The following is a 139,423-nucleotide window of genomic DNA, read 5'->3' on the forward strand; positions in this document are numbered from 1 at the left end:
GCTCCTGTCAGATATATATTACTGTAGGTATAGACTGTACAGGCTCCTGTCAGGTATATATTATTGTAGATACAGACTGTACGGGCTCCTGTCAGATATATATTATTGTAGGTATAGACTGTACAGGCTCCTGTCAGGTATATATTATTGTAGATACAGACTGTACAGGCTCCTGTCAGGTATATATTATTGTAGATATAGACTGTACAGGCTCCTGTCAGGTATATATTATTGTAGATACAGACTGTACGGGCTCCTGTCAGGTATATATTATTGTAGATATAGACTGTACGGGCTCCTGTCAGGTATATATTATTGTAGATATAGACTGTACAGGGCTCCTGTCAGGTATATATTATTGTAGATACAGACTGTACAGGGCTCCTGTCAGGTATATATTATTGTAGATATAGACTGTACAGGGCCCCTGTCAGGTATATATTATTGTAGATATAGACTGTACGGGCTCCTGTCAGGTATATATTATTGTAGATACAGACTGTACAGGGCTCCTGTCAGGTATATATTATTGTAGATATAGACTGTACGGGCTCCTGTCAGGTATATATTATTGTAGATACAGACTGTACAGGGCTCCTGTAAGGTATATATTAATGTAGATATAGACTGTACGAACTCCTGTCAGGTACATATTATTGTAGATACAGACTGTACAGGGCTCTTGTCAGGTATATATTATTGTAGATATAGACTGTATGGGCTCCTGTCAGGTGTATATTAGTGATGATATCAGAATGTATGGGCTCCTATCAGGTGTATATTAGTGATGATATCAGAATGTATGGGCCTCTGTGAGGTATATATTACAGTAATGATATCAGACTGTACGGGCTCCTGTCAGGTATATATTAGTGATGGTATCAGAATGTACGGGCTCCTGTCAGGTATATATTAGTGATGGTATCCGAATGTATGGGCCCCTGTCAGGTATATATTATTGATGATATCAGAATGTATGGGCCCCTGTCAGGTATATATATTACTAGCTGAAGAGCCCGGCGTTGCCTGGGCATAGTAAATATCTGTGGTTAGTTATAGCACCTCACTTCTCTTATTTTCCCATCACGCCTCTCATTTTCCCTCTCACATCTTTCATTTTCCCCTCACATGTCATTTTCTCCCTCACTCCTCTCATTTTCCCCTCACTCCTCTCATTCCCCACTAACACTTGTCATTTCGACCTCACATCTGTCATTTTCTGATCACTCCACTATTTTCCCTCACTCCTCTCATTTTGCACTCACACCTTTTCACCTCACACCTCATTTTCCTCAGTATATACAGGTTTGTCATCTCCCTTATATATAGTATACACCTGTATGTTATCTCCTGTATATAGTATATACCTGTATGTCATCTCCCCTGTATATAGTATATACCTGCATGTCATCTCCCCTGTAAATAGTATATACCTGCTGTATGTCATCTCCTCCTGTATATTGTATATACCTGTCATCTCCTGCTGTATATAGTATATACTTGTATGTCATCTCTTCTGTATATAGTATGTACCCATGTCATCTCCTCCTATATATAATATATACCTGTATGTCATCTCCTGTATATAGTATATACCTGTATGTCATCTCCCCTGTATATAGTATGTCATCTCTCCTGTATATAGTATACACTCACCGGCCACTTTATTAGGTACACCATGCTAGTAACGGGTTGGACCCCTTTTGCCTTCAGAACTGCCTCAATTCTTCAAGGCATAGATTCAACAAGGTGCTGGAAGCATTCCTCAGAGATTTTGGTCCATATTGACATGATGGCATCACACAGTTGCCGCAGATTTGTCGGCTGCACATCCCAAAGATGCTCCATACAAGGCAGGATGGATCCATGCTTTCATGTTGTTTACGCCAAATTCTGACCCTACCATCCGAATGTCGCAGCAGAAATCGAGACTCATCAGACCAAGCAACGTTTTTCCAATCTTCTACTGTCCAATTTCGATGAGCTTGTACAAATTGTAGCCTCAGTTTCCTGTTCTTAGCTGAAAGGAGTGGTACCCGGTGTGGTCTTCTGCTGCTGTAGCCTATCTGCCTCAAAGTTCGACGCACTGTGCGTTCAGAGATGCTCTTAGGCCTACCTTGGTTGTAACGGGTGGCGATTTGAGTCACTGTTGCCTTTCTATCAGCTCGAACCAGTCTGCCCATTCTCCTCTGACCTCTGGCATCAACAAGGCATTTCCGCCCACAGAACTGCCGCTCACTGGATTTTTTTTCTTTTTTGGACCATTCTCTGTAAACCCTAGAGATGGTTGTGCATGAAAATCCCAGTAGATCAGCAGTTTCTGAAATACTCAGACCAGCCCTTCTGGCACCAACAACCATACCACGTTCAAAGGCACTCAAATCACCTTTCCTCCCCATACTGATGCTCGGTTTGAACTGCAGGAGATTGTCTTGACCATGTCTACATGCCTAAATGCACTGAGTTGCCGCCATGTGATTGGCTGATTAGAAATTAAGTGTTAACAAGAAGTTGGACAGGTGTACCTAATAAAGTGGCCAGTGAGTGTATATCTGTGTGTCATATAGTCATCTCCTCCTCTATATACCCGAGTCATCTTTTATTTTTATATAGTATATACCTGCTGTATGTCATCTCCTCCTGTATATAGTATAATACGTGTGTCATCTTCTCCTGTATATAGTATATACCTGTATGTCATCTCCTCCTGTATATAGTATCTACCTGTGTCATCATATACACATACACACACTCACACACAGTACAGACCAAATGTTTGGACACACCTCATTTAAAGATTTTTCTGTACATTCACACTGAAGGCATCAAAACTATGTGGAATTATATACTTAACAAAAAAAAGTGTAAGAAAACTGAAAATATGTCTTATATTCTAGGTTTTTCAAAGTAGCCACCTTTTGCTTTGATGACTGCTTTGCACACTCTTGGCATTCTCTTAATGAGCTTCAAGAGGTAGTCACCGGGAGTGGTCTTCCAACAATCTTGAAGGAGTTCCCAGAGATGCTTAGCACTAATTGGCCCTTTTTGCCTTCACTCTGCGGTCCAGCTCACCCCAAACCATCTCGATTGGGTTCAGGTCTGGTGACTGTGGAGGCCAGGACATCTGGCGTAGCACCCCATCACTCTCCTTCTTGGTCAAATAGCCCTTACACAGCCTGGAGGTGTGTTTGGGGTCATTGTCCTATTGAAAAATAAATGATGGTCCAACTAAACGCAAACCGGATGGAATAGCATGCCGCTGCAAGATGCTGTGGTAGCCATGCTGGTTCAGTATATCTTCAATTTTTAATAAATCACCAACAGTGTCACCAGCAAAGCACCCCCACACCATCACACCTCCTCCTCCATGCTTCACGGTGGGAACCAGGCATGTAGAGTCCATCCGTTCACCTTTTCTGCGTCGCACAAAGACACGGTGGTTGGAACCAAAGATCTCAAATTTGGACTCATCTGACCAAAGCACAGAACTTTTGGTCTGTAGTGCATCTCTTTAGATGTTATATACACCTATACTGTGTATATATCTATTCTATTGTAATCCGTGTGATTTTACTGTACACTGCACCTGAATTGCCAGCCTTTCAAAGGACACCGTTGTGTATTTCTCACAAGTCACACTGATGGCCCGTGTGGTGCGAGTTTTTCTTGCACAAATAGACTTTCATTGGCGAGTCTCGGCTGATATACGGTGCAAATCGCAGCATACAGCAATTTCACTCGCACATATAATATGGCCGTGAAAAAAAAAAGTGATGGGAGATTAACATTGGTCCAAGTGCTATGCGATTTTTTTTCTCGCATAGCACTCGTCCGTATTCCTCTCTAGTGTGACTACGGCCTTAAAGGGAAAATCATTCAAAATTTCTATTTTTTCAATTTGTAAAATTTCTGATTTTTTACAAAATAAAGCAAAACATATCAACCCAGGTTTACCATTATCATAAAGTCTAATATGTCACGAAAAAAAAAATTAATCTCAAAGTCAATGGGATGTTGAAGCATTCCAGAGTTATTACTATATAAAGTGACACTGGTCAGATTTTAAAAAATTGGCCCCGCCAACTAAGGGGCTAAGAGCTTGTACAAGTGAACATTGTTTCAAAAGTGGTTTACCTGTCTAAGGGTATGTGTCCACGATCAGGATGGCCGGCGGTAGCACTGGAGCGGCAAACCCGCTCGGCGCTAAGCCCCGCCCCCTTCTGGGACGCGACGATGCCGGATGTGTTCATTGTACACATCCGGGATCATCGCACCCCTCGCATAGGGCCCTGTGTTATTCCTTGTGGCGGCGCAGCGTCGCCACAAGGAACACGGACATGCTGCGATCTTAAAAGCATATCCAGAGTCGCAGGGCTGACGGATGCGTGTTTCCACGCATAGTGGACACGGGATTTCAAAAAATCCCCTCCACTATGCTGGAACATCTGGACGCTGCGTGTTTGACGCTGCGGCCCCACGCAGCGTCAAACACGCAGCGTTTCCTGAACGTGGACACGTACCCTAAGGCTTGTTTCACACCAGCGTTCGGCAGCCTTCTTCCTCCGTTAAGCCCTGCCCACTGCTGCACCTCTTCCTTCAGCTCCGCCTAAGTCTGCATGCGTCCCCTATAGGACGTTCATTTTCGCCAACTTTTGGCAAAGTCGGGTTTCGTGAAACCCGACCCGACTCCAGCGTGGGATCGGCCACGTGGTCGGCGATCTTGGCGCCAAAGTCGTGTTTTGTATGACGCCTTCCCCGCCATTTTTTCAGCCAATTAAGGAGTGTGGGCAGCGTGATGACATAGGTTCCGGCCTGGTTTCTGCGGCGTCATAGAGCCATATTACCGTTTGGGCTGCAGTGATTTCCGCAGTCAAACACAACATATGCTTTGCACAGAGAGGGAGAGAGGGAGATTAAGTAAATGTAAAAAATAATCCACACTGACTTGCATTGGGTTTCGTGTTCCGGTCCGGAACCCGACTTTACAGTAGAATCGGCCGATTTCACGTGATCCGACTTTCGAGAAGGTCGGGTTTCACAAAACCCAACTCGATCCTAAAAAAGCAAAAGTCGCTCAACCCTAGTCCCCTATCTTTAACATTGGGTACGCAGGCATGCCTCATTTTGACGATGCGCTGAACTGCGTCAAATGCAATATGTTGCATTTTATTGCGGTCGGCACAGCGTTAAAACGCATGCGGAGGCATCCGCTTGGCCTGCGTACCCAATATTAAAGATAGGGTATGAAGGACGCATGCAGAACTGAAGGAAGAGGTGTGGCAGTGAGAGGGGCTTAGGCTACTTTCACACTAGTTCATCGGTACGGGCCGTCGCAAACCGTCGGCTCGACGGACAGTGTGTTTTATGTAGCACAACGTGGGCAGCGGATGCAGTTTTACAACGCATCTGTGGCCCATTGTGAGTTACGGGGAGGAGGGGGCGGAGTTTCGGTCGCGCATGAGCTGTTGAAAATGGCGGACTCGATGCACAAAAAAGTTACATGGAACATTTTTTTGGGCCGACGGTCGGCCAAAACGCGACGGGTCCAACGTGTGGCAATCCGTCCCAATGCATCGCTAATGAAAGTCTATGGAGAAAAAAACGCATCCTGCGGGCAACTTTGCAGGATGCGCTTTTTCTCCAAAACGACGCATTGAGACGTGCGTCACACGACGCTAATGTGAAAGTAGCCTTAACGAAGGAAGAAGGCTGCAGTCGGCAGCCCTGCCGAACGCTGGTGTGAAACCAGCCTAAGGCTGTTATTATAGCACCTTCCATGTCTTACACAGATACATCATGGGCTTGTCCTGCCCTACGCATGAAATGAAAGGCTAAAATACAATGTGGAGACTTAATCAGAGCAATGTTTTATTTACATTCAGAACTGGTTTAAGAGGAACAAATTACCATTTCCCACAGACATCTCAGACTTTTACTTATAGAAATACTGGATAAATATCATTTTAACATTAGATATGGAAACATTTCTAATTTTATAAAACTACATTTTTTTGCATTGAATAACTTTATGCCTTTGCTTGTTTCATTTTATGCATTTCTAAAGTATTGTAAAACTGTAATATACTGTTGGTGCATGCGGGCCGGACTGTCGGTTTGGTATGTGGCTCTGCCCCCCCCCCCCCCCCCTGCCTCCGGTGTCTGAGGTTTCGGTGTCCCGGACCAGAGATCATAATACTGGCCTTGAATAGTGAAGGACACGGCAGCCAACCCTGAGAAACATCCAAGGTGGGAACGCCCCATCATGTCGAAGAGAGTCTGCTAGATCCAGGCCTAGCAGACCAGTGCTGGTGGGTTCATGGATGCCAGGAGAGGGCTGGCCTAAAGGAAGGTCTCGTCTTTTCCTGGCGGGTCGGAGAGTTCCAAAACAACCAAAATTCAACAGCAGATCTCTTGGGAGGCAGACTTTAGTCCTCTGTTGCAGAAGCGAAGTACTCTTAGGCCGGCGTCACACTCAGCGTAAGGCAATACGGTCCGTTTTTTACGGCCGTAATACTGCCGTAATACGGAGAAATGTTCCCAAAATAGTGATCCGTATGTCATCCGTAGGCAGGGTGTGTCAGCGTATTTTGCGCATGGCATCCACCGTATGTAATCCGTATGGCATCCGTACTGCGATATTTTCTCGCAGGCTTGCAAAACCGACATCTAATGGATTTATGTGCTCAAATGTTCGGGAAAACATATATGTCATTGAGACACATATATATATTCTGTATTTATATTTAATTCAGCACGATATATGTTAAAAGCCGGTAATTCAATTGCCGGCTTCTCATTTCTCCTTCCCCAACCCGACAGGATATGAGACATGGTTTACATACAGTAAACCATCTCATATCCCCCTTTTTTTTGCATATTCCACACTACTAATGTTAGTAGTGTGTATGTGCAAAATTTGTGCGCTGTAGCTGCTAAAATAAAGGGTTAAATCGCGGAAAAAATTGGCGTGGGCTCCCGCGCAATTTTCTCCGCCAGAGTGGTAAAGCCAGTGACTGAGGGCAGATATTAATAGCCAGGAGAGGGTCCATGGTTATTGCCCCCCCCCCCCCCCCCGTGGCTAAAAACATCTGCCCCCAGCCACCCCAGAAAAGGCACATCTGGAAGATGCACCTATTCTGGCACTTGGCCACTCTCTTCCCACTCCCGTGTAGCGGTGGGATATATGGGGTAATGAAGGGTTAATGCCACCTTGCTATTGTAAGGTGACATTAAGCCAGATTAATAATGGAGAGGCGTCAATTATGACACCTATCCATTATTAATCCAATTGTCTGAAAGGGTTAAAAAACACACACACACACGTTATTAAAAAGTATTTTAATGAAATAAACAAACAGGTTGTTTTAGCATTTTATTGCTCTCTCAATCCATCCGGAACACCCTCGCTTGGCAAAATAATAAACACACAATATACATACCATCCGAGGATCTGTCAGGTCCCACGAGGTAATCCATCTGAAGGGGTTAATTATTTTACAGGAGGAGCTGCGCTAAAGCACTCGCTTGTGTCTGTAATCCCCGGGTGATGAAATGAAAGCTGGGTGATCTGTACTTACATTGAGTTGCGGTGAGGCGCCCTCTGGTGGATGAACTCATATGAACTGGAGCGTGGGAACTTTTCCAAGGCTCCAGTTCATGAGTTCATCCACCAGAGGGCGCCTCACCGCAACTCAATGTAAGTACAGATCACCCAGCTTTCATTTCATCACCCGGGGATTACAGACACGAGCGAGTGCTTTAGCGCAGCTCCTGCCTGTAAAATAATTAACCCCTTCAGATGGATTACCTCGTGGGACCTGACAGATCCTCGGATAGTATGTATATTGTGTGTTTATTATTTTGCCAAGCGAGGGTGTTCCGGATGGATTGAGAGAGCAATAAAATACTAAAACAACCTGTTTGTTTATTTCATTAAAATACTTTTTAATAACGTGTGTTTTTTAACCCTTTCAGACAATTGGATTAATAATGGATAGGTGTCATAATTGACGCCTCTCCATTATTAATCTGGCTTAATGTCACCTTACAATAGCAAGGTGGCATTAACCCTTCATTACCCCATATCCCACCGCTACACGGGAGTGGGAAGAGAGTGGCCAAGTGCCAGAATAGGCGCATCTTCCAGATGTGTCTTTTCTGGGGTGGCTGGGGGCAGATGTTTTTAGCCACGGGGGGGCCAATAACCATGGACCCTCTCCTGGCTATTAATATCTGCCCTCAGTCACTGGCTTTACCACTCTGGCGGAGAAAATTGCGCGGGAGCCCACACCAATTTTTTCCGCGATTTAACCCTTTATTTTAGCAGCTACAGCAACCAAACTTTGCACATACACAATACTAACATTAGTAGTGTGGAATATGCAAAAAAAATGGGGATATGAGATGGTTTACTGTATGTAAACCATGTCTCATATCATGTCGGGTTTAGGCAGGAGAAATGAAAAGCCGGCAATTGAATTACTGGCTTTTCAATAACACCGCTGCGTATTTCTCGCAAGTCACATTGCTGGTCCGTGTGGAATCCGTACTTTTCTCGCCCCCATAGACTTTCATTGGCGATTTATTTGCGCAATACGCTGACAAACGCAGCATGCTGCGATTTTGTATGGCCGTAGAGGACCGTATAATACGGATCAGTAAAATACGGCTGATAGGAGCTGGGACATAGGGAATCATTGGGCCGTGTGTTATGCGTATTTTACGGATGTATTTTCTGCGCTCATACGTCCGTAAAACTCGCCAGTGTGACGCCGGCCTTAAACTGATAGGCGCAGAGTAGGAAGCACTAGAAAGTTGGCGTGCATGATTGTTCAGGGCACTGGCGGTGTGGACCGGCCACCAGAGAAGGCCTAGACCGAAGCCTGGATATTTTAAGAGCAGGGTCACAGGAGCCTCTGGAAAACATGGAGGCTGCATGAATAGGAAGGCTTCACCAGGAGACGTCCATATTGCTCAGGGGAAAACTAGGACATATTTGTCCTGTCCTTTCCATATATTTTTTTTTTTTTTAAAGTAGCCCCCTCACTGCCTGGTAGGATATACCTGTCCTGAAGATCACAAATCATTCTTCGCAGACCGATGATGAAGATGGGCATGGAATAACCTGGACGCAGACCTTTCGGCGGCTGGCACATAACGGATTCGTCTTCCCTCCCTACTCTATCTGGCTCTGGGGGGGCTAGAGGGTAGGGGGATTCGTGGCATGGACTGTCCTCTGGGGAACCACAAACACTCTTGATGTGTTAGGGCACCGTCTCACAGTGGCACTTTTGTCGCTACGACGGTACGATCCGTGATGTTCCAGCGATATCCATACGATATCGCTGTGTCTGAAACGCAGCAGCGATCAGGGACCCTGCTGAGAATCGTACGTCGTAGCAGATCGTTTGGAACTTTCTTTCGTCGCTGGATCTCCCGCTGTCATCGTTGGATCGGTGTGTGTGACACCGATCCAACGATGCGTTCGCTTGTAACCAGGGTAAACATCGGGTTACTAAGCGCAGGGCCGCGCTTAGTAACCCGATGTTTACCCTGGTTATCGTCGTAAATGTAAAAAAAAACCAAACAGTACATACTCACATTACGGTGTCCGTCAGGTCCCTTGCCGTCTGCTTCCCGCACTGACTGACTCCCGGCCGTAAAGTGAAAGCAGAGCACAGCGGTGACGTCACCGCTGTGATCTTTCACTTTACGGCCGGGAGTCAGTCAGTGCGGGAAGCAGACGGCAAGGGACCTGACGGACACCGGAATGTGAGTATGTACTGTTTGTTTTTTTTTACATTTACGACGGTAACCAGGGTAAACATCGGGTTACTAAGCGCGGCCCTGCGCTTAGTAACCCGATGTTTACCCTGGTTACCCGGAGACCTCGGCATCGTTGGTCGCTGGAGAGCTGTCTGTGTGACCGCTCCCCAGCGACCACACAACGACTTACCAACGATCACTGCCAGGTCGTATCGCTGGTCGTGATCGTTGGTAAATCGTTTTGTGAGACGGTACCCTTAGGGCCTTGCCTCGTAGACCACAGATGATATGGTAGTGACAATTCTAGGTGGGAGATTAGAGTGACAATTCCACTGTCGCCCTCAAAAGCCGTATCTGAAAAAAAAAATTAAAGAGAAAAAGGAAAATCGTTAATAAAAAAAACCCCAAAACCTAAGTCAGAAACTGGGCTGGGCGGTCCAGACCCATGTCTGCCTCCTACTGACATTAAGCTAAAACGGATTAGCTTCGTGCCAGTTGGTGGTGTAGCCTACTCTACAGGGAAACATCTAAATTGTTTTTTTGCATAGCATAAGCAGCATACACCCATATTTGTTTTGTGTACCCCAATCAAGCATTAGCCCCCCCACATCAACCAGAGGGCCACATAGCATAACCTCGTTCCCCCAGTCAGAAACCTCCATCTCACATTAACCAGCGGACCCCACAGGATAAATCCTAAGCCCACCAGCATTCCCTCCCCTCAAGCGTAAATCCAAATATGACGCCCCCTGCCCCAACCATAAATCCTATCAGACACCCCCCCCCAATCAAATGCCACCCCAGCTTAAACCCCCATCGGACGTCCAACCCCCACAAACCCCCATCGGACGTCCAACCCCCACAAACCCCCATCGGACGTCCAACCCCCACAAACCCCCATCGGACGTCCAACCCCCACAAACCCCCATCGGACGTCCAACCCCCACAAACCCCCATCGGACGTCCAACCCCCACAAACCCCCATCGGACGTCCAACCCCCACAAACCCCCATCGGACGTCCAACCCCCACAAACCCCCATCGGACGTCCAACCCCCACAAACCCCCATCGGACGTCCAACCCCCACAAACCCCCATCGGACGTCCAACCCCCACAAACCCCCATCGGACGTCCAACCCCCACAAACCCCCATCGGACGTCCAACCCCCACAAACCCCCATCGGACGTCCAACCCCCACAAACCCCCATCGGACGCGGACCCCCCCACCCAGCACAAACCCCCAGATGCAGACCCCCCACCCAGCACAAACCCCCAGATGCAGACCCCCCACCCAGCACAAACCCCCAGATGCAGACCCCCCACCCAGCACAAACCCCCAGATGCAGACCCCCCACCCAGCACAAACCCCCAGATGCAGACCCCCCACCCAGCACAAACCCCCATCGGACGAGGACCCCCCCCACCCAGCACACACCCCCATCGGACGTCCAACCCCCATCGGACGTCCAACCCCCATCGGACGTCCAACCCCCATCGGACGTCCAACCCCCATCGGACGTCCAACCCCCATCGGACGTCCAACCCCCATCGGACGTCCAACCCCCATCGGACGTCCAACCCCCATCGGACGTCCAACCCCCATCGGACGTCCAACCCCCCCACCCAGCACACACCTCCTTCGGATGTCCACCCCTCACCCAGCTTAAACCCTTTTCAGCCCCCCCCAAACCCAACCTATAAGCAGGTCGCCCCCCAATAAAAGGGATCCCCCAGTAAGTAACAGGTCACCCCCCAATAAAAAGGTTCCATCTGTAAGCAGCAGGTCGTCCCCAAATCCCACCACGGGATCCCCCCCAATAGCCAGCAGCAGGTCGCCTCCCCACATTCCACGACAAGCAGGTCGCCCTCAAATCTCACCACAGGGGTCCCCCAATAGCTTGCAGCAGGTCTCCCCCCTCCCAAAACCCAACCACAAGCATGTGGCCCTCAAACCCCACCACAGGGGTCCCCCCAATAGCCAGCAGCAGGTCGCCTCCACTAAAAGGGGTCCACCCTGTAAGCAGCATGTCACCCCCAAACCCCACCACAGGGGCCCATCAATGGCCATCAGCAGGTCACCCCTCCACAAGCAGGTCGCCCCCACTAAAAGGGGTCCCCCGCAAGCAGGTCGCCCCCAAATCCCACCACAGGGGTCCCCCACAATAGCCAGCAGCAGCGGAGCCCCCCAAAATCCCACCACAGGGGTCCCCCACACAGACAAGCAGGTCGACCACCACAGGGCCTCCCCCCAATAGCGATCAGCAAGTAGCATTTTTCACCCTGAAACCACTGACCTCCATGGCGTCCACAAGCTGTCATGCTGCTTTCCTTTGCCGCCTTGGAACTTGAAGTGACTCAGAACACGCCCCCTCCCGATAGGACACGCCCCCGGAAATGACGTCACACCTGGAAGGAGCAGCCCATACAGTTAGTTACAGTCTAGCATTTACCGTGCAGTTACAGCACTGCTGAGGAAGCTGCCTTCTACCCCACACACCATGTGTAAAAACCTTCGTGCAGAAGTGTGAGTAGCTGCAGGCAATCAAGGAGGCTTCTGGTAAGGTGTCTCTTTGCTTCTTAGTTGTTTGGGGGATGCATGGTTGAAACTCAGCTCGAGGGGAGCTATTGGGGTACATATCTGTGGGGCAGGTAGAAATAGGAGTGGAATTTTCTATGTGTCTCATTCTGTGTGATTAAATGCAGTCTCAAGTCCACAATTCAGTGTATTTCTGTGTATGTTTGTGTGCGTGGTGACGTGTGTGTGCGAACTGTGTATATGCTCAACTGTGTACGAGGTGATATGTGTAGGGGGTGACCTGTGTGTACATAGTGACATGAGTGTGTATGTGGTGATGTGGGTGTAAATGTGTACGTGGTGACCTGAGTGTGTATGAGTGTGTATGTGGTGAACTTTGTGTGTATGAGTGTGTATGTTGTGACCTGTGTGTGTGTGTATGTTGAGACATGAGTGTGTACGTTGTGACCTGTGTGTGTATGAGTGGTTACGTGGTGACCTGTGTGTGTATGAGTGTGTACGTTGTGACCTGTGTGTGTATGAGTGGTTACGTGGTGACCTGTGTGTGTATGAGTGTGTACGTGGTGACCTGTGTGTGTATGAGTGTGTACGTGGTGACCTGTGTGTGTATGAGTGTGTACAGGGTGACCTGTGTGTGTATGAATGTGTACGCGGTGACTTGTGTGTGTGTGTGTGTGTGTGTATGAGTGTGTACATGGTGACGTGTGTATGTGGTTATGTGGGTGTGTGTACGTGACCTGTGTGTTTTATGTTTTGACGTGTGTATATGTGGTGACATGAGTGTGTACGTGGTGACCTGTGTGTGTATGAGTGTGTACGTGGTGACCTGTGTGTGTATGAGTGTGTACAGGGTGACCTGTGTGTATTAGTGTGTACATAGTGACCTGTGTGTGTATGTGGTGACGTGTGTATCAGTATGTATATGTGGTGACATGAGTGGGTACATGGTGACCTGTGTATGTATGAGTGTGTACATGGTGACCAGTGTGTGTATGAGTGTGTACGTGGTGACTTGTGTGTGCATGAGTGTATACGTGGTGACATGAGTGTGTATGTGGTGAACTTTGTGTGTATGAATGTGTACATGGTGACCTGTGTGTGAGTGGTGAAATGTGTGTATGAGTGTGTACGTGGAGACCTGTGTGTGTATGAGTGTACGCGGTGACTTGTGTGTGTGTGTGTGTGTGTGTGTGTGTGTGTGTGTGTGTGTGTGTGTGTGTGTACGTGGTGACCTGTGTGTATGAGTGTGTGTATGAGTGTCTACGCGGTGACCTGTGTGTGTATGAATGTGTACGCGGTGACGTGTGTGTGTGTATTAGTGTGTACGCGGTGACCTGTGTGTGTATGAGTGTGTACGTGGTGACGTGTGTGTATGAGTGTGTACGTGGTGACCTAATATGCAAATTGCCTCTTCTGAGAAAAAGAGGACTTAACTCTATAGCGCCACCTGTTGGAAGTAGCGATCCTACAAGTCACAATCAACCCTTTAACGAGTCGTGCAATATGACTTAGGATAAAAGCCAAATCAGTATCTCAATTCGCAGACACGGTGTTTCGGGCTGTTGGCCCTCGTCAGTGCGAAGCATGAGAACTGATTTGGCTAGGTGACCTGTGTGTATGAGTGTGTACATGGTGACCTGTGTGTGTATGAGTGTGTACGCGGTGACCTGTGTGTGTATGAATGTGTACGCGGTGACTTGTGTGTGTGTGTGTGTGTGTGTGTGTGTATGAGTGTGTACATGGTGACGTGTGTATGTGGTTATGTGGGTGTGTGTACGTGACCTGTGTGTTTTATGTTTTGACGTGTGTATATGTGGTGACATGAGTGTGTACGTGGTGACCTGTGTGTGTGTATGAGTGTGTACGTGGTGACCTGTGTGTGTGTATGAGTGTGTACGTGGTGACCTGTGTGTGTGTATGAGTGTGTACGTGGTGACCTGTGTGTGTGTATGAGTGTGTACGTGGTGACCTGTGTGTGTGTATGAGTGTGTACGTGGTGACCTGTGTGTGTGTGTGTATGAGTGTGTACGTGGTGACCTGTGTGTGTGTATGTGGTGACCTGTGTGTGTATGAGTGTACACGTGGTGACCTGTGTGTGTATAAGTGTACGCGGTGACCTGTGTGTGTATGAGTGTGTATTTGGTGACCTGTGTGTATGAGTGTGTACATGGTGACCTGTGTGTGTGTGTACGTGGTGACCTGTGTGTGTGTGTACGTGGTGACCTGTGTGTGTATGTTGTGACGTGAGTGTGTACGTGGTGACCTGTGTGTGTGTATGTTGTGACATGAGTGTGCACGTGGAGACCTGTGTGTATGAGTGTGTATGTTGTGACATGAGTGTGTACGTGGTGACCTGTGTATGAGTGTGTACGTGGTGACGTGTACGTGGTGACCTGTGTGTATGAGTGTGTACGTGGTGACCTGTGTGTGTATGAGTGTGTACGTGGTGACCTGTGTGTGTGTGTGTATGTTGTGACATGAGTGTGTACGCGGTGACCTGTGTGTGTATGAGTGTGTACGTGGTGACCTGTGTGTGTATGAGTGTGTACGTGGTGACCTGTGTGTGTGTGTGTATGTTGTGACATGAGTGTGTATGTGGTGACCTGTGTGTGTATGAGTGTACGCGGTGACTTGTGTGTGTGTGTACGTGGTGACCTGTGTGTATGAGTGTGTACATGGTGACCTGTGTGTGTATGAGTGTACGCGGTGACCTGTGTGTGTATGAATGTGTACGCGGTGACTTGTGTGTGTGTGTATTAGTGTGTACGCGGTGACCTGTGTGTGTATGAGTGTGTACGTGGTGACCTGTGTGTATGAGTGTGTACATGGTGACCTGTGTGTGTATGAGTGTGTACGCGGTGACCTGTGTGTGTATGAATGTGTACGCGGTGACTTGTGTGTGTGTGTGTGTATGAGTGTGTACATGGTGACGTGTGTATGTGGTTATGTGGGTGTGTGTACGTGGTGACCTGTGTGTTTTATGTTTTGACGTGTGTGTATATGTGGTGACATGAGTGTGTACGTGGTGACCTGTGTGTGTACGTGGTGACCTGTGTGTGTGTGTGTATGAGTGTGTACGTTGTGACCTGTGTGTGTGTATGAGTGTGTACGTGGTGACCTGTGTGTGTATGAGTGTACACGTGGTGACCTGTGTGTGTATAAGTGTGTACGCGGTGACCTGTGTGTGTATGAGTGTGTATTTGGTGACCTGTGTGTGCGCGGTGACCTGTGTGTATGAGTGTGTACATGGTGACCTGTGTGTGTGTGTACGTGGTGACCTGTGTGTGTATGTTGTGACGTGAGTGTGTACGTGGTGACCTGTGTGTGTGTATGTTGTGACATGAGTGTGCACGTGGAGACCTGTGTGTATGAGTGTGTATGTTGTGACATGAGTGTGTACGTGGTGACCTGTGTATGAGTGTGTACGTGGTGACGTGTACGTGGTGACCTGTGTGTATGAGTGTGTACGTGGTGACCTGTGTGTGTATGAGTGTGTATGTTGTGACATGAGTGTGTACGCGGTGACCTGTGTGTGTATGAGTGTGTACGCGGTGACCTGTGTGTGTATGAGTGTGTACGTGGTGACCTGTGTGTGTATGAGTGTGTACGTGGTGACCTGTGTGTGTGTGTGTGTGTATGTTGTGACATGAGTGTGTATGTGGTGACCTGTGTGTGTATGAGTGTGTATGTTGTGACATGAGTGTGTACGCGGTGACCTGTGTGTGTATGAGTGTGTACGCGGTGACCTGTGTGTGTATGAGTGTGTACGCGGTGACCTGTGTGTGTATGAGTGTGTACGTGGTGACCTGTGTGTGTATGAGTGTGTACGTGGTGACCTGTGTGTGTATGAGTGTGTACGTGGTGACCTGTGTGTACGTGGTGACCTGTGTGTGTATGAGTGTGTACGTGGTGACCTGTGTGTGCATGAGTGTTGCACATCTCTGTTAATGCGCAGTAAGCTGGGTGTATGCACACCAGATTTATCAACGCACTTTGTGTTCACAGTGAAGCAGCGGTGACACAGGACTCTGTCAGCCATTAGCGCCAACTTTGAAAATCTGGCGTTTGGCTGTGTCCTACATCACTGCTGCCTCCCTGGGCATGTGCAGGGTGACAATGAAGCTGCGGTGCATGCATACAGCTTCACTGCGTATGTGGAGGGTGGTGATAGAAGCTGTGGTGTGTCACTGGTGTCACTCACTGCTACTATCTCCACCCCCTTACGACCTCGTTTCACAGTTAGAAGGTGTGATGGCATAGAAGAACATCTCCCACAGACTCTGTCACCATGGTTACAAGACATCTTCAGAGGCTCCTCTTAAAGGAACCTGTCAACAGAAAAAATACTATCAACCTGCAGATATGGGGTTAATCTTCAGGTTAAGGGTATGTGTCCACGGTCAGGATTTTATGCAGGTAAAATCCTGACCAAAACTGCACCTGAGGTCACTGGCAGGTCACCTGCGGTGTGCCTGCGTGTTTTGCTCATTGTAGCAACATGCTGCGTTTTGAAAAAACGCACCGCATGTGCGTTTTCGTGGCAAAAACGCATGTGTTTTTTAACGCATAGTGGAGTCGGGATTTCATGAAATCCCCTCCACTATGCTGTAACATCTGGACGCTGCGTTTTTGACGCTGCGGAAAAACGAAGCATCAAAAACGCAGCGTTTCCTGAACGTGGAAACATACCCTAATACTATTCCTAACCTGCCTGGCGCCTGCACTTAGCCAAATGCTTCAGGGAGAAAATTAATTTTATTCTCCATGTAGCGTTTGTGTTTTAGTCACAGAGACGGCGCGGACACAGGTTCAGTCACCGCTCTGAGTCTACAGAGTGGCGGCTGTTTTCGCACCCTGGCATTGACTGATGCTCTGCATTGGGGAGGGCTGTCAGTCAGGGCCGGGTGCGCAGTTACAGCCATCACTCTGTATACTCAGAGTGGTGACTGAACCTGCGCCGGCACTTCTCCCACCCCGTGACTGAAACCCGAACGCTGGAGGGGAAAAAAAAAAATTTCTCCCACACAGCGTTCGGCTAAGGCTACTTTCACACATCAGGTTTTTGCTTTCAGGCACAATCCGTCAACTGTTGAAAAAAACGGATCCGTCACAAATTGGATCTGTTGCAAATTGTGAAAAACTGATGCAACAGATCTGCTTTTTTTCTCTGGATCCTACTAGGTGATCCGGGATCCCAAGCCATCCGTCGCAATCCATCGCTAATACAAGTCTATGAGAAAAAAAACGGATCTGGTGGCAATTTTTGCCGGATCCGTTTTTTTCAAGATTTGCCGGATTGTACCTGACGGCAAAAAAACTTATGTGTGAAAGTAGCCTAAGTGCGGGCACTGGGCAGGTTAGTCACACTAACGCCGTTAGGGCGTTAGGACCCACTACGAGGTTTGCCGTGAAGTGGCAGTGGGCTTCATACAGTCTGATCAGAATGTTAAACTGAAAACCTCATGTTCAGTATATAATTTTTTGCCTAGCGGCTTTAGATCAACGTATGATTTTGGGATGTGCGGTTCATGCTCTTTTTTTTCTTTTTGCACAAAGCATGTTCTTGTCTCTTTCTTGGACCAGCACTCCTCCCATTTGGCAGAGGTGATTTTAATTAGCAGGAGACTGCAAAGTAAGGGGTCTAGCCCATCTTGGCTCTCACTGAAGAGCTGGAGGAAGGTGAGTTTAAATGCTCCTTTCATTTTGGTGCTGGTGCTGTGTGGCGGCCATTGTTGCTGTGGCTTTGTGCTGGTGGGGCGGCGTGGTCTGGAGTCATGGGGGCTCAGTCTCGCAGCATGGGTGCTGTGGGGCAACAGGCCGTCCGCTCTGCTGGTGCATGGCCGCTGCGGCGGTGGTCGCCGCACGGCTCCGCTCCGTTAGGGCGTTAGGACCCACTACGAGGTTTGCCGTGAAGTGGCAGTGGGCTTCATACAGTCTGATCAGAATGTTAAACTGAAAACCTCATGTTCGGTATATAAATTTTTGCCTAGCGGCTTTAGATCAACGTATGATTTTGGGATGTGCGGTTCATGCTCTTTTTTTTTTTTTTTTTTTTTGCACACTATTAATATGCAGATAATTCCCATAGCTGTAGGTTAAGAGTGTTTTTCTGCAGTCAGGCTATTTTTGCACAGTCAGTAATTCCTGCCCTTTGGACGCAGCGGGGACCCCACTCCACCCAAAGCGCCGCCCCCTGTTATATGCACGCTGATTCCGGATATGTTCATTGAAGACATGCGGAATCACCTCATCGTATTCATAGACTGTGTTATCTTGCGGAGACTGAGCGTCTATAAAGATGCGCCGCATGTCAGGTTATTCAGGGCCGCCGGATGCAGCCCTGCACGCATAGTGGAGATGGGATTTCAGAAAATCCCCTCCACTATGTTGTAACATCTGGACACTGCGGATTGGACGCTGCTGCTGTACGCAGCGTCCAATCCGCAGCGAAAACTGAAGAAATCCGGACAGTGGAAACATACCCTTAGAGATTAGATAGGTAGAGAGTAGTGATGAGCGAGCATGCTCGGGTGGCCTCGGAGTATCTTGGGCGTGCTTGTAGATTATGTTTGTGTCCACGTAGTGCATTTTTTGCGGCTGCTAGACAGCCTGAATACATGTGGGGATTCCCTAACAAACAGGCAACCCCTGCATGTGTTCAGGTTGTCTAACGGCCGCAAATCATGCAGCTACGGGGACACAAACATAATCAAAGGGCACGCCCAAGATACTCAGAGACCACCCGAGCATGCTCGCTCATCACAAGTGGGGAGAAGTGTAGGGTGTTGTGTAATAAAGCTCATTACAAAGCAGTTAGGGTGTAAGGATAGAAATTTACAAAGGACATTATAGGTACCGGACCATCCCTCTAATGTTGGCAGTGCAGCTGTAAGATTCATTAAGAGGCGCACTTAATGAATTAGGCACATCTTATCACTGGTGTGTGCCTTGCCAAAAGTGTACATTTCTGGCTTAAGTTAGGCCACTAAAGTGTTGTAACTTTTGCAGAATTTGGCTGACGGGCTTTGGCATACGACTTGCCTCCCATGTTCTTCCTACTTTGGTGTATCTGGCTAAGGGCTCATACTCACCTGCGAGAAACTCGGATAAGTCTCGCATGTTAATACCCGGCGCTGCTGCCGGCACTCAGGAGCGGAGCATACGGCTGCATGTATTCCTATGCGGCCGCACGCTCCGATCTGAGTGCTGGCAGCAGTGCCGGGTATTAACATGAAAGACTCATCCGAGTTTCTCGCAGGTGAGTATGAGCCCTAACACTGGTTGAAAATGGCAAAAGCCACAACGTTTTTTTAATAAGTTCGAGATGTGCACACATTTTTTGATTGTATTATGCCAGAATTCTAGAAAAAATACTTTGATGAATTGTGGCCTTTGTGACTTAGCGGATTCAGTTCACAAAACTAAAGTGTCTTAGGCATTTGTCATGTCTGTATATCAATCTTACATTATGTGGCTGTGCACACTGGAGTGTTCGTGCGAGGCATGTGATTATAGACATAACAGGTTTAGGCTGGCATCTCAGGTAGCATTTGTTGTGTGGAACACTTTACTGTACGGCTGCTAAGAAGTAGAGTTGAGTGAATATGTTCGGAATCGGTCACCAAATCTGAATTTGCCATATTCGTGCCATACTGGCAGGGCCGGCTCCAGGTTTTCATGGGCCCTGGGCGAAAGAGTCCCAGTGGGCCCCTTTAACACATACCACAATTCATAATGCACCGATACGGCAGAGAAATAAAGGTATAGTACAATGCTAAAGATTTCATTTACTTCTTACATTACATGAGTGATATCTATTGTACATTCTACATTAGCTCAGAAACCGGACAGTATAGTCCTCTATACAGAATAATGAGCCCCATATATTGCCCCATACAGTAAAATGGCCCCATATAGTGCTCCATACAGTAAAATTGGCACCACATAGTCCTCTATACAGAATAATGAGCCCCATGTAATGCTCCATACAGTATAATGGGCACCACAGAGTGCTCCATACAGAATGAGCCGCATATATTGCTCCATACGGAATTGACCCCATATAATGCTCCATACAGTATAGTGAGCCACATATAATTCTCCATACAGTATAAGATGGGCCCCATCTATTGCTCCATATATAATGGGCCTCATATAATGCTCCATACAGTATATGATCGGCCCCATACAGTATACTGAGTCCCATATATTGCTCCATACAGAATGGGCCCATATAATACTCCTTACAGAATGGGTCCCATATAATGCTCCAAAAATAACACTGGGGAACAATTTGAAAAAAAATTTCTGTTGAGTTAGGTTTTTGAGCTGATTTATACTAAAATTGGCATGCTGATTCCAAAAATGTAGTCAGTTTTTTTTCTAGCACGTCAAGTTTTTCCTCCACAACTTACCTGCCAGAGAAGCACAATTGCACTGATATCTGTAATAAGACTTGTTATCTGATTACAATTTGACTCATATAGAGCTACGTGGCAACTTGTAAGAGTAGTCACTAGGGTTGAGTGACTTTTATTTTTATAGGATCGGGTCGGGTTTCACGAAACCCGACTTTCTCAAAAGTCGGGTCGAGCGAAATCGGCCGATCCTATAAAAAAGTCGGGGTCGGCCGAAACACGAAACCCAATGCAGTGCAATGGGATACTATGGTTCCCAGGGTCTGAAGGAGAGGAAACTCTCCTTCAGGCCCTGGGATCCATATTAATGTGTAAAATAAAGAATTAAAATAAAAAATATTGATATACTCACCCGTGCGGAGGCCCCTGGACATCACCGCTGGTAACCAGCAGCCTTCTTTGCTTAAAATGAGCGCGTTCAGGGCCTTCCATGACGTCACGGCTTCTGATTGGTCGTGTGCCGCTCATGTGACCGCCACGCGACCAATCACAAGCCGTGACGTAATTCTCAGGTCCTAAATTCCTAATTCTAGGAATTTAGGACCTGAGAATTACGTCACGGCTTGTGATTGGTCGCGTTGCGGTCACATGGGCGGCCGCGACCAATCACAAGCCGTGACGTCATCTAAGGCCCTGAACGCGCTCATTATTAGGAAGGAAGGCTGCCGGAAAGAAGCCGAGGGTGAGTATAATCCTATTAGGTATATAGTCACCCTCGGACGCGCCCTGCTTCTTTCCGGCAGCCTTCCTTCTTAAGAATGAGCGCGTGAAGGGCCTTAGATGACGTCACGTCTTGTGATTAGTCGCGGCCGCCCATGTGACTGCTCAGGCGACCAATCACAAGCCGTGACGTAATTCTCTGGTCCTAAATTCCTAGAATGAGGAATTTAGGACCTGAGAAATACGTCTCGGCTTGTGATTGGTCGCGTGGTGGTCACATGAGCGGCACGCGACCAATCAGAAGCCGTGACGTCATGGAAGGCCGTAAACGTGCTCATTTTAAGCAAAGAAGGCTGCCGGTTACCAGCGGCGATGTCCAGGGGCCTCCGGAGAGGTGAGTATATCAATATTTTTTATTTTAATTCTTTATTTTACACTTAAATGTGGATTCCGATACCGATTTCCGATATCGCAAACATATCGGAACTCAGTATCGGAATTCCGATACCAGATTCAGAAGAACGCCGACCTCATGGCCGACCCCACACAGGGGTCGGGTCGGGTTTCATGAAACCCGAGTTTGCCAAAAGTCGGCGACCTCTGAAAATGGCCAACCCGTTTCGCTCAACCCTAGTAGTCACAACTGAGACAGTGTGGTGAGAGGTGTGTGCAGCTCCCAATACATCATAATTATCAATATCTTTACACAAAAAATTTATCATAGTAGGAATAAATAGGATTTGTGATAGCTTTTCTCTTTACATTGGGCGCTTAGTTGTAATTTATCTTTTATGATTTTTTTCTTTGTTAGTTTTCAAAGCTTGTAACTTTCCATCTCAGTGTTTTATTTACATATGTACATATTTCCTTTGTTTCAGATCATGTCTGCTCCTTCTTCCTCTCGTCGTAAATGCCTAAACAACCCTGACTCCTTCTGCTATATTTGTGGTGTTTTCACCATTCCAGTTCAAAGGGCAAACATCAGTGCATTTGCCAAACAAGCATATTTTGCATATTTTAAAGTAAAACTCGGTGATCAAGATAAGCCATGGGCCCCTCACATAGTGTGCAAGCAGTGTGTCGAGAGTTTACGGATGTGGACCAAAGGAACACGTGAAAAGTTGGCATTTGGTATCCCCATGGTGTGGAGAGAGCAAAAAGGTCATTCCACAGACTGTTACTTCTGTTTAGTGAAAACATCAGGATTTAACAGGAAAAATAAAAGTAAAATAGAATATCCAAATCTACCGTCAGCTATCAGACCAATGCCTCATTCAGCTGAAATTCCAGTGCCAGTTTTCGAACAGCTACCATCTCTTGAAGTTCTGAGTGATGTTGACGAACACAGTGACAGCAATGATGCAGAATTTGAAATTCACAAGGATTCAGTTCGTAAGGGATTTGATCAGCACGAGTTAAATGATTTAGCACGTGAATTGGGCTTATCAAAAAAAGCTTCAGAATTACTAGCATCAAGGCTGAATGAGAAACAGTTACTTGAACAAGGAGCGAAGGTATCATACTTTCGTACTAGAGAAAGTACATTTTTGCAGTACTTTCGGTGTGACAGCGGTTTTGTGTTTTGCCATAATATTCCTGGTTTACTACAAGAATTAGGGCTTTCAATGTACAATCCAAATGAATGGCGACTGTTTATTGATAGCTCAAAGCGGAGTCTTAAGTGTGTCCTCCTACACAATGGCAATTTATTTGGTGCAGTCCCTATTGGGCATTCTGTCTCTCTTCGTGAAGAACATGGAGATGTAAAGAGAGTTATTGAGTTATTGAAGTATGACACACACAATTGGATCATCTGTGTTGACCTTAAAATGGTTTGCTTCCTTCTTGGTCAGCAACGTGGGTACACAAAGTATCCCTGCTTTCTCTGTATGTGGGATAGCAGAGCTCGAGAAAAGCATTGGGTTGAGTCGAATTGGCCTCCAAGATCTGGTCTTAAACCTGGAGATCCTAACATTCTACATCAGCCACTTGTTGACAGGAAGAATATACTATTCCCACCTCTGCACATAAAACTAGGTCTCATGAAGCAATTTGTAAAAGCATTGCCAACTGACGGCGACTGTTTTAAGTACATCATGTTGGCACTTCCTGGACTGTCCATTGAAAAAATCAAGGCTGGTGTGTTTGATGGTCCACAAATTCGACAGCTCATCAAAGATGAACATTTCACCGGGACTATGTCAGATCTTGAGAAGAATGCTTGGATATCATTCAAAGACGTCGTCAAGAACTTTCTTGTAAATACACGTGCAAGTAATTACAAAGAAATTGTTCAGAAACTATTGGAGAGCTACAAAGCGCTTGGTTGCAACATGAGTATTAAACTACATTTTCTGCATTGCCATCTTGCCAACTTTCCAGAAAATCTTGGTGCTGTTAGCGATGAGCAAGGTGAACGATTTCACCAAGATTTGAAGGTTATGGAAGACCGTTACCAGGGTAGATGGGATGTACATATGATGGCTGACTATTGCTGGAGCATCAAACGTGATTGTCCTCAAGTTAAACACTCCAGAAAAAAGCTATAAATGTACATTTTTACCTTAAATACTTGTGTATATATATACACTCACTGGCCACTTTATTAGGTACACCTGTCCAACTTCTTGTTAACACTTAATTTCTAATCAGCCAATCACATGGCGGCAACTCAGTGCATTTAGGCATGTAGACATGGTCAAGACAATCTCCTGCAGTTCAAACCGAGCATCAGTATGGGGAAGAAAGGTGATTTGAGTGCCTTTGAACGTGGCATGGTTGTTGGTGCCAGAAGGGCTGGTCTGAGTATTTCAGAAACTGCTGATCTACTGGGATTTTCGCGCACAACCATCTCTAGGGTTTACAGAGAATGGTCCGAAAAAGAAAAAAAATCCAGTGAGCGGCAGTTCTGTGGGCGGAAATGCCTTGTTGATGCCAGAGGTCAGAGGAGAATGGGCAGACTAGTTCGAGCTGATAGAAAGGCAACAGTGACTCAAATCGCCACCCGTTACAACCAAGGTAGGCCTAAGAGCATCTCTGAACGCACAGTGCGTCGAACTTTGAGGCAGATGGGCTACAGCAGCAGAAGACCACACCGGGTACCACTCCTTTCAGCTAAGAACAGGAAACTGAGGCTACAATTTGTACAAGCTCATCGAAATTGGACAGTAGAAGATTGGAAAAACGTTGCTTGGTCTGATGAGTCTCGATTTCTGCTGCGACATTCGGATGGTAGGGTCAGAATTTGGCGTAAACAACATGAAAGCATGGATCCATCCTGCCTTGTATGGAGCATCTTTGGGATGTGCAGCCGACAAATCTGCGGCAACTGTGTGATGCCATCATGTCAATATGGACCAAAATCTCTGAGGAATGCTTCCAGTACCTTGTTGAATCTATGCCACGAAGAATTGAGGCAGTTCTGAAGGCAAAAGGGGGTCCAACCCGTTACTAGCATGGTGTACTTAATAAAGTGGCCGGTGAGTGTATGTGTATGTATGTGTGTATATATATATATATATTCCTTTGTAAAAAAAACATTTGTCATGCCTATTTCTTATATATTTCATTTTTTGTTCATATTTGTACTATTTAAAAAAAAAAACTTTTTAGGTACAGTAGTTTACATATTTTTGAGAAGACAAAAATCCTATAGTTCAAAAACTTGACGTGATAGAGAAAAACAGATCATTTTTGGATTCAGCATCCAAAAATTAAGAACAGTTGTCTGACCTAACTCTTAAAAAATTGTGTTCCCCAGTGGCCCCATATAATGCTCCATATATAATTGGCCATATAAAATGCTCCATATATAATTAGTCCCATAAGATGCTTCATATATTATTGGCCCAATATACTGCTCCATATGTAATTGGCCCCATATACTGCTCCATATGTAATTGGCCCCATATACTGCTCCATATTGAATTGGCCCCATAAGATGCTCCATATTAAATTGGCCCCATATAATGCTCCCTATAGAATTGGCTTCATAAGATGCTCCCTATATTATTGACCCCATAAGATACTCCATATAGAATTAGCCCCATATAATGCTCCATATATGGGCCCCTTCTGATGGTCCCCATATATTGCTCCAAATATAAAAAAAAAACCTTGTCGCTACTCTGCTCTGGACTCCTCGGCGTCTTCCTGCTCTCTGTGCTGCGACTGCTCAGGCAGAGGGCGCGCACTGGTGACGTCATCGCGCCCTCTGAACCTGAACGTTACAGTCAGAGGATGGAAGACGCTGCAGGCTGCCTGCCTGCTCAGGGCCCCGGCACTTGCCCGGGTGCTGACGCCGGCCCTGCATACTGGTACCAACATATTCAGTTATTTCTACGCCCATTGGCTCCAATGACAGTCGGAGAATATTGCAAATACAATATTTGCCGCTGATCATAATCAGAACCGTATTTTGAAAAATTCGCTCAACTTTACTAAGAACGCCATTTAAGTTTAGTATGTATGAAATGGTTTCTTATCAGTTGCACCTCGGATGCGCACTACTCACGCTGAATGGTATGTGAGACCTTAGACTTTGTAACATAAAGATGGACCACCACTCCCGGGCCAGTGCTTTGTGTTTGCCCCCCAGGCTAAAATTTGCCTGTCAGCCCCTGGACACACTAGTATGACTCCAGCCTTAGCCTTTGTGTCCATAATGAGATTCTGGTGCTTTTTTAAGCTACATATTTTTGTTGCATCAAAAACGCAGCGTCATCAATGAGGATGGAATTTACCGTATAAAATCTGCCCACTCAGCTTTTTTATGCAGTGTAAACTGACCTGCTTGTTCGTGTTTCAACTTCGCAACATATCAATTTTTCTGGGCACATTTTTCCCATAGAAGCAAAATATAGCTAATGTGGCCACTTTGGACCAGACCGTAGCACTATGGAGAGCGCAGATTCATCTTCATTGTTTACGAGACCCCGCTCTGTGTGTAAAGCAGTAGCTTTTCTTGGTACTACAACTAAGGCTGGAATCACACTAGTGTATAACATCAGATGCGAGATGCCAATGACCCTCGGCTCCAGCTCTGCTGTGAGCGTGATCTGAGTTTTAGTGCTCTGCTCCGATCCTCTCACATGGGAGAATCAGAGCACAGCTGCGGAGGAGACGGAGAAAGTAATTTTTCCATCTCCTCCATTACCTGTCTCGGCGTCTATCGGACTGCTCTGGGATGATAGTCTGATGTTTCACATGCATCCATAGACTTGTGTGGGTGTGAGTGAGCCAAGTCTCGGTGCCAATCGCAGCATGCAGCAATTGCTCTCTCAGGCCGGCGTCACACTAGGCGTATGAAAATACGGTCTGTTTTTTTACAGCCGTAATATGCAGAAATGTTCCCAAAATAGTGATCCGTGTGTCATCCGTAGGCAGGGTGTGGCAGCGTATTTTGCGCATGTCATCCTCCGTATGTAATCTGTATGGCATGCGTACTGCGATATTTTCTCGCAGACTTGCAAAACCGACATACAATGGGTCCATGGGCTCAAATGTTCGTTAAAACATATACACAGTATATATATATATATATATATATATATATATATATATCAGTGAAACATGCACGCATGATTTTCTACGGCTGTTCAAGACCGTATAATACGGATACGTAAAATACGGCAGATAGGAGCTGGGCCATAGAGAAGTCCCAGTCCGGCCCTGTCTCCACTCGCAGAGCCGCACAGATGAGGAAAAGGCTAAATCCAAACTGGTAAAGGACTTCTGCCAAGGTCAGGCCCATGTGACCATGTGAGGAGATGATGTCACAGGAGGGGCGGAGCCTCTTCCTCCATTACAGACCTGATACCAGGAAGCCGCATTGTGCTGAGGCTGCAGAGATTACACTGAGGTGATTTGGGGGCACAGAGAAGTGGATATTCCTGCAAGGGGGGCTGCATGTTTGAGGGTCGCACAGGGAACAGGGAGACTTTTTATTTCTTGGATTGGGGTCTGCGTGGTGTAGAAAGGGTCCTGTTACTTGTGTGTGGCTGGGGGCCTGCGTGGGGAAGGTGGGGGCCTGGTATCTGTGTGTGGCTGGGGGTCTGCGTGGAGGAGGGGGCCTGTTACTTGTGTGTGGCTGGGGGTCTGCGTGGGGAAGGTGGGGGCCAGGTATCTGTGTGTGGCTGGGGGTCTGCGTGGAGGAGGGGGCCTGTTACTTGTGTGTGGGGAAGTAGGGACTGCTGTTACTTGTGTGTGGCTGAGTTCTGCATGGAGAAGGAAGGGGCCTGGTATCTGCGTGTGGCTGGGGGTCTGCGTGGGGAAGGAGAGGGTCCTGTTACTTGTGTGTGGCTGGGGGTCTGCGTGGGGAAGGTGGGGGCCTGGTATCTGCGTGTGGCTGGGGGGTTTGCGTGGAGAAGGAGGGGGCCTGTTACTTGTATGTGGCTGGGGGGTTTGCGTGGAGAAGGAGGGGGCCTGTTACTTGTGTGTGGCTGGGGGTCTGCGTGGAGAAGGAGGGGGCCTGTTACTTGTGTGTGGCTGGGGGGTCTGCGTGGAGAAGGAGGGGGCCTGTTTCTTGTATGTGGCTGGGGGGTCGGCGTGGAGAAGGAGGGGGCCTGTTACTTGTGTGTGGCTGGGGGGTCTGCGTGGAGAAGGAGGGGGCCTGTTACTTGTATGTGGCTGGGGGGTTTGCGTGGAGAAGGAGGGGGCCTGTTACTTCTGCGTGGCTGGGGGGTTTGCGTGGAGAAGGAAGGGTCCTGTTACTTGTGCGTGGCTGGGGGGTCTGCGTGGAGAAGGAGGGGGCCTGTTACTTGTGCGTGGCTGGGGGGGGTCTGCGTGGAGAAGGAGGGGGCCTGTTACTTGTGTGTGGCTGGGGGGTTTGCGTGGAGGAGGGGTCCTGTTACTTGTGTGTGGCTGGGGGGTTTGCGTGGAGAAGGAGGGGTCCTGTTACTTGTGTGTGGCTGGGGGGTCTGCGTGGAGAAGGAGGGGGCCTGTTACTTGTGCGTGGCTGGGGGGTTTGCGTGGAGAAGGAGGGGGCCTGTTACTTGCTTGGGGTGTGTGTGGAGAAGTAGGGACTGCTGTTACTTGTGTGTGGCTGAGTTCTGCATGGAGAAGGAAGGGTCCTGGTATATGCGAGTGGCTGGGGGTCTGCGTGAGGAAGGAGAGGGTCCTGTTACTTGCATGGGGCTGAAGGTCTATGTGAGGAAGGAGGGAGTCCTGTTAGATTTGCGGGACTGGGAGTCTGCATGGGGAGAAGGGAGTGTTGTAAGGCTACGTTCACATTTGCGTTGGGCGCCGCAGCGTCGGCGCCGCAGCGCACAACGCAAACAAAAACGCGGCAAAACGCACGCTAAAACGCTGCGTTTTGCGCCGCATGCGTCCTTTTTGGCCGAAAGTTGGACGCAAAAAAAATGCAACTTGATGCGTTTCTTGCGTCCAACGCTTGCGGCCATGCGGCGCAAAACGCAGCACAACGCATGTCCATGCGCCCCCATGTTAAATATAGGGGCGCATGACGCATGCGGCGCCGCTGCGGCGCTGACCGCAAATGTGAACGTAGCCTTACTTGAGTGGGGCTGCGTCCTGCAGGCCTGCATGGGGAACGATGGGTTCCTGTCACTTGCATGGGGCTGCATGCTGGGGGTCTGTGTGGGGAAGGAGGGGATCCTGTTGGCAGGGCCGTATTTGCCACTAGGGGCGGGAGGCTGCAGGGGGCGGCACCAAGACAGAGAAGAACTTTTTTTTTTTTTTTTTAACCTCCCCTTCCCTCCCTCCCTTCGTCAGACAACCCATGAAATGGGTTGCATTTTTGGTATTTCCAGGCCTCCGTACCTTGTGAGGTCACAGTGTCACACTTATTCCAGTAGCCGCCGTCCATCTTGGATTTCCCTGGTTTCCAGGGACGCTAGCAGCCAGAGCGTCCCTGGCTCTGTACAGCGGTGCTTTCACCTTCTCATCCTTCCTGGCTCCCTGCTGCTTCATCGCTCCCCCCTTCTCAGATTACAGCTAGCCACGGCATTGTGTGCACAAACTTGAAGCTTCTTAAAGGTATAGTAACCGAAGTTACTACGTTGCTTCTATTTATCTGCTGCATCACCAATGCTAAATAAGGAAGGGTCACATTACTAACACAGCCCAAAGTTGGGTCTTCAGTTCAAAAGTGCCAAACTGCATTGATAAACTTCACTGCTCATAGAGCTGAAGATGGGGGGGCTATATACTGGTGACAGGGGGGAGTCTGGAGCAGCTATATACTGGTGACAGTGGAGAGTCTGGAGCAGCTATATACTGGTGACGGGAGAGTCTGGAGCAGCTATATACTGGTGACGGGGGAGTCTGGAGCAGCTATATACTGGTGACAGGGGAGTCTGGAGCAGCTATATACTGGTGACAGGGGAGTCTGGAGCAGCTATATACTGGTGACAGGTGGGAGTCTGGAGCAGCTATATACTGGTGACAGGGGGGAGTCTGGAGCAGCTATATACTAGTGACGGGAGAGTCTGGAGCAGCTATATACTGGTGACGGGGGAGTCTGGAGCAGCTATATACTGGTGACGGAGGAGTCTGGAGCAGCTATATACTAGTGACAGGGGGGAGTCTGCAGCAGCTATATACTGGTGACAGAGGGGAGTCTGGAGGAGCTATATACTGGTGACGGGGGAGTCTGGAGCAGCTATATACTGGTGACAGGAGAGTCTGGAGCAGCTATATACTGGTGACGGGGGAGTCTGGAGGAGCTATATACTGGTGACGGGAGAGTCTGGAGGAGCTATATACTGGTGACGGGAGAGTCTGGAGGAGCTATATACTGGTGACGGGAGAGTCTGGAGGAGCTATATACTGGTGACGGGGGAGTCTGGAGGAGCTATATACTGGTGACGGGGGAGTCTGGAGCAGCTATATACTGGTGACGGGAGAGTCTGGAGCAGCTATATACTGGTGACGGGAGAGTCTGGAGCAGCTATATACTGGTGACGGGGGAGTCTGGAGCAGCTATATACTGGTGACGGGGGAGTCTGGAGCAGCTATATACTGGTGACGGGGGAGTCTGGAGGAGCTATATACTGGTGACGGGGGAGTCTGGAGGAGCTATATACTGGTGACGGGAGAGTCTGGAGGAGCTATATACTGGTGACGGGAGAGTCTGGAGGAGCTATATACTGGTGACGGGAGAGTCTGGAGCAGCTATATACTGGTGACGGGGGAGTCTGGAGGAGCTATATACTGGTGACGGGAGAGTCTGGAGGAGCTATATACTGGTGACGGGGGAGTCTGGAGGAGCTATATACTGGTGACGGGGGAGTCTGGAGCAGCTATATACTGGTGACAGGGGAGAGTCTGCAGCAGCTATATACTGGTGACGGGAGAGTCTGGAGGAGCTATATACTAGTGACAGGGGGGAGTCTGGAGCAGCTATATACTGGTGACAGAGGGGAGTCTGGAGGAGCTATATACTGGTGACGGGGGAGTCTGGAGCAGCTATATACTGGTGACGGGAGAGTCTGGAGCAGCTATATACTGGTGACAGAGGGGAGTCTGGAGCAGCTATATACTGGTGACGGGGGAGTCTGGAGCAGCTATATACTGGTGACGGGAGAGTCTGGAGCAGCTATATACTGGTGACAGGGGGGAGTCTGGAGCAGCTATATACTGGTGACGGAGGAGTCTGGAGCAGCTATATACTAGTGACAGGGGGGAGTCTGCAGCAGCTATATACTGGTGACAGAGGGGAGTCTGGAGGAGCTATATACTGGTGACGGGGGAGTCTGGAGCAGCTATATACTGGTGACGGGAGAGTGGAGCAGCTATATACTGGTGACGGGGGAGTCTGGAGGAGCTATATACTGGTGACGGGAGAGTCTGGAGGAGCTATATACTGGTGGCGGGAGAGTCTGGAGCAGCTATATACTGGTGACGGGAGAGTCTGGAGGAGCTATATACTGGTGACGGGGGAGTCTGGAGGAGCTATATACTGGTGACGGGGGAGTCTGGAGAAGCTATATACTGGTGACAGGGGAGAGTCTGCAGCAGCTATATACTGGTGACGGGAGAGTCTGGAGGAGCTATATACTAGTGACAGGGGGGAGTCTGGAGCAGCTATATACTGGTGACAGAGGGGAGTCTGGAGGAGCTATATACTGGTGACGGGGGAGTCTGGAGCAGCTATATACTGGTGACGGGAGAGTCTGGAGCAGCTATATACTGGTGACAGAGGGGAGTCTGGAGCAGCTATATACTGGTGACGGGGGAGTCTGGAGCAGCTATATACTGGTGACGGGAGAGTCTGGAGCAGCTATATACTGGTGACAGGGGGGAGTCTGGAGCAGCTATATACTGGTGACGGAGGAGTCTGGAGCAGCTATATACTAGTGACAGGGGGGAGTCTGCAGCAGCTATATACTGGTGACAGAGGGGAGTCTGGAGGAGCTATATACTGGTGACGGGGGAGTCTGGAGCAGCTATATACTGGTGACGGGAGAGTCTGGAGCAGCTATATACTGGTGACGGGGGAGTCTGGAGGAGCTATATACTGGTGACGGGAGAGTCTGGAGGAGCTATATACTGGTGGCGGGAGAGTCTGGAGGAGCTATATACTGGTGGCGGGAGAGTCTGGAGCAGCTATATACTGGTGACGGGAGAGTCTGGAGGAGCTATATACTGGTGACGGGGGAGTCTGGAGCAGCTATATACTGGTGACGGGAGAGTCTGGAGGAGCTATATACTGGTGACGGGAGAGTCTGGAGCAGCTATATACTGGTGACGGGGGAGTCTGGAGGAGCTATATACTGGTGACGGGAGAGTCTGGAGGAGCTATATACTGGTGACGGGGGAGTCTGGAGGAGCTATATACTGGTGACGGGGGAGTCTGGAGCAGCTATATACTGGTGACAGGGGAGAGTCTGCAGCAGCTATATACTGGTGACGGGAGAGTCTGGAGGAGCTATATACTAGTGACGGGGGAGTCTGGAGCAGCTATATACTGGTGACGGGGGGGGGGGGGAGTCTGCAGCAGCTATATACTGGTGACGGGGGAGTCTGGAGCAGCTATATACTGGTGACGGGAGAGTCTGGAGCAGCTATATACTGGTGACAGGGGGGAGTCTGGAGGAGCTATATACTGGTGACGGGGGAGTCTGGGGGAGCTATATACTGGTGACGGGGGAGTCTGGAGCAGCTATATACTGGTGACGGGAGAGTCTGGAGCAGCTATATACTGGTGACGGGGGAGTCTGGAGGAGCTATATACTGGTGACGGGGGAGTCTGGAGGAGCTATATACTGGTGACGGGAGAGTCTGGAGCAGCTATATACTGGTGACGGGGGAGTCTGGAGGAGCTATATACTGGTGACGGGGGAGTCTGGAGGAGCTATATACTGGTGACGAGAGAGTCTGGAGGAGCTATATACTGGTGACGGGAGAGTCTGGAGCAGCTATATACTGGTGACGGGGGAGTCTGGAGGAGCTATATACTGGTGACGAGAGAGTCTGGAGGAGCTATATACTGGTGACGGGAGAGTCTGGAGCAGCTATATACTGGTGACGGGGGAGTCTGGAGGAGCTATATACTGGTGACGGGGGAGTCTGGAGGAGCTATATTCTAGTGACGGGGGAGTCTGGAGCAGCTATATACTGGTGACGGGGGGGGGAGTCTGCAGCAGCTATATACTGGTGACGGGAGAGTCTGGAGGAGCTATATACTAGTGACAGGGGGGAGTCTGGAGCAGCTATATACTGGTGACGGGGGGGGAGTCTGCAGCAGCTATATACTGGTGACAGAGGGGAGTCTGGAGGAGCTATATACTGGTGACGGGAGAGTCTGGAGCAGCTATATACTGGTGACGGGGGAGTCTGGAGGAGCTATATACTGGTGACGGGGGAGTCTGGAGAAGCTATATACTGGTGACGGGAGAGTCTGGAGGAGCTATATACTGGTGACGGGAGAGTCTGGAGCAGCTATATACTGGTGACGGGGGAGTCTGGAGGAGCTAAATACTGGTGACGAGAGAGTCTGGAGGAGCTATATACTGGTGACGGGGGGGGGGAGTCTGCAGCAGCTATATACTGGTGACGGGAGAGTCTGGAGGAGCTATATACTAGTGACAGGGGGGAGTCTGGAGCAGCTATATACTGGTGACGGGGGGGAGTCTGCAGCAGCTATATACTGGTGACAGGGGAGTCTGGAGGAGCTATATACTGGTGACGGGAGAGTCTGGAGCAGCTATATACTGGTGACGGGGGAGTCTGGAGGAGCTATATACTGGTGACGGGGGAGTCTGGAGAAGCTATATACTGGTGACGGGAGAGTCTGGAGGAGCTATATACTGGTGACGGGAGAGTCTGGAGCAGCTATATACTGGTGACGGGGGAGTCTGGAGGAGCTATATACTGGTGACGGGAGAGTCTGGAGGAGCTATATACTGGTGACGGGAGAGTCTGGAGCAGCTATATACTGGTGACGGGGGAGTCTGGAGGAGCTATATACTGGTGACGGGAGAGTCTGGAGCAGCTATATACTGGTGACGGGAGAGTCTGGAGCAGCTATATACTGGTGATGGGGGAGTCTGGAGGAGCTATATACTGGTGACGGGAGAGTCTGGAGGAGCTATATACTGGTGACGGGGGAGTCTGGAGCAGCTATGTACTGGTGACGGGGGAGTCTGGAGGAGCTATATACTGGTGACGGGAGAGTCTGGAGGAGCTATATACTGGTGACGGGGGAGTCTGGAGGAGCTATATACTGGTGACGGGGGAGTCTGGAGCAGCTATATACTGGTGACAGGGGAGAGTCTGCAGCAGCTATATACTGGTGACGGGAGAGTCTGGAGGAGCTATATACTAGTGACAGGGGGGAGTCTGGAGCAGCTATATACTGGTGACAGGGGGGGGGGAGTCTGCAGCAGCTATATACTGGTGACGGGAGAGTCTGGAGCAGCTATATACTGGTGACAGGGGGGAGTCTGGAGCAGCTATATACTGGTGACGGGAGAGTCTGGAGCAGCTATATACTGGTGACGGGAGAGTCTGCAGCAGCTATATACTGGTGACAGGGGAGAGTCTGCAGCAGCTATATATTGGTGACGGGAGAGTCTGGAGGAGCTATATACTAGTGACAGGGGGGAGTCTGGAGCAGCTATATACTGGTGACAGGGGGGGGGGGGAGTCTGCAGCAGCTATATACTGGTGACGGGAGAGTCTGGAGCAGCTATATACTGGTGACAGGGGGGAGTCTGGAGCAGCTATATACTGGTGACGGGAGAGTCTGCAGCAGCTATATACTGGTGACGGGGGAGTCTGGAGCAGCTATATACTGGTGACGGGGGGAGTCTGCAGCAGCTATATACTGGTGACAGGGGGGGGAGTCTGCAGCAGCTATATACTGGTGACGGGAGAGTCTGGAGCAGCTTGTTCCCGTGCCGTGGCCTAGCGTGCAGCAGAGTGATGAGGTCATCATGCTGCGACCTCATCACTCTGCTGCTGCTGGCAACGTGGAGCGGGGCAGAAGAGGCAGGGACGCAGCGGCCGGCTTGAAGAATGATGAGCAGCGCTCCAATGAGGAGCAGATACTGAGCTGCTCAACATTAGAGATCTGTCATTTGCTGTGTATAGGGAATGGGCCATGGTGTTAGTAGTCCATGAGGGCAGCCGCATGGCATTGTGTGTGTGTCTATATGAGTTTGTGTGTGTGTAAGGGCTCATACTCACATGCGAGCAACTAGGACAAGTCTGACACATCAATACCCGACACTACAGCTCCGCTCCTGAGTGCCGGGTGCAGTGCCGGGTATTGACATGCGAGACTCTGTCCGAGTTTCTCGCATGTGAGTATGAGCCCTAAGAGTGTGTGTGTGTGTATGAGAGTGTGTGGGTACGTTCCCCCGTTCAGTACCCACTGCGTGTTGGATGCTATGTACACCCACTGCGTCCAGATGTTACAGCATAGTGGATGGGATTTCATGAAATCCCATCTCCACTATGCATGCAGTGACGCCTCCGGCTTTCCTGCGGAGACACATGTGCGGCTCGTCTTTTACAGACTGCAGCATGTCTATTTATTTTGTGGCGACGCTCCGTCTCTGCCAGATAATTGTCACCTGTACAATATATTGGACTCAGTGATTCCGCACTGTTCAATCAACACATGAGGAATCACCTACGTTCAAAAGCCGGCAGCACTTTAGATGGAGCAGACATGTGACCGTCATGCATTCATGCAGGGATCACCATAAAAAATATATCAAAATTTATTAGACTATATGTAAACCACACAAAAATATTAAAAACATTTAAAAAACACACAAAAATACAAAATCATGCCCTGTGAGGACAGGGGCTGCGGATCACTGGCCAACACCCAAAAAGTTTAGCCCCAATGGGCTTAGTACATCTCATAAGTAGGTGAGGTTCCTGTATGGTCCACAGTCTGATGACGAAGGTAACAACAACTCCCAGTATCTCCTTACCATAGTTAAGGACATACTGGGAGGTACATGTTCATGTCATACAAGTGTATCATGGGGCTGATCTAACACTGAAATTGACCAACATAATAAGCATGGTGCTGCATTCATGTACTGATGGTGGTTCTGACCCTGCATTCATCTACTGATGGTGGTTCTGACCCTTCACTCATCTACTGATGGTGGTTTTATCGCTGCATTCATCTACTGATGGTGGTTTTATCGCTGCATTCATCTACTGATGGTGGATGTATCGATGCATTCATCTACTGATGATGGTTCTCACCCTGCATTCATCTACTGATGATGGTTCTGACCCTGCATTCATCTACAGTACTGGTGGTGGTTCTGTCCCTGCATCATATAACTGCCTGATCCCACCACCAGTACCAGAGAATCCTCACAGCGCACAGTGCACATGATGTGAGGATTCACATACTGTATAGTGACTTTAGACTTGAAGCTTAAGATCGGACAACCTTTTTAACGATGGGCCGCTACTCATGGGCCACTGCTGTGCTTGCCCCCAAGGCTAAAATTTGCCAGCCAGCACCTGGAGACTGGTGCTATGCAGGCTGGCGATTTGGGGGTGGCTGACACTTTAGAATAGGGATTGGGGGGCATATTCCTATAGATGACTTTGAGAAGCTGAAGGTGTTAAAAAAACGCTCAAAAGACTGAACCTGTGTACAGCAAGTGCAGGCGTTCATTCTTTTTGTGTTTGTTAGCGCTTTTTAAAGCGTTTTACAGAGTGCATCTGCCTTAAATAGATGGCGTGTGCACAGACTCAGTGTGTGACGTCAGTAAGGGGCGCAACCATGAAAAGTGCCTAGGGCAGCATAAAGGCCAAATACGGCCCTGCCTGTTGGTCTGCATGCTGGGGGGCTGCATGGGAAAGAAGGGGACCTGTCACTTGCATGTAGCTGCGTGCTGGGAGTCTGCGTGGGGAAGGTGGGGGTTGTTGCTGCTTGCTGGAGGCTGATGTGGGGAATGGGGTGTTTTGTGTGTGGGGAAGGAGGTGAAGTTACATGTTGCAGTACAGGATAATGTGTAATGTCACTTGCTTTGGCTGCATGTGGGGGGTGTTTTGAATATAGAGCGCCTTTCCTCATTAATAATATTTTGTGACACAGGACTGCAGGTTTACGCCCAGCCATCAGGAGGCTCCAAACTGCATAAAAAGCCTAAGAAATTTAGCCCCCAGCTTTGGCCTTGTGCAGGCCGCAGCCGGAGACTCTGGCGGCTCTGCCCACTATGCAGACCTCGGTGGCTATCTTTTGCCTTCCCCTGCCTCCTCTGGACACACGCTGGCATCCGGAAGCGGCTTCCTGGCACAAGGATCTGGAGGCATCAGCGCTGAAGACAGCGCTAACCACATCAGGAGTGCCACACTGCAAAGAAGAGATGGGACACAGGATCTGGGTAAGGGAGTGATGCACTATCACTCCCGCACCTCTGCTGTATCCCATACTCTGTAGGAATCCTTTTACAGGGGCACATAGAGGGGTACATCATGTCCCTGCCTAAAGCACCAAAGAAAACTGATAAGACTATTAGTCTTTTTCACTTCATATAACTTCTGCCAGTCTGCATTTCCTAAAGCTGAGTTCGATGCTCTGCAAAGCCTGTGACCCCAAATACACTCAGGAGCCCCCCACTGCCACCGAGCCCAGTGTACTTAGTCCCCCTGAGTGGGTTTCATCAATGTTGCAATCCATGGCTTCTCTGGCCAAAGCGATTGAATCCTTCCTTTTTCCTTCTGTGGATCGTGGCATTCACATGACTGACATAGATGGATCCTCCCCTACAAGGGGGCCATTGGCTAGCAGCAAGCACTCTTGAAAAGCACAGGCGTCTAGAAAACCGATCTGTAGTACGTCACCTGAGCAGTCACGTGCTTTGGAGTCCGTGAGCTCCGTTTCTCGCTCTCCCTCTCCAGAGGTTTGTAGCGAACTCGATTCTGAGTATGAATCGGACGTCTCCTTGGATCCGGATTCACCAGATTTTCAGAAAATGGGGGATTCACTGATTGAGGCTGTCAACCAGACTCTGAAGGTTGATGAAGACTCTGGCTCTGTGCCAGATCACGCTGTGTCCTTCAATAGGAATAAACGCCCTCACAGACCATTTGCCATTCACCCGGATTTTCGGGCTATAGTTATCAGCACAGGGAGCGACCGGATAAACGCTTCACAGTTGATCTAAGGAAAGATTGGGCTGGATCTCCTGCAGTAGACCCGCCAGTGTCTCGCCTGGCATCCAAAACCCTTTCTTTCCCTGCCGGATGGATCATCCATTAACCCATTTACCCCCAAGGGTGGTTTGCACGTTAATGACCAGGCCAATTTTTACAATTCTGACCACTTTCCCTTTATGAGGTTATAACTCTGGAACGCTTCAACGGATCCTGGTGATTCTGACACTGTTTTCTCGTGACATATTGTATTTCATGATAGTGGTAAAATTTCTTTGATATTACCTGCGTTTATTTGTGAAAAAAAAAATGGAAATTTGACGAAAATTTTGAAAATATTGCAATTTTCCAACTTTGAATTTTTATGCCCTTAAATCACAGAGACATGTCACACAAAATACTTAATAAGTAACATTTCCCACATGTCTACTTTACATCAGCACAATTTTGGAACAAAACATTTTTTTTGTAAGGGAGTTATAAGGGTTAAAAATTGACCAGCAATTTCTCATTTTTACAACACCATTTTTTTTTTTAGGGACCACATCACATTTGAAGTCATTTTGAGGGGTCTATATGATAGAAAATAACCAAGTGTGACACCATTCTAAAAACTGCACCCCTCAAGATGCTCAAAACCACATTCAAGAAGTTTATTAACCCTTCGGGTGCTTCACAGGAATTTTTGGAATGTTTAAAAAAATGAACATTTAACTTTTTTTCACAAAAAATTTACTTCAGCTCCAATTTGTTTTATTTTACCAAGGGTACCAGGAGAAATTGGACCCCAAGAGTTGTTGTACAATTTGTCCTAAGTACCCGATACCCGATATGTGGGGGTAAACCACTGTTTGGGCGCATGGCAGAGCTCGAAAGGGAAGGAGCACCATTTGACTTTTCCAATGCAAAATTGACTGGAATTGAGATGGGACGCCATGTTGCATTTGGAGAGCCCCTCATGTGCCTAAACATTGAAACCCCCCACAAGTGACACCATTTTGGAAGGACCCCATAAGGAACTTATCTAGATGTGTGGTGAGCACTTTGACCCACCAAATGCTTCACAGACGTTTATAATGCCTTAAAAATTAAAAAATCATATTTTTTTCACAAAAATGATCTTTTTGCCCCCCAATCTTTTATTTTTAAAAGAATAAGAGTAGAAATTGGACCCCAAAAGTTGTTGTGCAATTTGTCCTGAGTACGCTGATACCCCATATGTGGGGGTAAACCAATGTTTGGGCGCATGGCAGAGCTCGGAAGGGAAGGAGCACCGTTTGACTTTTCAATGCAAAATTGACTGGAATTGAGATGGGACACCATGTTGCGTTTGGAGAGCCCTGATGTGCCTAAACAGTGGAAACCCCCAATTCTAACTGAAACCCTAATCCCAACCACACCCCTAATCCCAACCACACCCCTAACCCCAACCACACCCCTAACCTCAACACACCCCTAATCCCAACCCTAACCACGCCCCTAACTCCAACACACCCCTAATCCTAACCGTAAATGTAATCCTAACCCTAGCCCCAACCCTAGCCCTAACCCTGATGGGGAAAATGGAAATAAATACATTTTTTTAATTTTTCCCTAACTAAGGGGGTGATGAAGGGGGGTTTGATTTACTATTTATAGCGTTTTTTAGCGGATTTTTATGATTGGCAGCCGTCACACACTAAAAGGCGCTTTTTATTGCACGTTTTGAAAGTTTTATTTTTTCCATATCTTGGTCCACAGAGTCTTGTTAGGTCTTGTTTTTTGCAGGACGAGTTGACGTTTTTATTGGAACCATTTTCGGGCAATTGACATTTTTTGATCGCTTTTTATTCCGATTTTTGTGAGGCAGAATGACCAAAAACCAGGTATTCATGAATTTCTTTTGGGGGAGGGCGTTTATACCTTTCCGCGTTTGGTAAAATGGATAAAGCTATTTTATTCTTCGGGTCAGTACGATTACAGCGATACCTCATTTATATCATTTTTTTATGTTTTGGTTGTTTTATACGATAAAAACTTCTATAGAAAAAAGAATTATTTTGCATCGCTTTATTCTGAGGACTATAACTTTTTTTATTTTTTCGCTGAGGATGCTGTTTGGTGGCTCGTTTTTTGCGGGACAAGATGATGTTTTCAGCGGTACAATGTGTATTTATATCCGTACTTTTCATCGCGTGTTATTCCACTTTTTGTTTGGCGGTATGATAATAAAGCGTTTTTTGCCTCGTTTTTTTTTTTCAGGGTGGTCACTGAAGGGGTTAACTAGTGGGACAGTTTTATAGGTCGGGTCGTTACGGACGCGGCGATACTAAATGTGTACTTTTATAGTTTGTTTTTTTCTTTAGATAAAATATTGTTACCATAAATATATTTCTTTATTTTATTTATTTAGGAATTTTTTTTAATTTTTTTTTACACATCTGAATACTTTTTTTTTTACACTATAAGGCTACTTTCACACTAGCGTCGTACGACGCACAACGCAATGCGTCGTGCCGACGTACCAACGCATGCTGTGATAAAGCACAACGGGGGTAGCGGATGCAGTTTTACAACGTATCCGCTGCCCCATTGTGAGCTCCGGGGAGGAGGGGGTGGAGTTCCGGCCTCCCATGCGCGGTCGAAAATGGCGGACACGACGCACCAAAAAACGTTGCATGCAACGTTTTTTGGTACCGACGGTCCGCCAAAACACGATGCATCCGTCCCACGACAGATGCGACATGTGGCAATGCGTTGCTAATGCAAGTCTATGGAGAAAAAACGCATCCTGCGGGCAACTTTGCAGGATGCGTTTTTTCTCCAAAACGATGCATTGCGACGTGCGTTGTACGACGCTAGTGTGAAAGCACCCTCACGTTGCCCCGGGTGGGGGCATCATGTTATAGTGTAAGATCGCTGATCTGACACTTTGCTGTGCAGTGTGTCAGATCAGCGATCTGACGTGCACTGCAGAGAGGCTTCCCAGCACCTGCTCTGAGCAGGCACTGGTAAGCCACCTCCCTGCAGGACTCGGATGCAGCCCCGCGGCCTTTTTGGATCCAGGGCCTGCAGGGAGGAGATGCTCGGTACAACGTGAGCACATCACATTGTACCAAGGGTCTCAGGGAAGCCCGCAGGGATTCCCCTCCCTGCGCGATGCTTTCCTATGCCCCCGGAACACTGCGATCATGTTTGATCGCAGTGTGCCAGGGGTTAATGTGCCAGGGGCGGTCCGTGACCGCTCCTGGAACATAGTGCCGGGTGTCAACTGCGATAGTCAGGCCGATCGCTATGACGTACTATCCTGTCGGTGGGCATACGGGCCCACCCAACCTCGACGGGATAGTACGTCACATGTCAGAAAAGGGTTAAAAATCCCACGGACCTGCAGATAGAGCGAGCCAAATTTTCTGTCTTCGAAGCATCAGGCTCGGCTCTCTATCCGTCTTTCGCTGCAGTGTGGGAAGCTAAAGCAATGGTCTTCTGGTCAGAGACCTTGGCTAATTCCATACAGAGCAGTAATCTTCCACCTGAGGCAGTGCATCTGGCCATCCAGATTTCTCAGGCAGGAGATTACCTGGTGCACGCATCTTTGGATGCGGTAATGCTACGTTCACATTAGCGTCGGGCGCCGCAGCGGTGCCGCATGCGTCATGCGCCCCTATATTTAACATGGGGGCGCATGGACATGCGTCGCACTTGCATTTTGCGCCGCATGCGTCCCTGCGGCGCCCGCGTCCGGGCGCAGAGGACGCAGCAAGTTGCATTTTTGCTGCGTCCAAAATCAATGAAAAAAAGGACGCATGCGGCACAAAACGCAGCGTTGTGCATGCGTTTTGCTGCGTTTTTGTTTGCGTTGTGCGTTGCGGCGCCGACGCTGCGGCGCACAACGCAAATGTGAACGTAGCCTTAGCTGTGCTGCTCGGTCAGCGGCAAATGCCATCACGATCAGAAGGGCCTTATGGTTCAGAGAATGGAATGCGGATTCTGCATCAAAAAAGTCTCTGCCATCCCTTCCTTACCAGAGTTCCCTTTTATTTGGAGAGAAGCTGGATCAACCACTGATTGGAAGCATGGAGGAAATGTCTTAGTCAGAAATTCAACTTATATTCCAGTCCACACAAGATTACAAAATACAACACCTACATGTTCTATCTTCTGAGATGTTTCCCCTTATAATCTCCAATAATTGTATTATTACATAGGATTTTTATGATGTTACATTGGCGCATCTTCTTCTCATTCAGGACTCTACAATATCAGATCCTGTCAGTGAAGATCTTCCATATAAGAAAATTTTCCTGATTTACTCATCAAGTATGGATATGGGCAGAGACAAGGTGGTGGAGAGGATATTACACCTCACCCTAGAGATCCTCTTCCGGATTACTGGAGAGGTGAGAGATTCTGATGAAGTCACATTACATCATTCTTATCTATGGGAATAACAGATGGACAGAACTGGGGAGGTGAGGACTCTGGAAATGTCTGTAGTGAGATTTATTAATGTGTCTCTCTATAACCAGGATTATACAGTAGTGAAGAAGACCTCTAGTGAGCACTGTCAGACCCCTGTGTCTGAGGAATGGGGAAGACGCCTGAGCCCAATCACAGGGCCTCCACCTCACCCCCTGATACATGAGGACATCAATGACCAGAAGATCCTAGAACTCACCTACAAGATCATTGAGCTGCTGACTGGAGAGGTGACACTGCTGGGACATTATACATTAACTCTATGAAGGAATCAGGGGGATGACAGTATCATTGTATGTGTCAGGTTCCTATAAGGTGTCAGGATGTGACCGTCTATTTCTCCATGGAGGAGTGGGAGTATTTAGAAGGACATAAAGATCTGTACAAGGACGTCATGATGGAGGTTCCCCAGCCCCTCACATCACCAGGTAATAGGACTAAATACAAGCAGGCTATAATTATCTGTATGTAAAGAATGAATTCAGTCCTTATATGTGTTTCCTCCAGATCTATCCAGTAAGCGGACAACACCAGAGAGATGTCCCCATCCTCTTCTTCCACAGCACTGTAAAGAAGAAAATCCTGATATTCCTCAGGATCATCAGGTAGATGGAGAGAAGGTGTCATGAGATCTCCCCTATGATGTGTACACGGCTGTGAAGGTCTTGTGCTCAGTATTGTTTTATCCACCAGTATTATATGTTTTGGAAAAGGAAAGGATATGTTTCCAGCACACTGACCAACTAAAATGAAAAAGTTTATTTGGACATGATTAAAAATAAACAATGCCTTTGTTAGGGCCATGCGTGGCCGGGATTCTTATGTTTCTTGTAAAATGTTTGTTTGGTATGTAAGAAAATTCAATATAAACGATTGAACAAAAAATAATAAAACCAACCTGAGTAAGGCTACTTTCACACTAGCGTTTTTTGCAATCCGTCGCAATGCGTCATTTTGCCGAAAAAACGCATCCTGCAAAAGTGCTTGCAGGATGCGTTTTTTCCTCATAGACTAACATTAAGCGACGTATTGCGACGGATTGACACACGTCGCAACCGTCGTGCGACGGTTGCGCCATGTTGTGGCGGACCGTCGGCACAAAAAAACGCTACATGTAACATTTTTGCCACCGACGGTCCGCTTTTTCCGACCGCGCATGCGCGGCCGGAACTCTGACCCCACCACCCCGCACCTCACAATGGGGCAGCGGATGCGCTGGAAAAATGCATCCGCTGCCCCCGTTGTGCGGCGTATACAAAGCTAGCGTCGGTAACCTCGGCCCAACGCACTGCGACGGGCCGAGCCCGACGCTAGTGTGAAAGTAGCCTAAGGGCGCATATTTGCGCCAGAAACACGTCAGGTTGTTTTTATTGTTTTATTTTTAATCATGTCCAAATAAACTTTTTTCATTGTAACTGGTCGGTGTGCCGGAAACGTTTGCTGAATGCACCAGCCGGCTTGGCACCCACCAGACACATTTTAGCAAACTCGCTTGGATTCCAGCTGGATACTACCCAGGTGGAGACTCCCTGTCCATCCTCCCTGCCTATTATATGTGTTATACACTGTGTTCCAAATTATTATGCAAATAATATTTCCTCATATTTTCTCTAAATTACCTATCTGAATTGCAGTCATTGTTGTTTTCCAGTCATCTACTATTCTATTATAATTGCAATGTTTTGGAAAAAAAATGCCTATGAAAACAGTATATTTAAAAAAAAAAAAATAAACACTCAAAATGCATGTTCCAAATTATTATGCACAGCAGAGTTTTCAACCTTTTTTTTTTTATTTTATTTTGAACAAAAAAATGGTCAATTGTGAAGTTATAAGCATTATCAGCTTATTACAAAATGAAATCAAACAGTTTTCAAGTGAAAACTTTATTCTAGGTGATGTTACATTTGCACGTAGGACCCCTTGTTCAAAAGAAGCTTCTGAACTCGTCCATGGAATTTGTCAGTTTTTGGATGGTTTCTGCTTCAATTGTTTTGCATGTGGACAGAACACCCTCCCAGAGCTGTTGCTTAGATGTGAACTGCCTCCCGCCATCATAGACGCTCTTTTTGATGATGCTCCAGAGGTTCTCAATGGGGTTGAGGTCAGGGGAAGATGGTGGCCACACCATAAGTTTGTTCTCTTTTATGCCCATAGCAGCCAGAGATGCAGATGTGTTTTTGCAGCATGAGACGGTGCATTATCATGCATGAAAATGATCTTGCTGCGGAAAGCACGGTTCTTCCTCTAGAACCATGGCAGGAAGTGTTGTTTTAGAAACTCCACATAGATTATGGAGTTCATCTTTACCCCTTCAGGGATCATAAAGGGGCCGACAATCTCTCTCTCCATGATTCCAGGCCAAAACATTACTCCACCTCCTCCTTGTTGGCGCCTTAGCCGTGTTTTCATGGGGTGTCCATCCTCCACTCCATCCATCTGGACCATCGAGTGTTGCACAGCACTCATGGGTGAACAAAACAGTTTGGAAGTCAGTCTTCATGTATCGTTTGGCCCACTGGAGCCGTTTCTGCTTGTGTGCAGTGGATAGAGGTGGTCGACAGGATGGCTTACGCACAGCTGCAAACCTCTGAAGGACCCTGCATCTTGTTGTTCTGGGGACGTTGGAGGCACCAGCAGCTTCAAAAACTTGTCTGCTGCTATGACAAGGCATTTTTGCAGCTGCTCTTTTAACCTTACGCAATTGCCTGTTGGAAAGAGTCCTCAATTTTTCCTTATTAGCACGCACACGTGTGTGCTGGGAATCAGCTACATACTTCTTGATTGTGCGATGATCACGATGAAGTGTCTTGGCAATGTTGATTGTAGTCATGCCTTGACCTAAATACTCCACAATTTGTTGCTTCTCAGCAGCCGACACATCCTTTTTCTTTCCCATTTTGGCAATAAATGTAGGCTGCTTAATAATGTGGAACAGCCTTCTTAAGTAGTCTTGCCTTTATTTGGACACACCTGCCAAACTAATGTGCACAGGTATCTGCAATTGCTTTCAGTGATATAAAGAGCCCTGACACACATCACCATCAATGAGTTTAAATGACAAACAAAAAAATTCTAACCTTATCACTCCTAAACTCTTTGTGCATAATAATTTGGAACACAGTGTACTTGTGTAATTAGAATGGTGGAGATGGCAGGATTAGAACTGATCATAGATGTAACTTCTCCATCTGTCGGTGACTTTTACAATATTTGTTTCAGGGTGAAGATCTGACCCATATTAATACTGCACAGACACATGTGAGGGGTGATGAGCGGTGTAAACAGGAGATTCCTACATATGACTACCCAGGTGAGTAGTAACCACTAAATGCAGATAAGTCACAGATTCTTATCAGTCACCGGCTGTGGCTGCTTTATCGGTGGTGTAGTCCAGCCATGTCACAATCATGTCATCACCATTTTGTCTCTAGATCACAACATTCTCCAAAACTGTTCAAATGACTTTGGGCATTAAAAGCCCTTTTCTGTAGAACATATAGTCTGGAAGATCCACCTACCCCCTGAAATTAGGAGATGCTGACCGTAACCTGCCCATATCTGTAAACTGCAAAGACAAATAACCTCAAAAGTAGAATGTACTGACAAGTTAAAAAATCGTTTGAAGAAAAATATTATGATGGGCCTGTAACAGAAAGCGGAGGGTAATGATGCTGTTACCTTCCTAGAACCCTGATATCCTATTGGATGAATCTACCTTCTCTCCCTTCTTTGCTGCTGAATTTGCTCATATGGTCCCTTCAAGACCAGGTCCAGTCTTTCTGGCCGAACTTCACTTTTATGATTGACAACAGTAAATGTGCAGTGAGGCCAAGTGTGAATTTCTGTACAGTTCCCGCAGAGTTTCCCTTTATCCTGACATTTCAATTTCTTTTAAAACAAAAAATGAAAATAAATTAAGGTGCCGTGCTAGAAAGCAAATTGAGACTAGTGCTGCAAGATCTGCCTTCGTGCAATGTGGCTGGTGAAAATAAAGAAAAAAAGTCACTTACTGGTGCATGCCTGAAGTTGTTGTTTTCCAATATTTCAATCCATGCTAGTGAGGTAGATCTTCTGCATACAGTCCAGAGAGGGGGAAAAGGGAACAGTCCAAAGTATATAGGAAAAAACTAACAACTTTATTGTACAAAATATATTAGGAAATATTGCAACAACAGTGAAACACATACATGAATATAAAATACTAATGACAGGCAAGATCCATTAGGACCATGGATAAGTAACAAGAATGTTTAAAGGTATGTATAGAAACCCATAGTAAATACTATATTAATAAAGGTATGATGTCAGAATAGCCTTGTAACACAGAGGTATCAAACTGCATTCCTCGAGGGCCGCCAACAGGTCATGTTTTCAGGATTTCCTTGTATTGCACAGGTGATAATTTAATCACCTGCACAGAATGATTCCAGCACCTTGTGGAATGCTAAGGAAATCCTGAAAACATGACCTGTTGGCGGCCCTCGAGGAATGCAGTTTGACACCTCTGTTGTAACATATCATATCATTTATCAAAGAGGCTTATGTCTATCAGACTGTCTGATGGCTACCATTTAGTTCAAGTAAAAGCCCACTCAAGATTATATAAATTAGTTATATGGCAGCATATAATTAGTGGCTATATCCCAAGGCAGTAAAGTGCAATAGTGCAAGTAATGGAATATATACTGTGTATAAGGTGAGGGCTACTCAGATAGACCTATTAAATACCATACCTAATGGATAACACCAGTAAGGACCAAGGGGATCCACCTGTCCGCCCCTACGCGCGTTTCAGATGGCACCTTCTTCCGGGGGTGCAGTGTATTTAAAACATGCCGGACTATATATATGCGAGCGTCCCAGAAGTAGCGTTGCCGAGGACCGGAAGTGACACATCCGTCACCTCGGCAACCGCGTAGCGAGCTGGCGCCCGCGTCATACAGCAGGATGCATCAGGAACATGCCATGCCCCACGTGACCTGATGCCCCCGGCTGCATAGAGACACGGGAAGTCAGCGGGGATAGCGGAGACAAGGCGCGCATGTATACTGCCCGTGGCAGCGCTATCGATGTGTGAGAGATGGACAGAAATACATCTACTATATAATTGTCTATGGGGTACTTCCGTCTTTCTGTCTCTGTCCTTCTGTCTGTCACGGATATTCATTGGTCGCGGCCTCTGTGTCATGGAATCCAAGTCGTTGATTGGTCTCGCCAGCTGCCTGTCATGGCTGCCGCGACCAATCAGCGACGGCCACAGTCCGATTAGTCCCTCCCTACTCCCCTGCAGTCAGTGCCCGGCGCCCGCTCCATACTCCCCGCAGTCACCGCTCACACAGGGTTAATGCCAGCGGTAACGGACCGCGTTATGCCACGGGTAACTCACTACGTTACCGCAGCTATTAACCTTGAGCGCGACGTCATCACAGGTCCAGCGCGCCTGCCGGAAGCTGGACTGCAAGCGGCCCTCGGAAGGTGAGTATATGTTTATTTTTTATTTTTTAACCTGTGACATACGTGGCTGGGCAATACACTACGTGGCTCTGTGCTGTATACTATGTCGCTGTGCAATATACTACGTGGCTCTGTGCTGTATACTACGTCGCTGTGCAATATACTACGTGGCTCTGTGCTGTATACTACGTCACTGGGCAGTATACTACGTAACTGGCAATATACTACGTGGCTGGGCAATATACTACGTGGACATGCATATTCTAGAATACCCGATGCGTTAGAATCGGGCCACCATCTAGTACCATATAACAGTGCCACAACAATGTCATTGATTTAACATGGGGATCTTTTAGATGTATCTATCTCTCTCCGTATCTCACTCTTGTGCCACACCATGTATTAGATATAACACCCTTTAGAGAGAGTAATAGTAGCATCATACAAAGTCCCAGACATATATCACAAATACCCCACAGTTACATATCATTATGGCAGAATTATAATATAAATATCAAATAGTATATATACCGTATATACTCGATTATAAGCTGAGACCCCTAATTTTGCCACAAATAACTGGGAAAACTTAATGACTCAAGTATAAGCCTAGGGTGGAAAATGCAGCAGCTACTGGAAAATTTCTAAAATAAAAAGAGATACGAATAAAAGTAAAATTAATTGAGACATCAGTAGGTTGTGTTTTTAAATATCCATATTGAATCAGGAGCCCCATATAATGCTCCATACAGTTCATGATGGCCCATAAGATGCTCCATACAAAATACGCCCCATATAATGCTCCATAAAGTTTATGATGGGCCCCATAAGATGCTCCATAATAAAATATGCCCCATATAATGCTGCACAAAGATTAATAATGGCCCCATAAGATGCTCCATAGATACATTTGCACCATATATTGCTGTATAAAGGTTGATTATGGCCCCATAAGATGTTCCATAGATTATGCCCCATAAGGTGCCCCATAGATTATGCCCCATAAGATGCTCCATAGATTATGCATATTCAGCCTTCAGCTCAGAGGACTGAACTGTTGCACACCTCTTAGGGTAGATAATTTACGGCAGCCAAAAGAGTTTAACCCAATATTAAAACATAACCTTTACTTATATGATTAAAATGGACAAACTAAATACACATAACAAAACAAGTGCTCATGACGAAAACTGTGCTCTAATAAAAAACTGGTATGGTCTCACCAATTGCAGACAGGAGGATCCCCACAATAGTTATGCAGGGTCCAGGGAGGGTCCACGATAGCAGACTGAGGTAGGGGATGTGGGGACCTTTTCCCTAAACCCCTGTCGTGCCCCAGCAATAGCTCCTGTCCTTACAAGGACAGGCCCAAGTAAGCCTAGCTATGGACACCCCCAGCTTCAAAATATCTCAAAAAACGCCTCCCTACGCGTTTCCTCTCCAATCACGGAGATTCATCAGGGGAGTTTTCAGTGGCCAACAGGCCCAGATACAGGCTCAAATGTCCATAAAAGTTGGGCACCAGCAGTGGCTAAGTGCTTCCAAAGATAAGCGATCCTCTGTGAGCATGTGTCACGGACCGCTCCTGGCATATTAACCCCTGGAACACTGCCGTCAAACATGATCGCAGCATTCCGGCGGTATAGGGAAGCATCGCGCAGGGAGGGGGCTCCCTGAGTGCTTCCCTGAGACCCTCGGTACAACACGATGTGCTCGCGTTGTACCGAGCATCTCCTCCCTGCAGGCCCCGGATCCAAAATGGCCACGGGGCCCCTTCCGGGTCCTGCAGGGAGGTGGAAGTAAAAAAAAATATATATTGTTCCAATAAATACATTTCTTTGTCTAAATAAAAAAAAAACAATAAAAGTACACATATTTAGTATCGCCGCATCCGTAACGACCCGAACTGTAAAACTGTCCCACTAGTTAACCCCTTCAGTGAACACCGTCACAAAAAATAAACGAGGCAAAAAACAACACTTTATTATCTTACCACCGAACAAAAAGTGGAATAACACGCAATCAAAAAGACAGATATAAATATTCATGGTACCGCTGAAAACATCATCTTGTCCCGCAAAAAACGAGCCAACATACAGCATCATCAGCGGAAAGAAAAAAAAGTTATAGTCCTCGGAATAGAGCGATGCAAAAATAATTATTTTTTATATAAAATAGTTTTTATCGTATAAAAGCACCAAAACCTAAAAAATGTAATAAATGAGGTATTGCTGTAATCATACTGACCCGAAGAATAAAACTGCTTTATCAATTTGACCAAACGCGGAACGGTATAAATGTCCCCCCAAAAGAAATTCATGAATAGCTGGTTTTTGGTCATTCTGCCTCACAAAAATAGGAATAAAAAGCAATCAAAAAATCTCATGTGCCCGAAAATGGTTCCAATAAAAACGACAACTCGTCTCGCAAAAAACAAGACCTCACATGATTCTGTGGACCAAAATATGGAAAAATTATAGCTCTCAAAATGTGGAAACGCAAAACTATTTGCAATAAAAAGCTCCTTTTAGTGTGTTAGAACTGCCAATCATAAAAATCCGCTAAAATACCCGCTATAAATAGTAAATCAAACCCCCCTTCATCACCCCCTTAGCTAGGGAAAAATAATAAAATTAAAAAAATGTATTCCCATTAGGGTTAGGGTTGGGGCTACAGTTAGGGTTGGGGCTAAAGTTAGGGTTAGGGTTTGGATTAAATTTACGGTTGGGATCAGGGTTGGGATTAGAGTTAGGGGTGTGGTTAGGGTTACCGTTGGGATTAGGGTTAGGGGTGTGTTGGAGTTAGGGGTGTGGTTAGGGTTGGGATTAGGGTTAGGGGTATGTTGGGGGTTAGGGGTGTGCTGGGGTTAGGGGTGTGGTTGGGATTAGGGTTAGGGGCATGTTCGGGTTAGGGGTGTGTTTGGATTAGGGTTTCAGTTAGAATTAGCGAGTTTCCACTGTTTAGGCACATCAGGGGCTCCCAAACGCGACATGGCGTCCAATCTCAATTCCAGCCAATTCTGCGTTGAAAAAGTAAAACAGTGCTCCTTCCCTTCCGAGCTCTCCCGTGTGCCCAAACTGGGGTTTACCCCAACATATGGGGTATCAGCGTACTCAGGACAAATTGGACAACTTTTGGGGTCCAAGTTCCCTTGTTACCCTGGGGAAAATAAAAATTTGGGGGGCTAAAAATCATTTTTGTGTAAAAAAAAAATATTTTTTATTTTCACGGCTCTGCGTTATAAACTGTAGTGAAACACTTGGGGGTTCAAAGTTCTCACAACACATCCTAGATAAGTTCCTTGGGGGGGTCTAGTTTCCAATATGGTGTCACTTGTGGGGGGCTTCTACTGTTTAGGTACATCGGGGCTCTGCAAATGCAACGTGACGCCTGCAAACCAATCCAAGTCTGCATTCAAAACGGCGCTCCTTCCCTTCCGAGCTCTGCCATGCGCCCAAACGGTGGTTCCCCCCCACATATGGGGTTTCAGCGTACTCAGGACAAATTAGACAACAACTTTTGGGGTCCAATTTCTCCTGTTACCCTTGAGAAAATACAAAACTGGGGGCTAAAAAATAGTTTTTGTGGAAAAAAAGTGATTTTTTTATTTTCACGGCTCTGCGTTTTTAACTGTAGTGAAACACTTGGATGTTCAAAGTTCTCACAACACATCTAGATAAGTTCCTTAGGGGGTCTACTTTCCAAAATGGTGTCACTTGTGGGGGGTTTCAATGTTTAGGCACATCAGGGGCTCTCCCATCTCAATTCCAGTTAATTTTGCATTGAAAAGTCAAATGGCGCTCCTTCCCTTCCAAGTTCTGCCATGCGCCCAAACGGTGGTTCCCCCCCACATATGGGGTTTCAGCGTACTCAGGACAAATTGCACAACAACTTTTGGGGTCTAATTTCTTCTGTTACCCTTGGGAAAATAAAAAATTGGGGGCGAAAAGATATTTTTTGTGAAAAAATGATTTTTTTATTTTTACGGCTCTACATTATAAACTTCTGTGAAGCACTTGGTGGGTCAAAGTGCTCACCACACATCTAGGTAAGTTCCTTAGGGGGTCTACTTTCCAAAATGGTGTCACTTGTGTGGGGGGGGGGGGTTTCAATGTTTAGGCACATCAGGGGCTCTCCAAACGCGACATGGCGTCGTATCTCAATTCCACTCAATTATGCATTGAAAAGTCAAATGGCGCTCCTTCCCTTCCGAGCTCTGCCTTGCGCTGAAACAGTGGTTTACCCCCACATATGGGGTATCATCGTACTCAGGACAAATTGCGCAACAACTTTTGGGGTCCAATTTCTCCTGTTACCCTTGGTAAAATAAAACAAATTGGAGCTGAAGAAAATTTTTTGTGAAAAAAAAGTTAAATGTTCATTTTTTAAAAAAAAAAACATTCCAAAAATTCCAGTGAAACACCTGAAGGGTTAATAAACTTCTTGAATGTGGTTTTGAGCACCTTCAGGGGTGCAGTTTTTAGAATGGTGTCACACTTGGGTATTTTCTATCATATAGACCTCTCAAAGTGACTTCAAATGTAATGTAGTCCCTAAAAAAAAATGGTGTTTTAAAAATGAGAAATTGCTAGTCAACTTTTAACCCTTAACTCCCTAACAAAAAAAAAAATTTGGTTCCAAAATTGTGCTGATGTTAAGTAGACATGTGGGAAATGTTACCTATTAAAAGTATTTTGTGTGACATATCTCTGTGATTTAACCCCTTTCTGACCTCGGACGGGATAGTACGTCCGAGGTCAGAAGCCCCGCTTTGATGCGGGCTCTGGCGGTGAGCCCGCATCAAAGCCGGGACATGGCAGCTGTTTTGAACAGCTGACATGTGCCCGTAATAGGCGCGGGCAGAATCGCGATCTGCCCGCGCCTATTAACTAGTTAAATGCCACTTTCTATTTATGTGTTTGGTGGTGGCTTTGATAGGGATATCTTGGTAGGGTCTCCTAGGGCTAGTCTACTTTGAGCGGGGGGCGCCATATCGTTCCCCAGGGTGCCATCCTCCGCTGCAAGGAAGGGACTTTATTAGGTGAAGGCACTATCTATCCTCCCAAGTCTGTTTTCCTTGCATAGTGTAATATCAAAAGTCTGACTATTTTTGTCTTTTACAGACACATATACTGTGTGTAGTTGGGCTTATTAATCTAGCATTGGATTAAACCCTCCAAAATTCCCTGCTATTTTCGTAGTTTTTTGGCTTAGTTTTTTGTAACTTTTAAATATTAATATGAAAAGTCATCTTTTAGGTCTTTTTTGTTTTTTGTTTTTCTATCCATACATTATGCCCCATAAGATGCTCCATACATTATGCCCCATAAGATGCTCCATACATTATGCCCCATAAGATGCTCCATACATTATGCCCCATAACATGCTCCATACATTATGCCCCATACATTATGCCCCATAACATGCTCCATACATTATGCCCCATATGCTGTTGCTGAGATTAAAATAAAAAAAATCACATACTCTCCTCTCGTCGCACAGGCCCCCGGCACTTGCGATAGTCACCTTCCCCGTTCCGCCGCACGCCGCTCTGTCTTCCGAATCTGACTGTTCAGGCAGAAGGGCGCACAATAGCTACGTCATCGCGCCCTCTGACCTGAACAGTCACAGGCAGAAGACGGAGCGGCACCCGGCGGTGGAATGGGGTCAGGTGAATATCTGAATGCTGACCCTCCCCTGTTATACTCAGCTGCTCCCGGTGAGGTCCCTGGCAGCTTCTCACTGTCAGATGGTCTCCGGGAGCTGGCAGCGTCTTCCTATGTTCAGCGGTCACGTACTGCTCATTAAAGTATTGAATATGCGTCCATATTCATTACTTTAATGAGCGGTACCATGTGACCGCTGAACACAGGAAGAGCTGCCCGGAGACCATCGGAGATGCAGGGACCGTGCCAGGAGCAGGTGAGTATGTGACAGCAACCGCTCCCCCTCCCCCACCGACAATGACTCGAGTATAAGCCGAGAGGGGTACTTTCAGCCTAAAGAAATGGGCTGAAAATCTTGGCTTATACTCGAGTATATACGGTATATAATATGCAAGCATCCCGGAAGTAGCACTGCCGCGGACCAGAAGTGACGCATCCGTCACCTCGGCAACCGGGATGCCAGCCGGCGCCCACGTCATGTCAGATGTATGTGTGAGATGAATGTTGAGATCATTGCTGTTCAGACCAGTCAAAAATTCATGTAACTCCACAGGGGTACCCTGCCAGATCAAGAGAATGTCATCAATATAACGCGTCCAAGAGAGGACGAGGTCCATCGACGCCTGTTTTTTATTATAGGTCATTACTGTTTGTCTATTAACTATGTCGGATATGCATTTCGTATCATGTGACAGAATGTTGACATTCTCTACCATCCATGCAAATGTGCCACCATTTGGGACAATAAATGGACTCTCAATATGCATGACATCAACTCCATATGGGTGAAGTTGTTGCAACACCATGTTATTTCTCTTGCTCTGGACATATGTGGAATTATATACTATTTGATAATTTTGCTATAATCCCATCATAATGATATGTAACTGCGGGTATCGTGATATGTCTAGGATTTTGTATGATGTTACTATTATTGTTTCCCACTCTGATGGTTGTTAGATCTAATACATGGTGAGGCTCAAAAGTGAGATATGGAGAGAAATAGATACATCTAAAAGATCCCCACGTTAAATCAATGACATTGTTGTGGCACTGTTATATAGTATATATTCCTGTCACAAATCGATAGCGCTGCCGTGGGCAGTACGCATGCGCGCCATGTCTCCGCCATCCCCGCCGACTTCCCGTGTCTCTATGCAGCCCGGGGCATCAGGTCACGTGGGGCATTGCGCGTTCCTGAAGCCTCCTGCTGCATGACACAGGCACCAGCTGGGGTCGCGGTTGCCGAGGTGACCGATGCGTCACTTCCGGTCTGCGGCAACGCTACTTCCGGGACGCTCGCGTATGTATATAGTCCGGCATGTGTTAATACACTGCACACCCTGAAGAAGGTGCCATCCGAAACACGTGTAGGGGCGGACAGGCAGATCCCCTAGGTCCTTACTGGTGTTATCCATTAGGTATGGTATTTAATAGGTCTATCTAAGTAGCCCTCACCTTATATACAGTAAATGGTCCATTACTTGCACTATTGCACTTTACTGCCTTGGGATATAGCCACTATTTATATGCTGCCATATAACTAATTTAATCTTGAGTGGGCTTTGACTTGAACTAAATGGTAGCCATCAGACAATCTGATAGACACAAGCCTCTTAGATAAATGATATGATATGTTACAATGCTATTCTGACATCATACCTTTATTAAAATAGTATTTACTATGTGTTTCTATACATACCTTTAAACATTCTTATTACTTACCCATGGTCCTAATGGATCTTGCCTGTCATTAGTATTTTATATTCATGTATGTGTTTCACTGTTGTTGCAATATTTCCTAATATATTTTGTACAATAAAGTTGTTAGTTTTTTTTCCTATATACTTTGGACTGTTTGATCATCTTTTTCCCCTCTCTGCTTATGTAAGTTGAAGATTTGTGCATGTTTAGTCCAACTACCACATTGGTGTGGCATTTGCCTTATACTATGTTCTAGATAAATTAATTTAAGGATAACCAATTGTCACGCAGTCCTTCTCCGATACCACACAATCAACAGAGCAAGAGAATAGTGAACAATTCCAAAAGCTTTATTTAGGCAAAAACACGAAAGGTCTATATACGATCCACCACACAAAGGATAAGATAGTCCAGAAGCCGAATGCAGTTCAGTAACCGGATAAATGTAAAAGGAGATGAGAGTCCAATAATCCAGCAGACGGAGGATAAAAAATGGTCCCTATGCTTCCCCTTCTCTCTGACGTGCCGTGTTCACATTATCATTCCACACAAGACTGATCTGTGTTTCACCTTCCTGATTTTTTAAGTCTCCCTCCTCATTCACAGGTTAGGGGGGGGGGGGGGTCGCAGGGGCTCATTATTTCAACAAGCTAGTTCAATATGTCATTAGCATATTAGCAAACCACATTAGTCACTGACCCTGTGGAGAGATAACAGTACAGAACTGTGGGGGCTGATATCAGATGGCAAATAACTCATCCTACAAGAGAACAACATGATAATCAGTAAAATATAAATATACACAAAATGATACCCACATAACATATCGCACCATTACAACCTCTCCCCCCTCTTAATAAGTGAGCACGCCATGAGGCCTACACAGACCTCTGGCCTGCTCACTTTAGTCCACATTGTTCAATCGTTTATAGTTCCTTGTACAGTGGCAGGAGTTGCAATAAGCATGAGCACTTGTCCATAAATTCCCGGGTCCTGGCTTTATGGTCATACCAAGCTTTTTGACTGGACTGGGCCGTTCGCTGATGTTAATTAGCCAACGTAGCTAGCTGGGCGAGACAGTCTCTGAACTCTAGAACGTAGGGAATGATGGGTGTTCCAGTATCTGCGATATCTCCCTCCAATTGTTCTTTCAGAAGAGTGAGAGGCCCACGGACCTTCTGCTCTTGCAAAATGACTTTGTAACTCCCCAATGTCATTTCCAAGGAGGATATCTGCAGGAAGTCCTCCCATAACTCCAATCCAACACAGTTTTTCTCCAAAACCATAATCCAAACGTACCAAGGCTCGCTGTATATATTTGCGGACACCCCCGCCAGGACAATGGGAATTCCCGGGCCCTGGTGAATTGTCTCGGGTCGAACCACATGGGGGTCAGCAATAGTCAGGAATGCCCCCGTGTCTCCAAATCCCGACACTTTGTATCCATCAGTTAAGACATCCTGCAGGTGGCAATGCCGTTACTCTATTTCTGATGGACAAAGGCCGGAGTCCGTACACTCCAGGAGGGGTATCAATGGTGCCGTGGTCTGTGGTCCACTCTGGTGGGGGAGGTGGTAGCTCTTCCTCAGGCGGGATGGAGTGCACAAGATATCCTGGATGAGGTGGGGCTCCCTCCGAAACCTTGAGGAACAGCCAGACTGCAAATGTCCAGGTTGCCCATACCCATAACATCTCTCTGTGATACCCCCAGGTCATGGTCGCAACTGTTGGGGCCCAGGATAGTGAGGCGTGATTGTCATCGGCTTGCAACTAGGTGGAAGGGCAGATATAATCGGAGGGGGACGGGGTGCGGGAGAAGGCCGTGGTTCATTGTCCAGAAGCCTCCTTTATTGCGGTCGGATAGTAAGGGCTTCATCGGCCAGGGCTGCAGCTCTATCCACGGAGCACGGCGTGCGCTCCCCGACCCATTCCCGTACCTCTGCGGGGCACTTGGCAAGAAATTGTTCTATAAGGAACGCCTGTATAACATCTTCCACAGTAAAGGTGTTTTCCGCTTCCAGCCATCTCCGACATGCCTGGGACATCTTATGTGCATACATCCTAAACGATCCCCCCGTAGTGCATGGGAGGTCTCGGAACTTGGCCCTATATGAGTCTGGGGTGATAGCATGGTAATCCAGGATAGTCTGCTTTACAATGTTATAATCCCACTTCCGCTGTGAGTCAATGGTTTGATCAGGCTCCCGTTCAGGAGTCCCACTAACAAACGCATCCAGCCAGAGTGGGGCACCTCCATCACAGCACACTGCTGATTAAAGTCCTTGAAGAACCCCTCCACATCTCCGGAAGCCTCATCAAATGGCGTAAACTCTGTCCGGTGATCCGTACAGCCTCCCGGATCATTGGGTTTACATTCCACATTGCGTTACTCCCTCTTTCAAGCTCCATTGCTTCTTGTCTCTGCTGTTCCCGGCGGGCAGCCTCCTCCTTGTACTCCTGAGAGACGCCTGGGCCCAGAACTGCCATCTCTTCTTCGTACCACACCACCTACTGGCTTTTTGGGGTGGGGGTCCTCGTCTCCAGTGCTCGCCCTTCAGACATATGGGAGCAGGTTGCCGGGCTGGCACCCACCAGTTGGTCTCTGGCTCTTTCCTGTAAACTGGATACAGTCCAATTTCTGTACTCACTCTGTGGGTGGTTCTCCATTAGGTTATGCTCTGTTGATCCCACTGCTTGCCTCCAGTTGTCACGGAGTACTTCTCTGATACCACACAATCAACAGAGCAAGAGAATAGTGAACAATTCCAAAAGCTTTATTTAGGCAAAACACGAAAGGTTCATATACGATCCACCACACAAAGGATAAGATAGTCCTGAAGCAGAATGCAGTTCAGTAACCGGATAAATGTCCAAGAAGATGAGTGCAATAATCCAGCAGACAGAGGATAAAAAATGGTCCCTATGCTTCCCCTTCTCTCTGACGTGCTGTGTTCACATCATCATTCCACACAAGACTGATCTGTGTCTCACCTCCCTGATTTTTTAAGTCTCCCTCCTCATTCACAGGTTGGGGGGTGGGTCGCAGGGGCTCATTGTTTCAACAAGCTAGTTCAATATGTCATTAGCATATTAGCAAACAACATTAGTCACTGACCCTGTGGAGATATAACAGTACAGGGCTGTGGGGGCTGATATCAGATGGCAAATAATAGCTCATCCTACAAGAGAACACCATGATAATCAGTAAAATATAAATATACACAAAATGATACCCACATAACATATCGCACCATCACACTAATGTTGTTCATAAGCTATTTGTGCATACAGTCCAGAATAAGGGAGCGTCCTCCCGTTAGCAAAAGAATCCCCCTCACACTTGTACCTGCATTGTCCGGCGGTGAGCCACAGCCGAATTGTGCTGCCTTGTAGTGGCGTAGCGAGCGGGGGCGTGGTTTAGCGGTGACGTCACCTGCCCGTACTGACGGACACAAACAGGGGGTTGATTGCTCTTTAGGCAGGGCTGCACACGCCAGCTGCCAAGGTGCCAGCGGCTTTCCAATAGCATTTTATTCAGTTTAAGCCCCAATGTGACTGTGTATCAGTAAAATTCTTTTAAAACCAACTATCGTCAAACAGGATCACGATAAACTACATAAAATACATTACACCTGTGCCATGATATATCTCTAAGCTGTGCGTGACTGGTGGCTGTAACATACATTTATTCATGCCTGCAGGAGATGTGTTGGCATAGCTCACGCCCTGGTTTCATGGATTTACTCCACGTCATAAATTCCATTATGTTTTCAATCCTAAGAAATTCAGATTACTGCACAATCTCTCCTAAAATGGGGGCATTAATACTTTCTCTATTCTTTGACTATCTAATATTTCTTTTTGAAACTCATCTGACAGAAAATATTGGCCCTTATGATAGTTTAGTTTGCCAAAAACCACCATGTTATGGTCTGTATGAAGTTTTATCTAGTGCTTCTGTGGTTAATCTTTTTGGCCTCGCTCTGGCTTTGGGAGAGCTTTAAATAGCTTCTCTTGGGCTGTCTGTTTGTCAGTGATACTCCTGCCCTCGGCTGAGTTAGTTGACCCTTGAGTGCTTATGTCTTGTGATCCCCCTGTTTCTGACCTGGTCTGTTCCCGTTTTGTTTTTGTCTGCTGATTCTGTACTATTTGTTGTTTGCCTGGTATTGACTCCTGCTGCGTCTTGTGACTGCCCGTTTTGCCTGTTCCCCTGTTACCTCCGTCGCTCTCCTGGTATCTCCGTCGCTCTCCTGGTATCTGACTCTCAGCTTTGACCTGACCATTCTCTTGTTCTGATTCCCCTCTGATCTCCCGGCACTGACCTCGGTTCGCTTAACTTCTCCTCGGCCCTGCCGGTCCCCCCCGCTCTCCGATATCTTCTCCGGGAGCTCGCCGGTTGGCTCTGCCCCTGACCCTCCCTCTACGGTCACGTGTCGCAGGACTTGCACACCAGCGGTCACGCCTGTCCCGGTAAACCCTCCATGCACTAAGAACCAGGTAACCCAGTACCCAGGTTGGACACGTGTACTGATCCAATCTGTGCATCAGTCACGGTGTTCCTGATACACCAAGTCCATTCTGTAATTACTCCAGAGAGGTTTCACCACTAGTTACTCATTTTTTACTGATGAAAACTGTTGAGTTTGATCATTACTTTAAATGTGTTATTGTCTGTAGTCACAATACAACTACAATAGTTAGTGTCCAAAATACTCTGATAACCATTTCCCGCAGCCAGTTTTGTGTTCCTAATCAGGGTCCAATTTTCAAATCTGATGTGTGTCGCTTTATTTGGTGATAATTTTAGAATTCTTCACAACATATAAGCCTCAATTTTTTTCACTTTCACAAAGTGCAATAGCATACAGATGGACCTCTGTTGTGAATTCTGCTCTTGGGTTCCCTCCGGTGGTTGTTGGTAGTAATGCAGTTGTCCCTGGGTTGCAATCCTGGGCAGGTGTCCCTGCTGATTGCAGCTCTGACTGGGATATTTAGGTGTGCAGGATTCATTAGCCCTTGCCAGTTGTCCATTGTTCTTGGAGGTTTTGCATCTCTGTCTGGTTCCTCCTGCCCTGCTGCCAAATCGGCAAAGATAAGTGTCTGGTTTTGTTTCTGCAGCACACATGCTGTGTGCTTTACAATTCAGTACTATTCAATGTTTTTTCTTCTCCAGCTTAGACTGTGTTCGGATTTTTCAGTCAAGTTGGATTCTCAGGAGATGCAGATATACATTCCATGTCTTTAGTTAGATGGTGGAATTTTTGTATTTGCTGTGGATATTTTTAGGGTTTTAATACTGACCGCTTAGTATTCTGTCCTATCCTTTCCTATTTAGCTAGCGTGGCCTCTTTTGCTAAATCCTGATTTCTGCCTGCGTGTGTCTTTCCTCTATTACTCACAGTCAATATTTGTGGGGGGCTGCCTATCCTTTGGGGTTCTGCTCTGAGGCAAGATAGAATTCCCATTTCCATCTATAGGGGTATTTAGTCCTCCGGCTGTGTCGAGGTGTCTAGGATGTGTTAGCTACACCCCACGGCTACTTCTAGTTGCGGTGTCAGTTTAGGGTTTGCGGTCAGTACAGGTTCCACCTACTCCTGAGAACGTCTCATGCGGCTCCAAGGTCACCGGATCATAACAGACCTCACAAATTATTTTACAACTTCTCTTGAATCCGACAATACCCTATATACGGTTGTGCACTACTGTCTGGGCTCATTTCAGGGTTGAGAAAGGAAGGAGCGCCATTTAGCTATTTGAATCCATACCTTACTGGAATAGTTTGCAGACACAATGTATCGGGAGCAGTGTTTGTGACCACCTGGCAGCTCAAATGATGGCCACTACGAACAGGCTTGGCTCTATCCATTTTCCTCATCCCAAAGATTGTCTTACTCATCACCGAATTAACACCTCTACATGGATCTGGACTTACATAGAGACTCCCCAGGCTTGGGCCATAGTGTTGCCTGCTGTTTGGTTGTGTAAAATGGAAAGAACAATAGTTAGGTAGCTGGGTCAGAACCAGTAAGGCAGAGAAATTACAAAATCAGAAGAAGCAATAGTAGTCAGCAAACCAGGCCATGATCACAACAGGATACAAATACACAAGCCAGGAGCTGAGCATAGAGAACTGAACCAGAGGAGAACAAGGCTGTATCTGGCAGCTTCTTTCAATATGCTTCGAGCTTTTGTAGAATATGGTGCTATGCAATTGGCCGAATCAGTGAGCAGATTACTTTAGCTGGACAGCACATACACCCATACTTCCAGACTGGATTGCACTACTTGCCCCAGGCACCCTAATCTTAGTGGCTGAACTGAGCCTACATCATCCACAGCTTCGGGTTCCAACGTTTACCCCATTACCAGCCCTGCCTGCCATGTGAATAAGGAAACGCCTGGTGACAAAAGCAGACATCATAGGAGCCGATCTCAGAAGAGATGTGACACCATCTGTAAAATGGAAAGAACAATAGTTGGGTAGCTGGGTCAGAACCAGTAAGGCAGAGAAATTACAAAATCAGAAGAAGCAATAGTAGTCAGCAAACCAGGCCATGATCACAACAGGATACAAATACACAAGCCAGGAGCTGAGCATAGAGAACTGAACCAGAGGAGAACAAGGCTGTATCTGGCAGCTTCTTTCAATATGCCTTGAGCTTTTGTAGAATATGGTGCTATGCAATTGGCCGAATCAGTGAGCAGATTACTTTAGCTGGACAGCACATACACCCATACTTCCAGACTGGATTGCACTACTTGCCCCAGGCACCCTAATCTTAGTGGCTGAACTGAGCCTACATCATCCACAGCTTCGGGTTCCAACGTTTACCCCATTACCAGCCCTGCCTGCCATGTGAATAAGGAAATGCCTGGTGACAAAAGCGGACATCGTAGGAGCCGATCTCAGAAGAGATGTGACACCATCTGCAGAAGCCCTAATATGAAAAAAAAAATCAGAAAACCAGAGCAGTTTTGACTCCATTTTAGAAATTTTAACCCTTAGATAATTAATCTATTGGAATGACTATTTTTGATTCCACAGGCGCTTTCCGGATATTAGCACGCAGTGGATGTGGGAGAAAAAAATTGTCAATATGCCATTTTATTACCAAACACATAGTGCCCAGATTGTGCTCCAGGAGACACACACACCGTAAATTAAGTGGGTTCTTCTCACTATAGTAATGCCAAATACATGTGTGTTAAATGTGGTTTGGGCACATTGAAAGACTCAGAAGCGAGAAAGATATTTGACTATGATGGTTATTGATGGATTGGTTAATGGAAGCCATGTATCTGCACCTCAAAAACATTTCTAGAATTCAACACTTTCTTACTTTCAACTCTGCAAAAACTCACAATGTTTCTCTTATTCATTCTCGTCTGGACTATTGTAACTCTCTACTAATCGGTCTCCCTCTTACCAAACTCTCCCCTCTCCAATCTGTTTTGAATGCTGCAGCCACAATCATATTCCTCACCAATCGTTACACCAATGCCTCTACCTTGTGCCAGTCATTACACTGGTTACCCATCCACTGCAGAATCCAGTACAAACTTATTACCCTCACCCACAAAAGCACTCCATGGCTCACCACCACCCTACATCTCCTCCCCCGTCTCAGTCTACCACCCTACCCGTGCCCTCCGTTCTGCTTTTGACCTGGGGTTAGCATCCTCAATAATCAGAACCTCCCACTCCCGTCTCCAAGACTTTTCACGTGCTGCACCAATTCTTTGGAATGCATCACCCATGTTAACACGATTAATGCCCAATCCCCACAGTTTTAATTGTGTGCTTAAAAACACATTTGTTCAGACTGGCCTACCGTCTCAATGCATTAACCTAACTATACCTGTGATGCCCATTCAAAATTTTTTACCATAACCAGGTTCCTCGCATCATGTTCTCAAATGCTTTATGCATTTAATAGCCCTCTGTGTCTGTACTGTCACATACTTAGGCTGATAACCGGTTCATGCAGCATTACATGAACACCCAATTCTTACACTTTGGCTGGTCCGAACAACGGAAACAATCGTTACCATCCCCCTATAGTGTCTCCTCTTTTCCTCATAGATTGTAAGCTTGTGAGAAGGAACCTCATTTCTCTAGGTATCTGTTTTGATCTATGTGTTCGTAATGCTTAATGTCCATTGTCTGTACAAGTCCCCTCTAAAATGTAAAGTGCTGTGGAATATGTCGGTGCTATAGAAATAAAATTATTGTTATTATTATTATGTTCATTTTCAAGAGCCTTTAAGCAACTAATAATGTGGACACCTCTGTTTTTCCACTAACAGATGATTGACCTGAGTGGGGACTTTGTTTTTTTGTGAGAAGAATAGAAGTTTTTATCGGTATTATGTTCATCAACATAACGTTTCTTTGTGGCTTTTTATTTCATATTTGGGAGGCAGAATGAATAAACAGTTCAGCACCACACTCTACTGGTTCATCCTATGAGATTTTCTATTAGACTGTGAACTGTCATTGTCTTAGTGAAGAATTCAGTATTTTTACATAACCTGCCATTTTTATAGACCGTTTAAGTAGAAATGTGAAATGACATTGAAAGATATTTTATTCAAAAATAATAATTGGTTTAAATCTTTGCAGATGACTGTACCAAGAGATCAGAGGAACAGCTGACATCTTTAATTTTTAAATCAGATGATTTTGAGATCCCAGTGGATACAAATAAAGTGAATGCCTTTACTCCAAATATACCATCATCCCTTCACAGCAAAGATCTCTCATCTGATATTTTGAAACAAGTCCTGTCTTCTGATTCATTAGCGACAACTAAGGAAAATCAGAGTCACAAAATAAGCATTAAACATGGAAATACTCCTAAATCAAAGAAGCCATTTTCATGTTCAGAATATGGAAACAGTTTTCCCATCCAAAAGTCTTTTCTTAAACATTCAAAAATTCACACAGTGGAGAAAAGATTTTCTTGTTTCAAGTGTGTCAAATGTTTTAAGCACAAATCACATCTTGTTAGACACCAAAGAACCCACATAGGGGATAAGCCTTTTTCATGTTCAGAATGTGGGAAATCTTTTAACCTGAAAGAGAGTCTTTATTGCCACCTGAGAACCCACGCAGGGGAGAAGCCTTTTCCATGTTCAGAATGTATGAAATGTTTTAATCAGAAATCAGATTTGGATAGGCACCAGAGAACCCACACAGGGGAGAAGCCTTTTCTATGTTCAGAATGTATGAAATCTTTTACTCAGAAATCAGCTTTGGTTACGCACCAGAGAACCCACACAGGGGAGAAGCCGTTTTCATGTTCAGAATGTGGGAAATGTTTTAACAAGAAATGGAATCTTGTTATACACCAAAGAACCCACACAGGGGAGAAGGCTTTTTCATGTTCAGAATGTGGGAAATGTTTTAAGGAGAAATCAGATTTGAGTGCGCACCAGAGAACCCACACAGGGGAGAAGCCTTTTTCCTGTTCAGAATGTGCGAAATGTTTTAATCTGAAATCGACTTTGGTTATGCACCAGAGAACCCACACAGGGGAGAAGCCTTTTTCCTGTTCAGAATGTGGGAAATGTTTTAAGGAAAAATCGGGTTTGGTTATGCACCAGAGAACCCACACAGGGCAGAAGCCTTTTTGCTGTACAGAATGTGGGAAATGTTTTAAGCAAAAACCTGCGTTGGTTACGCATCAGAGAACCCACACAGGGGAGAAGCCGTTTTCATGTTCAGAATGTGGGAAATGTTTTAACAAGAAATGGAATCTTGTTATACACCAAATAAACCACACAGGGGAGAAGGCTTTTTCATGTTCAGAATGTGGGAAATGTTTTAAGGAGAAATCAGATTTGAGTGCGCACCTGAGAACCCACACAGGACAGAAGCCTTTTTGCTGTTCAGAATGTGGGAAATGTTTTACACAGAAATCAGATTTGGTTAAGCACCAGAAAACTCACACAGGGGAAAAGCCGTTTTCATGTTCAGAATGTGGGAAATGTTTTTATCAGAAATCAACTTTGGTTACGCACCAGAGAACCCACACAGGGGAGAAGCAGTTTTCATGTTCAGAATGTATGAAATGTTTTAATCAGAAATCATATTTGGTTACTCACCAGAGAACCCACACAGGGGAGAAGCCTTTTCCATGTTCAGAATGTGGAAAATGTTTTAATCAGAAATCGACTTTGGTTACGCACCAGAGAATCCACACAGGGGAGAATCCATTTTCATGTTCAGAATGTGGCAAATGTTTTAGGAAGAAATGGAATCTTGTTATACACCAAAGAACCCACACAGGGGAGAAGGCTTTTTCATGTTCAGAAAGTGCGAAATGTTTTAAGGAGAAATCAGATTTGAGTACGCACCAGAGAACCCACACAGGGGACAAGCCTTTTTCCTGTTCAGAATGTGGGAAATGTTTTAAGCAAAAATCGGGTTTGGTTACGCACCAGAGAACCCACACAGGGCAGAAGCCTTTTTGCTGTTCAGAATGTGGGAAATGTTTTAATCAGAAATCGGCTTTGGTAACGCACCAGAGAACCCACACAGAGGAGAAGCCATTTTCATGTTCAGAATGTGGGAAATGTTTTAACAAGAAATGGAATCTTGTTATACACCAAAGATCCCACACCGGTGAGAAGGCTTTTTAATGTTCAGAAAGTTGGAAATGTTTTAAGGAGAAATCAGATTTGAGTACACACCAGAGAACCCACACAGGGGAGAAGCCTTTTTCCTGTTCAGAATGTGGGAAATATTTTAAGCAAAAATCGACTTTGGTTATGCACCAGTGAACCCACACAGGGCAGAAGCCTTTTTGCTGTTCAGAATGTGGGAAATGTTTTAAGCAAAAATCTGCTTTGGTTACGCACCAGAAAACCGACACAGGGGAGAAGCCTTTTTCATGTTCGGAATGTGGCAAATGTTTTGTAAAGAAATCATATCTTCTTAGTCACCAAAGAATTCACACAGGGGATAAGCCTTTTTCATGTTCAGAATATAGGAAATGTTTTACACTAAAATTAACTCTTTAACATCAGAAAAGTCACAAAGGGGGTGAAGCCTTTTCATGTTCAGAATGTTGGAAATTTTTTAACCAAAAAATGTATTTCCTAAAGGGGCTGTCTATTACTAGGACAACCCCTTATGATTCCTAATGTTTGTCCTATTTCAAATAAAAATATTCATACTTACTTTCCGTGCAAGTGTCGTTCCAATGGTCTTGACACTCACGTTCCCGGGGCTTATGTGAGGTTGATACAAAATCAGCGTTGGCTTCACTGTTCCTGCCTTCGGATGTATTGAACATCAACAGGAAACTAGGGCCACCGCTTCTCTCTGACTTACACTTATTGTTTGATATGTCCAAAAGGGGAGACCGTGAACCAAGTTTAAGAACGCACATACTTTCAAAACACATTTGGTATTCTATTAGTCTTTTCCCTATGTTCCCTATGATTTTTAAATACATTTTTCCTACATGTTTCAACCAAAAAAGAAAAAAAGACTATTTGATATGACTAATTCTTTATTTTTTCAAAGTTAAAATATAATCAGTTTAAACATTCTTGGATTTGTAGATTGGAAAAGGAAAGATTGATCCAGATTCTAGTGAGAAGGGGTTGTCTAAGTAGTGGACATCCCCTTTAAGCATCAAAAATCTCACACAGAGAGAAACAATTATCATACCTACAGTAGAGTGTGAAAAATAAGTTCCTCGAAAATCGTATTTTGTTGACCATCAAAAATAATTCGGACTTGGAGACACTACATATGTTATTGACAAATTGTACAAAAACATAACAGATAGTCGTATAATTAAATGATAAAGGATAATTACTAGGGATGAGCGAACGTGCTCAGTGATACTCTGATATCACTTGAGAATCTGGGTGCTTGGAAATACTTTGTGAGCATTAACCGCTGCTCAGATTTGAGGTTTGAATCCACACTCTGCATGTTTAGTGTCTTACACAGCCAATAAACCTGCAGGGGATTGTCAGCCAGTCACTATAATGCCGTAGCCATCTCAGTAGTGGCATTACTATGATTGGCTGGCCATATTATATAATCGGGCTATAAAGGAACAGGTGCCGCCACGCTCAGCACACTGACGCCAGTGCACAGCTCAGGGACAGTTCTTATTGGAGGAAGAGAGTGGTTGTATAGGCCTGTATGCACAGTATAAAGAATCAGAGTCCTGTAGTGTTGATACTGATGCTGAAGCTGAACCATCAAATTAACAGTCATTGTAAGGGCTAGTCTTGTGCTTTGTTTTTATCAGATATAGTGTTGAGCATTCCGATACCGCAAGTATCGGGTATCGGCCGATACTTGCGGTATCGGAATTCCGATACCGAGATCCGATACTTTTGTGGTATCGGGAATCGGAATCGGAAGTTCCCAGTGTATGGTTCCCAGGGTCTGAAGGAGAGGAAACTCTCCTTCAGGCCCTGAGATCCATATCCATGTAAAAAATAAAGAATTAAAATAAAAAATATTGATATACTCACCTCTCCGGAGGCCCCTGGACATCACCGCTGGTAACAGGCAGCCTGCTTTGCTTAAAATGAGCGCATTCAGCACCTTCCATGACGTCACGGCTTCTGATTGGTCGCGTGCCGCTCATGTGACCGCCACGCGACCAATCAAAAGCCGTGACGAAATTCTCAGGTCCTAAATTCCTAGAATTCGGAATTTAGGACCTGAGAATGACGTCACGGCTTGTGATTGGTCGCGTGGCGGTCACATGAGCGGCACGCAACCAATCAGGAGCCGTGACGTCATGGAAGGCCCTAAACGCTCTCATTTTAAGCAAAGAAGGCTGCCGGTTACCAGCTTTGATGTCCAGGGGCCTCCGGAGAGGTGAGTATATCAATATTTTTTATTTTAATTCTTTATTTTACACAGTAATATGGATCCCAGGGCCTGAAGGAGAGTTTCCTCTCCTTCAGACCCTGGGAACCATCAGGAAACCTTCCGATACTTGGTGTCCCATTGACTTGTATTGGTATCGGGTATCGGTATCGGCGATATCCGATACTTTTCGGGTATCGGCCGATACTATCCGATACCGATACTTTCAAGTATCGGACGGTATCGCTCAACACTAATCAGATACATTCTTTATTTAGCCTAGTGAGGGACAGTTGCATGAGCAGGGTGATTGGCTGAATACAGGGGCTTAATGCTTTGCAGTCCGTAGCTAAATATATAGCAGCGACCGTTTGTTAGGGCCAAACGAACCGAGTAATAGGTAGGTAGCTACAAGGTGCGTTCGCAGCCCGGGGTCCACCGTGCAGAGTTACCTGCTGCAAAGTAATGGCAGATAGACGCTGAGCTCACACGTGGGTTAAGCTTCACCCCGTGTGAATTGGAAGCGAGCTCTGTTGCCTCAGAGTCGCACTGTACACAAAACTATTACCGCAACTAGGGTTGTGCTTGCTCTGGAACTCTTCTGTGCTAACCGCACACATGAAGGAACCAGATACTAAGTCCAAGGCTAATTGCCCCCACTGACACTAGCTGCCTGCCTGAGTGTACAGTCCCCAAAGCTAACAGCTTCACACCACATATGTATAGAGTGGTATAGTATCCACTGGCATAGGCCAAGCACAATTGATACTAGCGCATGGCCGTGTGGCCATGCGAACCTTTTATAGCTGCAGCTCTTCAGGACCTTCCTGGTGGACCAATAGGAGCTGCTACAGGACCTGAGCGTGTGACCCCCAATGAGAGGTCCTCCCGTGGGCATGCTCAGTGTGTGAAATGCAGGACTTAGTCCCAGAAAAGCCTGCTCGCTGCTGACCAGTGATGGCTACAGAAGCAGAGCCTGGAATGGCAGCAGTGACCATTCGCACAGTATCAGGCTGAGCCAGACGCTGGGACCTATGTCTCCGCTGAGCAGGTTCCACTGCGGCTGGAGGAGAATGGGAGACCGCAGCAGACATTTCTCGAGATTCCCCCTGTGCAGCGGTGGGAACTCGACACCTAACATTACCCCACCCTTTAGGGCCCCCTTCTTGAGCCTCACTACGCTCAAAGGCTGCAATGAGCAGCGGAGCCCGAATGTGCTCCACAGGTTCCCAGGTTCTGTCCTCTGGGCCGTGACCCTTCCAGTCCACCAGATAGTATTTTTTGCCATGTACCACCTTGCACCCCAAGATAGAATTCACCTTGTACTCATCCGTGGATGAACCCGATGTCCCGGCAGATGACTTGGAAAACCGGGATATATAGACGGGTTTTAAGAGGGAAACATGAAAGGTGTCGGTGATACCAAGGCGCGGAGGAATAGCGAAACGGTAGACCACAGGGTTAACCTGTTCCAGAACCTTGAAAGGACCTATGTAGCGAGGCGCAAACTTAGTGGACTCAACTCACAGCCTGATGTTACGGGCTTAGAGCCACACTGTGCATTGGCAGAAACCCTCATTCTCTCCTTGAAGGCCCGAATGGCATCCTGTGTGCGGTCCCAAATGTCACATGCCTCCAACTCCCAGTCTGCCACCCTAGAATCAGTGGATGGCATGGGCACAGGGATACGCAGATGCTGGCCGTAATTAAGGAGGAATGGAGTCAGCCCAGTGGAGCCGGCTACGGTGTTGTTTAAAGCAAATTCCGCCCAAGGTAGCAAAGATGCCCAGTCATCCTGCCTGGCGGAGACAATGCCGCAGGTATGTCACCAGAGTCTGGTTGGCCCTCTCTACCAACCCATTCGTCTCGGGATGGTATGCAGAAGAGAGATTCAGCTCTATGCTGAGTAAACGACAGAGCTCTCCAAAACCGAGATGCGAACTGGGGACCCCGGTCACTGACCATTTTGTCAGGCATGCCATGTAGACGGAAAACATGTTTAATGAACAACGCTGCCAAGGCCCGTGCAGAAGGTAACCGTGGAAGCGGCACCAAGTGCACCATTTTAGAAAAATGATCGGTGAGTACCCAGATAACGATGCAGCTACGAGGCCCACCACGAAGTTTATCCCAACCATCTCCCAGGGCCTGTCTGCCACCGGCAGGGGGTAAAGTAGCCTAGAAGGCTGTTACCGAGGACAACCGATTCTTGGTGCAGGAGACACGCCGGAATATAATCCCCGATGTCACGGGCCATATGCGGCCACCAGTATGTCCTCGCCAGAAGCTCAGATGTCCTCTTGGTCCCAAAATGTCCTCCCACCCTAGACGAATGAGCCCAAGAGAGAACCTCCGATCACAAATTTGATGGTACAAAAGTCTTGCCCAGGGCACAGACTCTAGCAAAACCAGAGCCACGGTTCTCAGGCTCAGAAGGGACAATAAGCAGAGGCTCTGATGATGATGATGATGATACTACGAAACCGGAGAGAGCGTCGGCACGAATGTTCTCCCCGGAGAGAAAATGGAGGGTGAAATGGATCCGGGAGAAGAACAGGGACCATCTAGCCTGGTGAGAATTTAGCCGCTGGCAGTCTGTATATACACCAAATTTTTGTAGTCGGAGTAAACTTGGAAGGAAAAGCGAGCCCCCTCCAGGAGATGTCTCCACTCTGATAAAGCCATCTTCATGGTTAGCAACTCCCTGTCCCTGATGGAATAATTCCTCTCCGCTAGTGTGAAGGTCTTGGAGAAGAAGCAAGGATGCTTCCAACCTTGAGCATCCTTTTGGAAGAGGACTGCTCCAGCACCGACGGATGAGGCATCCACCTCCATTATCAACATCGGGGCGATGTAGAATGGGAGCGCTAGCGAAGTGTGATTTAAAGGGACTCTGTCACCTGAATTTGGAGGGAACAATTTTCAGCCATAGAGGCTTACCCGCTGGCTGCAGGCTGGCTGCAATATTGGATTGAAGTTCATTCTCTGTCCTCCATAGTACACGCCTGCGCAAGGCAAGATTGCCTTGTGCAGGCATGTACTACGGAGGACAGGGAATGAACTTCAATCCAATATTGCAGCCAGCATGCAGCCAGCGGGTAAGGAAAGGGTGAATCAGACACCCAAAAACCCCGCCTCTATGGCTGAAAATTGTTCCCTCCAAATTCAGGTGACAGAGTCCCTTTAATAGAGAGAAAGGCCTTGGAGACCTCCTCTGACCACAATTTAGGATTTGCTCCCTTCTTGGTGAGGGCAACCAAGGGACCTACCAAAGTTGAGAAGTGAGGAATGAACTGGCGATGGTAATTAATGAACCCCATAAAGCGCTGCACCGCTTTGAGAATGGGGTTCCTGCCAGTCCATCACAGCCTGTAGCTTGGCAGGATCCATAGCCAAACCCTGGGCAGAGATGATATAGCCAAGGAAAGGCAAGGACTCTTGCTCAAACACACACTCCTCCAACTTGGCGTAGAGGGAATTTGCCCGTAAGAGATCAAAGACTTTGCAGACATCTCTCCGGTGGGAGTCAATATCTGGAGAGTAGATGAGAATATCATCCAAATAGACTGCGACCGAGGTGGTAAGCATATCCCGGAAGATATTGTTCACAAAGTCTTGGGAAACGGCTGGGGCTTTACAGAGCCCGAAGGGCATCTCCAGGTATTCATAGTGCCCATCCCTGGTGTTAAAAGCCGTCTTCCATTCGTCCCCCTAACGGATGCAAATCAGGTTGTAAGCACCCCGCAGATCTAGTTTAGTAAATACCCTTGCTCCCCGTAGCCTATCAAAGAGCTCAGATATCAGGGGCAGTGGGTACTTATTTTTAACGGTGATGGCGTTAAGACCCCTGTAATCTATGCATGGACGTAGTTATCCATTCTTCTTCTGCACGAAGAAGAACCCAGCCCCTGCAGGTGACACTGACTTCCTAATGAATCCTCTTTCCAGATTCTCTTGGATGTACTGGGACATTGGCTCCGTCTCTGGAAGAGATAATGGATAGACTCGACCCCAGAGAGGCTCTGCACCAGGCAAGAGGTCAATAGGACAGTCATAGGGGTGGTGAGGCGGAAGGGTCTCAGCAGCCCTTTTGGAGAACACGTCCGCATAGGGCCAATAGTGCTTGGGGAGAGAGGAAAGATCTGCGGGTACCTCAGTTATAGCTACCTGAACGCACTCCCTCTGACATCTACCCTCTCAAGATTTACTCCTTCCCAGAATTCTCTCTGAGGACCACTCTACATGAGGATAGTGGTACCGTAGCCATGGTGTTCCCAACAGGACCTCATCAATTCCCTCGGAAATGACTAGTAGGAACATAATCTGATGAGATGGAGACATGGAAAGAGTGAATGGAATGGTTTTGTATGTAATCTGTGAGGGTTGGGTCGACCCATTTACCACTCGTACGGTCATAGGTTTGGCAAGCATCACCGGGGTATTGCGTGTCATTGGGCGAAAGCAGAAGACATAAAATTGCCCTCTGCTTCGGAGTTCATGCAAAGCTCTACCATAAGAGTGGATGGGCCTATGGTAATTGTCCCCATGAAGGACAATATGGAGGAAAACATCGCCGTGTCTAGTGTACCTCCTCCAACTACCACTAGACGCTGACGTTTTCCCACTGCTGAGAACACCTGGAGGCAAGATGTCCTGACTGCCGGCAAACATGACAGACCTTGAGTGCACGAGCGGTTCGGGACTTAGATCCCGCTCATGACACCTCCATGGCCTCATGTGACTCGGACGCCTGGATAAGAGATTCCAGAGGTTTGGCGAAGGCGGGAGCCAGCCGAAACCTCTGCCTACACTGGGCTCGCTCCAACCTTTGCTCGCTAAAACGAAGGTCGATGCGAGTTGATACTGCTGTGAGCTCCTCCAGTGTGGCGGGAATCTCCCTAGTGGCCAAAGCCACCTTCACATGGTTAGCCAGCCCCCTCCAAAATACCGGGATGAGGGCTTTATCCGGCCACTCCAGCTCAGATGCTAAAGTCCAGAAGTGGACGGCAAAATGGCTGACCATGGATGAACCCTGAGTCAATGCCAGCAGTTGGAGCGCCATATCATGGGTAACTCGAGGTCCTAAAAAGACCTGTTTCAGAGTGCTCAAAAACCGAGAAGCACTCTGCACCACATGATCGTCACGCTCCCACAGCAGCGTAGCCCAGTCCAATTCCCTGTCCGACAAAAGGGAAATAATGAATCCCACCTTTGCCCGCTCTGTGGGAAAACGTACAGCCAGGAGCTCGAGGTGTATACTGCACTGACTCACGAATCCCCTACATCATTTGCTGTCAACAGAGAATTTATCTGGCAACGGGAGATGGGATAAAGTCGGAACAGAGGTGGCAGTGGACAAACTTGCTGCAGCCACACTAGCAGCCTGAACAGCTACTGCGGTAACATCCACAGCTGCAGTCGCTGTTCGTCCGCTATTACTAGCCAGACCCTGGCGCTAGTGTACTGTTAGGGCTAGCGGAACGCATCTAGTAATAGGTAGGTAGCTACAAGGTGCGTTCGCAGTCCGGGGTCCACTGTGAGTTACCTGCTGCAAAGTAATGGCGGATAGACACTGAGCTCACACGTGGGTTAAGCTTCACCCCGTGTGAACTGGAAGCAAGCTCTGTTGCCTCACAGAGTCGCACTGTACACAAAACTATTACCCTAATTAGGGTTGTGCTTGCTCTGGAACTCTTCTGTGCTAACCGCACACATGAAGGAACAGATGCTAAGCCAAGGCTAATTGCCCCCACTGACGCTAGCTGCCTGCCTGAGTGTACAGTCCCCAAAGCTAACAGCTTCACACCACATAGTTATAGAGTGGTATAGTATCCACTGGCATAAACCAAACACAATTGATACTAGTGCATGGCCTTGCGGCCATGTGAACCTTTTATAGTTGCAGCTCTTCAGGACCTTCTTGGTGGACTAATAGGAGCTGCTACACGACCTGAGCATGTGACCCCCGACCTCCAACGATAGGTCCTCCTGTGGGTATGCTCAGTGTGTGAAAAGCAGGACTTAGTCCCAGAAAAGCCTGCTCGCTGCTGACCAGTGCTGGCTACAGAGACAGAGCATGGAAAGGCAGCAGTAACCATTCGCACAGTGTCAGGCTGAGCCAGACGCTGGGACCGATGTCTCCGCTGAGCAGGTTCCACTGCGGCTGGAGGAGAACAGCAGCAGGAACTCGACGGTTAACCACATTCTTTTTTTTTTTTTTTTTTTTTGGGGGGGGGGGTTAAAAAATAGACTATAGTGTTATTCACAGAATATTACTTGCTTTGTGCTGCATTTCAGTGGTATATAACACTCCAAATAAGCGTTGAGAAATTTTTCTGGATTGAATTTGTAATTCATACACTTTTACATGCTTTGTGTTACATTATAGTGATATTAAACTAAAAAAACACTGACTGCTGCAGGTGACCAATTTTTTTATTTTTAAATCAAAAATAAACTTGGTTTCTAGAGACCTAGCAATTAGAAAATTGGTAATGCTTGACGTAAGGGACAGGGAAGTAGAGGTGCTAATGATGGTGCACGTAGATGCCAAGGATGTGGGACAGATGAGACTACGCCTGTTTCTGAAGTACAAGAACCATGCCCATCCATGTCACATAGGTTCCTGTCCCACTTTGCAGGAAGGTAAGGTACACCACTTCTGAAGACAGAACAGCATTCTAGCTTCTAGCATGCTGATCCTCCTTCCGTTTTGAGTCCCAGAAGATTAGTGATCCCACACTAGGACACTCCGTGAATCTCTTTACAACAAAATTTCTTGATTGTGGCCTCTCAACCTGCATATTCCAAGAGGACATTCAGTTTAATGATGCACAAAACTTAGGGAACCCACATTGAAGGAAGATGATGAGGCACAGTTGTTGACAAGTCAGGTTGTTGCTAAGTCACCAAGTCAGGAGGACCAAGATGCAGTGGTGGAAGATGAAGTTGTACATGACAAAGTTGGTGACCCAGGGTGGCATGCACAGCAAGGCCGGAAGTGCTGAGGGGGATAGATCAACCACACCGAAAGAGGCAGTGAGGTGATGAGAGGCACAAGGCAGGCAACTGTTCCATAGAGTATGTTCCACAGAGTACCGACACTCGAGAATTTCTCCATGAAAGAGTTAGGAGTTCCCCAGTCTGGGACTTTTTTTTAAAGAGAGTTCTGAGACCTAACCACCAAGAGCCTAAGCAACATTAGCATGATCAGGCCCCTGTCATCTAAGAACCCAATGCCTGGGTCTATGATTGGTGCAAGCGTGTGACACTACTGCCTCTTCTCCTGTACTAGGTGCTTCCCAATCCCCTGTTTATGACACTGGTGTAAATGCCTCCTGCCCTGCACCTGTCCTTGCACATTACGATGCACCATCATTAGGCAATTCCAAATCGTTGTCCCAGCACAGCATTCAGCCAGATTTGCCAGAGCCTCTGATCCAGGTACTCTGCGTCAGTGCCCATTTCCCCAAGTCTGCTACAGCTGCTGCCACTTTAGCAGTGCTGCAGCAGCGCATACAAGTTCCAGCTTACTGACTGGCATATGACGTGACCACGCGCTGAAACTCCGCTGCACATACAAGTAACGATTTGTGAGAAGCAGAGGCCAGTTGTGCAATACCAGCTCCAACACTCCCTTTTGTGCTGTGCCTATAGCTTGGGCATGGATGTTTGACATTTGTGCGGTTCTTTAAGACTGAGGAGTCCACAAAGATGGTGAGCAGCGATGACGCCATAGTTCGTACAACAATCCCACTTCTGTGCCTACTTAAACAGTCGCTGAAAATTAAACATGAAGTTATGCATGCGGACCAGGTGGAGATAGAGGAAGACATGAGACAGGGAGATACTACCTAGACCAGCCTCATTTCTTCAGCTCAGCGTGCATTGGGTAACAATAAAGGGGAGGAACAGGATCTAGTTGCTAGCACAACATAGGCTAGTACCCACACAAGCTTTGTCCTGTCTCCTATGTGGATAGGCTGACGAGTTGGAGATGGAGATTAGTCATCATGGTAGAGACAAGGAAGTGTTGGCTGTAGTGAGTTTGGCACATATGGCCAATTTTATGTAGCATTGCCTTTCCTGTGACCCTCACGTTCTATTTACCTTGGCCAAAAAAAGAGTACTGGTTGTTCTCCCTGATAGACCCACGCTACAAGGAGAACTTTGCATTTCTCCTTCCTGTGGTGGAGAGGTTTTCTAAAAGTCTGCTATACCAGAAGGCCATTGTGAAAAATATGCTGACAATATTACCATCAAACAACGCTAGCAGCAGAGGCCAACCAAGAAAGAGAGGTGAGGGAGAATCACAGCAGAGGCAGAGGTACATTGTGAAAGGCATGGTCCAATTTCATTACAACATCCTAGCATCCAGGGCCTGATAATCGGTTATTTTTGACAAGGAGGGAAACATTTTTAAAGATGGTCAAGCAATACCTGGCTGACCAAACCAGCGTACTCCCTAATTCCTCTGTGACCTTCAACTACTATTGGGTCTCAAAGCTGGACACCTGGCATCAGCTGTCACTCTATACTTTGGAAGTATTGTGCAGCCCTGCCACTTGCGTCTTGTTTGAGAGGGTTTTTAGTGCTGCCAGGAGGCATTAACTGTTATAAATATATATGTTGACTTTTAAATTCTTATTTTTCTGATTGGTCAGCAAAACTCAGATTTTATTTTGTATAAGCCTGTAATTTTTACTTGTAAGTTGACATTTGATGTAATATATTGTGCTCTTATACTGGATCACCAGAGAAGCAGGATAATTGAATAATGATTTTTGCTGATATGTTGATTGATTACACATTGTCCAGACCAGCTAGCTTGTTGACTTGCAAAACAGATGAGGAAAAACTATGCAAATGGCTTAAATAATCAAATAATGCGAGTTGACCTCATTATCATTTTTCCCTTTTACCTCTGGATGCTGGCTTGAAGGACAGTTGTAAACTATAAAAAGAGAATTTATGTGCCTCTGTAACATATACCTCCATATACAGATATCCATCCAATGAACCTTGAGACTCTACAGGAGAAGATGGCTCCATCACGAGGGACACAATTTGTCGTTCTACAGGATGCCAGTTTAGGGGTCCATGGCGCCGGCTGAAAAAATACAAGTAGTGTAGCTTACAAGTTATTTGTCAAACTTAACCTGACAAGTGCCGTGCCACTATCAAAGGGTATCAAAAAGTTTGTGTTCTGTCCTCCCTTTCCAAACACACTCCCCTCCCCTATCAGACGATCTGTTGTGCTGTTCCCTGCATTTTATATGTGTTTGATATCTTCTCCCTATATTTTATGAGTTTGATATTCCCATTATTTATTTGTCATTCTTATTTGATAGCATGATTCTCATTGCTTGGGTCTGTATTCACTATATATGCAGTATTTTATAGGAGTTTGATATACCCATCAGATAGTTTATTTGTCAGTCTTAGATCATTTGTCATTATTATTTGATAGTGTGTTTATCACTGATTGGGCATATTATTTATAGGGCCCATAAGTCTATTATTCAGCTCTTCCAAATCACCTTCCCAAGTATAAAGTGTGTGTTTTGTACGTTTGTAAAAAAAAAGGAGAGACACAATATTGTAAATATTGCCGTGACGTGGCAGTGGGCTTCATACAGTCTGATCAGAATGTTAAACTAAGAACCTTTTGTTCAGTTATATAAATTTTTGCCTAGCGGCTTTAGATCAACGTATGATTTTTGGAGGTGCTGTCTGTCCATTCTCTTTTTTTTTTACAATATTGAAAATGTTTTAAAAGATTTTATTGTCCTGAAAATAATTACCTCTCAAAATGATTCAGTCACAGATTTTATGTAATCAAGAAAGGTATGCAGTCTATAGGGAGCTCTAAGACACAGTGGATGGGGATAAATTTAAAATTAGAAAAGTCCGGGTGACCCATGGTGCCTGTTGGGGCCAGTGTGCAGAGATAGTCCAACGTGACCGCTGTGCACGCTCTGCCACACGTGACCGCAGGTCCTGAGGGTAACATAAGGAAGAGTCCTGGCAAGGATGGATTAAGAAATAGTCCTGTGGGTCACAGCTCTAGACACGCGCCCTCAGAGAGGGATAGAAAATAAAAACAAAAGAGTGCAGCCTGTGGAGAAGTGCTGAGAGGCAGAATGGGTGAGGATAAAATTAAAAGGTACAACGCGTTTCAACGGCAAGATGCCATATTCAGTACACCACCTGATAAAGACCACGTCTTGCCGTTGAAACGTGTTGTGGAATTTATCCCTTAATAAAGGTTTGCACCTTTTAATTTTATCCTCACCCATTCTGTCTCAGTGCTCCTCCACAGGCCGCACACTCTTTTGTTTTTACAGATTTTATGTAGACACAAGACAATTCAGTAATATAAAAAGCATTACAACTGCAATTAATATACATCATTACAATTTTTACAGAATATTATAAAAGTATCACAAATGAATTTAACAATATACATCATTACATTTCTTACAGAATAATATGGAGCGTAACAATCCAGGTATATAATTTATCCTACACATCACTTACATCGTGAGCCACATGGATTGTAGGATCGGAAGAGATCTTTTTTAGGTAGCAGATTTCCTTGGGTGATACCTAATGATGGGGAGTGTAAGGCTGTGGGCACACGTTGCAGATTTTTTGCAGTTTTTTTCACGTTTTTCCACTATAAAAACGCGAAAAAAACCGCATACATTATGCATCTCATCATTTAGAATGCATTCTGCAATTTTTGTGCACATGATGCGTTTTTTTCAGCGAAAAAAACGTATCGTGGTAAAAAACGCAGCATGTTCATTAATTTTGTGAATTTCCCACTATATTATTGCATTGGGAACCTCCGGAAAAATCCGCAAAAGAAAACGCACCAAAAACATGGTAAAAACGCAGTAAAATCACGGTAAAAACGTGAGAAAAACGCATGTGGATTTCTTGCAGAAAATGTCCTGTTTTGCTCAGGAAATTTCTGCAAGAAATCCTGAACGTGTGCACATAGCCTAAAGATTGAGTCGCACGGTGTGGTGTGGATAGCGTTTGGGGTGTAGATACACCACTCACATAATTGATGGAGAATTTGAATCCATCTAAAAGCTGTCTAGTATTGAATTACCCACAACTGTAGATGGAATATATGACTTGGCCATTGCCTGCATAAATGAATCCCAACCCCGAGATAGATTCCTGCTGGTCAGGGAACGGCTTTGTGTTGTACTACATACCAAATCCAGCAAGTTCGATCCTGGTATTACAGATCCTTTGAAAATAAATTTGCTTTTATCCTTCCATGCTGTAACATTTTTATTCTACAGTAATCTGTTTATTAAAAATTCAGCCTTCTTTTTATATCGCTGGTTTACATGGCTTACAATTCCAGTGACCTCTTAATTTTTATCAGGGTCTGAATTTGGCAGTTGTTAGTGATCAGATTCAGAAGCTGATGAGATGTAAAGTTGCTGGTTCCTTTGCATTGGGTTTAGCATGAACCAAGTATCTCTGTAGTATGGTAGTATACATTTTAATTTTCACGTCATCGGGCATGTCACAGTGTTGTAAAATCTCACTAATCTCATGAGCAAGGTGACGAATAACACCCACTGCTCCAGGTCATGATGTTGTTTCTGTTTCTTGTCAGCTCCATATTCTCTGCCTCTGCTCTCTGCATGCTTCCCTGCTGTGTGCATAGGGGGGCGGCGCCTGAACTCTCTGGGAGCTAGATACAGGGATGCATTTTCTTCTACCAAGCCATATCTGCCCCCACTCTGGTGTCCATTTTATTGTTGGCTGCCTTCATGCTGGAACTTTCTTCTTTAGCCCCATCCACTCTCTTTGTAAGGGCTGTTAGTGCAGTCTTACAGAACCTAACCAAGTCATATACTTTACATCCTTCAATGTGGGCTCCCCTATAACAGGCTCCTCAGTGTCTTCCTGCTCCACACTCTCCTTTTCCTGTCGTTCATCCTGACCCATTAACCCCTCCTGTACCGAATCAGCCTCTGAGTCTTCCTTCTCCTCGGTCTCCCCTCTCCCCCTTTAGCCATCACCTTTGCTGCTCCTTCCAGCCTCGCAAACATCTCCAATTTGGCTGGTATCCCCAGGCTCCGTGCATAGGAAGCATTGGCTGCATCTACCATCTCAGCTGCCTCCATGCTCTTGGCGCCATCTTCAGCTCGGCTCTCAGCTCCAGTCCTCGTGTCCTGCTGGCATCTCCTCACCATGACCTCGGGTCACCACAGAACAGCGTGTCGGGGTCTGCCTCCACTCCCCACCAGCACAGATCGTTATCAGCACTCCAGAGGGACTTTGAACAGGATAAATGAAGCAATGCAGCGGAGAGGTCACAGGAGTAGTGTTGAGCGATACTTTCCGATATCGGAAAGTATCGGTATCGGAAAGTATCGGCCGATACCGTCACAGTATCGGAATCCAATCCGATACCGATACCCGATCCCAATGCAAGTCAATGGGACGAAAATATCGGAATTAAAATAAACCCTTTATACACTTGTAGGTTCATTCTACATGAAGGAAAACAACTAAGAATATTGTAGGATGTATTGGGGGACGTGGCGGAGATATTAAAGGGACAGAGGTTTAGCCCAATGTAATAGAATAGCAGGATTTTTTATTTTTTTTTATGAAGTTCGGCGTTAGAAAGAATTTGACTATGTTTTTTTTTTTTTTTTATGTCAGATATTGATGTTTCACTACTTCCACGCCCTTCACCTTCTTTTTTACTTCTCCCACGCTTTCTTCTTAATTATCCTCATCATCAGCTTCTTTGACATCAACTTCTTCACCTTATTCATCTTCTTCTTCATCTTCTACCTATTATTTTTTGGGTTACATTGTTCATATTCTTTTTATTTTACTATTATCTTCATCATATTCAACTTCTTCATCATATTCTTATTTGTGACAGGCATTCCCGTAGTTGTTATCTATAAAAGTTTGAAGATTACACCTTCCGTTCTGCCTGTCACAAAACAGTTACATTTGTCCGCGTTCAGTTTGGCCTGCAGCATCAGGCTTTATCCAGGGGCACCACGAGGAGGAACGGACTCACCCCCATACACTGCTTAGTCTTCTTCTGCTTATAATTTACATAATATTTTTTGCTCTGATATTTTGTGTTATGCTTAATGTCCTTCTGCTCTTTGTTCTGCAGCCTCTTGTTCTTCTGCTTCTCGGTCTTCCAGGTCGTCGTCGTCTCCAGGGTCGTCGTCTCCGGGGTCGTCGTCATCGGGGTGGTCTTCAGGGTCGTCGTCTCCGGGGTCGTCGTCATCGGGGTGGTCTTCGGGGTCATCGTCTCCAGGGTCGTCGTCATCACGGTGGTTGTCGTCTCTGGTGTCGTCGTCATCTTAGGGGTGGTCTTCTGGGTCATTGTGTTTAGTCTCTTGAACTTGGAAATGTAGCAGAAGGTACAAGAAGGCTGAGAAAATGCCGAGAACCAGCTGATGGAACTGGAACTCGGATGGCTACCCGAAGGTCCAAGAGCCAATGGAACTACCGAGGACCAGCTGACGTTACTGGAACCCGGTTACTAAGCAGGAGGTACCTGTGCTGAAAGCACTACCAAGGACCACCTGACGTTGGTGGAACTCGGATACCCAGAGGGAGGCACCTAAGCCAAAGGCTCTGCCCGGAACCAGCTGACGGTACTGGAACCAGGATGGGGAGCAGAAGGTACAAGAGCAAAAGACACTGCCGAGAACCAGCTGACGGTGCTGGAACCCGGATGGGTAGCCGAAGGTCCAAGAGCCAATGGAACTACCGAGGACCAGCTGACGTTACTGGAACCCGGTTACTAAGCAGGAGGTACCCGTGCCTGAAAGCACTACCAAGGACCACCTGACGTTGGTGGAACTCGGATACCAAAGGGAGGCACCTAAGCCAAAGGCTCTGCCCGGAAACAGCTGACGGTACTGGAACCAGGATGGGGAGCAGAAGGTACAAGAGCAAGTGTCTGCGTCGCTTTTGCAGGACACGATGCCGGCTGCACAGCAGGGGAACAGCTGGCGGTGCTGGACCCCACTGACACATTGGCGAGGTGTTTTTCTCTGTGCAGCTAGCACATCTGGGCCCCAACTGGCGGTTTGTTAGAGCCCAGGGTCAGCAGGAGGAGGAGCAGGAGGAGGAGGAGCAGGGGGAGGGGAGTGTAGGCCGAAGCCTGCACTGGCGGCAGCTTTGGGTCTGTTGTGTCTGCGTGGCTTTTGCAGGACACGTTGCCGGCTACACAGCAGGGGAACAGCTGGCGGTGCTGGACCCCACTGACACATTGGCGAGGTGTTTGGCTCTGTGCAGCCAGCACTTCCGGACAGCAACGATCGGTGTTGGAGCCCGGGCTCTGCAGGGGGAGCAGAGTGTAGGCCGAAGCCTACTTGAACCGATTTCAAAGGTCACCTTTAACCCCCCCTCAGGGGTTAGAAAGTAGAAGAGCCACAGCTTATGCAGCAGTAGTGCTGCACAAGTCAAAGGTTGCTCTTTTAATTTTTCTCCTTGCACACGCTGAATGAAACACGTATAACATTTAGCCCTTTATACAGTCAAACTGTGTTGGAGGCGCGAGTTCCCTTTGTAATGAGACGCAGCACAGATGTCAAGAATCCCACCTTGGTGCTGGGTGCAGCCTCCCGAGCGTTGTTATTTGCTGTACAGGAGTCTGCGCTGTCGTGTTATCCCCTGGCCTAGCGCCGTTAGCGCTGCCCATCTTCTGGCATCATGTAATGTCGGCCGGTGCGGTTCGCGATGACCATGAATCCCAGCCCCGCAGTGTCTTAACATTGTTAAAACACTGCGGGGCTGGGATTCAGGGCCTGGCGCAGCACATATGTTGGCCTCTCACACTCGGGTCCTTACACCCGCTTCAGACTGTGCGGCGTCATCTGATCCCTTATCGCATGCCACGGCCATGAAGCCGCACAGTCCGAAGAAGGCGGAAGGAGAGGAGGGACAGGCGAACTGATGCACTGATCCTGCCCATGAATCACACCCTCGCAGTCCCAATAAATAAGACACCGAGGGGCGTTGTGTGGGTCAGGGCGGCCGCAGAGGCGCAGCCAGCCAAACAATGATGCCAGAAGACGGGCAGCGCTACCAAGGGGGTTGCAGCGTGTCATTACAAAGGAAAGTCACACCACCGGGACGGTTAAATGGTCACACAGAGGACACATTTCAGACGTGTTTTCAGTTCCACATGTGCGAGGAGAATACGTTTCTGAGCCACCTTGCACACATGCAGCATTACCGCTGTACAAGGTGGCTGGATAACGTAAAAACGCCTGGGGGAGGGGGGACAGGTTCCCTTCAATTTCAGTTCTTGTGTCTGCGTGGCTTTTGCAGGACACGTTGCTGGCTGCACAGCAGGGGAACAGCTGGCGGTGCTGGACCCCACTGACACATTGGCTGGTGTTTTTCTCTGTGCAGCTAGCACATCTGGGCCCCAACTGGCGGTGTGTTAGAGCCCAGGGACAGCAGGAGGAGGAGCAGGAGGAGGAGGAGCAGGGGGAGGGGAGTGTAGGCCGAAGCCTGCACTGGCGGCAGCTTTGGGTCTGTTGTGTCTGCGTGGCTTTTGCAGGACACGTTGCCGGCTACACAGCAGGGGAACAGCTGGCGGTGCTGGACCCCACTGACACATTGGCGAGGTGTTTGGCTCTGTGCAGCCAGCACTTCCGGACAGCAACTAGCGTTGTTGGAGCCCGGGCTCTGCAGGTGGAGCAGAGTGTAGGCCGAAGCCTAATTGAACCGATTTCAAAAGTCACCTTTAACCCCCCCTCAGGGGTTACAAAGTAGAAGAGCCACAGCTTATGCAGCAGCAGTGCTGCGCAAATCAAAGGTTGCTCTTGTAATTTTTCTCCTTGCACACGCTGAATGGAACACGTATAACATTCAGCCCTTTATACAGTCAAACTGTGTAATGGAGGCGAGAGTTCCCTTTGTAATGAGACGCAGCACAGGTGTCAAGAATCCCACCTTGGTGCTGGGTGCAGCCTCCCGAGCGTTGTTATTTGCTGTACAGGAGTCTGCGCTGTCGTGTTATCCCCTGGCCTAGCGCCGTTAGCGCTGCCCATCTTCTGGCATCATGTAATGTCGGCCGGTGCGGTTCGCGATGACCATGAATCCCAGCCCCGCAGTGTCTTAACATTGTTAAAACACTGCGGGGCTGGGATTCAGGGCCTGGCGCAGCACATATGTTGGCCTCTCACACTCGGGTCCTTACACCCGCTTCAGACTGTGCGGCGTCATCTGATCCCTTATCGCATGCCACGGCCATGAAGCCGCACAGTCCGAAGAAGGCGGAAGGAGAGGAGGGACAGGCAAACTGATGCACTGATCCTGCCCATGAATCACACCCTCGCAGTCCCAATAAATAAGACACCGAGGGGCGTTGTGTGGGTCAGGGCGGCCGCAGAGGCGCAGCCAGCCAAACAATGATGCCAGAAGACGGGCAGCGCTACCAAGGGGGTTGCAGCGTGTCATTACAAAGGAAAGTCACACCACCGGGACGGTTAAATGGTCACACAGAGGACACATTTCAGACGTGTTTTCAGTTCCACATGTGCGAGGAGAATACGTTTCTGAGCCACCTTGCACACATGCAGCATTACCGCTGTACAAGGTGGCTGGATAACGTAAAAACGCCTGGGGGAGGGGGGACAGGTTCCCTTCAATTTCAGTTCTTGTGTCTGCGTGGCTTTTGCAGGACACGTTGCCGGCTGCACAGCAGGGGAACAGCTGGCGGTGCTGGACCCCACTGACACATTGGCTGGTGTTTTTCTCTGTGCAGCTAGCACATCTGGGCAAAAACTGGCGGTGTGTTAGAGCCCAGGGACAGCAGGAGGAGGAGCAGGAGGAGGAGGAGCAGGGGGAGGGGAGTGTAGGCCGAAGCCTGCACTGGCGGCAGCTTTGGGTCTGTTGTGTCTGCGTGGCTTTTGCAGGACACGTTGCCGGCTACACAGCAGGGGAACAGCTGGCGGTGCTGGACCCCACTGACACATTGGCGAGGTGTTTGGCTCTGTGCAGCCAGCACTTCCGGACAGCAACTAGCGTTGTTGGAGCCCGGGCTCTGCAGGTGGAGCAGAGTGTAGGCCGAAGCCTAATTGAACCGATTTCAAAAGTCACCTTTAACCCCCCTCAGGGGTTACAAAGTAGAAGAGCCACAGCTTATGCAGCAGCAGTGCTGCGCAAGTCAAAGGTTGCTCTTGTAATTTTTCTCCTTGCACACGCTGAATGGAACACGTATAACATTCAGCCCTTTATACAGTCAAACTGTGTAATGGAGGCGAGAGTTCCCTTTGTAATGAGACGCAGCACAGGTGTCAAGAATCCCACCTTGGTGCTGGGTGCAGCCTCCCGAGCGTTGTTATTTGCTGTACAGGAGTCTGCGCTGTCGTGTTATCCCCTGGCCTAGCGCCGTTAGCGCTGCCCATCTTCTGGCATCATGTAATGTCGGCCGGTGCGGTTCGCGATGACCATGAATCCCAGCCCCGCAGTGTCTTAACATTGTTAAAACACTGCGGGGCTGGGATTCAGGGCCTGGCGCAGCACATATGTTGGCCTCTCACACTCGGGTCCTTACACCCGCTTCAGACTGTGCGGCGTCATCTGATCCCTTATCGCATGCCACGGCCATGAAGCCGCACAGTCCGAAGAAGGCGGAAGGAGAGGAGGGACAGGCGAACTGATGCACTGATCCTGCCCATCAATCACACCCTCGCAGTCCCAATAAATAAGACACCGAGGGGCGTTGTGTGGGTCAGGGCGGCCGCAGAGGCGCAGCCAGCCAAACAATGATGCCAGAAGACGGGCAGCGCTACCAAGGGGGTTGCAGCGTGTCATTACAAAGGAAAGTCACACCACCGGGACGGTTAAATGGTCACACAGAGGACACATTTCAGACGTGTTTTCAGTTCCACATGTGCGAGGAGAATACGTTTCTGAGCCACCTTGCACACATGCAGCATTACCGCTGTACAAGGTGGCTGGATAACGTAAAAACGCCTGGGGGAGGGGGGACAGGTTCCCTTCAATTTCAGTTCTTGTGTCTGCGTGGCTTTTGCAGGACACGTTGCCGGCTGCACAGCAGGGGAACAGCTGGCGGTGCTGGACCCCACTGACACATTGGCTGGTGTTTTTCTCTGTGCAGCTAGCACATCTGGGCAAAAACTGGCGGTGTGTTAGAGCCCAGGGACAGCAGGAGGAGGAGCAGGAGGAGGAGGAGCAGGGGGAGGGGAGTGTAGGCCGAAGCCTGCACTGGCGGCAGCTTTGGGTCTGTTGTGTCTGCGTGGCTTTTGCAGGACACGTTGCCGGCTACACAGCAGGGGAACAGCTGGCGGTGCTGGACCCCACTGACACATTGGCGAGGTGTTTGGCTCTGTGCAGCCAGCACTTCCGGACAGCAACTAGCGTTGTTGGAGCCCGGGCTCTGCAGGTGGAGCAGAGTGTAGGCCGAAGCCTAATTGAACCGATTTCAAAAGTCACCTTTAACCCCCCCTCAGGGGTTACAAAGTAGAAGAGCCACAGCTTATGCAGCAGCAGTGCTGCACAAGTCAAAGGTTGCTCTTGTAATTTTTCTCCTTGCACACGCTGAATGGAACACGTATAACATTCAGCCCTTTATACAGTCAAACTGTGTAATGGAGGCGAGAGTTCCCTTTGTAATGAGACGCAGCACAGGTGTCAAGAATCCCACCTTGGTGCTGGGTGCAGCCTCCCGAGCGTTGTTATTTGCTGTCCTTACACCCGCTTCAGACTGTGCGGCGTCATCTGATCCCTTATCGCATGCCACGGCCATGAAGCCGCACAGTCCGAAGAAGGCGGAAGGAGAGGAGGGACAGGCGAACTGATGCACTGATCCTGCCCATCAATCACACCCTCGCAGTCCCATTAAATAAGACAACGAGGGGCGTTGTGTGGGTCAGGGCGGCCGCAGAGGCGCAGCCAGCCAAACAATGATGCCAGAAGACGGGCAGCGTTACCAAGGAGCTTGTTGCGTGTGTCAATACAAAGTCAAATCACACCTGAGGGACGTTTTAATGGTCACAGAGGACACATTTAAGACGTGTTCACTTCAACATGGGCAAGGAGAATAAGTTTCTGAGCCACCTTGAACACATGCAGCATTACTGCTGTTCAAGGTAGCTGTAAAACATAGAAACACCTGGGGGAGGGGGGACAGGTTCCCTTCAATTTCAGTTCTTGTGTCTGCGTGGCGGTCGCAGGACACGTTGCCGGCTACACAGCAGGGGAACAGCTGGCGGTGCTGAACCCCACTGACACATTGGCTGGTGTTTTTCTCTGTGCAGCTAGCACATCTGGGCAAAAACTGGCGGTGTTAGAGCCCAGGGTCAGCAGGAGGAGCAGGGGGAGCGGAGTGTAGGCCGAAGCCTGCACTCGAGCAAGTTGAAAGGAAACCTTTAACCCCCCCCCCCCCCCCAGGCGTTTGTAGCTGAAAGAGCCATTGTGTACAGCACTAATGCTGGAAAAGCTAAACTTAGCTCTTTTAATTATGGTCCTTGTACATGCGGAACCTAACATTTATGAAATGTGTCTCCTCACAGCGTTAAACCGTCCGGTAGGTGGAACTTTCCTTTGTCGTGTGACGCAGCACAGCCATCATTTTTACCCCCTTGGCGCCGTGCGCCGCCTCCTCAGCGTTGTTTGAATCTGTCCCGGAGCCTGCGCTGTTAGGTTAGCCCTTGGCCATGCACACATGTTGCGTTGCCCGTCTTCTGACCTCATTTGGTGTCAGGCTGGCTGCGCCTGTGCGGGTGCGCTGGCCGAGATCCCGCCTCGCAGTGTCGTCTAATGTAATCCCACCGCGGGCCTGTGATCCGTGCCCGTGCGCAGTGCATATCCTCTCCTCTCACTCCCCTCCCTACGGCTTTTTCAGACTGTGCGGTGTCACGGCCGTGGCATGCTATTAGGGACCAGCTGACATCGCACAGTCTGAAGAAGCCGTAGGGAGGGGAGTGAGAGGAGAGGATATGCACTGCGCACGGGCACGGATCACAGGCCCGCGGTGGGATTACATTAGACGACACTGCGAGGCGGGATCTCGGCCAGCGCACCCGCACAGGCGCAGCCAGCCTGACACCAAATGAGGTCAGAAGACGGGCAGCGCAACATGTGTGCATGGCCAAGGGCTAACCTAACAGCGCAGGCTCCAGGACAGATTCAAACAACGCTGAGGAGGGGGCGCACGGCGCCAAGGGGGTAAAAATGATGGCTGTGCTGCGTCACACGACAAAGGAAAGTTCCACCTACCGGACGGTTTAACGCTGTGTGGGGACACATTTCATAAGTGTTAGGTTCAGCATGTGCAAGGAGCATCACGAAAAGAGGCACTTTTTCCCTTTGCATCATTACTGCTGCACAAGGTGGCTCCTTCAGTAACAAACGCCTGGGGGGGGGGGGGGTCAGGTTCCCTTACATTTAACTTGTTGTGTCTGCGTGGCGGTCGCAGTACACGTTGCCGTATACACAGCAGGGGAACAGCTGGCGGTGCTGAACCCCACTAACACATTGGCGAGGTGTTTGGCTCTGTGCGTACAGCACTTCTGGACGGCAACTAGCGGTGTTGGAGCCCAGGGACACGTGGAGGAGGAGGAGGTTGGAGGAGGTTGGAGGAGGTAGGAGGGATTGCCACACACACAGCAGGGGAACAGCTGACGTTACTGAACCCCAATAACAGAGGAGGGACTGTTGGGACTGTGCGTACAGCACTACCAGGCAACAACTAGCGGTGTTGGAGCCCAGGGACAGGTGGAGGAGGAGGTGGAGGAGATAGGAGGGATTGCCACACACACAGCAGGGGAACAGCTGACGTTACTGAACCCCAATAACAGAGGAGGGACTGTTGACTGTGCGTACAGCACTTCTGGACGGCAACTGGCGGTGTTGGAGCCCAGGGACAGGTGGAGGAGGAGGAGGTTGGAGGAGGTTGGAGGAGGTAGGAGGGATTGCCACACACACAGCAGGGGAACAGCTGACGTTACTGAACCCCAATAACAGAGGAGGGACTGTTGACTGTGCGTACAGCACTTCTGGACGGCAACTGGCGGTGTTGGAGCCCAGGGACAGGTGGAGGAGGAGGAGGTTGGAGGAGGTAGGAGGAGGTAGGAGGGATTGCCACACACACAGCAGGGGAACAGCTGACGTTACTGAACCCCAATAACAGAGGAGGGACTGTTGACTGTGCGTACAGCACTTCTGGACGGCAACTGGCGGTGTTGGAGCCCAGGGACAGGTGGAGGAGGAGGAGGTTGGAGGAGGTAGGAGGGATTGCCACACACACAGCAGGGGAACAGCTGACGTTACTGAACCCCAATAACAGAGGAGGGACTGTTGACTGTGCGTACAGCACTTCTGGACGGCAACTGGCGGTGTTGGAGCCCAGGGACAGGTGGAGGAGGAGGAGGTTGGAGGAGGTTGGAGGAGGTAGGAGGGATTGCCACACACACAGCAGGGGAACAGCTGACGTTACTGAACCCCAATAACAGAGGAGGGACTGTTGACTGTGCGTACAGCACTTCTGGACGGCAACTGGCGGTGTTGGAGCCCAGGGACAGGTGGAGGAGGAGGAGGTTGGAGGAGGTAGGAGGAGGTAGGAGGGATTGCCACACACACAGCAGGGGAACAGCTGACGTTACTGAACCCCAATAACAGAGGAGGGACTGTTGACTGTGCGTACAGCACTTCTGGACGGCAACTGGCGGTGTTGGAGCCCAGGGACAGGTGGAGGAGGAGGAGGTTGGAGGAGGTAGGAGGAGGTAGGAGGGATTGCCACACACACAGCAGGGGAACAGCTGACGTTACTGAACCCCAATAACAGAGGAGGGACTGTTGACTGTGCGTACAGCACTTCTGGACGGCAACTGGCGGTGTTGGAGCCCAGGGACAGGTGGAGGAGGAGGAGGTTGGAGGAGGTAGGAGGAGGTAGGAGGGATTGCCACACACACAGCAGGGGAACAGCTGACGTTACTGAACCCCAATAACAGAGGAGGGACTGTTGACTGTGCGTACAGCACTTCTGGACGGCAACTGGCGGTGTTGGAGCCCAGGGACAGGTGGAGGAGGAGGAGGTTGGAGGAGGTTGGAGGAGGTAGGAGGGATTGCCACACACACAGCAGGGGAACAGCTGACGTTACTGAACCCCAATAACAGAGGAGGGACTGTTGACTGTGCGTACAGCACTTCTGGACGGCAACTGGCGGTGTTGGAGCCCAGGGACAGGTGGAGGAGGAGGAGGTTGGAGGAGGTAGGAGGGATTGCCACACACACAGCAGGGGAACAGCTGACGTTACTGAACCCCAATAACAGAGGAGGGACTGTTGACTGTGCGTACAGCACTTCTGGACGGCAACTGGCGGTGTTGGAGCCCAGGGACAGGTGGAGGAGGAGGAGGTTGGAGGAGGTAGGAGGGATTGCCACACACACAGCAGGGGAACAGCTGACGTTACTGAACCCCAATAACAGAGGAGCGACTGTTGACTGTGCGTACAGCACTTCTGGACGGCAACTAGCGGTGTTGGAGCCCAGGGGCAGGTGGAAAAGCAGAGGAACACAATGTAGGCCGAAGCCTGAGAAAGTCGAAAGGGAACCTTTAACCCCCCCCCCAAGGCGTTTGTAGCTGAAAGAGCCAGCTTGTGCAGCACAAAAGATGCAAAAGGAAAAGGTGGCTCTTTTCATCATGCTCCTTGCAAACACAGAACTAAACACTTATAAAATGTGTCCCCTGAAGCCGTGAAACCGTCCCGGAGGTGGGACTTTCCTTCGTAATATGACGCAGCACAGCCATCATTACTACCCCCCCGCCGCCGTGCCCCGGCTCCTCAGCGTTGTTTGATTCCGTCCCGGAGCCTGCGCTGTTATGTTATCCCGTGGCCAGGCACACTTAGCGCTGCCCATCTTCTGACATCATTTGGTGTCAGGCTGGCTGCGCCTGTGCGGCCGCGCTGGCCGAGATCCCGCCTCGCAGTGTCTTCTGATGTAATCCCACTGGGGGCCTGGGATCCATGGCCATGCGCAGTGCATATCCTCGCCTCTCACTCCCCTCCCTACGGCTTCTTTTTCAGACTGTGCGGTGTCACGGCCGTGGCATGCTATTAGGGACCAGCTGACACCGAACAGTCTGAAGAAGCCATAGGGAGATGAGTGAGAGGTGGAGGTTCAGATATGCACTGCGCATGTCCATAGATCCCAGGCCCCCAGTGGGATTAAATCAGAAGACACTGCGAGGCGGGCTCTCGGCCAGCGTGGCCGCACAGGCGCAGCCAGCCTGACACCAAATGATGCCAGAAGACGGGCAGCGCTAAGTGTGCCTGGCCACGGGATAACATAACAGCGCAGGCTCCGGGACGGAATCAAACAACGCTGAGGAGCCGGGGCGCGGTGCCGGGGGGGTAGGAATGACGGCTGTGCTGCGTCATATTACGAAGGAAAGTCCCACCTCCGGGACGGTTTTACGGTATCAGTGGACACATTTTATAAGTGTTAAGTTTTGCGTGTGCAAGGAGCAAAACCAAAATAGCTACCTTTTTCCTTGTGCAGCATTACTGCTGCACAAGGTGGCTCTTTCAGTAACAAACGCCTTGGGGGGGGGGGGGACAGATTCCCTTACATTTCAGTTGTTGTGTCAGCGTGGCGGTCGCATGACACATTGCCGGCTACACAGCTGGGGATCAGCTGACGTTACTGAAACCCAATAACACTGGGTCGTATGTTTTGACTGTGCAGACGGCACGTCTGAGCCTCAACTGGCGGTGTTGGAGCCCAGGAATTTAAGTTCAGGTGGTAGAAAGATGAACACAACAGGAGACCTGGATAACGTATACAGTGACCTAATTATTTAATCAGGAGGAGGAGTGGCAAATTCCTGCGAGATCCAGGCCTTGTTCATTTTCAGGAAAGTAAGCCGGTCAACGTTATCGGAGGATAGTCGCATGCGACGGTCAGTTAGTACACCACCTGCAGCACTAAAGACACGTTCCGATAATACACTGGCCGCAGGGCAAGACAGCACCTCCAATGCATACTGGCTTAGCTCTGGCCATGTATCCAGCTTTGAGACCCAAAACTTGAAAGGGGAAGAGCCGTCTGGGAGTACAGCAAGAGGGCAAGACATGTAGTCTGTCACCATCTGACGGAACCGTTGCCTCCTGCTGACTGGAGCCGTCTGTGATGGTGTAGACTTTTGTGGGGGGCACACAAAACTGTGCCACAGTTGGGCCATACTGGTCTTGCCTTGGGCAGAGGCACTGCTTCTGCTCCCTCTTTGTGCAGAGCCTCCACCACTGCCTGGACGCACTGAGCTGCTTTGGAATGCAGTAGCAGCACTTCTCTCAGTTGGAATGGAGAAGATGATGGAACTGACCAGTGTGTCTTGGTACTCCCGCATTTTTCGCTCCCGGTTCAACGGTGTGATGAGGCTTTCTACGTTGTCCCGGTAGCGAGGATCGAGGAGGGTGAACACCCAATAATCAGACATGTTGAGAATGTGGTCGATGCGGCGGTCGTTTCTCAGGCACTGCAGCATGTAATCCACCATGTGCTGCAGACTGCCAACTGCCCAAGAAACGCTGTCCCCAGCTGGAGGCGTGATCTCTGCCCGCTCGTCATCACCCCACCCTCGCTGTACACACTGAGTACTGGACAATTGTGTAACTCCCTCCTCTGGACGGATGTCTTCCTCCTCCATTGACTCCTCCTCATCCTCCTCACAAACTGTCCCCTGCCTACGCGTTTGTGAGGAACCACGTGGCGCTGACTGTCCAGAAGATGATGGAAGTGGTGAATCCTCATCCTCCACCTCTTCCACAACATCATCCCTTAGCGCTTGCAGTGATTTTTCAAGCAGGCAGATAAGGGGGACAGTCATGCTGACTAGTGCATCATCTGCACTCGCCATCCGCGTGGAATAATCAAAGGGACGCAAAACCTGGCAGACATCCTTCATAGTGGCCCACTCTGTGGTTGTGAAGTCTGTACGGCGCTGACTGCGACTTTTTTGCGCCTGATACAGCTGGTACTCCATTACAGCTTGCTGCTGCTCACACAACCGCTCCAACATATGTAACGTGGAATTCCACCTGGTAGGTAGGTCACATATGATGCGATGTTCCGGCAGGCGGTGTCGGCGCTGCAGAGCCGCAATGCGCGCTTTTGCCGTGCTGGAACGCCGCAAGTGAGCACACTCTAGGCGGACCTTGTGCAGCAGTGCATCAAGATCCGGATAGTCCCTCAAAAAACTCTGCACGACCAAATTGAGCACATGTGCCAGACATGGGATGTGAGTGAGGTTGCCGAGGCCCAGGGCTGCCACCAGATTTCGGCCATTATCACACACTACCATGCCTGGCTGGAGATTCGCTGGCTCAAACCACACATCGCTCTCCTGCTTGATGGCATTCCAGAGCTCCTGCGCTGTGTGGCTACGATTCCCCAAAAAAATTAATTTCAAGACGGCCTGTTGACGTTTGGCCACGGCTGTGCTCATGTCGGTCGTAACAGGTACACGTTCATCACGGGTCCATGTGGAGGTGGACTGTGACGGCTCCTGCAGCGATGATTCTGAGGAACTGGTGTAAGAGGAGGAGTCAATGCGTACAGAATGGATTCCTGCAATCCTTGGAGTGGGCAGGACACGTCCTGCGCCACTCGCACGGTCTGTACCCGGCTCAACTACATTAACCCAATGGGCAGTGAGGGAAAGGTATCGCCCCTGTCCATGTTGACTGGTCCACGCATCGGTGGTGAGGTGGACCTTGCTACTGACGGCGTTCAGTAGCGCGTGTTTTATGTGTCCCTCAACATGCTTGTGCAGGGCAGGGACGGCTTGCCTGCTGAAGTAAAAGCGGCTGGGCACACTGTACTGTGGGACTGCCAATGACATCAAGTCACGGAAGCTGTCAGTCTCCACCAGCCTGAATGACAGCATTTCCAGTGACAGAAGTTTGGCAATGCCTGCAGTCAGAGCCTGTGCTCGTGGGTGGTTTGACGAGAAAGGCCGCCTTTTCTCCCATGCCTGTACTACCGATGGCTGTAGACTGGGCTGGGAGTGTGTGGTTGACTGGGAAAGTGGTGCTGCGGGTGGAATGACAGCGGGTCTCTGGACAACAGGGCCAGAGGTTCTTCCACGGCGATCCTGGGAGGAAGCCGAACCAGCTGCGTGTGAGCTAGAGGAAGAGGCAACACGAGCTGAAGAGGTGGTAGCTGCCGCTGTTGGTTGGCCTAGCTCTTCAGTGTGTTTGTCTAACTCCGCCGGGTGCCTGTTGCGCACATGTTTCCACATGTTGGAGGTATTGAGGTTGGCGACTTTTTGACCTCTTTTGATTTTTTGATGACACACCTTGCATCTGACATAGCAAATGTCATCTGCAACTGTGTCAAAAAAGGACCAGGCACTGCAAGTCTTGGGAGCCCCCCTTTTGACTTTTGGAAGAGACATGCTCCTTACGGGTGCCAAAGCGGAGGCTGCAGGATCCGCAGTCTTCCCCCTCCCTCTCCCTCTTTGGGCCGTACGGGGAATCTCTTCCTCAGAGCTGCTCCCACCACCTTCCTGTCCCTGACGCCAAGATGGGTCAAGGAACTCATCATCTACACTACCCTCTGCCCCCAACTGCTCCTCCTGGGTAGTCTCAGCAGCAGAGCACGCACCAGTAAGTGGCACCTGAGTGTCATCATCAGCTGATGCGGCCTGCGAGGTGGTGACCGGAGCCACTGGCCCACCCGCCTCTTCAGAGGAAGACAGAAAAAGCGGTTGGGCATCACTGCACCCTGCCTCTTCTTCCATTTCTCCAATGCTGCTTGGCTGGCCCCCTGTTTCCAAGCCAAGAGATGATTCAGAGAACAGAAGTAGAGACTGCTCCTGTCCTGGGATCTCTGTCTGCCTGGGCAATTTTGCAGGTGGTGAAGAGACAGATGGCTGCTCTCCAGTGCTCTGTGTCTGAGAGGATGTGGCACTAATGGAAGTTGATGCATTAGCTGCCATCCATCCCACAACGGCTTCAATTTGGTCTTCACGCAGCAGCGGTGTACGGCGCTCGGCGACAAAGCTGCGCATGAACGACTGTTCCCTTGTGAAAGTGGGTGCTGATGACTCACCGGTGCCCGCAGCAGGCACAGAATCCCCACGTCCCCTCCCTGCTCCGCGCCCACGCCCACGCCCACGTGCCTTACTCACTGCCTTCTTCATCTTGGTTGACTGATAAAGATAAGCAGAAAAGTACTAACGGCTTTGTGTGCTTATTCCTGAGCAACTCCTCCTAACAGGTATAAGACACACTAATTTTCTAAAGTGTGGACTAGACTTGAATATGAGCTAATGTGGCCTACACAAATGTAAAGTGGTGTAACTGGTGTGTTTGGTGAACTTTATTATTTATTTATTTTTTTGGGGCTGAACTGACAACGGATAGAGCTGCAGTCACACGGAGACCGTGCAGACAGACGTAAACGGCGCTGCAAGGCCCAAAAACCCTCCTCTACTTTATCCTATGTAGTGTTTTTCCACAAATTAGCTGGAGACGGGTGGAAAGACACTAATAGGATTTTTTTAAATTAATTAGCAGCAGACTACACTACTTGAAAACAAAATGAAAATTGATTTGGCGGTATGACGCAGTGAACAACCCTGAGCTGGAGACAACCAAGCTACGGCTGCTCACAGACTACAGGGCGAGCTGCAGTCACACGGAGACCGTGCAGACAGCCGTAAACGGCGCTGCAAGGCCCAAAAACCCTCCTCTACTTTATCCTATGTAGTGTTTTTCCACAAATTAGCTGGAGACGGGTGGAAAGACACTAACAGGATTTTTTTAAATTAATTAGCAGCAGACTACACTACTTGAAAACAAAATGAAAATTGATTTGGCGGTATGACGCAGTGAACAACCCTGAGCTGGAGACAACCAAGCTACGGCTGCTCACAGACTACAGGGCGAGCTGCAGTCACACGGAGACCGTGCAGACAGCCGTAAACGGCGCTGCAAGGCCCAAAAACCCTCCTCTACTTTATCCTATGTAGTGTTTTTCCACAAATTAGCTGGAAACGGGTGGAAAGACACTAATAGGATTTTTTTAAATTAATTAGCAGCAGACTACACTACTTGAAAGCAAAATGAAAATTGATTTGGCGGTATGACGCAGTGAACAACCCTGAGCTGGAGACAACCAAGCTACGGCTGCTCACAGACTACAGGGCGAGCTGCAGTCACACGGAGACCGTGCAGACAGCCGTAAACGGCGCTGCAAGGCCCAAAAACCCTCCTCTACTTTATCCTATGTAGTGTTTTTCCACAAATTAGCTGGAGACGGGTGGAAAGACACTAATAGGAATTTTTGGAAAAAATGTGCAGCAGCCTGCACTACTTCAAAAAAAAAAAAAAAAAGGACAGTATGAGGCAATGAACCACCCTCCCTGAACTGAATACAACCAGCTATGGATGGCCTATGTGGCTGCACTCAGACTAGAGAGTGGGCTGCACTCACACACACACACAGAGAGACCTTGCAGATCGCTGTGAAAACAGCGCTACAAGGCAAAAGGAAGGTGATTAGTAGGTGAACACAGCGGTTGCTAAATTAGCCTTTGGAAAGCACAAAGAAGCAAATCGCTATCTCTAAACTGTCCCTCAGTCAGCAAACAGCGTCCTGTCACTAACTGAATTCACAGCAGAGTGATCGCAAAATGGCGCCAGCGACTTTTAAACTGCATCATGACATCATTTAAGCAGCCAATCACAGCCTTGCCAGTAGTTTCATGCCCTCCATGCTAAACAGGATGTGCCCACACTTGGAATCTTTCTCATTGGCTGAATTTCTGAATTTTGAATCATGGAACTTCCGATTCCGGTATCCGATACGCGCCAAGTATCGGAATCCCGGTATCGGAATTCCGATACCGCAAGTATCGGCCGATACCCGATACTTGCGGTATCGGAATGCTCAACACTACACAGGAGCCGTCCGCTCACATCGAGTGCTAGGCCACGCCCCATAAAAATAATGTTTAATCTTGACAGGTGACTGCACCAGAAGATCAGAGGGACAACTGACCTCTTATGTTTTTAAATCCGATGACCCTAATATAACACAAGATTTAACTGACGTTTATGTCACCATTCCACAAATAATTTTTTTTCAGCTAAATCAAATCTTGTTACACATCAGAGAACTCACACAGGAGAGAAGCCATTTTCATGTTCGGAATGTGAGAAATCTTTTAGAGATAAATCAAGTCTTGTTACATATCAGAGAAGTCACACAGGGGAGGAGCCATTTTCATGCTCTGAATGTGAGATATGTTTTGCCAGGAAATCACATCTTTTTACACATTAGAGAACTCACACTGGGGAGAAGCCATATTCATGTTCAGAATGTGAGAAATGCTTTGCATATAAATCACATCTTTTTATACATCAGATAAGAAGAAGCCATTTTCATGTTCAGAATGTGGGATTTTTTTTTGCATATAGATCAAAGCTTGTTACACATCAGAGAACTCACACAGTAGAAAAGCCATTTTCATGTACAGAATGTGAGAAATGTTTTACCAATAAATCACATCATTTTACACATTGGAGAACTTACAGGGGAGAAACACAATTATCAATGTGGGAAACTTTTTAAGCGGATTTCACATCTTATTAATCACCAGAGAAATCATACAGGATAGAAACCATTTTCCTGTTCAGATTGTGAAAAATATTTGACCAACAAAAGTAGTCTCACTAAACATGAAATATCTCACAAAGGGAGAAGTCCTTCTCATACCTAGGTGGGAAATATTTTACTGAAAAAAAAAAATCGCATTTTTTTCACCACAAAGGAAAACTCACACATAGAGAAACCATGTATTTTTGACAAACTGCACAAGAAAACACATAGCAGAGAGTCAAAATATTGACAAATAAGTGAATGTGTAAAGGAGAACTGTTGGAGATGTGTGTGTGTGTTATGTGTGTGTATCAGAATCCCCCATTCCTTCAAAAGACAGGATCACAGTGTGTTTGTCTTATACAAAGGTATACCCATTGTGGGCGTATCAAAAGCAGATGGGTAATAGTTTTGCTAAGATAGTGTTATCAGGAAGGCCACAGCTGGTAAAACCAGTTCCATTCTGTCCTCTCAGTTGAGGTTACAAAGGTGCATCATATAGTGGCATGTAAAAGTTTGTGCATCCCTGGTCAAAATTATTGTTATTGTGAAAATTAAGCGAGTCATTTTTGACATTTTAAAATTACAGAAAGGAAAATGGGCTGATGCAAAAATGTGTGCTCTCTTGGAGATTTGTGTGATGAGATAACTTTGACTAAGGTTTCATACCTTAATTAGCCTGTTAGGGTTATGGCTTGTTTACAATCATCATTAGGAAAGATCGGGTGTTGCAAATTTCCCAGCTTTATAAAAACCAAGTCTCCTCTATCCTTGGGCTGAAAACCATCAGCCAAGGATTCTTCTAAGCAGCTGCTCAGCACTCTGAAAATGGTGATGGTCCAGTAAGTGGGAGAAGGCTATGAGAAGATAAAGCGTTTTCAAGTTGCCCTTTCCTCAGTTTAAAATGTAAATTAAGAAAGGTCAGTTAACAGGAACAATGGAGGTCTGGAAGACCAAGCAAAATTTCATTCAGATCTGCTGTGGTAGGATTGCTAGAGAGGCAAAACAGAGCCCTCGATTGCAAAGGACCTTCAAAAAGATTTAGCAGACTCTGAAGTTATGGTACATTGTTCTACTGAAACAAACCAAAACACAAGGATTCCTAAAATATAACTTTTAATAAATAAAGTTAAAATAACAAAGTTCTAAAATTGAGGACAATACAGTGAAAATGAATAACCAACAGGGGAACTAACTGACCCCTATCAAATACCCTACTCCTGTCCACTACCAGGTCCAATCCCTGGATAATTACATCAAGAATAAAATCATACCTTTTGGCCAAAGGATACATTTGTTACCAGCACCTAGGTGTGCGTCTCCAACATTGTTAAAAAAATGGGAGGAGGAGTCTATCTCATCGTCTGTTAGATTTATGCAGATTTTGGTAGAAGAGGAACAGAACACTTTTGAAAAAACAGCTAAGATTTTGAGGGAACTGATTGATAAAACCTTAAAATTTAAGACGGATCCGGACTTTTCAACCAGGGAGGAATCATTAAAAATAGCGGTGGACAGGTTTCACCTAGAGATTAAGGATAGGAAACATAAACGGTTTTTGAAGGATAGTGCCGAATTTAAGGAGAAACGGGCTTATCCTTCACTACAGGTTCCTCTGACGAGTGGCAACGAGGTATCCTCTTCGGATATTGAATCTTCTGACGTTGATTCAGCCTCAAGGGGGTTTGCGCCCAGGCAACAGCTAAGGAATAGGGGTCGTGGTAAGCGAGGCCGGAGATGGCAAAATCGAAGCTTGGAGAGGGGTTATCCCTCTGCCTCCTCCTCATCCTCTTCTTTTTTAGAGGATCGAGGGAACATTCTCTATCATTTGAGAACTCGACCTCTTGTAGGTCAACTAAGATAGGAATCTTGGAAGATAAGAATCAGATTGTGAACCTGTCCTCCCATACTTTAACCAATTGAGAGGGGCGTTTTGTCCCTTGGCCTTAGTTTTGTTCCGACCACCAGATTCGATCCCTTCAACTGGATTAAAGATCTTAATTTGTTCACCAGAAAATTAAAATGGAAGCGTTTTTTTCAAAAGAATGATGCACAGAAATGTCAACAGCTAGGCATCTCTCAGTCTGACCTTGCTGATCTGGAAATATTAGAGGATCTTGCGGAGGAGGGATCCCGCCCTTTGGGCGAGGGTCCTTTCTCAGAATTGAAACCCATCAGTAGGAGAATGCCTCCGCCAAGCGAATATGGCAGTATTGAGATTTTTCAAAAACTGGTGACTGATGAAATTAATAAGATAGACCCAAGTTTTGATTCAACTTTCCCCAATCTGTCAGGTGTGGAAAAAAGAGCGTTGGATGGCCTAAAAAACAATCACTCAATTGTGACTAAAGCCTTCAGATAAAGGCGGTAACGTGGTTGTTATGGATACCCGGGGTTATGTGGATATGTGTCTGACTATTATGTCTGATAGGGATTCATATGATATTCTCAGATGTGATCCAACTCAGGTATTTTTACAGGAGCTCTCAGGAATTCTGACACTAGCATTAGAACAGAGATTAATCTCTAAGAGTGAGTTCGATTTTCTTTTACCTAAATCACCCACTATTGCTACATTTTATGCACTCCCAAAGGTGCATAAGGGAACTACCCCGTTGAGGGGTTGCCCTATTGTATCAGGGGTAGGTGCTTTAGCGCAGAACTGTAGAATTTATTTGGACAAGCTTCTGCGTCCCTTTGTGTTGGCCCTACCCTCTTACATCAGGGATACAGGTGACCTCCTTACAAAATTGGAGGGTATTACAATTGATGATGACACAATCATTGCCTCGATTGATGTCGAGGCACTTTATAGCAGCATCAGACATCAAGATGGTTTGAGAGCTGTGAAATTTTTCTTGAGTGAGAGGGGTATACATCTTGGGCCACACAATGAATTCCTGATGGAGCTCTTGAATTTTGTGCTGAGGCGGAATTTTTTTCTTTTCCATGGTAAGTTTTACCACCAGCTCAGGGGCACAGCAATGGGGAGCCCGTGTGCCCCCACTTATGCTAACTTGCTCCTGGGCTGGTGGGAGGACACATTTGTTTTTCGAGATGAGGATGATCTATGGGGCCTTAGGATAGTTTTCTGGGGCCGTTACATAGATGATATTTTGTTTTTTTGGAAAGGGGACACTGAGTCCTTTAAAGGATTTATGCAATACCTCAACAGCAATATTGAAGGTATGGTATTTACGTACGAGATTGGGGTGGATAAGATCACCTTTCTTGATGTCCTCATCTCGAAACAAAGTGATGGCCTCCTGAGTACTACCATATTTAGGAAGCCAACGGCAACTAATAGCCTATTAAGGTGGCAGAGCCATCACCCGTGCCCCCTTAAGAGAGGGATCCCTAAGGGGCAGTTTCTTAGATTACGTAGAAACTGCTCAAGGTTGGGTGATTTTGAAACAAAATCCCTGGACCTTAGATATCGGTTTGAAGATAGGGGTTATCCCAGGGATATTGTGAATTCCGCTTATCAGACTGCACAAAATACTAGCCGTACTTCTCTGTTGATGCGGAGAAGAAATGAGGATGTGGCACCAATTACTCGTTTAATTGGTACTTATGATGACCAGTCTGGTCGGATCTCTCAGATTCTTAGGAAGTACTGGCTAATTCTGAGATCTGATCCGGATATTGGTGAGCATGTATCCCCCTATCCCTCGGTTACATACAGACGCGGTAGGTCCATAAGGGACATAGTGGTGCGGAGCCACTTTGAACCCCCTAAAAGGCCAGGTACTTGGCTGGAGAACAGGTCCCTTGGAACTTTTAGATGTGGACATTGTTCTTTTTGTAAACACATTAGAGTCACAAATTCGTTCAGAAGTTCGGCAACTGGAAGAGTTTTTCGGACAAGACATTTTGCGAACTGTAGAACGAAGGGGGTGGTGTATCTCTGTACCTGTGGGTGTCCCAAAGATTACGTGGGAAAAACTAAACGCGAATTTCGCGTCCGTATTGGAGAACATTTGGGGGACATTAGGCACAAAAGAGACGCCCCCTGGCTCGACATGTGAATACAGTGCATGGGGGTGACTGTTGTGAATTTACCTTTTGGCTCCCTCTAGTGGCTACTAGTGATTTTACTCTGGGTATGTCTATCATCCCTTGTATGCTCACCTGGGTCGTTAGGTCAGGGGTGTTGCTATATAAGCTCCCTGGACCTTGAGTTCAATGCCTGGCAACGTTGATATCAGAGCTAATCTGTAGTGCTCTTGTCTACTGATCCTGGTTCCTGCTTGATTAAGCTAAGTCCGCTTCCTTGCTTTTTGCTATTTGTCTTTGTTTGCATTTTTGTCCAGCTTGTTCATAATCTGTATCCTTTCCTTGCTGGAAGCTCTAGGGAGGCTGGAGTTCTCCCCCCGGGCCGTTAGACGGTTCGGGGGTTCTTGAATCTCCAGTGTGGATTTTTGTTAGGGTTTTTGTTGACCATATAAGTTATCTTACTACATTCTGCTATTAGTAAGCGGGCCTCTCTTTGCTAAACCTAGTTCATCTCTGTGTTTGTCATTTCCTCTTACCTCACCGTTATTATTTGTGGGGGGCTTGTATCCTACTTTTGGGGTCTATTCTCTGGAGGCAAGAGAGGTCTTTGTTTTCCTCTTCTAGGGGTAGTTAGTCCACCGGCTGGCGCGAGACATCTAGCGACCAACGTAGGCATGTTCCCCGGCTACTTCTAGTGTTGGCGTTAGGAGTAGATATATGGTCAACCCAGTTACCACTGCCCTATGAGCTGGATTTTTGTACTTCGCAGACTTGCTGATATCTCTGAGACCCTCGCCATTGGGGTCATAACAGTTTGCCAGGCCAGTATTAAATGTTAAATGCATTGCAGAAGCGGGATTATAAGAAAGAAAGTTCTGAGTTTTTTTTTTCTCGCTCTCATTTTTTTTTCTTTTCCCCTTTAACTCTGAGTGGCTTGTGTTTGCTGCAGACATGAATGTCCAGACCTTGATTACAAGTGTGGACCAGCTTGCTGCTCGTGTGCAGGGCATACAAGATTATGTTATCAGAAATCCTATGTCAGAACCTAAGATACCGATTCCTGAACCGTTTTCCGGAGACCGATTTAAATTTAGAAATTTCAGGAATAATTGTAAATTGTTTTTGTCCCTGAGACCCTGTTCATCTGGAGACTCCGCTCAGCAAGTAAAAATTGTTATTTCTTTTTTACGGGGCGACCCTCAGGATTGGGCCTTCTCGCTGGCGCCAGGAGATCCGGCATTGGCTGACATTGATGCGTTTTTTCTGGCGCTCGGTTTGCTTTATGAGGAACCCAATCTTGAGATTCAGGCAGAAAAAGCCTTGCTGGCGATGTCTCAGGGCCAGGACGAGGCTGAAGTGTATTGCCAAAAATTTCGGAAATGGTCCGTGCTGACCCAGTGGAACGAGGGTGCATTGGCTGCAAATTTTAGAAATGGCCTTTCTGAAGCCATTAAGAATGTGATGGTGGGTTTTCCCATTCCCACAGGTCTGAATGATTCTATGGCCCTGGCTATTCAAATCGACCGGCGGTTGCGGGAGCGCAAAACCGCAAATCCTCTCATGGTGTTGTCTGAACAGGCACCTGATTTAATGCAATGTGATAGAATCCTGACTAGAAATGAGCGGAAAATTCATAGACGCCAGAATGGCTTGTGTTACTACTGTGGTGATTCTACACATGTTATCTCAGCATGCTCTAAACGTCTTACTAAGGTTGTTAGTCCGGTCGCCATTGGTAATTTGCAACCTAAATTTATTCTATCTGTAACTTTGATTTGCTCACTGTCATCGTATCCTGTCATGGCGTTTGTGGACTCAGGTGCTGCCCTGAGCCTTATGGATCTGTCATTTGCCAAGCGCTGCGGATTTGTGCTTGAGCCATTGGAAAATCCTATCCCTCTTAGGGGTATTGACTCTACGCCATTGGCAAAAAATAAACCGCAGTTTTGGACACAGGTTACCATGTGCATGACTCCCGAACATCGGGAGGTAATACGTTTTCTTGTTCTGCATAAAATGCATGATTTGGTTGTTTTGGGTTTGCCATGGTTACAGACCCATAATCCAGTCTTGGACTGGAAGGTTATGTCAGTGTCAAGCTGGGGCTGCCATGGAATTCACGGAGATTCCCTGCCCTTGTCTATTGCATCTTCTACGCCTTCGGAAGTTCCGGCGTATTTGTCTGATTATCAGGATGTCTTCAGCGAGTCTAAGTCCAGTGCACTGCCTCCTCATAGGGAATGTGACTGTGCAATAGATTTGATTCCTGGCAGTAAGTTTCCTAAGGGGAGACTGTTTAATCTGTCGGTACCTGAACATACCGCGATGCGTTCATATATCAAGGAGTCTCTTGAGAAGGGGCATATCCGTCCTTCTTCTTCCCCTCTTGGTGCGGGATTCTTTTTTGTGGCCAAAAAGGACGGATCTTTGAGGCCTTGTATTGACTATCGGCTTTTAAATAAGATCACTGTCAAATTTCAGTATCCTTTGCCGCTGTTGTCAGATTTGTTTGCCCGGATTAAAGGTGCCAAGTGGTTCACCAAGATAGACCTTCGTGGTGCGTACAACCTTGTGCGCATTAGGCAGGGCGATGAATGGAAAACCGCATTCAATACGCCCGAAGGTCATTTTGAGTACTTGGTGATGCCATTTGGGCTCTCTAATGCACCTTCAGTTTTTCAGTCCTTCATGCATGACATTTTCCGGAAGTATCTGGATAAATTTTTGATTGTTTATCTGGATGATATTCTGTTTTTTTTCTGATGATTGGGACTCGCATGTGGAGCAGGTCAGGATGGTTTTTGAGATTCTGCGTGAAAATTCTTTGTTTGTAAAAGGCTCAAAGTGTCTCTTTGGTGTACAGAAGGTTCCCTTTTTGGGGTTCATTTTTTCCCCTTCTGCTGTGGAGATGGATCCAGTCAAGGTCCGAGCTATTCATGATTGGACTCAACCCTCGTCAGTTAAGAGTCTTCAGAAGTTCTTGGGTTTTGCTAACTTCTACCGTCGTTTTATCGCAAATTTTTCTAGCGTTGTTAAACCGCTGACGGATATGACCAAGAAAGGCTCTGATGTAGCTAACTGGGCTCCTGCTGCCGTGGAGGCTTTCCAGGAGTTGAAACGCCGGTTTACTTCGGCGCCTGTTTTGTGCCAGCCTGACGTCTCACTTCCCTTTCAGGTTGAGGTGGATGCTTCGGAGATTGGGGCAGGGGCCGTTTTGTCGCAGAGAGGCCCTGGTTGCTCTACTATGAGACCTTGTGCCTATTTCTCTAGGAAATTTTCGCCGGCAGAGCGAAATTATGATGTGGGCAATCGGGAGTTGTTGGCCATGAAGTGGGCATTTGAGGAGTGGCGTCATTGGCTCGAGGGTGCTAAGCATCGTGTGGTGGTCTTGACTGATCACAAAAATTTGATGTATCTCGAGTCTGCTAAACGCCTGAATCCTAGACAGGCCCGCTGGTCATTGTTTTTCTCCCGTTTTGACTTTGTGGTCTCGTATTTACCAGGTTCTAAGAATGTGAAGGCCGATGCTCTGTCTAGGAGCTTTGTGCCTGATGCTCCTGGAGTCGCTGAACCTGAGGGTATTCTTAAGGAAGGAGTTATCTTGTCAGCTATTTCTCCAGATCTGCGACGTGTGTTGCAGAGATTTCAGGCTGGTAGGCCTGACTCTTGTCCACCTGACAGATTGTTTGTGCCTGCTAAATGGACCAGCAGAGTCATTTCCGAGGTTCATTCCTCAGTGTTGGCAGGGCACCCGGGAATTTTTGGCACCAGAGATCTGGTGGCCAGGTCCTTTTGGTGGCCTTCCTTGTCAAGGGATGTGCGGTCATTTGTTCAGTCCTGTGGTACTTGTGCTCGAGCTAAGCCTTGCTGTTCTCGTGCCAGCGGGTTGCTCTTGCCCTTGCCTGTCCCGAAGAGACCTTGGACACACATCTCTATGGATTTCATTTCGGATCTTCCGGTGTCTAAGGGCATGTCTGTCATCTGGGTGATATGTGATCGTTTCTCCAAGATGGTCCATCTGGTTCCTTTGCCTAAGCTGCCTTCCTCTTCTGATCTGGTTCCTGTGTTCTTCCAGAACGTGGTTCGTTTGCACGGCATTCCTGAGAATATTGTGTCGGACAGAGGATCCCAGTTTGTTTCCAGGTTCTGGCGATCCTTTTGTGGTAGGATGGGCATTGATTTGTCGTTTTCCTCCGCTTTTCATCCACAGACTAACGGACAAACGGAACGAACTAATCAGACTCTGGAGGCGTATTTGAGGTGTTTTGTCTCTTCTGATCAGGATGATTGGGTGACCTTCTTGCCGTTGGCTGAATTTGCCCTTAATAATCGGGCTAGTTCTGCCACCTTGGTTTCGCCATTTTTCTGCAACTCCGGTTTCCATCCTCGGGACATGTGGAGCCTTCTGACTGTCGTGGAGTGGATTCTGTGGTGGATAGGTTGCAGCGGATCTGGAATCATGTGGTGGACAACTTAAAGTTGTCACAGGAGAAGGCTCAGCGTTTTGCCAACCGCCGCCGCGGTGTGGGTCCCCGACTTCGTGTTGGGGATTTGGTATGGCTGTCTTCTCGATTTGTTCCTATGAAGGTCTCCTCTCCCAAATTTAAGCCTCGATTCATTGGTCCTTACAGGATATTGGAGATCCTTAATCCTGTGTCCTTTCGCCTGGATCTTCCGGTGTCATTTGCCATTCACAACGTATTTCATAGGTCCTTGTTGCGGCGGTACGTTGTGCCTGTGGTTCCTTCTGCTGAGCCTCCTGCTCCGGTGTTGGTTGAGGGCGAGTTGGAGTACGTGGTGGAGAAGATCTTAGATTCTCGTCTCTCCAGGCGGAGGCTTCAGTACCTGGTCAAGTGGAAGGGCTATGGTCAGGAGGATAATTCCTGGGTGGTCGCCTCTGATGTGCATGCGGCCGATTTAGTTCGTGCCTTTCACGCCGCTCATCCTGATCGCCCTGGTGGTCTTGGTGAGGGTTCGGTGACCCCTCACTAAGGGGGGGTACTGTTGTGAATTTACCTTTTGGCTCCCTCTAGTGGCTACTAGTGATTTTACTCTGGGTATGTCTATCATCCCTTGTATGCTCACCTGGGTCGTTAGGTCAGGGGTGTTGCTATATAAGCTCCCTGGACCTTCAGTTCAATGCCTGGCAACGTTGATATCAGAGCTAATCTGTAGTGCTCTTGTCTACTGATCCTGGTTCCTGCTTGATTAAGCTAAGTCCGCTTCCTTGCTTTTTGCTATTTGTCTTTGTTTGCATTTTTGTCCAGCTTGTTCATAATCTGTATCCTTTCCTTGCTGGAAGCTCTAGGGAGGCTGGAGTTCTCCCCCCGGGCCGTTAGACGGTTCGGGGGTTCTTGAATCTCCAGTGTGGATTTTTGTTAGGGTTTTTGTTGACCATATAAGTTATCTTACTACATTCTGCTATTAGTAAGCGGGCCTCTCTTTGCTAAACCTAGTTCATCTCTGTGTTTGTCATTTCCTCTTACCTCACCGTTATTATTTGTGGGGGGCTTGTATCCTACTTTTGGGGTCTATTCTCTGGAGGCAAGAGAGGTCTTTGTTTTCCTCTTCTAGGGGTAGTTAGTCCTCCGGCTGGCGCGAGACATCTAGCGACCAACGTAGGCATGTTCCCCGGCTACTTCTAGTGTTGGCGTTAGGAGTAGATATATGGTCAACCCAGTTACCACTGCCCTATGAGCTGGATTTTTGTACTTCGCAGACTTGCTGATATCTCTGAGACCCTCGCCATTGGGGTCATAACAGGTGACCCTGGGTCCCTGGCGTTTATGGCTATGGAGGTCATCCTCCCCTTTCGTCAGATTGGGGGATTGGGATCAGAGGATTGTTCAACGTGAGACAAGGTGGATCTATTTGATGGGGTCGGTGAGTCCTTCTGGCCTCAATGAACAGCTGTCCTTCGTAAGCTTCATCTAACACGGTCTAAGTTATGTATTGTCAACTGCCTGGGCCGACTGTGGCCCTTTTGTTAATAATATTCATAATCGGTATATTATAGTTCTTTTTTTGTGTTTATGCTTTATGTTTTTTGTTTTCATTCACTTCATGTATTTGACTATAGGGAGGGCGTAGATTGACATCTTTGTGGTGGTGTCATTTTGTTTTGAGCCAATTTTGAATATATTGAAATCCTTGTATGTACATGTTACCTGCCGGATACATCTCTAATTATGAACCGGCACAGTCCTCATATGCCATCTGAGTATGTGGGAGGTGGTACTGCCCGGCTCCTTCTTTTTGTGTTTTACCTCCGGGCTTTGTTTATGCTTGCTACCGGTCCAGCAGGGTTTTATACTATATATTCTCTCCTGATTCAGGAGGGTCGGAATATGATGATTTTTTTCTGCCGATGTAGTAAAATTGTTTCCCTGCTGTGCTGAAGCGCAGCTGCGGTCCATCTGACGCATGCGCTGTCTGGTGTATTCTCGCACAGCATTGATTCTTTACGTTATCTTTGTGGGCTGGAGCGCATTTGCGTTCCAGCTAGAGATACGGCGGCGCTTAGACTGGTGGGCGGAGTCTAGTCCCACATGAACGTTGACAGTTTTTACGTCATCTATGTGGGCTGTAGTGTGCGTTCCAGAGAGATGGACGGCGGCGCACAATACCGGTGGGTGGAGATTGCTTCCACGTGGAAATGTAGCCGGTAAGAGGCTATTTATATGAAGTGTGAATGAGCGGTGTGTCATCATCTTTGCATCGTTTGGACGGTCATTACCCCCTGATGAACCCCCGGTTTTCCCACGGGGGGGAAACGCGTTGGGTATTGTAAGGGATGCTATCCTGTATGGAGATGTTTGTCGATGGCTGGACTGATATCTGCAGCGCTGCTGAAGGACTCTTTTGAAACAGATGAGTAAAGCGCTTGATATGGCCTTATGACTACTTTATGGAGATGGCTGTCGGTGGCTGGACTGATATCCGCAGCGCTGGTGAAGGACTCCTATGAATCAGATGAGTAAAGCGCCTAATATGGCTTAATGACCAGTCTTGCTGCATATGATATGGCCATCTAAATAATTTCTGCACCGATATCCACAGGATGGATGTGGCTCAATGACTATTTGTGCTGCATAAGATATGGCTATCTATATGACTGTTGGACCCATGTTTACAGCGTGATTGAAGCACCTCGATGTATTGGACGGGCCATATCCTCATTTCTTCTCTGTGTGAAAACGCTTCATTTGGTTCATACTGCATATGATATGGCCATCAGAATGACTTTTTGACACACTATATATACATCTCTTTGGGATAGGACTTTTGCATCATACTCTGGTGTCTCCACTCTATGAAATGACTGTTTTTGGAACTAGCCGATGTATTAAGGTGGCTTTTTTGCATTTAGCTTTTGCTGACTTCACCATTGTGTGAGAATTACATATGGGCATTATTGTCATTTGAGTGGTTCCCCATAATTGAGTTTTGTGCATAAATGGGACATTAATATTTTCCCTCTCTGTCGGCCCAAAAAAAGCTATATTTTGTTTGAATGCCCTATCAAGGGCATCCAGGCTGTTGGTTACAAAACTATTTTTCAGTTTTTTTGTTTAGTTTGTTTTTGATTATTTTTTTCTATTATGTTTTTCATACAGTCTTTTGCTAATTTTTTATAATATTTTTGTTTATGGGTAAATTAGCAGGCCATTGTAACTACAGATGTGGCAGTTGGGGTTTTCTACTCTATGTATTTAGTGAGAGATGATGGTATTATTGTGATCTGAGTGGCTCTCTTTATTGAGTTGTTCTGTTTAAAGGCGATATTAATATCTTTCCTTTTTTTTATACCCCATATAAGTTAATAATGTACGGTATGTGAATACCCTATTAAGGGTCTTCAGCTTTGACTATAAAACTATTTTTGAGTTTTTTTGCTTAGTTTGTTTTTTCTAATTTTTTCCTATTTATTTATACTATTTTTGCTAATTTTTTATAATATTTTTGGTTTTTGGGTCTATTGGTATTTGTGACACTACCTTTTAGGGACTATAGGGTATTTGTAGGGCCAACAGGGCCAGTCTTCGTGGAGGGGGGGCGCCAACCGCAGAAACTTAGGGTGCCTACCTCCGCAAATAGGTAGTGGACAGGAGTAGGGTATTTGATAGGGGTCAGTTAGTTCCCCTGTTGGTTATTCATTTTCACTGTATTGTCCTCAATTTTAGAACTTTGTTATTTTAACTTTATTTATTAAAAGTTATATTTTAGGAATCCTTGTGTTTTGGTTTGTTTCTGTAGTCTAGGATTCCATTGGTACTTGCTTTTGGTCTTTTACATTGTTCTACTGTTCAGAGACACTTGCACAAATAAGGCCTTCATGGATGAGTCTCAGTAGAAAACTCTTGCATCCTCACCATAAAATTCAGTGTCAGAAGTATGCAAAAGAACATCCGAACAATAATGATTTTGCATTTTGGATACAAGTCCTGTGGACCGATGAGGTTAAAATAGAACTTTTTAGCCATAATGATCAAAGGTATATGTGGAGAAAAAAAGCCATAAAATTTCAGGAAAAGAACATCTTGCCAACCATAACCCCTTTCTGCCAGCTGACGGGATAGTACGTCAGCTGGCAGCATCCCCCGCTTTGAGGTGGGATCCTGCGGTGAGCCCCCTCAAAGACGAGACATGTCAGCTGTTTTCAACAGCTGACATGTGCCCGCAATGGGCTCGATCAGAATCGCTATCCGCCCACGCCCATTAACTAGTGAAATGCCGCTGTCAAACGGTGTTGCCATCACAACCAGAGGTCTCCTCGAGACCTCTATGGTTCTTGATGGCAGATTGCTGTGAGTGCCACCCTGTGGTCGGCGCTCATAGCAAGCCTGTAATTCTGCTGCATAGAGGTGATCTGTGCATCACCTCTATATAGCAGAGGCGATTGAGTAGTGGATGCTTCTAGCCTCCCATGGAGGCTATTGAAGCATGCCAAAATCAAAAATAAGCGTGTTTAAAAATATAAAAAAATACAAAAGTTCAAATCACCCCCCTTTCGCCCCAATCAAAATAAAACAATAAAAAAATTAAAACCTACACATATTATGTATCGCCGCGTTCAGAATCACCCAATCTATCAATAAAAAAAAGGATTAACCAGATCGCTAAATGACAATAACGAGCGATCAGAAGAACATATCTGCACAAAACATTAGCTCGGTACACAAAAAATAAGCCCTCAACCGACCCGAGGCCATGAAAAATGGAGACGCTACCGGTATCGGAAAATTGCACAATTTTATTTTTTTTTTTTAGCAAAGTTTGGAATTTTTTTTACCACTTAGATAAAAGAGAAGCTAGACATGTTTGGGGTTTATGAACTCGTAATGACCTGGAGAATCATTACGGCAGGTCAGTTTTAGCATTTAGTGAGCCTAGCAAAAAAGCCAAACCAAAAACAAGTGTGGGATTGCACTTTTTTTGCAATTTCATCGCACTTGGAATTTTTTTTCCATTTTCTGTTACATGACATGGTAAAATCAATAGTATCTTTCAAAAGTACCACTCGTCCCGCAAAAAGTAAGCCCTCATATGGCCATATTGATGGAAAAATAAAAAAGTTATGACTCTGGAAAGAAGAGGAGCGAAAAACGAAAAAAAGCTCTGGGGGTTAAGGGGTTAAACATGGGGGTGGAGCAATCATGCTTTGGGATTGTGTTGCAGCCAATTTCCAGGAAATCATTTCTTGGTACAGTGAAGAATGGATTCAATGAAATTTCAACAAATTCCTGATGCAAACATAACACTATCTGTAAAACAACTGAAGTTGAAAGGAGGATGGCTTCTACCAAGAGATAATGATCCCAAAAACACGTCACAATCCACAATAGACTGCCTCAAAAAGTGCAAGCTTAAGGTTTTACAATGGCCGTCACAGTCCCCTGATCTGAACATCATTGAAAATCTGTGGCTAGACCTCAAAATAGCAATGAAAGACGACCCAGGAATCTCACAGAACTGGAAGAATTTTCCAAGGAAGAATAAATGAAAATTCCTCAAACAAGAAATGAAAGACTCTTGGCTGGCTACAAAAGAGTGTTTACAAGTTGTGATACTTTCAAACTGGGGGTGCTAGTAGGTACTAACTATGTAGGGTGTCCACAATTTTGCATTAGCCCACTTTTCTTTTTGTAATTTTTAAAATATAAAAAATGACAATATATACATTTTTTAAATGTATCATCTTTAACCTTAGCCCTTTTAGAGATCATTTCATTGTCAACTTGCGTAAGTGTTCACAATAACTTTGACTAGGGGTGTCCAAACTTTTAAATACAACTGTAGCTTCCAATTAGGGATTAGGTAATGCACCTTAACCAGTGGGCGGGGAAAATACAATATACTGTTGATCTAATTTCACACACCTGGACACTGCATCTTTTTTTGCTGGGGTTAAAAACCTAGTGATGGATCCTTTCTCATTTTCCACCGGTATCATGACGAGCATACTGGGCTAAGTATCCCCTCTTTACCCCTGCATTAATTCCCCTATTGATTCATATCCTTAACACCCTTATTAGATATCTATAAATAGCCCTTGATTTCTATATAGGGACCGTTAAGGTACCTTCACACTAAGCGACTTTACAACGATAACGATAGCGATCCGTGACGTTGCAGCGTCCTGGATAGCGATATCGTTGTGTTTGACACGCAGCAGCGATCTGGATCCTGCTGTGATATCGCTGGTCGTTGCTGAAAGTTCAGAACTTTATTTGGTCGTCAGATCGGCGTGTATCGTCGTGTTTGACAGCAAAAGCAACGATGCCAGCGATGTTTTACAATGGTAACCAGGGTAAATATCGGGTTGCTAAGCGCAGGGCCGCGCTTAGTAACCCGATATTTACCCTGGTTACCATTGTAAAAGTAAAAAAAAAACAGTACATACTCACCTTCTGATGTCTGTCACGTCCCCCGGCGTCCGCGCTGCTGCTCAGAGCTTCCTGCACTGAGTGTGTCAGTGCCGGCCGGAAAGCAAAGCACAGCGGTGATGTCACCGCTCTGCTGTTAGAGCCGGCTTACACAGTGCTGGGAAGCGGACGCCGGGGGACGCGAATGTAAGTATGTACTGTTTGTTTTTTTACATTTCCACTGGTAACCAGGGTAAACATCGGGTTACTAAGCGCGGCCCTGCGCTTAGCAACCCGATGTTTACCCTGGTTACCCGGGGACTTCAGCATCGTTGGTCGCAGGAGAGCTGTCTGTGTGACAGCTCTCCAGTGACCAAACAGCGACGCTGCAGCAATCGGCATCGTTGTCGATATCGCTGCAGCGTCGCTTAATGTGAAGGTACCTTAAGTGTTAGGTTGACGATCTGCTATTTGATGTGTGTGATTAGGTAACGTGGGTGAAAATATCATTAGGTGATTGTGGGTTTGAATGTATGGTATTGTTTTGCTATTACTGTATTAGTGTTGCAGTGTAAAAAAAAACTAAATAAAAAAATATATATAGTTGCCTGCTTGGGTATAAATATATTTGTGTGTACTAGGCTGTAGAATTATGTGTATGTAATAAATATTCTTTATTAATACACGTTTTTGTCGCCGTTCTTACATATATAGCATAATGAACAAAAAGTGTTACGGTGTCATTTTAAAAGTTGTATAATAATTGTTAATAGTTAATTTCGAAATGAAAAATAACTGTATTTTTCAGATTATAATATGCATGGGACAATAAGACGCACCCTAAATTTTGGGGTGGATAATAGGGAAAAAATATTTTTCTAAGATGGGGGTCTGTCTTACAGTCCAAATTTATGGTATCTTACCTGGGAGCTGTCAGTGGTGGAAAGGGGTCACAGGAGGTATGGTCCCTTCCGCCAAAAGCTGACTGCAGAAGTGGGGCAATACTGCGGGCCCTGGGTGGGAGGATTAGGTATTCCAGCAGTGCTTGCCTGGTGTTTGTGAGGATTCAGCGCAGAGTGTGTTGCTTGGAGCAGGGTCCCTTTCATGTAAAGCCGGCGGCAGAAGTGTGGCGATGCTGCGGCACGGTGTCGGTGGTGAGCAGAGCGGAGTGTATCATTGGTTTCCTGGCCACCATTTTACTGAAGCCGTGGGCTGCCGGAGGCTGCGTGTGTGCAGATTAGGATCTCGGACCAATCCGAATATACACTGCTCAAAAAAATAAAGGGAACACTTAAACAACAGAATATAACTCTAAGTAAATCAAACTTCTGTGAAATCAACACTGTTTGACAATCAATTTCACATACTGTTGTGCAAATGAAATAGACAACAGATGGAAATTATTGGAAAAAGGAGTGGTTCTGCAGGTGGGGACCACAGTCCACATCTCAGTACCAATGCTGTTGTGAATTTGGATTCTGGGCTCCCCCGGTGGCTTCTGGTGGAATTGAACTTGTGACATCATCTTCCCTGTTCACCTGTTCTGATTAGATCTGGGTGTCGCTATATAACCTGGCTTCTCTGTTAGATGCTTGCCGGTCAACAATGTTATCAGAAGCCTCTCTGTGCTTGTTCCTGCTCCCAGACATCTACTAGATAAGTTGGACATTTGTCCATGTTTTGTTTTTGTATTTTGGTTCCAGTTCACAGCTGCAGTTTCGTTACTGTGTCTGGAAAGCTCTTGTTGATCAGGAATTGCCACTCTGGTATTATGAGTTAATGCCAGAGTCCTAAAGTAATTTCTGGATGTGTTTTGTTAGGGTTTTCTACTGACCATGAAAGTATGCTTTCTGTCTTCTGCTATCTAGAAAGCGGACCTCAAATTTGCTAAAACTATTTTCCTGCTGCGTTTGTTGTTTCATCTCATATCACCGCCAATATATGTGGGGGGCTTCTGTCTCCTTTTGGGCATTTCTCTAGAGGTGAGTCAGGTCTTATATTTCCCTCTGCTAGCATTATTTAGTTCTCCGGCCGGCGCTGGGCATATAGGGATAAAAAGTAGGACATGCTACCTGGCTACTTCTAGATGATGCGGTAGGTTTAGTTCATGGTCAGTACAGTTACATCTTCCAAGAGCTTGTTCCTATAGAGGCTTATGCTAGTTCTCTGGCCATGGAGATCATGACAGTTTGACCGGCCCACTAAAGGGTTAAAATCCTTGGCTGAGAAAGGAGAGAAATAAGAAGTCTGCTGAGAGTTTTTTTTTTTTTTTTCCTCTGTGCTCTTAATTGGATCACTTGCCAGTCTGTCTATGCTGCAGTCTTTCTTTTTTTTCTCTCTCCTTATAATCTTTGAATGGCTTTGTGTTCACCTGTCTATAATGGATCTTCAGAGTGTAACTGCAGGTTTGAATAATCTCACCACGAAAGTACAAAATTTGCAAGATTTTATTATTCATGCTCCGGTATCTGAGCCGAGAATTCCTTTGCCGGAATTCTTCTCAGGGAATAGATCTAGCTTTCAGAATTTTAGAAATAATTGTAAGCTATTTTTGTCCCTGAGATCTCGTTCTGCTGGAGACTCTGCACAGCAGGTTGGGATTGTGATTTCCTTGCTCCGCGGCGACCCTCAAGACTGGGCTTTTGCATTGGCACCAGGGGATCCTGCGTTGCGCAATGTGGATGCGTTTTTTTTGGCCTTGGGCTTGCTGTATGAGGAACCTCATTTGGAACTTCAGGCAGAAAAAACTTTGATGTCCCTATCGCAGGGGCAAGATGAAGCTGAAATTTACTGCCAAAGATTCCGTAAATGGTCTGTGCTTACTCAGTGGAATGAGTGTGCCTTGGCGGCTACTTTCAGAGAGGGTCTCTCTGATGCCATTAAGGATGTTATGGTGGGGTTCCCTGTGCCTGCGGGTCTGAATGAGTCCATGACAATGGCCATTCAGATCGATAGGCGTCTGCGGGAGCGCAAACCTGTGCACCATCTGGCGGTGTCCACTGAGAAGACGCCAGAAAGCATGCAGTGTGATAGAATTCTGTCCAGAAGCGAGCGGCAGAATTTTAGACGGAAAAATGGGTTGTGTTTCTATTGTGGGGATTCTACTCATGTTATATCAGCGTGCTCTAAGCGTACTAAAAAGCTTGATAAATCCGTTTCCATTGGCACTTTACAGTCTAAATTTATTTTGTCTGTGACCCTGATTTGCTCTTTGTCATCTATTACTACTGACGCCTATATCGACTCTGGCGCCGCTTTGAGTCTTATGGATTGGTCCTTTGCCAATCGTTGTGGGTATGATTTAGAGCCTTTGGAAACTCTTATTCCTCTGAAGGGGATTGACTCCACCCCATTGGCTAATAATAAACCACAATACTGGACACAAGTGACTATGTGTATTAATCCGGATCACCAGGAGACTATTCGTTTTCTGGTGCTGTATAATCTACATGAGGATTTGGTGCTGGGATTGCCATGGCTGCAGTCTCACAACCCAGTCCTTGACTGGAGAGCTATGTCTGTGTTGAGCTGGGGATGTAAGGGGACTCATGGGGACGTACCTTTGGTGTCCATTTCATCATCTATTCCCTCTGAAATCCCTGAGTTCCTGTCTGATTATCGTGACGTCTTTGAAGAACCCAAGCTGGGTTCACTACCTCCGCACCGTGAGTGCGATTGTGCTATAGATTTAATTCCGGGTAGTAAATACCCAAAGGGTCGTTTATTTAATCTGTCTGTGCCTGAACATACTGCTATGCGAGAATATATAAAGGAGTCCTTGGAAAAGGGACATATTCGTCCATCGTCATCTCCCTTAGGAGCCGGTTTTTTCTTTGTGTCAAAAAAAGACGGCTCTTTGAGACCATGTATTGATTATCGGCTTTTGAATAAAATCACGGTTAAATATCAATACCCATTGCCGTTGCTGACTGATTTGTTTGCTCGCATAAAGGGGGCCAAGTGGTTCTCTAAGATTGATCTCCGTGGGGCGTATAATTTGGTGCGGATCAGGCAGGGGGATGAGTGGAAAACCGCATTTAATACGCCCGAGGGCCACTTTGAGTATTTGGTGATGCCTTTTGGTCTTTCTAATGCCCCTTCAGTCTTCCAGTCCTTTATGCATGATATTTTCCGCGATTTTTTGGATAAATTTATGATAGTGTATCTGGATGATATTCTGATTTTTTCGGATGACTGGGACTCTCATGTCCGGCAAGTTAAGAGGGTTTTTCAGGTTTTGCGGTCTAATTCTCTGTGTGTCAAGGGTTCTAAGTGCGTTTTTGGGGTTCAGAGAATTTCCTTTTTGGGATATATTTTTTCTCCCTCTTCCATTGAGATGGATCCTGTCAAGGTTCAAGCTATTTGTGATTGGACGCAGCCCTCTTCTCTTAAAAGTCTTCAGAAATTTTTGGGCTTTGCCAACTTTTATCGTCGATTTATTTCTGGTTTTTCGGATGTCGTTAAGCCATTGACCGATTTGACTAGACAGGGTGCTGATGTTGCTAATTGGTCCCCTGATGCTGTGGAGGCCTTTCAGGAGCTTAAGCGCCGTTTTTCTTCTGCCCCTGTGTTGCGTCAGCCTGATGTGACTCTTCCTTTTCAGGTTGAGGTCGACGCTTCTGAGATCGGAGCTGGGGCAGTGTTGTCGCAGAAAAGTTCTGACTGCGCCGTGATGAGGCCTTGTGCCTTCTTTTCCCGTAAATTTTCGCCCGCTGAGCGGAATTATGATGTTGGGAATCGGGAGCTTTTGGCCATGAAGTGGGCGTTTGAGGAGTGGCGCCATTGGCTCGAGGGGGCCAGACATCAGGTGGTGGTATTGACTGACCACAAAAATTTGATTTATCTTGAGACCGCCAGGCGCCTGAATCCTAGACAGGCGCGCTGGTCATTATTTTTTTCTCGGTTTAATTTTGTGGTATCGTACCTACCAGGTTCTAAGAATGTTAAGGCGGATGCCCTTTCTAGGAGTTTTGAGCCTGATTCACCTGGCAACTCTGACCCCACAGGTATTCTTAAGGAGGGAGTTATCTTGTCAGCTGTTTCTCCAGACCTGCGGCGGGCCTTGCAGGAGTTTCAGGCGGATAGACCGGATCGTTGTCCGCCTGATAGGCTGTTTGTTCCTGATGATTGGACCAGTAAAGTCATCTCTGAGGTGCATTCTTCTGCGTTGGCAGGTCATCCTGGAATTTTTGGTACCAGGGATTTGGTGGCAAGATCCTTCTGGTGGCCTTCCCTGTCACGAGATGTGCGAGGCTTTGTGCAGTCTTGTGACGTTTGTGCTCGGGCCAAGCCTTGTTGTTCTCGGGCTAGTGGATTATTGTTGCCCTTGCCTATTCCTAAGAGGCCTTGGACACACATCTCGATGGATTTTATTTCAGATCTGCCTGTTTCTCAGAAGATGTCTGTCATCTGGGTGGTGTGTGACCGTTTTTCTAAGATGGTTCATTTGGTTCCCCTGCCCAAATTGCCTTCTTCTTCCGAGTTGGTGCCCCTGTTTTTTCAAAATGTTGTTCGTTTGCATGGTATTCCTGAGAATATCGTTTCTGACAGAGGAACCCAATTTGTGTCTAGATTTTGGCGGGCATTTTGTGCTAGGATGGGCATAGATTTGTCTTTTTCGTCTGCTTTTCACCCTCAGACTAATGGCCAGACCGAGCGGACTAATCAGACCCTGGAGACATATCTGAGGTGTTTTGTGTCTGCTGACCAGGATGATTGGGTTGCTTTTTTGCCATTGGCGGAGTTCGCCCTCAATAATCGGGCCAGCTCTGCCACCTTGGTTTCCCCGTTTTTCTGTAATTCGGGGTTCCATCCTCGATTTTCCTCCGGTCAGATGGAATCCTCGGATTGTCCTGGAGTGGATGCGGTGGTGGAGAGATTGCATCATATCTGGGGGCAGGTGATGGACAATTTAAAGTTGTCCCAGGAGAAGACTCAGCTTTTTGCCAACCGTCACCGTCGTGTTGGTCCTCGGCTTTGTGTTGGAGATTTGGTGTGGTTGTCTTCTCGTTTTGTCCCTATGAGGGTCTCATCTCCTAAGTTTAAGCCTCGGTTCATCGGTCCGTATAAAATATTGGAGATTCTTAACCCTGTTTCCTTCCGTTTGGACCTCCCTGCATCCTTTTCTATTCATAACGTTTTTCATCGGTCGTTATTGCGCAGGTATGAGGCACCGGTTGTGCCTTCCGTTGAGCATTTGAGCCTCCTGCTCCGGTGTTGGTTGAGGGTGAGTTGGAGTACGTTGTGGAAAAAATCCTAGACTCCCGTGTTTCCAGACGGAGACTCCAGTATCTGGTCAAGTGGAAGGGATACGGCCAGGAGGATAATTCTTGGGTCACTGCATCTGATGTTCATGCCTCTGATCTGGTTCGTGCCTTTCATAGGGCCCATCCTGATCGCCCTGGTGGTTCTGGTGAGGGTTCGGTGCCCCCTCCTTGAGGGGGGGGTACTGTTGTGAATTTGGATTCTGGGCTCCCCCGGTGGCTTCTGGTGGAATTGAACTTGTGACATCATCTTCCCTGTTCACCTGTTCTGATTAGATCTGGGTGTCGCTATATAACCTGGCTTCTCTGTTAGATGCTTGCCGGTCAACAATGTTATCAGAAGCCTCTCTGTGCTTGTTCCTGCTCCCAGACATCTACTAGATAAGTTGGACATTTGTCCATGTTTTGTTTTTGTATTTTGGTTCCAGTTCACAGCTGCAGTTTCGTTACTGTGTCTGGAAAGCTCTTGTTGATCAGGAATTGCCACTCTGGTATTATGAGTTAATGCCAGAGTCCTAAAGTAATTTCTGGATGTGTTTTGTTAGGGTTTTCTACTGACCATGAAAGTATGCTTTCTGTCTTCTGCTATCTAGAAAGCGGACCTCAAATTTGCTAAAACTATTTTCCTGCTGCGTTTGTTGTTTCATCTCATATCACCGCCAATATATGTGGGGGGCTTCTGTCTCCTTTTGGGCATTTCTCTAGAGGTGAGTCAGGTCTTATATTTCCCTCTGCTAGCATTATTTAGTTCTCCGGCCGGCGCTGGGCATATAGGGATAAAAAGTAGGACATGCTACCTGGCTACTTCTAGATGATGCGGTAGGTTTAGTTCATGGTCAGTACAGTTACATCTTCCAAGAGCTTGTTCCTATAGAGGCTTATGCTAGTTCTCTGGCCATGGAGATCATGACACAATGCTTTCTGGCTGATGTTTTGGTCACTTTTGATTGTTGGTTGTGCTTTCACACTCGTGGTAGCAGGAGACGGACTCTACAACCCACACAAGTGGCTCAGGTAGTGCAGCTCATCCTGGATGGCACGTCAATACGAGCTGTGGCAAGAAGGTTTACTGTGTCTGTCAGGGTAGTGTCCACAGGCTGGAGGCGCTACCAGGAGACAGGCCAGTACACCAGGAGATGTGGAGGGGGCCATAGGAGGGCAACAACCCAGCAGCAGGACCGCTACCTCAGCCTTTGTGCAAGGAGGAACAGGATGAGCACTGCCAGAGCCCTGCAAAATGACCTCCAGCAGGCCACAAATGTGCATGTGTCTACACAGTTAGAAACAGACTCCATGAGGATGGTCTGAGTGCCCGACGTCCACAGATGGGGGTTGTGCTCACAGCCCAACACTGTGCAGGACCCTTGGCATTTGCCACAGAACACCAGGATTGGCAAATTTGCCACTGGCATCCTGTGCTCTTCACAGATGAAAGCAGGTTCACACTGAGCACATGTGACAGACACCACAAAGTCTGGAGACGCCATGGAGAATGATATGCCTGCAGCATCCTTCAGCATGACCGGTTTGGCAGGGGGTCAGTAATGGTGTGGGGTGGCAGTTCTTTGGAGGGCTGCACAGCCCTCCATGTGCTCGGCAGAGGTATCCTGACTGCCATTATTTACCGAGATGAGATCCACAGACCCCTTGTGAGACCATATGCTGGTGCAGTTGTCCCTGGGTTCCTCCTAATGCAGGACAATGCCAGACCTCATGTGGCTGGAGTGTGTCAGCAGTTCCTGCAAGATGAAGGCATTGAAGCTGTGGACTGGCCCGCCCGTTCCCCACACCTGAATAGGATTGAACACTTCTGGGACATCATGTCTTCCACCATCCACCATCATCATATTGCACCAAACTGTCCAGGAGTTGGATGCTTTAGTTCAGGTCTGGGAGGAGATCTTTCAGGAGACCATCTGCTGCCTCTTCAGGAGAATGCCCAGGCATTGTAGGGAGATCATACAGGCATGTGGAGACCACACACACTACTGAGCATCATTTCCTTGTCTTGAGGCATTTCCACTGAAGTTGGATCAGCCTGTAACTTCATTTTCCACTTTGATTTTGAGCATCATTCCAACTCCAGACCTCCGTGGGATATTAGTTGTGATTTACGGTGATCATTTTATGTTTTATTGTTCTCAACACATTCCACTATGTAATGAATAAAGATTTACAACTGGATTAATTCATTCAGTGATATCTAGGATGTTGGATTTTAGTGTTCCATTATTTTTTTGAGCAGTGTATATAAACATGGTTTCTCTGAAAACAATATCTTGCTTATCCCATAAAAAAAAAAAAAAAACATAAAACTTCATCAGTGGAAACATAAAAAAATTATAGCTCTCAGAAGAAAGCGATGCAAAAATAATTATTTTTTCTATAAAATAGTTTTTAGCGTGTAAAAGCACCAAAACGCGAAAATATACTACATATAAATGTGGTATCGTTGTAATCGTACTGACCTGAAGAATAAAGCTGCCTTAGCAATTTTACCACACAAGGAATGCAATAAAAAAATAAATCCTGAATTTGTGATTTTGTTCATTCTGCCTCCTAAAAATGGAATAGAAAGTGATCAAAAATTATGAGCCTGAAAATGGTACCATTAAAAATGTCAACTTGTCCTGCAAAAAAGAATCCCTCACATGACTCTGTCGGCAGAAATAAAGGAAAATGATAGCTCTCAAAATATGGTGATGCACAATAATAAGTGTCTTTTAGTGAGTGACAGTTGCCAAACATAAAAACCAATATAAATCTGGTTGTCAAGGGGTTACTGCAACGGAGCAGAGCCAGAAGACCACAGCGTCTGGTTGCTCCTACTCCGCCGCTGAGAAGAAGCACTTCTCTGTTTTATTAAATGTTTATTTCTTCCAGCAGAACAGGGGTTAATTGGCCATGTTGGAAATTCCTGTGTTCAGCTGTGCTCAGTTAGCAACTCCTTTTCCTAGAAAATCTGGGCTCCGTTAAATACTGTACCCCTTGTCAGAGTTAGCACTTGCTGCATGACTATAGGAGAGAGGTTAGTTAGAGAAGAATTGCTGGAGAAGTTAGATGACTGTTGTTTGGTTTGTACACTTGGTAATTCCTTATCCTTCCCTGTTTTGCTTTCTTCCCGTTCCTGCACACCCTGGTGGATGCCTCTGTTATATCTGAGTAAATATTTTGCATATGTGAAATTTTCGTTTTAACCTTTTCTTTGTTGCCCTGTTTGTTGGGTTGGTGTACTGCAGTGTACAGTAGCACCCCCACTTCTCTGGATGGGGGAAGGGGACAGATGAAGGGCTAACATAGGAGAGAAGGCAAGGGCGAAGGCCCCGGCGTCTTCACCATCTGAAGTATCCCGGGGAACAGGGCAAGCTAGTGCTCTCCCTAGTGTTAGGGCCAGGAAAGGAGCTCCTGGTCCCAGGTCACTTGACAGTTGTGTCGTGACACTGGTATTGCTGTATTCGCACAACCCGAAGAATAGATTTGTCTAATCACTTATACTGCACGAAGAACGGCGTAAAAAATAAAGACAATTCTTCACCTGCTGTGGATTTTTATCCATTCTGCTTCCCAAGAATTGCAGGAAGACTCTACTCACATTTATCCTGCGCTCTACGCTGAGCGATTACACCAAGTTTTCTGGGTAAATCTCTGAAATAGGTGATTCAGACAGAACCCCTGCCTGAATATTCCCTATTAGTGATGAGCGAGCCCTAAAATGTTCAGGTAATCGTTGCTTGAGTAGAGCAAATCATAATGCTCAGGTACTCAACCTGAGTAATGAGTATAATGGAAGTCAATGGGAAACTCGAGTATTTTTTCAGCGGCCCCACCCGGAGACCTGGAAGTGTAAAAATTGCTGAAATTGATGGGAACAGCATAGGGAAGACCCTTGGAAGCATCTCTGAATAACGGGTCGCTGCTGAGAACAATGTTGTCTAGAGTATTATGCTAATTTTACGGAATGACTATGGATTTTACTGGAAAAATGTTAAGAAACATTTCTTTCAGGGATTATAACTTGCAAAAAAAATGCTCCTCCACAGCTCGGGCTATTTTTTTTTCAGGGCCATAAGGCTACGTTCAATATTTCTATAGGGCCATCAGTTGGGTCTTACTAACGTTAGAGTGCCAGCAGATGGCCCTTACTATTGCCAGAGGGCCATCAGGTGGCCCTCACTCTAATATTAGAGGGCCAACTGCCAGCCCTATGCTTTGCATAGCTGTATATTGCTACTGCAATATAATTTATCCACCTGAAGTGGGCAAATTTTCTTTTTCCTATTAATACTGTAAAGTTTGAATCTTGGAGGGCCAGCAGATGGCCCCCACTATTTTTAGAGGGCCAGCAGGCATCTTGAGGACAGATGAGACCAAGATAGTTTTTTGGTAAAGCACATCATCCTACTCTTTAAATGGAATGAGGCCTACAAATAAAAGAACACCGCAGTTACAGTCAAATATGGTGGAGATTCTAAGACATTTTGGGGTTGATTTGCTGTCTCTGGCCCTGGTAGTTTTGATTGTATGCAAGGCATAATGAAATGTGAAGATTCCCAAAGGATTTGGGGTTGCAATGTACTGCCCAGGGTCAGAAATCTGGGTTTGCATCTGGAGCGCCCCCACTGCCGCAGGGCCGAGGGGTACCCGGCACCGGGCCTCAGAGTCTCTGTTCTGGGGGGTTGTCACGGCGGCTAAGCCCGGTCCGTGGCCCTGCCTGTCAGGGGGACGTCCGGTAAAGGAGTGGTGAATGATGGTGAAGTTGTGAAGTGCCGGTCGCAATAAATAACGAGGACACCAGGTTGCAGTCTCTTTACCTCTTTACTGAAGGTTTTAGAATCCTCAGTCCAGAGCCCTGTCAACAGGGCTGTTTGAGACCGGCCGGTCCAAAGGCACATCAGGAGTTCTCTTTACAGGTGGGAATCAGTGTCTACCTTCTAGCGCTGTGTGTTGTAGTCCTTCCCTGCTGAGCTCCCGGGATAGTCCTCACAACTGATTCTGTCTGTCTCTGATGTTCGTTCTCTCCGTCCCCCAGGTGATATGGTAGGACGCACCCGTATGACGGGGTAGGCCTGGAGTTCTTCCGGGACCCTAGAGTTGCCCCTCTCCCACAGCTGCCTCCGTTGTCTGCTTAGGTGATTTGTGTGAGACAGCCAACCTATAATTGGCTGTCCGGCCGTGGTTTGCAGTAGTACTTAGAGTCTCTTACTTGCTCGGCGTTCTGGCCACCGACTGTTTGCGCCTCAGAAGGATGTTGCCTCGGTCTAACAGCACGACTCCTTCTGGTCCTAATGCCTCTTTTCTGTATTCCCATTGTTCACTGGTTAGTTCTGCTCTTAGGAGTCTGCCAGGATCCCATCCCTGACAGGTCCTCTCACTAGCTCTTCCCAGTTACTTCTCCCCCTGTCTTCCTGTCCAACCCCCAGTTTTACCAGAGTGTGAGGAGTGGCCTACTAGATAGAACCACCCCCCCTGGTGGCCGGAGTGTGAAGTGTAGTGTGAGTGTTACCTGGTCAGAGAAACTCCTTTAGTGCAATCAGACGTAACATCACTCCCCTTAGTGGCAGAGCGACATTACTGCAACGACCAGGACTCTGGGGCGCTGCACTCCCCCCCCCCCCCCCCCGGTTATATCCAGTACTCCCGGACTGGGAAAACAAGAACAACAATACATGTTAACAGAAAACACACAAAATTTTGAAATAGCATAAACAATTAAACATAACAGTGCTTCCCTTTATGGGAGGTGAGGACTCTTGAACGTTGCGAAAGTTAGGTCATGCACAGTTTATGACTCTCAGTTCAGTGGTCAAAACAGCGGGGACCCCGGGTAAACAAAGGGGTCCCCCTTTTGAAAGTTTTTGAGCAATTCACCGTCCATTACTCTATTGTCCATTTTAAAACCTGTAACAAAAGATATGCACACAAACATTTTTAATTAAATAGCAGCCCTTATTAATACCTCCAAGTTTTGTAGCGGAGGGGAGTTTGGTTCTGAGTGCTGCGTGTGGACCTTCGCAGCGCAGGGGTTGCTATTGGCCTAACAGGGCCCGCTATGCTTGCTACCGCTGGTGTAGTACACTGTCTTCTGGCTACACTTCTATTGAGTCTGGGTAGCACTGGCAGGCTAGAGCTCTCAGGGCAGCTGCTAGCAACAGTGGGTACGGCAGGCTCACTGATAGCAGAGGGAGGATCTGCCAGTTCAGCGGTCGGCACAGCATATTCAGGTAGGGCTTGTTGAGGTTGCGGGGCCGGATGGTCGAGTACTACCATTGTTTCTGGTGGGTCCGGCTGTTGGAACGTTAGAACAGGTACCACGACGGCGTGATTTATCTGAGTCCAGGACTGGGGAAAGTCTCCAAGGACGGTGTGGATCATCTTCTCCTTTTCCACCGGTGGGGAGATTTCTGGGGCCGCGTCCCTCTCTCTCAACTTATCAGGGCAGACCTTAAGGTGATCCCTGGATATCGCTGTTGAGGTCTCCCCTCCGTCCTTGCTGATGAGACAGACCTTCGTGTTGTCGAAATCGGATGGCAGGATGGTATACGGTTCCGCTTCCCATTGGTCATCGAGCTTGTGTAGTCTCCTCTTTCGCTTGAGTACTTGCTCACCAGGGGACAGGGGAATCGCAGGAGCACGCTGGTTGTAGTCCCTTTCTTGTTTCTGCCTAGCCTGGGCAAGACTTCTTTCTACGCACTCCTGTACTTGGCGGTACCTTCGCTGCCTTTCTGCATCCCAATCCGCATCTGACGAGGTATCTTCGGGGACTAGGACCCCCATGTCCAGATCAACAGGTAACTGGCTAGGCCTTCCTCGCATCAGGTACGCTGGAGTGCAATTGGTGGAATTTACTGGGATGTGGTTGTACATATCCACCAAGTCAGGCAACTTGGTCGGCCACATGTTCCGTTCCTCCACGGGTAAGGTCTTCAATAAGTCGATCACCACTTGGTTCATCTTTTCGCACATCCCATTGGTTTGAGGATGGTATGGGGTGGTTCTGATCTTCTTACACCCGTACAGTTGGCAGAACTCTTGGAACACTTCGGCTTCGAATGCTGGTCCCTGATCGGTCAGTACCTTCTCCGGGTAGCCGTGGGGCCAGCAAAAGTACTGCTGGAAGGCTTTGGCGGCAGTCCTAGCCATTAGATCCTTAACAGGTACGACCACCAAAAATCTGGAGTAGTGATCTACGATGGTAAGGGCGTAGATATAGCCTGACAGGCTAGGTGTCAGCTTCACATGATCCAGTGCGACCAGTTCGAGCGGCCGTTTGGTGATGATAGGCCGCAGGGGAGCCCGTTGACTACCACGGTCCTTCCTGTGTAGACTACATGGACCACACTCCCGACACCACTTCTCAATGGCTCTCTTCATGCCAATCCAATAGAACCTCCCTCGGAGTAGCCTCTCTAGCTTCCTCCATCCGAAGTGTCCGGCTCCATCGTGGTAGGCTCCCAGAACCATGGGCGCATCTCGCCTTGGCACCACTATCTGCCACACCAATTCATGAGTACGTGTGTCGATGCTCCTCCGGCACAGCTTGCCATCATGGATAAACAATTTGCTTCTCCCCTTCCACAGCTGTTGGGTCTCCTGTGGATCATCTGGGCCAGGGTGCAACCCTGCCTGCGTCAAGAGCTCTTTCACCCGACGGACCGCGGGGTCACCATCCTGGGTTTCCGCCCATCCGTGATGGGGCAGGGGATTCAGCGTGGCATCCGGTTGGTTCTTGTGCCTGTTCTTCACATGATGAGAGTTCTGAGTGGCTTTGGGGCGATGGAAGGCAGGCAGCTCCACCTCTTCAAGTGCCTCCGGGTCTTCTCCCGTTTCTGGCAAATTCGGCATTCGGGACAAGGCATCGGCATTAGCATTCTTGTGTCCTGCCCGGTACTTGATGGTGAAGTTGTAGTTGGACAGCCGGGCCATCCACCGCTGTTCCAAGGCCCCGAGTTTGGCAGTGTCCAGATGCGTTAGCGGATTGTTGTCCGTGAAGACGGTGAATTTCGCGGAGGCCAGGTAGTGTTTAAACCTCTCTGTCACTGCCCAGACGATGGCAAGGAATTCCAGCTTAAAGGAACTGTAATTGTCAGGGTTCCTTTCCGTGGGACGGAGTTTTCTGCTGGCATAAGCGATCACCCTCTCTTTGCCTTTCTGGACCTGGGACAGCACAGCTCCCAATCCCACATTGCTGGCATCCGTGTACAGCACAAACGGTTGGTCGTATTCGGGGTAGGCCAGTACCTCTTCACCCGTCAGTGCCGACTTCAAACAAGTGAAGGATCCCTCCAACTCCTCATTCCAGTCAAATGGGGTTTTCCTCCCCTTAGTCTTCTTTGGTTGTCCCACCAACAGGTTTTGCAAGGGTGCAGCCTTCTTGGTGAAGTCCTTGATGAACCTCCGGTAATAGCCGACCAGCCCGAGGAACTGCCGGACTTCGTGGAGGTCACTGGGCTTTGGCCAGTCGTTGATCACCGTGACCTTGTCTGGGTCTGGGGCCACTCCTTCAGCGCTCACCACATGGCCCAGGTACTGCACTTTAGGTTTCAGCAGATGACACTTGGACGGTTTCACCTTTAAGCCAAAGTTGGACAGAGCTTCAAACACCTCGGCCAGGTGCTTCAGATGGTCTTCGTAGGTCTTAGAGAAAACAATAACATCATCCAAATACAGCAGCACGGTTTCAAAGTTCACGTGTCCCAGGCAGCACTCCATCATCCTCTGGAACGTCCCTGGAGCATTGCACAATCCGAAGGGCATGTAATTGAATTCGCAGAGACCCATTGGTGTCGTGAAGGCCGTCTTCTCTTTGTCCGCCTCCGCCACAGGAACCTGCCAGTACCCACTGGTGAGATCTAAGGTAGAGAAATAGTTAGCAGATTTTAAAGCAGCCAGAGACTCCTCTATCCTGGGCAGTGGGTATGCGTCCTTATGTGTAATGTGATTCAACTGCCTGTAATCAACACACATCCTCATTGTACCATCTTTCTTTCTAACAAGGACTAACGGAGCTGCCCAGGGGCTACAGCTGTCTCTCACCACCCCAGCCTCCTTCATTTCCCGCAACATGTCTTTGGCACACTGGTAATGAGCTGGGGGTACAGGACGATATCTCTCTTTTATGGGTCGGTGATCTCCCGTGGGGATATGATGTTGGATCCCTTTCACCTGCCCGAAATCTAAGGGGTGTTTGCTGAATACCTGCTCGTACTAGTGTACCACCCTGTAGGCCCCCTGTTTTTGATGGAATGGGGTAGAATCAGTGCCCACATGCAATTCCCGACACCAGTCTTTCGAGTGCTCTGCAGAAGCGTTGTCCCCTGCCACGTTTGACGGGACCAAGGGTTCAGGTGTCTGTATCACACTATTATTAACAGTGAACAATTTGGCGAGTGTGGCACACTTGGTGAGGTGAACTTCTTCCTCCCCACAATTGAGGACACGTACAGGCACCCTCCCCTGGCGAACGTCAACCACCCCCCTGGCGGTTAGAATAGTAGGCCTATTGTCTGAATATACGGGTTCTACCAAGGCCTGGTAGTTCTTTCCCCTGAGGCCTATGGCTGCCCGACACCATATTAACATTTCACTCCTGGGGGGTATCGCGATGGGGTTTGAATCACTCACAGTGACACGACCAATCTCACCACCAGTCAGCTCTACCTGCTGTCTCTGCATCAGAGCTCTGATTTCCTTCTGCAGGGCACGTTGCTCACTGTGACCAGCAGTTTCTGCCACCTGTTGCAACAAAACAATAACTTCTGCAAGACAATTTTCTATAACATTAGTACCAAGAGTCATCATGGGATTACATTCTCGACGATCAATATCAACAATCACAATCCCTTGGGCTTTCAATTCCACCCGCCCCACTTTGATGGTGACTTCCTTATACCCCACTTGTGGTAACGGCTGACCATTACTGGCTATTATGGTGAAATCATCGTCAGGGCCACGAGTAATATCGGTGTCCTCCCAATACTGTTTATAAAGCACGTAAGGTATAGTCGTCACCTGAGAACCAGTGTCCAGCAAAGCGTTCAAGGGGATCCCATCAACCAATACGGGGAGAACTGGTCGTCCTCCAATGTATTTGGTTCTCCAATGCTGCGGGCCTGACCGTCCTACTCCTGGGGGTTGGCCCTTTGCCCCAGGGGTTGCTCGTTTAAAGGACAGTACCTTGCAAGGTGGCCCACCTGATGACAGCGGCGGCAGATGGGTCGTCCATCCTGATGGAAGCGATCGTCGGCCCGGCCTCTGGTCGGCGGAGTCCTCCTCTGTCGCATCCAAGGAACATCCTCCGGTCTGGAGGCCAGCTGGATCTTCTCCTTGGGGGCCTCCTGTAGGGACTGCACCGTCCGGGCCAGGGCAGCAACGCTCTTGGTCAGCTCCTGCATCTGGAGGCGGAGTCCTGCAGGGGAATCGTCTTCTAGGCTCTGGGCATCGGCCTCGGCGGCGACTGGAACATCCGACGCCACCTCCTGGTGGTATGTGAGAGCGGGGCGCCTGAGAGGTGCTGCACGGCTAGGCTGTCGCTCCTGTAATGCCTGGATAGCTTTATCCTTGAATTGCGCAAAAGTCAAGTCTGGATTTTGCATGGCCAAGAAGTACAATTGGCCCCGTTGGTGACTGCACAGGAGCCCCTCAATGAACCGCTCCTTCAGGAGTTTATCCTCATCCTGCATGCTGTCGGGGTCACTCTGCTTAATGGCCCGCATCACCTCCTGGAGATTAAGGGCATAGTCCCGTAAGCTATCCTGCGGTCTCTGTTTGCATCCATAGAAAGTCAATTTAATTTCTGTAGCTGTACGGGTATCGAAGGTGGCTTTAAGCTATGCAAAAATCTGCTGTGCCGTTCCCTTATCTGCGGCGGGCCAGGACTTCACTTCTCTCAGAGCTGCTCCAAAGAGTTGGCCGATTATCATATGAACCTTCTGAGGCTCGGTCAGGGGATAGAACTCGAGCAGGCTGCAGAGCCCTTCTTTAAAGTCAGTGAATGTATGTGACTCCCCAGAGTATCGCGGGAGCCAGGCCGCTCCGGGCAGGTATGGCATAGAGAAGGGCATTATGGCCTTTGTGGTAGCGGCGGTGTCCGCCTGGCTGATGGGGGGAGCGGGCTCCGGGGCCGCCAGTGGTGGTATTAGGGCCGCAGCTTCGCCCGCTGTGGGGACCGGAGCTGCCCCTGCGTCCGCGGCTGCAGCCGCCACCTCCTCTCCTCCCGACTCGGACATGACTGTCCCTTCCTCCCACTAACCTGCTGGAAGTCGGAGTTCCTCTTCCGGGATTGGCGCCTTACCGCGCTTTCCGTTCCGCGCTTCTTTTGGCCGGTTCCGCCCACGAAGCTAAGGCTCCTCCCTCCGTGTGCGGCAATGGCGAATTTTGGCGGTAAATGGCAATACACAGTCCAAGCACAATAAATCACAGTTCCAAGGCACACATGACCTGATTCTTCAGGCTTAAGTAGATCCTGTTCGTGACGCCAAAATGGAGCGCCCCCACTGCCGCAGGGCCGAGGGGTACCCGGCACCGGGCCTCAGAGTCTCTGTTCTGGGGGGTTGTCACGGCGGCTAAGCCCGGTCCGTGGCCCTGCCTGTCAGGGGGACGTCCGGTAAAGGAGTGGTGAATGATGGTGAAGTTGTGACGTGCCGGTCGCAATAAATAACGAGGACACCAGGTTGCAGTCTCTTTACCTCTTTACTGAAGGTTTTAGAATCCTCAGTCCAGAGCGCTGTCAACAGGGCTGTTTGAGACCGGCCGGTCCAAAGGCACATCAGGAGTTCTCTTTACAGGTGGGAATCAGTGTCTACCTTCTAGCGCTGTGTGTTGTAGTCCTTCCCTGCTGAGCTCCCGGGATAGTCCTCACAACTGATTCTGTCTGTCTCTGATGTTCGTTCTCTCCGTCCCCCAGGTGATATGGTAGGACGCACCCGTATGACGGGGTAGGCCTGGAGTTCTTCCGGGACCCTAGAGTCGCCCCTCTCCCACAGCTGCCTCCGTTGTCTGCTTAGGTGATTTGTGTGAGACAGCCAACCTATAATTGGCTGTCCGGCCGTGGTTTGCAGTAATACTTAGAGTCTCTTACTTGCTCGGCGTTCTGGCCACCGACTGTTTGCGCCTCAGAAGGATGTTGCCTCGGTCTAACAGCACGACTCCTTCTGGTCCTAATGCCTCTTTTCTGTATTCCCATTGTTCACTGGTTAGTTCTGCTCTTAGGAGTCTGCCAGGATCCCATCCCTGACAGGTCCTCTCACTAGCTCTTCCCAGTTACTTCTCCCCCTGTCTTCCTGTCCAACCCCCAGTTTTACCAGAGTGTGAGGAGTGGCCTACTAGATAGAACCACCCCCCCTGGTGGCCGGAGTGTGAAGTGTAGTGTGAGTGTTACCTGGTCAGAGAAACTCCTTTAGTGCAATCAGACGTAACATCACTCCCCTTAGTGGCAGAGCGACATTACTGCAACGACCAGGACTCTGGGGCGCTGCACATCCTACCCATGTCACATGTTTTCCAGCAGGACAATGACCCCAAACATACTTCAAAAAGAACTCAGAAATGTATGGAAGCAAAGCAGAGTTCAGAAGTGGCAATTTCAGCTCCAGTAATGTAAAGTCTCCCACCACTACGTCTTACATACAGATGCTACAGAGAAACTGCGAATGGACACATTAAATCAGTTAATTTTGCCTGCTTTGATGAATTTCAGAGTACAGATCAGATCATTGTGAAAAAAAGAAATCAGTCAATGAGTGCATGGAAAAAAGCAGCAGCAAGGCTTAGAATTAATATGGAAATTATTCCTGACTAGATGGTGTCATAACCTATACCCACTAACACACCTCACTGTAGATGAATTGCAGATAAGGGCGATATTATTGCAGAATAATAGAAGGAATTTGAGCCGGCCCTAAAAAGATATTTTATTGTACGTGGCAGCAACCAAAGCTGAAGGAACGCAAGTAAGACTGCCAGCTGTGATTAATTTCTGAATACAGATCACCATAAAAAAACATTAATCGGTCAATGAGTGTGTGGAAAAAACAGCTACAAGGCTTAGGATTTATAAAGCAATAATCCCTGACTAGATGCCAGTCATACACTATATCTTCTGCCACACCTCACCTTACAGAAATTGCAGATAAGAGCAGTATTATTATAGCAGAAGAGAGTCTATTTGAATAAACCCTGAAAAAAGTGATTAGTATAACGTAGCAGCATCAAGGACTGTTAGTTCATCAACCCTGTTGGGGAATATAGTGGAGCGTTTCGCATCTACTCAGTGTTATATGGAGGAAACCAAGAACTTCTGTATTTACTGTACAAAGTCTCCTGTCCTGGCTGTGATATCCTGTATGCAGTGTGAGAACTCCCTATGTAAAGACCACCTGACAGCCCACAGCAAGGCACTGGATCATATACTAATTAAACCCACCGGTTCTTTTGGTTTCCAAAAATGTTTCCTGAACTAGAAGGTGGCGCCTCAGAAAAGCATGCATTTTTTTCCCATTACTAAAGAGTAGGTCTCCTACACTGGTAAAGTGTATGCACTAAGTGCAATGGATGCCAAAAATTAGGAGGCACTACAATACCCTTTTGAAGAGACATAGTTCTGGGCCTCGGAAAACATTTTTTCCCCATGATTAAGGAGTAGATATCTTATACTGGTAATGACCATGCACTAAGTGCACGGGCTGAAAAACTTTTACCCTTGAGGGGTATACATATACAATATATCAAAGAATGTTTGAGGTAAGCCTCTAAAAATTGTTAATGCTGGCATCATAAACACCCTTAAAAAATATAGTGAGGGTAGCATGATCAACCTGTTGATATGGTGGTGGAGGAGGATGAAAAAAAAGGCAAAATCCTGAAGCGTATACTGATGTTTGGGTAGGGAGGGGTGCATGGGAATAGACTAGATTAATAAAAAGGATTTTGAGCTAATGTTCCGCTGCTGTCATTCTGTGGTGTTGAGAAGTCTAGGCCAATCCAGCTCTTGTTCATTTTGATGAGTCAGCCTGTCAGCATTTTCAGTTGGCAGGCCGATGCGTGTATTGTTATAATACCCCCGGCGGCACTAAAAACCTGCTCTGACAAAATGCTAGAGGCAGAGCTGGCCAGGACATCCAAGGCGTAGAGAGACAGTCTTGCTTGGATACCCAATAGTTGTAAGGCAGATCGATCAGTGTTGACTCCGTCCTTCCCTAAGCTGGGCAGGGTTTAGGTAACCTGCTCGGTGATAGGTGCAGAACCTATATAGGGACACTTAGGGCAGACAGGGTGATGTTAGGTCTGCCTAGGGGTCTCCACTCCCAGCTTCCCTAGTGTTGGTCTCCCTTCCTCTCATTCCTTTGTGTTGCACTTAGTCTTTTCTACACTGTACGTAACAGCTTCTGAGCCGCCACCAGGTTACGGCCATTGTCACACACCATCATGCCTGGTTATAGGTTCAGGGGTGAGAGCCACAGATCAGTCTGGTCTGTTAGACCTTGCAACAACTCTATGGCTGTGTGCAATTTGTCACAGCAGATTAGCTTTAGCAGAGCCTGTTGGTCGAGGCAGTGCTGCAGTGCTTCCAGCTTGTGACTTATGTTCACGTTCCGGAGATGGCGGCTGAAGAGGAGGTACAGGAACACCTGTAGAAGGTGGGGGCAACCCTGATTGAACCAGGGCCCTTAACTGTCTGTGTAGGTAGCACATGTTCTGTCCCAGGGTTTGACTTGGTCACAGCTTCCACAATGTTCACCCAGTGTGCCATCAGGGAAATGTAGCGTCCCTGGCCACAAGCACTTGTCCAGGTGTCCATGGTTAAGTGGACTTTCCCAGTAACTGCATTGGTCATGGCACGGCTGATGTTATTGGACACGTGCTTGTGTAAGGCGGAGAGGGCACACTGGGAGAGGAGGGGGGGGCCAAGTACCGAGTGATGGCAAATGCCATGAGGTTGCAGAAAGCTTCTGTCTCCACAAGCATAAACTGCAAAGTTTCCAGGGCAAGCAGTCTGGAAATGTGGTCATTTAGTATTGTGGCTTGTGAGTGATTGGCTATGAATTTACGCTTGTGTTCCAAGGACTGGGGTAGTGACAAATGAATGCTGTACTGGGACAAGTACTTGGATGTGGTTGCTGTGGTTGTTGCAAGTGTGAAACAATAGGTGCAGAGTGGGAGGAATCTTTACCTACATCACGGATAGGGGATTGGAGTGCACATAGGACAAGGGAGAGGCAGTGGTGTTACCCACAGTCACTGTTTCTGGACCATGGCATTCGGTTCAAGTAGTCAGGTGCTTTGCTTGCATGTGCCTGAGCAGGGCCAGCTCCAGGTTTTTGAGGGCCCCGGGAGAAAGAGTCTCAGTGAGCCCCCCTTTAACACATACCACGATTCATGATGCACAGATACAGCAGAGAAATAGTACAATGCCAGATTTCACTTCTAACATGAGTGATAGCTATTGTAAATTCTACAATACCATACAGCAGAGGAGCTTTATATAAGTCAACCCCTTATATGCCAATATTTGTGACCTACTCCCTCTTCCTCAGTTACCAGTAGGCATTTTATTGCTAGCTGAATTTGCCGCAAAGAAAAAACTAAATACATTGAATATGATATAGAAGGGGTAATGTTTTGCCTTTAATTGTCTTTTGCCTTTAATTGCTAGAATGTATTCTTATGACACTGTAGTTTGTTAGGGTATGTGTCCACGTTCACGATTGCATCAGGATTTGGTCAGGATTTTTCATCAGTATTTGTAAGCCAAAACCAGGAGTGGGTGATAAATGCAAAAGTGGTGCATATGTTTCTATTATACTTTTCCTCTAATTGTTCCACTCCTGGTTTTGGCTTATAAATACTGATGAAAAATCCTGACCAAATCCTGATGCAATCCTGAACGTGGACACATACCCTTAGTCTCCTCTTCAAGGATTTTATGCTTCTTATCTTATATGTTTTCAATAGTCAGAAAACAGCATGTTCTGGGTACGTGAGAAATAAAGGTCAGTATGACTCGGGGGAGGGCTACATGAATTACATTGAGAGTTACATTTGTTGTAAATGGTATAAAATACTGCCTCTTGCTGCATTATATCAGATAAAAGTGACTTTGCTCACAGAACGTGTGTGCGGTGTCCTTTTTCTCCAAGCGCACTTGTAAATGACGGGCGTAACCTCCTGATTTGGCCTCACTGGTGATCTGGCACATCTTTCATTGGGTCAGAACGCAAACAGCTACAACAGTTTTGGCGCCCGAACGGGGGCCGTGGTAACCAGCCTATTCGGAATCCGTAGGTGGGAGCTTCCTGGGAGATTGGACATGCAAAACCCAGCTGCAGCAAGGTATAGGGCCGTAGTTTTTGTTGTTTGGCCTTAAAGTGCTTTCAGAGTGTCAGTAGACACTGCTGCTGTTAATTTTTTTTATATAGTGTGTTAATTCCAAAGTGCAAAATAGGCAGGCTGTGTGAACCTTGTATGTATGTCTACAAGAACCTCTGAATGAGATGAGAGGTGAATAAATGAGTATAAGGGATAAATAAATAAATCCCTGATTGATGAGGGGTTCCGTTAGGTGTGGTCCTCTGTATGTGACAGAAGACATTATTCAACTCAATTTGAGCTGAATTAGGTGGAGTGATTGAGATAAGGGGTTTTAATTCTATTTGTAAAACTCAATTGAAAAGTGAAAGGAAAAAGAAAAAAAAATCCCTGAATGAGCACGTATGAATGAATGATCACATAAGTATCATTACTTATCTAATAGTTGCTGAGGGTCCAGTATGGATGAGTTGTGGAGGATATTTTTAATGTACATTTAATTTAATTTCTGAGATTCAGTGTTATATATGGTTTGACATAGGATAGGTTTCTATATGTGTTTTGGCCGGACGCGGTCAATATCAGCTTATTCAAATTGTGCAGTAATCTTCCTGTATAGAGAAACTGTTTTTAATTCCGAGAGGATGAATGTTTTGTAGGAATTAAGTCTGAAAACTGCTGCATTCTGTTTTTGTGTGAAAGACACTAAGCTCTCATCTCTGCTGAATACCTGATGGGAGGGGTGAATCAAACCGCTGCACGATTTGCTTGTGATTTTCTCCTCTCTGTCCTTATCTCCGCTGAGTGCCAGAGGAAGGGGGGCATGGAGCTGCGCTCAAGATTCTCTGAATATTCTGTCCTTGGTGTAGCATGCGCTGGAAGATTTATTTTTAAAACAATAGTACTGTATGTACTGTAAATCATGCCCTATTATAGTTACACTTAATTCCATTCATTTGCCAGTTTAGTAGTTTTCCTTACACAAGATGGTATAGTTACCGTGTATTTCTAGGTTGTCTTCATATGATATATAGTCTTTTTAGCAGGGCCGGCGTCAGCACCCGGCACACCCGGGCAAGTGCCGGGGCCCTGGCGAGACTGGGGGGCCCATAACGCCGGTAAGACATTTATTATGCCGGCATTGCCGACACTGATGCGCAGCACATCATGCGCTCCTGGGGGGCCCCTGAAGCCGGACTACATCATCCCCGAGTCCAACCCTAACTCCCTCCCTCCACTAGTGTGCTGTTACTGTGTGTGACTGCAGCCAGGACTCGGAGGCGGAGCTGGAGTGGATATATGATTCCCGGCATCAGGAGGCAGGACTCACTGACTGGGACTCACTGCAGCAGGAATACTCACCAATCACCGTCCATGGGGATAGAAGAGTCACTTCCAGGCCGGCGGTCGTCACTTCCGGGTGAGAGTGAAGAGCTCGGCATCCTAAGAAGAGCAGCGGCGCTGACACACAGATCGCGTCGCGACACTGTCCGGGACCCGGGTGATGGTCCACCGTCCAGTTCCAGCGCAGCCAGCAGCAGAAGACGAGCAGCACAAATCCTGTGTCCACAACGGTCGGGGGCGACGGGCGGCAATGGTGTGGTGGTGGGTGAGCTGGGCTGCCTGTGTTATGTTGTATACTACGTGGGCTGCCTATGTTATATACTACGTGGGCTGCCTGTATAACACAGGCAGCCACGTAACATATAGCACAGCCACATAGTATATAACACAGGCAGCCCACGTAGTATATTATACTACGTGGGCTGCCTGTGTTATATACTACATGGGCTGTGCTATATATACTGCATGGGCTGTTATACACTGCGTGGGCTATGCTATATACTACATGGGCTGTTAGACACTGCGTGGGCTGTGTTATATACTATGTGGGCTGTGCAATATACTACGTGGGCTGTGCTATACACTGCGTGGGCTGTGCTATATACTACGTGGGCTGTTATACACTGCGTGAGCTGTGTTATATACTACGTGGCTGTGCTATATACTACATGGGCTGTGCTATATACTACGTGGCTGTGCTATATACTACGTGGCTGTGCTATATACTACGTGGCTGTGCTATATGCTATGTGGCTGTGTTATATGCTACGTGGGCTGTGCTATATGCTACGTGGGCTGTGCTATATGCTACGTGGGCTGTGCTATATGCTACGTGGGCTGTGCTATATGATACGTGGGCTGTGCTATATGCTACGTGGGCTGTGCTATATGCTACGTGGGCTGAGCTATATGCTAAGTGGGCTGTGCTACATGCTACGTGGGCTGTGCTATATGCTAAGTGGGCTGTGCTATATGCTACGTGGGCTGTGCTATATGCTAAGTGGGCTGTGCTATATGCTACGTGGGCTGTGCTATATGCTAAGTGGGCTGTGCTATATGCTACGTGGGCTGTGCTATATGCTACGTGGGCTGTGCTATATGCTAGGTGGGCTGTGCTATATGCTACATGGGCTGTGCTATATGCTACGTGGGCTGTGTATATGCTACGTGGGCTGTGCTATATGCTACGTGGGTTGTGCTATATACTACGTGGCCTGTGCTATATACTACGTGGCCTGTGCTATATGCTACGTGGCTGTGCTATATGCTGCATGGGCTGTGTTATATGCTACGTAGGCTGTGTTATAGGCTACTTGGCTGTGGTATATTTCTCTGCTGTATCTGTACATCATGAATTGTGGTATGTGTTAAAGTAGGGGGCCCTGTTGTGAACTCTATTTCTGGGCTCCCTCTTGTGGTCACAAGTGGTACTGTGTGAGTGCTGTCTTTCTGCAGGTTTGTGACTGGCATCAGCTGTCTCGTTATCTGTGGGCTGGTTTTCTATTTAAGCTCACTTGGACTCTCAGTCTATGCCTGCTGTCAATGTATTCAGTGCTATTCTGATTCCTTCTGACTACCTTGCTCCCAGTCTCTTCAAGAGAAGCTAAGTTTCCGTTTTGTTCATTTTTTGATCATCAGTGTTCTATATGTTTCTTGTCCAGCTTGCTAATATGTGATTTCCCAGCTTGCTGGTAGCTCTGGGGGGCTGAGTTTCTCCCCCCACACTGTTAGTTGGTGTGGGGGTTCTTGATTTCTCCGTGGATATTTTGGTAGGGTTTTTTACTGACCGCACAGTTCGCTATCTCTGTCTTCTGCTATCTAGTATTAGCGGGCCTCATTTGCTGAATCTGTTTTCATTCCTACGTGTGTCTTTTCTCCTTACCTCACCGTTATTATTTGTTGGGGGCTTCCTATATCTTTGGGGTTATTTCTCTTGAGGCAAGTGAGGTCTTGCTTTCTCTTTAGGGGTAGTCAGTTTCTCAGGCTGCGTCGAGACGTCCAGGATTTTAGGCACGTTCACCGGCTACCTTTAGTGTGTTTGGATAGGATCAGGTTTTGCGGTCAGTCCAGTTACCACCTCCCTAGAGCTCGTGTCTATGTTTAGTTACTTAGCTAGTATTTCCTGTGATCCCCAGCCACTGGGATCATAACAGGGCCCACTGAGACTCTTTCGCCCGGGGCCCTCAAAAACCTGGAGCCGGCCCTGCTTTTTAGCCATTCATTCTATTGGCTCAAACCATTAGTCACTGTTTATTTGTCTTTTCCACTTCTTATACCTTATCGCAAGCAACTGGCATTGATATTTGTTATTTTTCAAATCCCTTCTTTTTGTATTTGAAACTGTTGGTTATGGATTTATATAGGGCTGCTACTTTCTTAGAATAAGCTTGTGCTGTGCTGTGCTCTATGGCATTGTGCTCCCCCATTTTATGACTCAGCACCTTTCGTATTTACATATTTTAATATATATAATTTTCTTTTGGTAACATATTTTGTGAATCAAATTTAGTTCTTTAAGGGGTACTCTACCCAATCTAATACGGGTATAAATAATATTTGGACATTATTGTGTGATTTATATAAACACTTGTGTAATATTGCAGAAATGGTGTATATGGCAAGAGTAGTGAAAGTAACACCTGACACCAAAATGTCTGCGGACAGGGAAAAGAATCAGGTACCAGACACCATTTGGGCAAGGGGAGAATCTGATGTAGGTCGGCTGCCCATTCCCCCTGTCATGATTAAATTAAAAGAAGGAACCACTCCTCTTTGGATAAAGCAATACCCCTTTGAGCCTAGTCAAATCAATGGCCCTGAGCAGGGATATTAAACAGTATGTAAAGGCAGGGGTTCTAGTGCAGAGATCTTCCCCCTGC

At 47.3% G+C, this 139,423-nt stretch overlaps 1 protein-coding gene across 2 annotated transcripts; it reads left to right on the plus strand.

Annotated features, from left to right (window-relative positions):
• Positions 1 to 12,168: 12,168 nt before the first annotated feature.
• Positions 12,169 to 66,450, plus strand: LOC143767514 (uncharacterized). Of its 2 annotated transcripts, none has more exons than XM_077255913.1 (7): positions 12,169 to 12,323; positions 42,208 to 42,357; positions 42,487 to 42,666; positions 42,741 to 42,864; positions 42,944 to 43,041; positions 45,659 to 45,749; positions 63,887 to 66,450. In XM_077255913.1, exons 2-7 carry the CDS (start codon positions 42,280 to 42,282, stop codon positions 65,905 to 65,907), a joined length of 2,592 nt encoding a protein of 863 aa, XP_077112028.1. In that variant the 5' UTR covers positions 12,169 to 12,323; positions 42,208 to 42,279; the 3' UTR covers positions 65,908 to 66,450. The 2 variants fall into 2 exon arrangements, with proteins under 2 accessions (XP_077112028.1, XP_077112027.1); XM_077255912.1 differs by lacking the exon at positions 12,169 to 12,323 and adding an exon at positions 27,127 to 27,239.
• Positions 66,451 to 139,423: the final 72,973 nt, after the last annotated feature.

This window comes from Ranitomeya variabilis, chromosome 4, assembly GCF_051348905.1.
Source record: "Ranitomeya variabilis isolate aRanVar5 chromosome 4, aRanVar5.hap1, whole genome shotgun sequence".
Taxonomy (NCBI): Eukaryota; Metazoa; Chordata; class Amphibia; order Anura; family Dendrobatidae; genus Ranitomeya; species Ranitomeya variabilis.

Bases quoted from the DNA above. Each gene is read 5' to 3' on its own strand.
- LOC143767514 (XM_077255913.1), top strand. From the start codon at position 42,280: ATGGATATGGGCAGAGACAAGGTGGTGGAGAGGATATTACACCTCACC. The intron at 42,667-42,740 runs GTGACACTGCTG...TGTATGTGTCAG, and splicing joins TTGAGCTGCTGACTGGAGAG to GTTCCTATAAGGTGTCAGGA. The intron at 43,042-45,658 runs GTAGATGGAGAG...TATTTGTTTCAG, and splicing joins ATATTCCTCAGGATCATCAG to GGTGAAGATCTGACCCATAT.